The 101,467-nt window shown below is 50.6% G+C and overlaps 7 protein-coding genes across 10 annotated transcripts in view; 4 read left to right on the top strand and 3 right to left on the bottom strand.

Moving 5' to 3' along the window:
* QARS1 (glutaminyl-tRNA synthetase 1) overlaps window positions 1–6,233 on the top strand; it is a gene marked incomplete at its 3' end in the record, with an annotated part of 10,299 nt that extends 4,066 nt beyond the window's left edge. Inside the window, exons 8-24 of the mRNA XM_080696913.1 lie at window positions 74–145; window positions 268–353; window positions 476–562; window positions 2,940–3,039; window positions 3,133–3,211; window positions 3,278–3,386; window positions 3,481–3,611; window positions 3,702–3,794; window positions 3,881–4,018; window positions 4,102–4,189; window positions 4,274–4,417; window positions 4,510–4,614; window positions 4,835–4,927; window positions 5,041–5,168; window positions 5,259–5,325; window positions 5,400–5,525; window positions 6,183–6,233. Coding sequence (XP_080553039.1) covers window positions 74–145; window positions 268–353; window positions 476–562; window positions 2,940–3,039; window positions 3,133–3,211; window positions 3,278–3,386; window positions 3,481–3,611; window positions 3,702–3,794; window positions 3,881–4,018; window positions 4,102–4,189; window positions 4,274–4,417; window positions 4,510–4,614; window positions 4,835–4,927; window positions 5,041–5,168; window positions 5,259–5,325; window positions 5,400–5,525; window positions 6,183–6,233 — 1,697 coding nt within the window. The remainder of the gene's footprint in view (window positions 1–73; window positions 146–267; window positions 354–475; window positions 563–2,939; window positions 3,040–3,132; window positions 3,212–3,277; window positions 3,387–3,480; window positions 3,612–3,701; window positions 3,795–3,880; window positions 4,019–4,101; window positions 4,190–4,273; window positions 4,418–4,509; window positions 4,615–4,834; window positions 4,928–5,040; window positions 5,169–5,258; window positions 5,326–5,399; window positions 5,526–6,182) is intronic.
* A 15,617-nt stretch (window positions 6,234–21,850) lies between these two features.
* Window positions 21,851–61,484, top strand: QRICH1 (glutamine rich 1; the record flags this gene model as incomplete). The annotated part of the gene is made up of 9 exons (XM_080695514.1): window positions 21,851–22,159; window positions 29,555–30,589; window positions 43,756–43,933; window positions 45,049–45,203; window positions 48,159–48,273; window positions 57,734–57,842; window positions 58,183–58,334; window positions 58,511–58,601; window positions 61,292–61,484. 9 exons carry the CDS (start codon window positions 21,851–21,853, stop codon window positions 61,482–61,484), a joined length of 2,337 nt encoding a protein of 778 aa, XP_080551640.1.
* A 1,024-nt stretch (window positions 61,485–62,508) lies between these two features.
* On the top strand, window positions 62,509–68,243 carry IMPDH2 (inosine monophosphate dehydrogenase 2; the record flags this gene model as incomplete). 4 transcript variants are annotated; one of them, XM_080696186.1, is made up of 15 exons in its annotated part: window positions 62,509–62,606; window positions 63,017–63,065; window positions 63,327–63,428; window positions 63,521–63,595; window positions 63,934–64,140; window positions 64,613–64,700; window positions 65,422–65,621; window positions 65,705–65,795; window positions 65,891–65,986; window positions 66,679–66,750; window positions 67,344–67,487; window positions 67,571–67,715; window positions 67,805–67,948; window positions 68,032–68,115; window positions 68,198–68,243. In XM_080696186.1, the coding sequence occupies 15 exons, from the start codon at window positions 62,509–62,511 to the stop codon at window positions 68,217–68,219; spliced, it is 1,617 nt and encodes a 538-aa protein (XP_080552312.1). In that variant the 3' UTR covers window positions 68,220–68,243. The 4 variants fall into 4 exon arrangements, with proteins under 4 accessions (XP_080552312.1, XP_080552313.1, XP_080552314.1 ...); XM_080696187.1 differs by lacking the exon at window positions 66,679–66,750; XM_080696188.1 differs by lacking the exon at window positions 63,521–63,595.
* A 570-nt stretch (window positions 68,244–68,813) lies between these two features.
* On the bottom strand, window positions 68,814–69,987 carry NDUFAF3 (NADH:ubiquinone oxidoreductase complex assembly factor 3; the record flags this gene model as incomplete). The annotated part of the gene is made up of 5 exons (XM_080696660.1): window positions 68,814–69,034; window positions 69,113–69,213; window positions 69,301–69,367; window positions 69,459–69,739; window positions 69,936–69,987. 5 exons carry the CDS (start codon window positions 69,985–69,987, stop codon window positions 68,918–68,920), a joined length of 618 nt encoding a protein of 205 aa, XP_080552786.1. The 3' UTR covers window positions 68,814–68,917.
* A 2,417-nt stretch (window positions 69,988–72,404) lies between these two features.
* Window positions 72,405–75,277, top strand: DALRD3 (DALR anticodon binding domain containing 3; the record flags this gene model as incomplete). The annotated part of the gene is made up of 12 exons (XM_080696338.1): window positions 72,405–72,575; window positions 72,677–72,972; window positions 73,069–73,325; window positions 73,410–73,489; window positions 73,564–73,692; window positions 74,046–74,119; window positions 74,218–74,279; window positions 74,368–74,450; window positions 74,532–74,714; window positions 74,786–74,899; window positions 74,997–75,065; window positions 75,158–75,277. Exons 1-12 carry the CDS (start codon window positions 72,411–72,413, stop codon window positions 75,275–75,277), a joined length of 1,632 nt encoding a protein of 543 aa, XP_080552464.1. The 5' UTR covers window positions 72,405–72,410.
* Window positions 75,278–75,604: 327 nt separating this feature from the next.
* Window positions 75,605–84,251, bottom strand: WDR6 (WD repeat domain 6; the record flags this gene model as incomplete). Its single annotated transcript, XM_080696418.1, has 6 exons — window positions 75,605–76,068; window positions 76,164–76,282; window positions 76,379–76,495; window positions 76,591–76,674; window positions 76,786–79,261; window positions 84,152–84,251. The coding sequence occupies 6 exons, from the start codon at window positions 84,249–84,251 to the stop codon at window positions 75,605–75,607; spliced, it is 3,360 nt and encodes a 1,119-aa protein (XP_080552544.1).
* A 505-nt stretch (window positions 84,252–84,756) lies between these two features.
* Window positions 84,757–98,214, bottom strand: P4HTM (prolyl 4-hydroxylase, transmembrane; the record flags this gene model as incomplete). The annotated part of the gene is made up of 9 exons (XM_080696661.1): window positions 84,757–84,983; window positions 85,347–85,470; window positions 85,670–85,760; window positions 86,441–86,626; window positions 87,165–87,327; window positions 88,618–88,714; window positions 89,383–89,573; window positions 97,760–97,841; window positions 97,912–98,214. The coding sequence occupies 9 exons, from the start codon at window positions 98,212–98,214 to the stop codon at window positions 84,757–84,759; spliced, it is 1,464 nt and encodes a 487-aa protein (XP_080552787.1).
* Window positions 98,215–101,467: the final 3,253 nt, after the last annotated feature.

Raw genomic sequence — 101,467 nt, forward strand, 5'->3', positions numbered from 1 at the left:
GAGGTAGACTGGCCCTGAGTTCAATCCCCAGTACCACACACACAAAAGAATTTTCTTGGTCTTTTCCCTGCAGGTGAGACTGCTGGCCAGAACTTGTCCCTGCTGGAGCAGCTCCGGGGGGAGGCCCTGAAGTTTCACAAGCCTGGTGAGTGCACCTGTGTGACCCTGGGGAGGGTTGCGTCTTGGCATTGACTCCTGTTGCCAGGTCTCTGGAGTCCGGATCCTCGGGTTGAAGCTTGGTTCTGAGGTTTGTTCTGGTCCTGGCAGGTGAGAACTACAAGACCCCAGGCTACGTGACCACTCCACACACCATGGATCTTCTGAAGCAGCACCTGGCGATCACGGGGGGACAGGTGTGTGTGTGGCACCTGCTTGGATGCCTGGGCTGCCTGCGTACCACCTCATCTCACCCATCACCATCACCGCCTCTCTTTGCTTTGACCTTATTCCTCTGTTCCCATCACCCTCATTATAGGTACGGACCCGGTTCCCTCCGGAACCCAATGGAATCCTGCACATCGGACATGCCAAAGCTATCAATTTCAACTTTGGCTATGCCAAGGTGAGCATTCGTCTAGGGCCTGGATGAGCAGATGACTACTGGCTTGTCCCACAATTGGATACCCAGAAGCTGTCCTTGCTTTGCCTTCTGTTACTGATAATGTGCTTAGGTGGGCGAAGGCCATAGGTGGATTCACGTGTGTGTCAGATGCCTAGGAATCTCTTGGGTTTATTGGGAAAAAATTCTCTGAAGAGGCTGTGCTGTCTAACCCAAGTTGGTGTAAGAGGTGCCTTCTCTGGGGCATTTATTGTTTGTTTGTTTGTTTATTTAGTGATCCTGGGGATTGAACCCAGGGGTGTTCTACATTTGAGCTATATCCCTAGCCCTATTTTATTTTTTTATCTTTTTTTTTTCTTGAAGTACTAGGGATAGAACCCAGGGCATTCGACCTCTGAGCTACAACTGCAGCTCTATTTTTTTTATTCTTTATTTGGAAACAGGGTGTCTCCCAAGCGCGGGGATTACAAGGGTGTGCCACCACGCCCTGCTGTTGAGAGTTTTAAATTGCTGAGGCTGTGCTTGAATTTGTGATCCTCCTGAGGTATATATCACCATGCCTGACTTAATTTTGATTTTTTTTTTAATGCTGAACTGGTGATCAAAACCCAGGGGCATTCTACCTCTGAGCTACACCCCCAGCCCTATTTTAAAAAAAATTCTTTATTTTGAAACAGGGTCTCACTAAGTTGCTGAGGGCCTCACAAATTGCTGAGGTTGGCCAGGAACCTGTGATCCTCCTGCTTAAGCCTCCAAGTACTAGTATTATAAGTGTGCGCCACCATGTCCAGCTCTTGATTTTTATTTTGAAACAGAGTTTTGCTAAGTTGCTGGTAGCCTTACTAGGTTGCTGAGGCTGGATGAGAACCTGCCATCCTTGAGTCTCTGCATCCCAAGTACTGGAATTACAGCAGGCACATGCCATCGTGCCTGGCTCTCTGGGGCATTTAGATACAGATAGAAAAGTTCTTGAAGTAGGAGGCTGAGACGGGAGGATTGCAGGTTCAAGGCCAGCCTCAGCACTCAGCATCTTAGTGGGATTTCAAAATAAAAGATTTGGGGGTAGAGCTCAGAGGTAAATAGAAGTCCCCCCGCCCCGTACTGGGGATGGAGCCCAGGAGCATTTTACCTCTGAGCTCTACCTCCAGCCTTATTTTTTGTTTTGTTTTCATTTTGGTACTGGGGATTGAACCCAGAGGCAACCTCCAAGCTATACCCTAGCCTGATTTTATATCTTATTTGGAAACTGGGTGTCACTAAGTTGTTGAGAGCATTGCTCAGTTGCCAAGGCTGGCTTTGGACCTGCGATCCTCCTGTCTCAGCCTCCCAGTACTGGATTATAGCACACCTGGCCCCAGCTCTATTTTTTATTCTTTCTTTATTTTTTATTTTTTAATTTTCTTTTGCATTCTACCTCAGAATTATACTCCCCGGCCCTATTTTTTATTCTCTTATTTTGGAACAGGGTCTGAGTTGCAAAGAGCCTCACTAAGTAGCTGAGGCTGTCCATGAACCCGGATCTTCCTGTGTCCGCCTTCCTAATGCTGAGATTACAAGTGTGTGCCACCACACCCAGGTTTTATTCTTTATTTTGAAACAGAGTCTCACTAAGTTGCAGAGGGCTTCACTAAATAGCTGAGGCTGTCTGTGAACCTGCGATCCTCCTGTCTCAGCCTCCCAAGTACTGTGATTATGAGTGTGTATCACCACGCCTGGCAAAAATAGAAATTCTTTTATTTATTTATTTTTTTTTTGTGGTGCTGGGGATGGAAACCAGGGGCATTCTACCTCCAAGCTACACCCCCAGCCCTATTTTTTATTCTTTATTTTGAAACAGGGTCTCACTGAGTTGCAAGGGGCTCCTGAATGCTGGGATTACAAGTGTGCGCCACCACACTCTGCTCTTTTATGCTTTATTTGGAAACGGTCTCACTAAGTTGCAGAGTGCCTAGAAGTAGCTGAGGCTGTCCGGAAACCAAGATCCTCCCAAGTACTGGTATTATAAGCATGTGCCGCCACACCAAGCTCCAAAAATAGAAGTTCAAGAAGGCATGTTTTTTGTGTGGGTGTGCTACTGAGGATACAACCCAGGGGCATTCTACCTCTGAGCGCTACCCCCAGCCCTGTTTATTCTTTATTTAAAACAGGGTCTCACTGAGTTGCAAAGGACCTCATTAAGTAGCTGAGGCTGTCCGTGAACCACGATCCTCCTGTCTCAGCCTCCCAAGTACTGGGATTACAGGTGTACATCACCACACCTGGCAGGAAGGAAGGCAATTTAATTTCTGATGTGAGGAGCCTCTGAGTGTCTTGGTTGATGAGCTGGACTGTAGGGGCTAAGTGATACGTGGGAGCTTACAGGATACCCTCACTCTTGTAGGCCAACAATGGTATCTGTTTTCTGCGCTTTGATGATACCAACCCTGAGAAGGAGGAAGCGAAGTTCTTCACTGCTATCTATGACATGGTTTCCTGGCTAGGTATGGCTGGGGGAGGCCTGGGCAGGCTGGTGGTCGGCTGGCTTCTCCTTGCAGGCTTTTTGCTGGCTTCTCACGCTGTGTCCCATCTCCCAGGGTACACGCCTCACAAGGTGACGTATGCGTCCGACTACTTTGACCAGCTGTGTGCCTGGGCTGTGGAGCTCATCCGCAGGTGAGGCCGGAGCCAGATGGCTGCTTGGGGCCTGGCTCTGCAGGGCACTCATGTTTGTTCCCTCAGGGGTCAGGCTTACGTGTGCCATCAGCGAGCAGAGGAGCTTAAAGGCCATAGCCCTCTGCCCTCACCCTGGAGGGACCGTCCTGTGGAGGAGTCGCTGTTGCTCTTTGAGGTGGGGTCCTGGGCAGGCAGCTGGCTTGGGGTGGGCCGAGGATAAGGATGAGCTGCCCTGTACTAGAGGCAGCTTGAGCCCTGGCTTTCCTCAGGCAATGCGCAAGGGCAAGTTCTCAGAGGGTGAGGCCACGCTGCGGATGAAGCTGGTCATGGAGGATGGCAAAATGGACCCCGTGGCCTATCGAGTCAAGTATACACCCCACCACCGCACGGGGGACAAATGGTGGGTGTTGGCATGCACGGGGGACAAATGCAGGGTGGGGCTACGCGGGGCAGAGGGGCGGATGGTGGGCATACTGCCTCTGTCCCGCAGGTGCATCTACCCCACCTACGACTACACACACTGCCTCTGTGACTCCATTGAGCACATCACTCACTCGCTCTGCACCAAGGAGTTCCAGGCTCGGTGAGGGAGCCGGGGCCACCGTGGGGGAGCCCTTGTTTCCCCCGGCCCCGGAGGCAGCCAGTTCTCACAGCCCTCGTCCACTCTAGACGCTCATCTTACTTCTGGCTATGCAACGCGCTGGACGTCTACTGTCCTGTGCAGTGGGAGTATGGTCGCCTAAACCTGCACTATGCTGTGGTCTCCAAGCGGAAGATCCTGCAGCTTGTGGCGGCTGGCGCTGTGCGGTAGGTGGGGCTCTTTGGCTCAGCAGAGGTCGGCGGTGCCAGCGGAGAGCGTGTCAAGGCCCTTACCACCTCCTCTTCCACAGGGACTGGGATGACCCCCGGCTCTTCACACTCACAGCCCTGCAGCGGCGTGGCTTTCCGCCTGAGGCCATCAACAACTTCTGTGCCCGGGTGAGCCCAGCGGGCTGGGTGAGCGCATGGAGGCTGAGCGTGGCAGTTTGTGGTCACGGCTGTGACTGATGAGCTTCCTGCCAGGTGGGGGTGACGGTGGCACAGACCACGATGGAGCCACATCTCCTGGAAGCCTGCGTGCGTGATGTGCTGAACGACACAGCCCCGCGGGCCATGGCTGTGCTGGAGTCGCTGCGGGTTGTTGTCACCAACTTCCCCGCTACCAAGGTGGGCGTGCCTCAGCGCTGTGTGTGCAGACGGGGTGTGGGCACAGGGGTCCCAGCGCCTGCTCTGAGTCAAAGACTCGTCTCCCTCTCTAGCCTTTGGACATCCAGGTGCCCAACTTCCCAGCTGATGAGACCAAGGGCTTCCACCAAGTCCCTTTTGCGCCCGTCGTCTTCATTGAGAGGACTGATTTCAAGGAGGTGAGTGTGCAGGAGACGTCCTTTCTATGGTGGAGACTGCAGTAGAGTCAGTCCTACCCGCTCCATGTCTGGCCTGGGCTCCTACTGTCTCATTCCTCTGTCAGCCTTCTGTGTTTCCTACCTCAGATAACCCAGTCCCTGCTGGACGTGGAGAGGGGAGTCGCCTCCTGTTCTTCTGCTCCTTGCAGCCTCTTGTGTTTTCCCTACCACCTACCTCTAGGAGCCAGAGCCAGGGTACAAGCGCCTGGCGTGGGGCCAGCCTGTGGGCCTAAGACATACGGGCTATGTCATCGAGCTGCAGCACATTGTCAAGGTGAGGGCAGCCGTGATGGCCTTCCTACTGTGGGGCCTGCTGGCCCAGGTCTTGTGTGTGTCTAGCAGTTCTGAGGGTGGATGGGGTCTGACCTCATGCCTCCCCCTTTCCAGGGCCCCAGTGGCTGTGTAGAGAGCCTGGAGGTGACTTGCAGACGGGCTGATGCTGGAGAGAAGCCCAAGGCCTTTATCCACTGGGTGTCACAGCCTCTAACCTGTGAAATTCGCCTCTATGAGCGACTGTGAGTGAGAGTCGGGGTGGGGGCACTCATGAGATGGGTACTGCCTGCTGTGGCTGCCCAGCAGGTGTCTGACCTTCACTCTGGCTACAGGTTCCAGCACAAGAACCCTGAAGATCCTGCTGAGGTGCCTGGCGGATTCTTGAGTGACGTGAACCCGGTAAGCTCGCCGGCTGTGGGGTGAGGGTGGTGGGCCTCCCCAGCTGCACAGCTGCCTGAGGCCCCACCTTGCAGGCATCGCTACAGGTGGTGGAGGCAGCATTAGTAGACCGCTCTGTGGCCCTGGCGAAGCCCTTCGACAAGTTCCAGTTTGAGCGCCTGGGGTACTTCTCCGTGGATCCAGACAGCCGCGAAGGACAGGTGCTTGATTCCACCCACCTGTCCCTCTGCAGCAGTCACCATTCACTGGCTGCCATTCACTGTGCTAAGCACTGTGCCCACGCTGCCTTAGTGACCTGTCATCAGCTAAGGTGGGGAGGAGCATTCCTGTCCTGTTGAAAACTGGCTGAGAGCTTAAGTCAGTCCATGCATAAAATTTTACATGATTCTACCTTTTTTTATGTGGGTGTGGGGTACTGGGGATGGAACCCAGGGGCCTTCTACTTCTGGGCTACGTTTCCAAATCTATTTTATTTTTTATTTGGAAACCGGACCTCCCTATGTTGCTGTGAGCCTCACCAGATTGCTGAAGATGGGTTTGAACCTGCAATCCTCCTGTCTCAGCCTCCGAAGTACTAGGATAACAAGCGTGCGCCACCACGCCCGTCTGCATGTTACATTTTTTACTGAACATAAGGAGTAAGCTTAGGGGATGTTAGAATCCTTGTGAGACTGAGGCCCAGAGTCATGTAATTCTTTATCCAAAGTCACAAAGTTGTTGAGAACCTGGAAATACTGACCCTTTGTTCCTCAGCGCCTCTGGAACGGTGAGGGAGTTAGGAGGTTGTGTCTGATGAAGACTACTGAAGCCTCCTGGCTGGGTTCTGAGTTGGTCATTCTTCTCTCTGTGCCTTCCAGCTTGTCTTCAACCGAACTGTCACACTGAAGGAGGACCCAGGAAAAGTGTGACCTGGAAGCATGTGAACCTACCTCACCCTTCTGGAGGGGTGGGGGGGTGGGGGGTGCCCTCACCACCCCACACACCATGCCAATAAAGACAAGCTCTAACCTCCTGGTGGCTGTGTTGTCTGCCCTTTCAGCCTCTGTTGGCTCTGGAGACGTTACTCTGTGCTTGTGTGTGTGTGTTGGTGCGGGTGCTTGTGCACACATTGTCTATTAGAATGGGCTTCTCCAGAACAGAGGACACTGGCAGCTTTGAAAACACTGGTGTAGTTCTTAGTACTCCAGGGCACAGCCTGCCTCGATGGGATTAATGTCCTTTGCACCAAGTCTTACAGACAGAAGGGTCTGGAAGTGCTGTTTCATAGGAGCCCTGTGCCAGAGGGGATGTCGATTGTGGCTGCCTGTGTGCCCAGACAGGTGAAGAAAGGCCTGGCTCCTGGTTTCAGTCTTCATTCATATATATATATATATATATATATATATATATATATATATATATATATATTCTGGTACTGGGGTTCCTGGAAGCCCTTCTACCACCAGGCTACAATCCCAGACCTATATTATATTTTATTTGGAAACAGGGTCTCTTAAGCCAGCAGCTTCGAACCTGCGCGATCCTCCTGTCTCCGCCTTCCATGCGCGGGGATTACAAGCGAGCGCCACCACGCCGGCAGCAAATAATTATTGAGTGTCCAGTGAGACCTAAGCGCTGCAGTGGCTGTTCAAGTGCATCTAAGGAAGGGGAGACACGAGTGACCACTGGGCAGGAGTGGACTCCCTGGGGCTTGTGCAAGGTTGGGGAGAGGTGCTCAGCCCAGACTGGGTCTTTCAGCAAATGGTTTCTGAGGAACCCTGAAGGACTATGGAGTTGGCCAGGACAAAAGGAACAAGTGCTAGAGCCAAGAGGCAGCAAGGGCCTACAAAAGGCCGGCCGCCTTGGGTGGCTGGCCTGCAGAGTGCCTGCAGCTTTAAAGCCTTCCACATTTTCCCTGTATACAAACACCAGGCTACCGGAGGCCCTTTAAGGTGGACCTGATTCCGGAAGGCCGATCCTCCACAGCAGCAGATGCGGAGGGCCCCAAGGTGCTGGGTCCTCCGAGAGGTGATCAACCCTGAAGGTTCCCGGGTGGAGGACAGCGGGGGGCTCCGGGCCCAGGTCAGCAGCTTGTGGGGCCACCTTAAGCGAGGCCGAGTTGGGCTGGGCCCCGCCCTACGAGGGACTGCGCGACCCGGGGAGGCGCCCGCCGGCCCCCGAAGGTGCGTCCGGGGAGTGAGCCTCGAGCGCGCGCCGGGCCGGGCCGGGCCCCGCCTGCAGGGAGGGGCGCCGTGGGCGGGGCGCCGCGGCCACACCCTCGCTCGGCCCGGGGCTCCCGCGGCCCGAGGCGCGGCAGCCCTCGGAGTCTGAAGCGGTCACTTTAAGTCTGGCCGGGAGGCAAGCCCCGATCTCGCGGGGCTTCACGCTCGGATTCTCGCGAGAGGTACACTCGTTACCCATTGGCTGTAAGGGTTGAATGTAAGATGGCGCCCAGGGAGCTGTGAGGAGAAAATCCTGTCGGTCTTGGAGCGGCGGCGGCAGAACCGGGGCCCCGGGCGGTGCGGCGGGGCCGGCGGGCAGAGCGGCGGCGGCGGCGGCGGTGACGTCGCCGGGTGAGGGCTCTGCCGGGGCGGGTGCGGCCGGCCGCGCGCCCCGGCCGGGGGCCCACCCCACACAACGGCGGGCGGGGGCGGCGGGCGGCCGCCGCGGGGCCCGGAGACGGGGGCGGCGGGGAGCCGGAGCGTGCCCGGGCCGGCGGGCCCCCGCCCCGGTGGGGGAGGGGCGGGCCGCGCGGCGGTGGGCGCGGCGGCCGGGAGCGCGCGCGCGGGCCCGCGCCCGAACATGTTTTTTCGCGCGGGGGCGCGCGCGCTGTGCGGCCCTCCCGGCGCGCGTGGCCGCCGACGTGCGCGTCCCCGTCCCGGATATTTCTGCGCTTTGAGCCTGTGGCCCGAGGGCCAGACTGGCTTCGGGGGCGCGCGCCCGCCCGCGACCCTCGGGCTTGGGGCGCGCGCCCGCGGTGGGTTCGCGGCGCCCCTCGGGAGCGCGCAGGGCACCCCTTCTGCGCGCGGGGCGGGCGGGTGAGGAAGGGTGAGGGCTGGGCCCTCCGTCCGCTCGCGTCCCGGGGCCGCCTTGGCCTGAGTCCGCCGGGCAGCCTGCGGCTTCGCTGTGGCGCGGGCTCTGCGTCCTGAGGCCGGGGGATCGCGGGTGGCCGTCGAAGAATGCGGCGCCCGAGACCCCTGTGCGGGTGGCTGCCCGGGGAAGGGGCTGCTGTGCTTCGGAAACCGAGTCGTGTTGGCCCGAGAGGGCACTGAGCGCCCCCGGGTCTCCACCTCGTATTGGTGCCGGGTGCCGGGGAGGGAAGGTTAACACCAGGCCCTTCAGGAGGAGTACCTGCTCTCCTTAGAAACCAGTCCTTCGTAAGCGCAATTCACACACGTCACCTCTGTGCGCTCCGGAAGGGGATCCTCTCTTGTGGACGGTATGGAACGCGGAGCTCCAGAATGCCACTTGAAATCTTTAAATGCAGCCTTTTTTTTTTTTAATGCCCTCGCAAGGATGGGAGGGGAGTAGTTTAATCTGTTGGATGAAGGGCCCGCAGTTATCTCAGCCAAAAAGTTGTCTAGAACGAATTTGATCAGCTTGAGAATCAGTGCTTTTGCCTTTTTAGATCTCAAAATTCCCCCGCAGGAATTCCTACAGTCTGTACATGTTTTACTTAGAAGTAAAATTATTTAAATCTTTTTCGCCCCCACCCCCAGCACTCTGTTCTGGTGCAGGGGAGTTCGAGTTCTAGGTTTGGCCTAGAGAAACATGCACCTCTTTTTTCCTAAGACAGGTTATGTCTTAGCTAGTTTATGTTTTACAGTTTTGTTTTTATTATGGTCGAGAAGGAGTAAAACTATCAAATTTTACGGTAATGGGGGTATTTTTTTCCTAATACGCCGTAGTTTTAAAGAACAAAGTTAAAACTTAAAAAAAGGCTGAGGATGGAAGGAACTTCTTTGTTCTATCTTCTTCAGAATGTTAGAAGTCTTAAGAACTCAGGACAAGCAGCAGAAATACATGCAACATGGTGACTGGTGAGTTAAAATTGTTCATATGCTGGAAGTATGTGTGCACAATTCTTTTCTGGTAATAAGCGTAACATTACAAATCCTGTCATTCTGGGTGCTGTCTGCCAGAAAACTGTCTGTTAGGTGCTGGATAACTGAAGTGGGCCACTACATTTTTGAGTCCAGTTACAGTTGCTTTAACATTATTCTCCTCTTAAAATAGAAGTCAGTGCAACCTTCGGGTTTTAACATACAAGGCATCAACTAAGAACCTAAGTGTTTCCCCAAAACATCAGTCAAACTGTCTAGGACATAATTTTATTATACTCTTTTGGCTTGCTTGTTCCAGAATACCTTTTTTTTTGGGGGGGGGCTGCTGGCAATTAACCCAGGGGCATTCTAACTCCCAGTTAGTTACACCTTCACTTCTATTTTTTTATTCTTTATTTTGAAACAGGGTCTCAGTAAGTTACAGCTGGCTACGAACTTGAATCCTCCTGTCTCAGCCTCCCAAGTAACTGGGATTACAAGAGTATACCAGCATGCCTGGCTTTACCTTTGTTATTTACTTTTTTTTCCTTTTTTTGTGGTACTGGGGATTGAATCCAGAGTCATTCTACCTTGAGCTATACTCCCAGGCCTATTTTATTCTTTATTTTGACTTTTTTTTGTGTGTGTGTGTGTGTGTGTGTGTGTGTGTGTGGTACTGGGGGTGGAACCCAGAGGCTTTCTACCTCCGGGCTATACTCCCAGACCTTTTTTATATTTTATTTGGAAACAGGGTCTCACTAAGTTGCTGGAAGCCTCACTGAATAGCTGAGGCTGGCTTCCAACCTGTGCGATCCTCCTGTTTCAGCCTCCCAAGCGCGGGGATTACAGGCATGTGCATATTCTTTATTTTGAAACAAGGTCTTACTAAGTTGCAGAGGGCCTCACAAATTGCTGAGGCTGGTCCTGAACTTGTGATCCTCCTATCTCAGTTTCCCAGGTACTGAGATTATAAGTGTGTGTCACCATGCTCAGCTTTGTTTTTAACTGAGTTGAGGCTTTTTGTGTATGTGTGTGTGTGGGGGGTACTAGGGATTGAACCCAGAACATTCTACCTATGAGCCACACCCTAAACCCTATTTTTTTATTTATTATTATTATTTTCTACGGTGCTTTGGATGGAACCCGGGGCATTCTACTTCCCAGTTACACCCCCAGCCTTATTTCTTTTTAATTTGTTTTAATATATTTTTATTGGTGCATTGTAGTCAAACATCACAATGGGATACAAGACTTGTGAGGATATCCAGGCACACATCATCCAATTAGCCTTATCCAATCCCACCCCACTCCCTCCCCCCCTCAACCCCATGCTTGATTTAGTGATTAGATATAACTTTGATATATTTGTTTACATACATCATGTGTTTTAAAGAGATTTCATCTTCCTCCATCCCAGCCCCTCTGATTGATCACCTTAATTGCTCCTCCATAGGGCCCTTTCTTCAATTAGATTTCCTCCTATTACCCATTTCTTCCTAGTTTTTGCATATCAGGGAAAGTGTCTTATTTTTTATTTTCTGTGATATTACTCTGTGTATGCTGCATTGGCCACCTGCAAGACTCTGATCCTGGCCTCGCTGGCTTCAGGTACGGCCTCACCGCATGGCAGGCTCCCATCCCGGCCTTGCTGACCCCAGCACCGGCCTTGCCTCAACGGCAGGCCCCAATCCCGGCCTTGCTGGCCCTGACACTGGCCTCACCCCTCGGCAGGCTCTGATCCTGGCCTCTGAGCCCCCAGCACTGACCCTGCCTCACACTCAGCCCTATTTTTTAGTTTTTATTTTGAAACTGGGTCTCACTGAGTTGCAAAGTGCTAAGTAGCTGAGGTTGTCCTCGAACCGAACTGGAATCCTCTGGTCTCAGCCTCCCAAATCCTGGGATTACAAGTGTGCGCCATTGCGCCCGGCTTATTCATTTTTTACATTGAAACAAATTTTTAACAAGTTGCTGAGGGTGGCCTTGAATCTGTGATCCTCCTGTTTCAGCCTCCCAAATACTGGGATTACAGGTGTCTTATCACCACATCTGGCTAAGAGCTTTTTTTATTTTTTATTTTTTTTTGTGGATCTGATCCCCAGAGCCATTTGACTTCCAAGCTACATCCCCTGCCCAATTTTTTATTCTTTCTTTCTTTCTTTATTTTGGTGGTACTGGGGTTCCTGGAAGCCCTTCTCCCTCCGGGCTACACTCCCAGACCTATTTTTATTTTTGGAAACAGGGTCTCTTAAGCCAGCGCGGCTGGCTTTGAACCTGCGCGATCCTCCTGTCTCTGCCTCCCAAGCACGGGGATTACAAGCGTGCGCTACCACGCCTGGCTTATTCTTTATTTTGAAACAGGGTCTCACTGAGTTGCGGAGGGCCTCGCTAAATAGCTGAGGCTGTCCTCGAACTGTGATCCTCCAGTCTCAGCCTTCCAAATCCTAGGATTACAAGCGTGCGCCACCACGCCTGGCTTTAAGAGCTTCTTTTAAACTGTTGTTTGTAAGTAATATTTTCATAAGCTCACTAAGATTTACCTACTAGATATCTTGTAGTCTTCTGTGATGAACATATGTACCTGTCCATGCACTTTCATAGCTGCAAATCTCCTTTCTAGCTTCTTTTATCATCTCAAACAGAAGATTAGATAATGGTCGGATTTTCTTGTATGTTTGAATTTCTCTAACAGTAACCATAATCAGTGGCTTTGAATATGGCTTTACTTTATGGCAGCTTCAAAATCAGGGATTTCTTCAAGTTTGCATGTATTTTTTTAAATTTAGTCAATTGTGGTTTGTACTTGATGTGCCATGTTTCTTGCTTGTGTACTTTTTAAATGGTCATTGTTTATGAAAGTTTTTTATTTCTGAGTTGGCCTCAGAATGAAGTACTATATGAACACCTGTTCTCTGTTACTTTGCTGCCCTGCATTTTGTTGGAGATGTTTTAATTCCTTTTTAGGCTTTACTTAAATGCTTCATTTGTGTTTTTTCTCTGTCATTTTGAATTGTGACTTCTAGCTTTTTCTTTTTGCTGGGGATCAAACCCAGGGTTCTATGCACGCCAAGCAAGCTCTCCATTATTGAGCCACGCGTTATTAAACTGAAGTCACCACATTAAGAAATGATATGTTAATTTTTTGTTTTGCTGAAAGGGGGGAAAGAATGATCCTTGTGTTTCAGTGTTTAGGCCAGGGAAAACACCAGGTAAAGCTGGTGGGTTGTGTCAAAGCTGATGCTTTTCTTTTTTAAGAATTTGTGAAGCCGGGCTTGGTGGCGCATGCTTGTAATCCCCGCGCTTGGGAGGCTGAGACAGGAGGATCCCACAGGTTCAAAGCCAGCCTCAGCTACTTAGGCTCTCAGCAACTTAGTGAGACCCTGTTTCCAAATAAAATATAAAATAGGTCTGGGAGTAGCCCGGAGGTAGAAAGCCTCTGGGTTCCACCTCTAGTACCACCAAAAAAAAAAAAAAAAAAAAAAGAGAGAGAATTTGTGAGCCAGAGCTGGGCGTGGTGGTGCAAATTTTAATCCCAGCATTTGGGAGACTGTGACCTGAGAATCACGGTTCACAGACTGCTTCAGCTACTTAGGCCCTTTGCAACTCAGTGAGAGCCTGTTTCAGAATAAAGAATAAAAAATAGGGCAGGGGGTGTAGCTCAGAGGTCGAATGCCCCTGGGTTCCATCCCCAAACCTGCCCCCCCCCCCAAAAAAAAAATTTGTAAGCCAGGCATGGTGGCCCATGCCTAGTCCTTGGGAGCCTGGGACAGGAGGATCTCAGGTTTGAGGACAGCCTCAGCAACTTAGACTCTCAGCAACCTAGTGAGATCCTGTTTCAAAATTAAAAATAAAAGCAGGCACGGTGATACAGACCTATAATCCAGTACTTAGAAGGCTGAGACAAGAGGATCGTAGGTTTGAAGCCAGCCTCAGCAATTTAGTGAGGCCATCTGCAACTTAGACTGTTTCAACCTAAAAAATAAAATAGTGGCTGGGGATGTAACTCAGAATGCACCTGGGTTCAATCCCTAGTACTTCAGAAATAAATTAATTAATTAATAAATGCCAATCTCAATATCATATATGGGGAAAGGGAGGGAGTCTGAAAAGAGTCCGGGGAAGCTCACTAAATACTGTGTGCATGTATGTCACTATCACTCTGAACTACATTAGGATGTGAGACTACAATGCACAATAAAAGGGTATTAAAAAGCAATAAAAATAAAGCCAGGTGTGGTGGCGCATGCTTGTAATCCCAGTACTTGGGAGGCTGAGATAGGAGGATTGCACAGGTTCGAAGCCAGCCTCAGCTACTTAGTGAGGCTCTCAGCAACTTAGACCCTGTTTCCCAATAAAATATAAAATAGGTCGGGGGCATATCCCGGAGATAGAGGACCTTGGGTTCCATCCCCAGGACCACAAAAAAATAAATAAAATAAAAAAGTAAAAAGCAATAAAAATAAAATAGATCTGGGGATGTAGCTCAGAAGTAGAACATCCCTGAGTTCAGTCCCTAGTACCATGAAAAAACAACTTTTGTATAAGTGGAATTATGATTAATATTGTAATCTTTTACCATTACCATTATATTTTTAAAATTTGTCCATATTATTTCTTTTTTTTGTTTTGTTTTGTTTTTTTGCTATTGGGGATTGAGCCCAGAGGCATTTTGCCTCTGAGCTATGCCCCCAGCACTTTGTGTGTGTGTGTGTGGGGGGGTATTGGGGGTGGAACCTGGGGGGCTTTTCTACCTCCAGGCTATACTCCCAGACCTATTTTATATTTTACTTGGAAACAAGGTCTCATTAAGTTGCTGAGAGCCTCACTATGTAGTTGATGCTGGTTTTTTTTTTTTTTTTTTTTTTTTTTTTGGTGGTACTGGGGTTCCTGGAAGTCCTTCTACCTCTGGGATACACTCCCACGGGCTACACTCCCAGACCTATTTTATATTTTTTATTTGGAAACAGGGTCTCTTAAGCCAGCGAGGCTGGCTCCGAACCAGCGCGATCATCCTGTCTCCGCCTCCCAAGCGCGGGGATTACAAGCGTGCGCTACCACGCCCGGCATTGATGCTGGTTTTGAACCTGTGCGATCCTCCTGTCTCCGCCTCCCAAATACTGGGATTACAAGCTGCACTGGCTAGCCCTTTTGTTTTTGAAGCAATTTCTCACTAGGTTGCTGAGAGTCTTATTTAGTTGCTGAGGCTGGTTTTAAACTCACAGTAGCCTTCTCTCAGCCTCCCAAGTATTGTGATTACGGCCATGCACCAACACTCCTGCCTCATTCTCATTTTTGTATCATATTTCTACATTGTGAATAGGCTGTTATTTATCCATCCCACTGTTGTTAAACACCGGAATCTTCTTGTTGCCACTAGATTCTGGCCAACAACACTAATATGAACATTTCTGTATAAGTATCTTTTACAGAGATATGTATATCATATACACCTGGGGGGTAGGGTTGCTTGGTTTTATGGAGTGGGTATTTTCAACCTCACTAGCTAATGCAAGTGGTGGTGCCACTTTATAGCCCATCAGTATTTAGTAGAAATATGAGGTTTAGATTCCTGGTGGAAGTATGTGTTGTCCAAAAGTAGAATCGTGATGAAAGTGTCCCTAAATCGGGGACTCCTGAAGAGGCGTGTGATAGATGAATGGCCCGAAGGGATAATTCCTGCCACAAACCTTGTAATGGGTTGGCATCTTTAAGAGTAGATGTATGTCTTCTGCTTCTTTGAAATTATGCTGTATGTTAATTAGGACAAATAAGACTTAGCACCTTAAAATGCAAATTCAATTTTCTCTTGTGAATGCATTTTGTAAGCCAGACTTACTAAACTGCAGAGCCATTGCTAGAATAGATGGGATCCTTGAGAGGCTTGAGGCCCCAGGAGGAGGCGGCACTGCGGACTGTCTTAGTTTTTACAAAGTCAAGACACCCTGCAGAGCTGTGTGGAGAGTTTGGAAGAAGAGTCAGTGATAAGGGACCCGAGGAGAGGTGATTCTGGTGAGTATTTAGATCTTCCCTCAGTACCCAAATGGAAGAAAGGAAAGAAATAGACCTGTGGGAATGGCTGTTTTAGATAAATCTCTGTTGGAGCATCATCTTCTAGTGGTATGTGTTTAGGGAATATGTGTTGGGATATTCTGTGCCAGCACTGTGCTAAGCTCCAGTAAAAGCAAATAGATTCTATTTCAGTTAGCAGTTTGGGATTACTAGTGAAAACCTGGATCTGTGGATGAGGGACTGGTTTGTCTTTTTGTTATGCAAAACAACCATACTTGAAATATTTAGATGCAAATGTTTACAAACTTCCTCACCTTGCAGCCCAGTGTATTTTCTTTTTCCGTTTTTAATCTCATCTGACTGAGCCTCAGCTACTTAGTGAGGCTCTCAGCAACTTAGTGAGACCCTGTTTCCAAATAAAATATAAAATAGGTCTGGGAATGTAGCCCGGAGATAGAAGGCCCGTGGGCTCTACCCCCAGCACCACCACCAGCAAAAAAAAATAAATAAATAAAAAGTAGTATTGTCAAGTTTCTCCATTTCTCTTTAATTTTTAATTTATTTTTTGGCATTGGAGTTTGAACCCAGGGACATAATATCTCAGGGCTATACCCCCACTCCAATTTTATATTATTTATTTATATTTTTCGGTACTGGGGATGGAACCCCGGGGCAATCTACACCTCCAGCACTAATTTTTATTCTTTAAAAAAAATTTTTTTTTTTTTTTTTTTTTTTTTGGCAGTACAGGGGATGGAACCCAGGGGCACTCTACCTCCAAACTATATCTCCAGCCCTATTTTTTATTCTTTATTATTTTGAAACAGGGCCTCACTAAGTTGCAGAAGGTCTCACAAAGTAGCTGAGGCTGGCCAGGAAGCGAAATCCTCCTGTCTCAGCCTTCCAAATGCTGGGTGCAAGCCACCAGGTCAGGCTTTATTCTTTATTTTGAAACAAATTGTTCACTGAGTTGCAGAGGGCCTCACTAAGTAGTAGGTGATTATTTATTTTGAAACAGGTTCTTACTAAATTGTGGAACCTCAATACTGATGCTGCCTTCGAACCTGTAATCTTCCCATCTCAGCCTTCCAAGTACTGGGATTACAAGCATATGCCACCATGTCCGGCTTCCTCTTTAATTTTTATTTGGAAACAGGGTCTCACTAAGTCTCTGAGGCTGGTTGTGAAGCTGTGATCTTTCTGTCTCAGCCTCCTGAATACTGAGATTACAGATGAGGGTTAGGTTAGTAATGAGATTATAGACTTGCACAAGCTTCCATTTCTCTATTATTATTATTTTTTTCTTGTACTGAGGATTGATCCCAGGGGCATTCTACCTCTGAGGTAACCCTTAGCCCTATTTTATTTTTTATTTAGAAACAGAGTCTCACTAAATTGGCAGAGGACCTTACTGGGTTGCTGAGTCTAGATATGAACCTGTGATCCTCTTGTCTCAGCCTTCTAAGTACTGGATTACAAGCATACAACACCAAGTCCAGCTTGTTTTTATTAATTAATTAGTTTGTTTATTTTGTGTGTCTGGTACTAGAGGTGGAACCCAGGTGCTTTTCTACTTCCGGGCTATACTCCCAAACCTATTTTATATTTTGTTTGGAAACAGGGCCTCACTAAGTTGCTGAGGCTGGCTTCAAACCTGTGCGATCCTCCTGTCTCAGCCTCCCAAGCGCGAGGATTACAAGAGTGCACCACCACTCCTGGCTCCTTACAGTTATTTATTTATTTATTTATTTATTTATTTATTATTTTTGTGGTGCTGGGGATGGAACCCAGGGGCAGTCTAACCTCCAAGCTACACCTCCATTCCTATTTTTTATTCATTTTATTTTGAAACAGGGTCTCACTGAGTTGCAGAGGGCCTAAGTTGTAGCCGAGGCTGTCCTTGAACCTTGATCCTCCTGTATCAAATGCTGGGATTATAAGCGTGCGCCACCACGCCCGGCTTATTTTTATTTTTGAAACAGGGTTTTAGTAGGCTCCATTTCTCTTTGTTACTAAGGCTCAGGCTTTGTTTCTTGTGAGCAACATCTTGAAGAAGTTAACAGTCATTATGTAAGGCTTTGGTGCTTAATAGTTTTGTTTGTCTTTAAACTTCACTTTTGTTTGTGTTTATGAATGTGGTACTAGAGATGGAACCCAGAGGCATTCTACCTATGAGCTGTACCCACAGTCCTATTTTATTTTTATTTGGAAACCCGGTCTGAGTTATGGAGGGCAACATGAGGTTGATGAGACTGTCCTCAAACCTGTGATCCTGCCGGGCGTGGTGGCGCACGCCTGTAATCCCCGGGCTTGGGAGGCGGAGACAGGAGGATCGCGCAGGTTCATAGTCAGCCTCGCTGGCTTAAGAGACCCTGTTTCCAAATAAATAAAAAAAGGTCTGGGAGTGCAGCCCGGAGGGAGAAGGGCTTCCAGGAACCCCAGTACGACAAACAAACAAACAAACAAACAAACAAACCAACCAACCTGTGATCCTCCTGTCTTAGCCTTACAAGGATTACAGGCATGAGTCACCATGCCTGGCAAAGGGTTTTATATTTTGAGTTAAAATTATTTACAAGAATTTTTTGTATATTTGTTTCTGTTCTTGCAGTATAACCACTATGCAGAAAAATATGGCTTTGAAATCTTTTTGATTTATTTATTTGTTTTTGTCATACTGGGGCTTTCTAGCTCTGGGCTATACCCCAGACCTATTTCATATTTTTTTTGGAAACGGGGTCTCACTAAGTTGCTGAGAGCCTCACTCAGTAGCTGAGGCTGGCTAAGAACCTGTGCGATCCTCCTGTCTCAGCCTCCCAAGCAAGCATGGGGATTGTAAGCGTGTGCCAACATGCCTAGCAATCTTTTTGATTTGATACAACTTGTGAAAAATACAGGATACTGTTAAACAGGAAATAACATCTTCTGTTATTCCATCAACAAAGCATAACTACTGTTAGCATTCTTTTTCTTTTTCTTTTATTTTTTGCTGTAGTGGGGATAGAATCCAGGGCCATTGTACCGAATGCTGGGATTACAAGCGTGCACCACCATGCCTTTACTGCTAGCATTCTAAAAAAGGCTTTTGAAGGATTTCCCTTAATATGTAATTAAACAATACAGAGTATATAAATAAAATTGTGTTGGCTTTTTACAGATGTATGTTTCTGTGTCATTCAAATTTTTTTAACTTGGGACAGGAGGGTCGCAGTTTTGTGGCATACCTCAGCTACTTAGGCCCTTCACAAACCGGCTGGGTTTTTATTTTTATTTATTGTTTATTCATTGATTTTTTTTGTGGTACTGGGGATTGATCCCAGGGGCCTTCTACCTCCGAGCTACACCCCAGCCCCATTATATTTATTATCATGGAACAGTCTCACTAAATTGCAGAGGGCCTCACAAGTTGCTGAGGCTGGCCTCAAACCTGTGATCCTCCTGTCCCAGCCTCCCAAGTATTGGGATTTACAAGCAAGTGCCACCACACCCGGCTATGTTATTGTGTTTTTATTGGGGGAGATGCCTTAAGGACCTTCCAGCCTCTTGTGGCTTTTAGCAAAGGGAAGCTTTAACACATTGTGTGCCAGTGTGGCAGGTGAGTGCTATGGGTCACCCGCCCTCAGCAGCCTGCTCTGAATTTAATGGAAGCATATGCTTGTAGCTCTGAGGCTCTTTTCGCTTACATGTGCTCTAGATATCATGGATAACTATTTTGAAGTGAAATAGCAGTCCTATTTCCTACTCTGAGAGAAGATAACTGAAATCCCTACAGCAGGGAGAAAGGGATAGCTGGACAGAAGGAAGTAGTCAGGAAACAAGAGGCTGTCAGCCGGGATCTCTCCTTTCACCCTCACCCTGCGCTAGCTTTTCTCTGTGCTCTGCTGTGTCTGCAGCTTCCAGAGATGTGGAGGCCCTTCTAAGGGTAAGGGCCTCAAAATTTGTCTTTTGTGTGTGTGCATGTGTCGTGCTGGGGGAGTAAACCCTGAGGCATTCTACCTCTAAGCTATACCCCCAGCCCTATTTTATTTTCTATTTGGGAACATAGTCTTGTTTAGTTACTGACAGCCTTACTGAGTTGCTGAGGCTGACTTTGAACCTGCGGTCCTCTTGACTCAGCATGCGCCACCATTCATGGCAGAAATTTTAATTTTTTTTTTTTTGGTGGTACTGGGGATGGAACCCTTCTACCTCCAGGCGGCACTCCCAGACCTATTTTATATTTTATTTGGAAACAGGGTCTCTTAAGCTAGAGAGGCTGGCTTTGAACCTGTGCAATCCTCTTGTCTCCGCCTCCCAAATGCGGGGATTACAAGCGTGCGCCACCATGCCCCGCTAGAAATTTTGACTATTAGACAGGATAAGATATACGTGTTTTTTTTATTTTGGAGAAATGTATTTACAATATATTGTATGTATTGTTATAAAAATTAATTGCAGAATCTCTTCAGTTTGAAAGCATCTGAGTATAATTTGTTCACTACACTCACAGTGTCTCATGGAAATAAAGCCTGTATTAATAAATTAACAGCAAAGCCGGGCTTGGTGGCGCACACCTGTAATCCCAGCATTTGGGAGGCTGAGACCGGAGGATTGCGGTTCACGGACAGCCTCAGCTACTAAGTGAGGCCCTCTGCAACTCAGTGAGACCCGGTTTCAAAATAAAGAATAAAAAATAGGGCAGGGGATGTAGCTTGGAGGTCAAATGACCCTGGGTTCCATCCCCAGACCTGCAAAAAAAAAAAAAAAAAATAGCAGTAGGAATATATTTTATCTTAGGTTTCATCTTTGCTTGGGGTGTATAGGTTATTCCCAAGATGTATACTAGCCACTGACTAGTGAAAAGTGGTATATACTCTTTCTTCTAGTATAAGCATCTAGAGTGTTCATTTTATGGTTGTAAGTTATAGATGTTCATAGGAAGGAGGAACCATAATTCTTGTTCCACATTGAGCTATAAACATAACAGGTATATAAGAAGCGCCTGCCATGTGTGAGCTATTTAGAGAGGACCAGGATACACTCTTACCTGTCAGTTTAGAGGTAGGTGTAAGAAAGGATATAGTTACCCACATTCCTGAAATCTGTATTCTAAGGTGGTAAAAGATGAGTCTTTTAGCCGGGCGTGGTGGCGCACTCTTGTAATCCCGGTACTTGGGAGGCTGAGACAGGAGGATTTCACAGCTTCGAAGCCAGCCTCAGCAGCTTAGTGAGGCTCTCAGTAACTTAGTGATACCCTGTTTCAAATAAAAGATAAAACAGGTCAGGGGTGTAGCCTGGAGGTAAAAGGCCCCTGGGTTCTATCCCAGTACAACACATACACACACACACACACACACACACACACACACACACACACACACACGAATATTTTTAGATGGGTATTTTCCTGATGGCTTAAGGAAAAAAATCACTTTCTAGACATTCAAGATTGAGCGTTCTTCCTGGTAGGGATCTTGGCTTGGTCTGGCTCCTGTACTGCTGCTTTTGTTCTGAAAGGACCAGAAGCGGCAGTATTAGGGTCCTTGGTGTCCATAGATGGCACAGTTGTCCCTTAGGCGGTTGAGAGTTATTGTCCACCTCTGCGAGGCAATCTTTATGTAAGCAAATACGAACTCTTTGGTTCCTTCCTCCTAATTTTTTTAATAAAGTTAGTGAATACTTGTAGTGTCGCCCCATTTGCCTCCAGTACTTTCCTGAGTGCTTTGTATATATTTAATCCTGATGTTAACTCTGAGGTAAGTACTGTTTTATTCCTATTTTATAGACAGTAATGCAGAAAACTATGGTTAACTGACATGTTTAGAGGTACACACTTGAGATCATGTTTGGATTTGAACCCAGGCAGTAGGCTCTAGACTTCATGTTCTTAAGCCATATTGCAGCAAAACAACAACACAAAACAAAAACAAAGGTGAGCGGTCTATGGCAAAATGAGTTTGGTTTTTTTTGGTGTTATTAATGGAAGATGAAGAACATTCCCGTCTCTTGAGTCTTGCCACAGGCCGGTGGCATGTGTATCTCTCCACTGCTGTAGTACGTACTTGGTGACAGAAACAACACTTGGTAGGAAGTCTTGCTCCTAGCTCCCGTGTCCTTGCGTGGTGGTCCTCTCTGTGGTGGTCAGAGAAGTTCTTCATTTGACATTTGCGGTTCTGTGCTTGGTTGTGCAGAAAAGCTGAGATTGGCCTTGTGCTGGATGAGGAGTGTGTTTTTAGCTTGTTTCATCCAGTTCCGGAGAGCATGCCTTTGGGTTTCGTTTTCAGTGTGTTATAGTGTGATTTAAGGAATGTTAATAGAAATATTTTCAAATATCATCTGAAAAACTAAGGTGGTCTAATGAAACTTGACTTTGAATTACAGACATAAACAGCTGCTCTGAGTATTCCACTCCGGTGCCAGGGTGATTTCTTCTGTGCGTTTCAGGATATGCAAACAATAGCCTATTTTTCACTTCTGTCCATTTCTGTTGTTTCTAGGAGCCCTAAGGACTCTGCAGTATGAATAATTCTCTGGAGAACACCATCTCCTTTGAAGAGTACATTCGGGTGAAGGCACGGTCTGTCCCACAGCACAGGATGAAGGAGTTTCTGGATTCCCTGGCCGCTAAGGGCCCAGAAGCCCTGCAGGAGTTCCAGCAGACGGCCACCACCGCCATGGTGTACCAGCAGGGCGGGAACTGCATTTACACCGACAGCACCGAAGTCGCCGGGTCTCTGCTTGAGCTCGCTTGTCCGGTCACCACCAGCGTTCAGCCACAAACCCAGCAAGAGCAGCAAATCCAAGTTCAGCAGCCACAGCAGGTTCAGGTAAAAAGAATGTCTAGCTGCAGCCTACTGGGTTAACAGGACCATGATAGCCACATGTTAAAAGATCATTGGGGGGAATCTGAAAGTCTTTACTTAGTGCCAAGGGTATCATAGTTTAATGTGTAATCTGAAGGACTTGAGGGGCTGAGACAGGAGATCACAGGGTAGAGGCTAGAGAGTTGTAACTTAAGTGAGGCCCTGTCCTAAAGATATATATAAAAAGGGTTGAGTATAGTTCAGAGGTAGAATGCCTCTGGGTTCAGTACCCAGTACAACACACACACACACACACACACACACACACACACACACACACACACACACACACGTATTTTTAGTCACTATAAACTGAAAAGATCAGAGATACTTGCCGTTTGCTTTGGAGAGTTGAACAGTATAAAATTAGTTCAAAGAGCTGGGTGTGGTGGCACAAGAATGGAAGCCCGGGACTTGGGAGGCTGAGACAAGAGGATCACAGGTTCATGGCCAGCCTCACCTCCTTAGGCCTTCCACAACTTAACGAGACCCTGTTTCATAATAAAGGAGTAAAATAGGGCTGAGGGTGTAACAGCTCAGAGTTAAAATGTCCTATTCTCCTAGGTTCCATTCCCAGTAGGGAAAAAAAAAAAAAAAAAGAACAAATAGAAGTTGGCATTTAAATTAGAGATCTGGGGCCGGGTGCAGTGGCGCAGCTTGTAATTCCAGTATTCTGGGGGCTGAGATGGGAGGATCGCGGTTTGCCATCAGCCTCCGCTACTTAGTGAGGACCTTGGCAACTCAGTGAAATCCTGTTTCAAATTAAAGAATATGGTGGTGCACGCTTGTAATCCCAGCGCTTGGGAGGCTGAGACAGGAGGATCGCACAGGTTCTAAGCCAGCCTCAGCTACTGAGTGAGGTTCTCAGCAACTTAGTGAGACTCTGTTTCCAAATAAACTATAAAATATATCTGGGATTGTAGCCAGAGGTAGAAAAGCCCCTGGGTTTCACTCCCAGTACCACCACCCACAAAAGAATAAAAATAGGGCAGAGGGCGTAGCTCAGAAGTCATATGCCCCTGGGTTTCATCCCGAGACCCACAACAAAAGAGAGAGAGAGAGAGAGAGAGAGAGAGAGAGAGAGAGAGAGAGAGACAGAAGACAGAAGAGTAGATAGATATTGAGATCTGGGCCCGGCATGATAGTGCAAGTCTGTAATCCCAGTACTGCGAGGCTAAGGCAGGCGTAGGACCAGCCTTAGCAACATAGTAAGACTCGCAGCAATGTACTGAGACCCTGTTTCAAAACAAAAAATAGAAAGGGCCTGGGGATATGGCATAGAGGTAGAATGCCCCTGGATTCAATCACCCGTACCATATACATGCAAAAAAACTAAGAGATTGTGTCGGGTGTGGTGGTGCACGCTTGTAATCTTAGCCTTTGGGAGGCCGAGACAGGAGGATCCAGGTTCATGGATAGCCCCAGCTACTTCTTAAGTGAGGCCCTTTGCAACTGAGTGACACTCCGTTTCAAAATAAAGAATAAAAAATCGGGCTGGGGGTGTCAATTGGTTAGAATGCCTCTGGGTTCCATCCCCAATACTGGGAAAAAGAAAAAAAAAAAACCCTAAGAGGTCTGGGACTAGATTTTTTTTTTTTTTTTTAAAGTACTGGGATAGAACACAGAAGCATTCTACCTCCAAGTTAAACACCCAGCCTGATTTTATTTCATATTGGGAAACAGGGTCTCACTAGTTTGCTGAAGGCATCGCTAAGTTGCAAGTCTGGCTTTGAACCTGCAGTCCTCCTGTCTCAGCCTCTCAGGTACTGGGGTTACAGGTGTGCACCACCTTGCCTGGCCTAGGACTAGATTTGGATATGATAGCTGCTTATAACAGGCTTCCATTCTATCTCTGTCACAAGGTTAGGACTTTACTAAGGATTTGTATCTGTGTGTTTGTTTATTTAGTACTGAGCATTGAACTAAGGGATATTCTACTTCTAACTTAAACAACCCTAGCCCTTTTTAGTTTTGTTTTTTGGTGGTACTGTGGATAGAACCCAGGGGCATTCTAACATCGAGCTACACCCCCCCCCCGCCCCGCTTTGTGTGTGTGTGTGTGTGTGTGTGTGTGGTACTGTGGATAGAACCCAGGGGCATTCTAACATGGAGCTACACTCCCCCCCTGGCCCCGCTGTGTGTGTGTGTGTGTGTGTGTGTGTGTGTGTGTGTGTGTGTGGTGCTGGGGATTGAACCCAGGGCCATTCTAACATCGAGCTACACTCCCCCCCCCCCCCCGGCCCTGCTGTGTGTGTGTGTGTGTGTGTGTGTGTGTGTGTGTGTGTGTGGTGCTGGGGATAGAACCCAGGGGCATTCTAACATCGAGTTACACTCCCCCCCCTGGCCCTGCTGTGTGTGTGTGTGTGTGTGTGTGTGGTGCTGGGGATAGAACCCAGGGGCATTCTAACATCGAGTTACACTCCCCCCCCTGGCCCTGCTGTGTGTGTGTGTGTGTGTGTGTGTGTGTGTGTGTGTGTGTGTGTGTGGTGCTGGGGATTGAACCCAGGGGCATTCTAACATCGAGCTACACTCCTCCCCGGCCCCGCTGTGTGTGTGTGTGTGTGTGTGTGGTGCTGGGGATGGAACCCAGGGCCATTCTAACATCGAGCTACACTCCCCCTGGCCCCGCTGTGTGTGTGTATGTGTGTGTGTGTGTGTGTGTAGTGCTGGGGAGGGAGCCCAGGGGCGTTATACATCCAAGCTCCACCCCCAGCCTAGTTTTTGGAGGCCTTGCTACATGGCTGAGCCTGTTCAAACCGCAGTCCTCTGCTCTCTGCCTCCTCAATGCTGGGACACAAGCGTGTGCCATCACGCCCGGCAAACCCCAATATATAAAACTAAAATTCCCTGGTAGGCCAGGTGTGATGACGCAGACCTACAATCCCAGTACTTGTTAGGCTGAGACAGGAAGATGGCAGGTTTATGGAGAGCTTTAACAACATAGCAAGATTTTGAGCATTGTAGGAAACGTTGTTTCCAAATAAAAAGACAAAATAGGCTAGAGGTGTAGGTCAGAGGTAGAATATCCCTCGGTTCAATCTCTAGTATTACTAAGTAAATAAATAAATGCTCTGACTGTGTATAATAGCACAGAGGCCCAAGTTTTTTGCTACTGCTAGATATGCCTGAACTAGGCAGAGCAAGTTCATTTGGACCCTCCTTTCAGAGCCCTTCTGAGATGGGTACTTCTTAAAGTGTCCATGAAGTGGAAATGTGCCAGAGACACCTTCGTGGTGGAGTGCCAGAGTTGGGTTTCACTTGGCACTTCTGGGATTGCTTATTTCTTCTCTGCCTTCTCACAGGGTAGGAACTGAGGCTTCCTTTGAGGCTGAGTTGTCAGTCTGACCTTGCCAGGGTTGAAGAGTACTTTGGAGAAGGGGGCTTCTCAACACTTACTCCTATTTTTTGCTAGAGGATTTGGCCTCAGTGGTTCTTATAGTCCTTGTCACTTGTCATTACAGCTTTTGTCCCTTTTTTTTCCTTTATTTTTTTTTAAGTTTGTCTTCAGTGTGAGGGTTTGAACCAAGAGCCTTGTGCTTGCTAGGTAAACATTTTGCCACTCAGCTGTATCTCTAGCCCCTCCTTTTCTTCTTGTGCACATTCCTTCCTTGCTGCTATAGTCGGGTTCCTTCTCAATGTAGGGTAGAATTGCTGGGAGTGAGGAAGGAGGTAATCAAGAGACAAACATGAGTTCAGGATCTGGGTGTGGATGCTGTTACCTGTAGTCCTAGTACTTGGAAGGCTGAGAGGGAGGCTTGTAGGTTCAAAGCCACCCTCAACAACTTAACAAAATCCTGTTCCAGAGTAAAAAAAATAAAATAGGAGGTACATAGCTCCTGGATTCAATTCCCAGTACCTTAAAAAAAAAAAAAAAAAAAATACCCGGAAGAGCTGAGGATGTAGCTTAGTTGGCAAATCTCCTTTGGATTTAATCCCCACCACTGCAAAAAAAAAAAAAAAAAGGAAAAAAAAAGTTAACTAAAGGATAGTAGGATAGTAGCTAGTTCAAGGGAATTATGGGAGAGCCAGAGAGTGGGCATTGGCAGCTACACAGCCAGGACCAGGATTCAGGTTAGCCTTCTCTGGCAGAGACCTCAAGCCCCACACCAGGGCACAGGTGTGCATACTACCAGTCTTTTATTAGGACTTGGGTCATCCTGCTACACTTCTGTGAATATGTTCCATTCTCATCAGCAAATGGAGATTGTAGTTCCTGCTGCCTCGTTTCCTTCTGAGTCCAAGTTACTTGCAGTATCTAATTTGGAAAGCCACACATGCCAATGCTCCAGCAATGGGTGAGTGATTCTTGGGTCTGCCTCAAGGAGGCAGTGCTTCATAACATAGTACGTTATAGAAACTTAGGTTTGCAGGCAAAGCAAGACTTAAATCAGCTCCTTTTCTTTTGGCAGCACTGAGGATGAAACCCAGGGGCATTCTACCTCTGAGCTCCACTCCTAGCCCTATATTTTATTCTTTATTTTTTATTTTATTTATTTTATTTTTTGCGGGTCTGGGGATGGAACCCTGGAGCATTTGACCTCCGAGCTACACCCTCTGCCCTAGTTTTTTTATTCTTTAATTTGAAACTGGGTCTCACTAAGTTGCAGAGGGCCTCACTAAGTAGCTGAGGCTGTCTGCGATATGCGATCCTCCTGTCTCTGCCTCCCAAACGCAGGCATTACAGGCGTGCGCCACCACGCCCAGCTCTCAGTGGTCTCTTTTCAGTGGAACTTAAAACATGAAATAGAAAGTTGAGCGTGGTGGTGCACTCTTGTAATCCCAGCATTTGGGAGGCTAAGACTGGAGGATTGCAGGTTGTTGATAGCCTCAGCTACTTAATGAGGCCCTTTGCTACTCAGAGAGATCCTGTTTCAAAATAAAATAATAAAAAATAGGGCTGGGAGTGTAGTTCGGAGGTAGAGCGCCCCTGGGTTCCATCCACAGTAACACAAAACAAAAAAATATGAAAAAGAGCCTGAGTTCTATGTTTTTTTTTTGTTTTTTTTTTTTAGTACTAGGGATGGAACCCAGGGGCACTCTACCTCTGGGTTACACTCCCAGCCCTATTTTTTAGTCTTTTTATTTTTGAAATGGTCTCACTCTGTTGTGAAGGGCCTCGCTAAGTAGCTCAGGCTGTATGCTAACTGCCATCCTCCAGTCTCCACCTCCCAAATGCTGGGATTACAAGCCTGTACTACCATGCCTGGCCTATTCTCAATTTTCTTTTTTTTTTCTTTTTTTTTTTTTTGCAGGGCTGGGGCTGGGGCTGGAACCCAGAGGCATTTGACCTCCCAGCTACACCCCCTGCCCAATTTTTTATTCTTTTATTTTTGAAACCAGGTCTCACTGAGTTGCAGAGAGCCTCACTAAGTAGCTGAGGCTGTCCGCGAACCGCGATCCTCAGGTCTCAGCCTCCCGAATGCTGGGATTACAAGCGTGCGCCACCACGTCCGGCTCTATTCTCAATTTTCTAATAACTGCAAATTCTTTTTGTTCTGCCCTGGATTGAACCTAGGCTCTCCTGGGTACTGGGATTGCAGGAGTGATCCACTGTGTCTGGCCATGTTGCCTTTTAAAAAGAGAAAAAGGAGAGCCAGGCCTGGTGGCGCACTCTTATAATCCCCGCGTTTGGGAGGCTGAGACAGGAGGATCACACAGGTTTGAAGCCAGCCTCAGCTACTTAGGCTCTCAGAAACTTAGTGAGACCCTGTTTCCAAATAAAAAATAAAAAAATAGGTCTGGGAGTGTAGCTCAGAGGTTAAAAAAAAGCCCCTAGGTTCCACCCTAAGTACTATTAAAAAAATTAATAAATAAAAAATAAAAAGAGAAAAAGGAAGCTGGGCTTGGTGGCACACATTTGTAAATCCCAGTATTTCGGAGCCTGAAACAGGAGGATCACAGTTCACAGCCAGCCTCAACTACTTAGCGAGCCCCTCTGCAACTCACTGAGACCCTGTTTCAAAAATAAAGAATAGCTGGGCATGGTGGTGCATGTTTGTAATCCCCGCACTTAGGAGGCTGAGACAGGAAGATCGCACAGGTTTGAAGCCAGCCTCAGCTATTTAGTGAGGCTTTCAGCAATGTGGTGAGACCCTGTTTCCAAATAATATAGGTCTGGGAGTATAGCCCAAAGGTTGAAAGCCTCTGGGTTCCACCCCTAGTACCACCAAAAAATAAAAATAAAATAAAAATAATAAAAAATAGGGCTGGGGGTGTAGCTTGGAGGTAGAATGCCCCTGGGTTCCACCCTTAGTACCATAAAAAAAAGGAGAGAGAGAGAAAGGTCAAGTGTGATGGCACAGGCTTTTAATTCTAGTACTTGGGAGAGAGAAAAAGGTCAAGTGTGATGACATAGGCTTTTAATTCCACTACCTACATTTTAAGCAGTGGAGTTAGAAATTGCTCCAGAGAAGCAGGGCGTGGAGGCGCACGCTCGTCATCCCAGCACTCGGGAGGCTGAGACCTGGAGGATCGCGGTTCGCAGACGGCCTCAGCTACTTAGTGAGGCCCTCTGCAATTCAGTGAGACCCGGTTTCAAAATAAAGAATAAAAAATAGGGCAGGGGGTGTAGGTCGGAGGTCAGTTGCTCCTGGGTTCCATCCCCAGACCCGAAAAAAAAAAAAAAGAAACTGCCCCAGAGGAGATTTCGAGAACTGTTGTCTCTACTGCTTTTTCTGTTTCTTCATGGTAGGATTTGGGTGGTTGGGAATTGGTTAGATGCCTGTGGCTTATTTCCATTTTTCTTTTTTTGCAGTACTAGGGATTGAGGCCAGGGGCTGTCTACCTTCGAGCTATACTTCCTCACCTATTTTATTTTTTTATTTTGAAACAGGATCTCACTAAGTTGCGGAGGACCTCACTAAGTAGCTGAGGCTAGCCTGGAGCCTGTGAACCTCCTGTCTCAGCCTCTTAAGTACTGAGATTACAAGCATATGCCACTATGCCCGACTTTCTATTTTTTTTTTTTTTCAGAACAGTGGCTCCCCATACTTTTATCAACCTATAGATAAAATGTTTTTTGTACCTATGTCTAAATATGTACTTAGAAATTATATACTCGTACCACTATATCACTATACAAGAAACAACAGAGGTGTGTTTTCATCGGGGAGTCAAAATGAGCCAGAGTTCTTTAGATCCCAGTTGACTGTCTTGCTTGCTCTGTGGGGTAGATATATTTCCCTCTCAGTACAATGTGATGCTGGAGAATTTTTGTATGGTTTGGGATTGTGGCCTAAAGCCTTGGATGTAGCAGACTTCTTTACATTACTCAGGCCTCTGCATACAATTTCATTATCTTTTGAAGACGAGATTGTCGGTGCTACGTGGATCACTCACTGGTCAATCTTGTCTCTGCAGGTACAGGTGCAGGTACAGCAGTCTCCACAGCAGGTCTCGGCTCAGCAGCTCTCTCCACAGCTCACGGTCCACCAACCTGCCGAGCAGCCCATCCAGGTCCAGGTGCAGATCCAGGGCCAGGCACCGCAGTCAACAGCCCCCACCATCCAGACCCCGTCTCTGCAGAGCCCCAGCCCCTCGCAGCTACAAGCAGCACAGATCCAGGTGCAGCACGTACAGGCGGCCCAGCAGATCCAGGCTGCAGAAATCCCGGAGGAGCACATCCCACATCAGCAAATCCAGGCTCAGCTGGTGGCTGGCCAGTCTCTTGCTGGGGGTCAGCAGATCCAAATCCAGACCGTGGGTGCCCTTTCCCCACCACCATCCCAGCAGGGCTCACCCCGGGAAGGGGAGCGGCGGGTTGGCACAGCCAGTGTCCTCCAGCCAGTGAAGAAGCGCAAAGTGGACATGCCCATCACTGTGTCCTACGCCATCTCAGGGCAGCCGGTGGCCACCGTGCTGGCCATCCCACAGGGCCAGCAGCAGAGTTATGTGTCATTGCGGCCAGACTTACTGACGGTAGACAGTGCCCACCTGTACAGTGCCACGGGGACCATTACTAGCCCTACAGGAGAAACTTGGACCATCCCTGTTTACTCTGCCCAGCCCCGGGGGGACCCTCAGCAGCAGAGCATTACCCACATTGCCATTCCCCAGGAAGCCTACAACGCAGTTCACGTCAGTGGCTCACCTACGGCCCTGGCAGCTGTAAAGCTGGAGGATGACAAGGAGAAGATGGTGGGCACCGCGTCTGTAGTGAAAAACTCCCATGAAGAGGTAGTGCAGACACTTGCAAACTCTCTCTTTCCAGCACAGTTCATGAATGGCAACATCCACATTCCAGTGGCTGTGCAGGCCGTGGCAGGCACGTACCAGAATACGGCTCAGACTGTTCATATATGGGACCCCCAGCAGCAGCCGCAGCAGCAAACCCCCCAAGAACAGACACCACCACCACCACAGCAGCAGCAGCAGCAGCTCCAGGTTACTTGTTCTGTAAGTGAGACATATCCTTAGGGCGTCCTGCTCTCTCAGGACCCAGTGCAGAGCAGAACGTGTCTGCAGCTTCTCCCTTGATAATGCCTGATGCTACTCTACAGTGACTAGATTCTCAGTATTTGGGAGGAGGAGCGCTGCAGATGAGGCTGTACAACAAGCAGAACCTAGTACCTAGAGGCCAGCAGAATGATGAGTAGCTGCTTCTCAGTTTCAGAGAGGGGCTTTGGGCTTGAGTTCCTGGGACACTTCTTTGTAATATCTAATTAGGAAGAGTAAAGTTAGAGGTGGATAAGAACGGAGCACCCTGGTCGGGTGTGGTGGCGCACGCTTGTAATCGCCGTGCTTGGGAAGCTGAGACAGGAGGCTTGTGCAGGTTCAAAGCCAGCCTCAGCTACTACGTGAGGCTCTCAGCAACTTAGACCCTGGTTCCAAATGAAATACAAAATAGGTCAGAGTGTAGCCCGAAGGTAGAAAGCCTCTGGGTTCCATCCCCAGCACCACAAAAAAAAAAAAAAAAAAAAAAAGGAGTACCCTGTGTTAACTCCTCTCAAGAGCTTGCATCACAAATGGACAGCCTGTAAAGTCCTTGTCTAACACAGTGTGACCTCAGCTGGGCGGTGTGGTCTGCACCTATAATGTCAGTATTTGGGAGGCCCTCAAATAAGTAACTCCCAGCCCTGTTTTATTTATTTTGAAATGCTTTTACTAAGTTGTTGAGGGCCTCTCTAAATGGTTCAGATTGGCCACGAACCTGAGATTCTCCTCGCTCGGCCTCCCAAGTACTAGGATTACAGGTGTGCGCCACCACACCTGGCTGGTACTAGGGTTTGAATCCAGGGCCTTCTTTATAGTACAGAGTCACTCTACTTCTGAGCTATATCCCCAACTCACATCGTTTTAAATTTCAAGCCGGTTGTGGTGGCGCACGCTTGTAATTCCAGTACTTGGGAGGCTGAGACAGGAGGATCGCACAGGTTCAAAGCCAGCTTCAGCTACTTAGTGAGACCCTGTTTCCTAATAAAGTATAAGATACATCTGGTAGTATAGTCCGGAGGTAGAAAAGCCCCTGGGTTCCACCCCCAGTACCAGAAAAACAAAAACAATAAAATTTCAGATAGGGTCTTACTATATAGTCTAACCTAGACTTGAATTTGTCTTCTTTCTGCCTTCCAAGTAGCAGGATTAAAAGCCTTTGTGAGCCAGGTGTGGTGGTGCACGCTTTTAATCCCAGTACTTGGGAGGCTGAGACAGGAGGATCACAGGTTCTCGGCAAGCCTCAGCTACTTAGTGAGACCCTGTTTCCAAATAAAATATAAAATAGGTCTGGGGGTGTATCCCAGAGGTAGAAGGCGTCAGGGTTTTATTTCCAGTACCACTGGAAAAAAGGCCTTTGCGAATATGCTTATTTTATTTTATTTTTTTTGTGGTACTGGGGATGGAACCTAGGGACATTCTACCTCTTGAGCAACACTGCCAGCCCTATTTTTTATTCTTTATTTTGAAACAGGGTCTCACTGAGTTGCAAAGGGCCTCACTAAGTAGCTGAGGCTGTCATCGAACCTGCGTAATCCTCCTGTCTTAGCTTTCCGAATGCTGGGATTACAAGTGTGTACCACAACACTCAGCATGCTCATTTTAGAAATCATAAATTTTTTTAGGGGGAGTAGTACTGAGGATTGTACACAGGGGCGTTATACCTCCAAACCACATCCCCAGCCCTATTTTATTTTATTTTTTGTTGGTACTGGGGATGGAACCCAGTGGCCTTCTACCTTCAGTCTATACTCCCCAATCTATTTTGTATTTTATTTTGAAACAGTGTCTCACTAAGTTGCTGAGAGCCTCACTAAGTAGCTGAGGCTGGCTTTGAACTGGTGTGATCCTCCTGTCTCAGCCTCCAAGTACTGGGATTAAAAATTTGGGCCAGCCGGGCCTGGTGGCGCACACTTGTAATCCCAGCATTTGGGAGGCTGAGACCTGAGGATCGCGGTTCGTGGACAGCCTCAGCTACTTAGTGAGGCCCTCCGCAACTCAGTGAGACCCTGTTTCAAAATAAAGAATAAAAAATTGGACAGGTGGTATAGTTCGGAGGTTTAATGCCTCGGGGCTTCATCCCCAGTCCTGCAAAAAAAAAAAAAAAAAAAAAAAAAAAGCACCACTCCACCTGGCAGAAATCATAATTTTATTTTTTTATTCTTTTTGTCATTGTTGGGGATGGAACCAAGGGGCTTTCTACCTCTGGGGTACACTCCCAGACCTATTTTATATTTTATTTGGAAACATGGTCTCACTAAGTTACTGAGAGCCTCATTAAATAGCTGGGGCTGGCTTTGAACCTGTGTGATCCTCCTGGCTCAGCCTCCCAAGTATGGTATTACAAGTATGTACCACCTCGCCCAGCTAGAAATCATAAATTCTTATTTTCACAATTAGAGAAAAACTCTTTTTTTGGCACTGGGGTTTGAGTCCAGGGACATTCTCCCTCTGAGCTACACTCCCACCCCCTTTTTACTTTTGTTTTATTTATTTATTTTTAGGGACTGGGATGGAACCCAGGGGCATTCGACCTCCGAGCTACACCCTCTGCCCTATTTTTTATTCCTTATTTTGAAACAGGGTCTCACTAAATTGTAGACGGCCTCATTAAGTAGCTGAGTCTGTCTGTGAATCACGATCCTCTGGTCTCAGCCTCCCGAATGCTGGGATTAGAAGCATGGGCCATCACGCCCGGCTTGCTTTTATTTTGAAACAAGGTCTCAGTAAACTGCTGTGGCTGGCCTCAAACCTGAAATTTTTCTGTCTCAGAGAAATATATATATATAAAATCAGGATATATATATATATATATAATGTATATACTTTTTTTTTTTATGGTGGTACTGGGGTTCCTGGAAGCCCTTCTTCTTCCGGGCTACACTCCCAGACCTATTTTATATTTTTGAAACAGGGTCTCTTATGCCAGCGCGGCTGGCTTCGAACCTGCGCGATCCTCCTGTCTCCGCCTCCCAAGCGCGGGGATTACAAGCGTGCGCCACCACGCCCGGCTATGTATATACATTTATATGTAAAATTATATATAAAATTATATATAATAAATTCATAATACATTTATATATCAATAAATATTATATATAAATGGTTATATACATAAAATTATATATAAATTTATATAAACTTATAATTTATGGTATACAAATATATAAACAATTTTATATGTAAAGTAAATTTATATATAAATTTATATACATAAATTTTTATATATGTAAAATATGCAAGTTATATATGTTAAAATTTTTATATATGTATAAATTTATTTTTAGTGTATGGTACTGGGTAGGTATGGAGCCCAGGGACTTTCTACCTTCAGGCTATGCCCCCAGACCTATTTTTACATTTTTTTTTTTTTGGAAGCACGGTATCACTAAATTGCTGAGAGCCTCACTAAGTAGCTAAGGCTGGCTTCGAACCTGTGAGGTCCTCCTGTCTCAGCCTGCCAAGTGCTGGGATTACAAGGGTATGGCTCCACTCCTGGCCTATGGCTGGGATTATAGCCTGATAGAGTTCCCTAGGTTTACTCCAAAGTGCTGTAAAAAATAAGGGAAAAGAGAGGTTTCTTTGTAGAAAAAGTGAGATTTACACCATTGTTTATTGCTTAGTTTGACAGAAGTATGGAGCAGTGTAAATACAGAGATGGACTGAAAGGCCATGGCCTTGGGCAACCCCAGAAGGGAACGCTGGGAGAGGATTATCTAGGCGATAAGACAGTATTGTCTTTCCAAAGTGAAGTTTTGAGTTGGAACTGATCTGCGGTAAGGAAATCTGATTTCTTGATTTCCTGTGACTGGTAACAGGAGCAATCAAGTAGAGGGTTGTAGAATTGTTGTAGGTAGGAGAGACCCGCCGGGAGATTTGCAATGGGGTTTTGGGCTCAGCTTTTGTCCAGAGGTAGAACACATCAAAGGCCCCCTCAGCTATTTGGGAAGTGTAGTCTAATTGAGGCGAAGCCTCTTTTGCAACACTGTTTGTAGTTTATCCAGCAGGAGGAGCTGCTTTCTGGAGTTTATTTTAGGGGCCCATAGAGTTTAGGTTCCTCAGAGTTTGTGTCTGTTTTGGCAGTTAAACATTTAGTATTACTATTTATTCAAGTATTATTGTTGGAAACTAAGAAAATTTGATTATAATCATGAGATAAAAATGAGTTTGTAATTACCACAAGTAAGTCCCTGCCTTTCTTTTCGGCCATGGGCTAGGTTCAGAGAATAGAGATGAGATAGGACCATCCACTTCTGCACCAGTACACCATGGAGAAGAGAGTTGTGTTCTGATGAACTGTACCCAGAGGAGAGCTGGTGACAAGTGCTGTGTTCCTTCAGCTGTCATGGGTGAAGAGAGCCATACCTTTGTGAAAGTTTTCATATTTCCTCTCCTTAAAAACATTGAGTTGATTTTTGTTTAAGCCCCAACCCAGAACTTCTTGAGTTGGCTCTCCCTTGCTTCTCATAGCCAGTTCATGGGTGAGCCGTGTTGGCTCTGCACCAGAACCCTCACTGTGTCTTCCACTACTCCAGCCCTGGCCACTGCTCTTGCTCCTGCTCTCGCTCTTAGTCCACTCTCCATAGAATAGGAAGAGTCATACTTTTTCTCCAACTGCATTTTATCACCATCACCCCAACCCTCAGGTAGACATTTGGGCTCATGTGGAGGAATTCTGGGTTGTCAGGATGCTTGGAAGTTGGGCATAGTGGCTTACTGGAGATGCTGAGGCAGGAGGATCACAAGCTCCCACCCAGCCTGCCCACCTTAGGGAGACCCTGCCCCCAATTTAAAAAGTTAGGCAGGGTGTGGTGGTGCATGCTTGTAATCACAGCATTTGGGAGGCTGAGACCAGAGGATCACTAAGGATCACTGAGACCAGAGGATCACTATAGTTGCTGAGGCAGACAGCCTCAGCTACTTAGTGAGGCCCTCTGCTACCTAGTGACACCCTGTTTCAAAATAAAGAATAAAAAAATAGGGCAGGGGTGTAGCTTGGAGGTCAAATGCCCCTGGGTTCCATCCCCAGACCCACACACAAGAAATAAATAAAATAAAAAGTTAAAAAAGCTTGGGATACAGCACAGTAGTAAAGCACATCTAGGTTCAAATTCTGGAATGAGAAAAGGAAAAAGAAATTCTTATTCATTTTTCTGACATTTATTCAGTAGAGGCATACAGAAAAGATTAAAAAAATTTTTTTTTTGCAGTACCAGGATTGAACTAAGGTGCATTCTACATCTGAGCTAAGTAGATGAGGCTGGCCTTGAACCTGGATCCTCTTTTCTCGTCCTAAGTACTGGGAATACAAATGTGCCACCACTCTCAGCTAGTAAAGGGGATTTCTATAAAGCCAGTGGTGGGCCAGGCCTGGTGGTACAAGGTTGTAATCCCAGCATTTGGGAGGCTGAGACCAGAGGATCTTGGTTCACAGACAGCCTCAGCTACTTAGTGAGGCCCTCCACAATTCAATGAGACCCTGTTTCGAAATAAAGAAAAAATTGGGCAAGGGGTGTTGCGCAGAGGTCAAATGCCTCTGGGTTCCATCCCCAGACCCGCCCCCCCACACACACAAAATAAAGCTAGTAGAGGGACAGAGGTGGTTGCGCACACCTGTAATCTCAATAGTTGAGAGTCTGAGACAGGAGGATTGCAGGTTTGAGGCCAGCCTCAGCAACTTAGGGGTCTAGTGTGTGGTAAATTGCTTCTAGATTCAAATCCTCAGTAGAATGCTTCTAGATTCAAATCCTAATACCTTAAAACAAGCAAACTCAGCTACTCAGCTACTTAGTGAGGTCCTTGGAACTTAGTGAGACCATTTCAAATTAAAGAATTATAATAGGGCAGGGGTGTAGCTCTAAGGTCAAATGCCCCCCTGGGTTCCATCTCCAGACCCGCAAAAAAAAAAAAAAAAAAATTCAGCAGAGAAGCCATTCTCCACGGGCTCTGGTACTACTTGGCTAGTCAGTAACCCCTGAGCACGTCAAGGGAATATCTAGTTCATAGGTGATTAGTTGGCAGCTATTTCCATGCTCATGGAAATCTAACCTGGGAAAATAGGTGGGGCTCCTTAGGCAGATGTAGAGCTGAAGGGAAAAGTGGGTGGAGAGTGGAGCTCCAGGGTTGAAGAGGATTTAGGGTTGGCAAAGACCGCTCTAGGCCTAGTTAAGGCCACCTGGGGAGACCCAGGAGAGAGATGTCAGGAAGCCGGGCAGAAGACAAGTGAGATGCTGTGAGTCACATTGTTGGATGTTCTGGTACAAAGGTCCAATAGGTCAGAGCCAAAGCACCCAGCACAGGTGACCTCACTTCTCTTTAGGTAGGTGCAGGGATTGGTGTGGTGGCAGTTACCAACAGGATAACCAGGAAGAGATCACTCAATTTTATGGTAGCCAGAATAGGAATTGGGGCCCTACAAGCAACATGGAGATCAAAGATCTACAGAACTCAGAATCAGTCCTCAAGGCAAGAAATGCATGAATACTGAAGACTAGGCTCTGACCAGGACCTTGGCTGGTGACAGACCTTTTAGTAAGATGACCATGTCGCCGGGCGTGGTGGCGCATCCCCGCAGAGACAGGAGGATTGCGCAGGTTTGAAGCCAGCCGCCCTGGCTTAAGAGACCCTATTTCCAAAAAAAAAAAAAAAAGATCTGGGAGTGTAGCCCGGAGGTAGAAGGGTTTCCCGGAACCCCAGTACCACCAAAACAAACAAAATTAAAGGACGACCAAGTCAGGGAGAGCATGTCGCTGGATGTGCTGAGAAAGTGCCCTGTGATTGGTGTCGGGAGGAGGAGACTTCTGCCTTGCTCACTCTGACAGGCTGTCCTTCCCCCTGGGCTCAGTCAGCTGCCTTCCTGACCTTCACTGAGTGTGTCCGAGAGGGCTGGAGGGTTGGCATTAAGGGAGCAATTTCAGAGGATGGCCTTCTGTGACTTTTAGAGGAGGCAGTGGAGTCAAGGAGAAAAGCTCAGCCGGGCGTGGTGGGACACACTTGTAATCCCAGCATTTGGGAGACTGAGACGGGAGGATCACGGTTTGCAGAAAGCCGCAGCTACTGTTTAGTGAGGCCCTTTGCAACTCAGTGAGACCCTGTTTTAAAATAAAGAATAAGCTGGGTGTGGTGGTGCATGCTTGTAATCCCCGCGCTTGGGAGGTGGAGACAGGAGGATTGTGTAGGTTGAAAGCCAGCCTTGCTGGTTTAAGAGACCCTGTTTCCAAATAAAATATACAATAGGTATGGGAGCATAGCCCAGAGGTAGAAGGCCCCTGGGTTCCACCAAAAACAAAAATAATAATAAATAAGCCAGGCGTGGTGGCACACGCCTGTAATCCAGCATTCGGAAGGCTGAGACTGAAGGGTTGTGGTTCGCAGACAGCCTCAGCTACTTAGTGAGGCTCTATGCAACTTAGTGAGACCCGGTTTCAAAATTAAGAATAAAAAATAGGGCAGAGGGTGTAGCTTGGAGGTCGAATGGCTCTGAGTTCCATCTCCAAAACCGCAGAGAGAGAGAGAGAGAGAGAGAGAGAGAGAGAGAGAGAGAGAAAGAAAGAAAGAAAGAAAGAAAGAAAGAAAGAAAGAAAGAAAGAAAAAGAAAGAAGGAAGGAAGGATAAAAATTGGGCTGGGAGTGTAGCTTGGAGGTAAAATGCCCCTGGGTTCCATCCCTGGTAAAATATATATATTATATATATACACATATACATACATATACATATATATACACACACAACACACATATATGGTACTATATATATACACCTACATATACCTATACCTATACATATATATATATATATATATATATATATATATATATATACACACACACACACACACATACATGTGCTAGCCCTATTTTTTTTTTAAATTTAGTTTGAAACAGGGTTTCACTGAGTTGCAAAGGGCCGCACTAAGTAGCTGAGGCTGGCTGCAAACTGCAATCTTCTCTCAGCCTCCCAAATGCTGGGATTACAAGTGTGCACCACCATGCCTGGCCACAGCCCTATTTTTAATTTTTAATTTTTTTATTTTTTGTTGGTGTTGGGGGTGGAACCCAGGGGCTTTCTACCTCCGGGCTATACTCCCAGGCCTATTTTATGTTTTATTTAGAAACAGGGTCTCACTAAGTTGCTGAGAGCCTCACTAAGTAGCTGAGGCTGGCTTCAAACCTGTGCAATCCTCCTGTCTCAATCTCCCAAACACTGGGATTACAAGTGTGCGCCACCATACCCGGCTTATTTTAATTTTTTTATTTTTTGGTGGTACTAGGGGTGGAATCGAGGGTTTTTTCTACCTCTGGGCTATACTCCCAGACCTATTTTTATATTTTCTTTGGAAACAGGGTCTCACTAAGTTGCTGAGAGCCTCACTAAGTAGCTGAGGCTGGTTTCGAACCTGTATGTTCCTCTTATCTCAGCCTCCCAAGTGCGAGGATTACGAGCGTGTGCCACCACGCCCAGCTTATTCTTTATTTTGAAACAAGATCACGCTAAGTTGCCAAGAGCCTTACTAAGTAGCTAAGGCTGGCCTCGAACCTGGATCCTTTTCTCTCAGCCTCCCATATACTGTGATTATAACCGTGGGACACCATGCCTGACTCCATTCTTTATTTTGAAACAGGGTCTAAGTTGCGGATGCTTCACTAAGTAGCTGAGGCTGTCTGCGAACCTGGATTCTCCTGTCGCAGCCTCCCAAATACTGGGATTACAAGCGTGCACGACCACACCGGGCTGGAAATTGGAATCTTAAGCTTTGGGTTTTATTGTTTTTGAGATGCTGGGGATTGAATAGCAGAAAGGCATGACACCTAAGTGACATCCACACCATCTTTGTTTCTTTTTCTTGAGATACTATCACCAGGTTTCCCAGGTTGGGCTTGATTTCAACTTGCAGTCCTGCCTCAGCTGTGAGTGGTGGGATTTCTGGTGTGGCCACCATGCCTGGGAGTGTTGGAGTTTTAATAATGGGGTCTATCGATCTCTTTGGAGTCATCGAGACTTGGTGTCATGGAAACCTATTTGTTAAAAATACTAGGAAGTTTTTATTAGTCTAGGCAGGTTGCCATGAAGTCCAAGGTTGAGGAGTTCTGTAAGGAGGCAGATCTGTTCTCGTCAAGAATAGAGAACGAAATTTGAGCCGGGTGTGGTGGCGCACGCTTATTCCAGCATTTGAGAGGCAATGACAGGAGGACCCTCGTTTACAGATAGCCTCAGCTACTTAGGCCTTTTGCAATTCAGTGAAACCCTGTTTCACAATAAAGAATAAAAAATAGGGCTGGGGTACAGCTTGGAGTTAAAATGTCCCTGGGTTCCGTCCCCAGTACTGCGCAAAAAAAAAAAAAAAAAAGGAATTTTATTTATTATCAGAAGTACACTTTGGGTAGAACCCAGTTTAGGCAGAGTGATAGTTGTTGATGTAGTTGTAAGTGTAGGTGAATTTATTCTGCCCATAGAGGGTTTTTTTTTTTTTTTTTTTTTTTTTTTTTTTGGTACAGAGGATGGAGACCAGGGGCTCTCTACCTCCAGGTGACACTCCCAGACCTATTTTATATTTTTATTTGGAAATAGGGTCTCACTAAGCTGCTGAGAGCCTCACTACATAGCTGAGCTGTCTTCGAAGTTGCGTGATCCTCCTGTCTCCGTCTCCCAAGTAATGGGGTTATAGGTATGCACCACCGTGCCTGGCTTGTTTTATTTTATTACAAGTAAAATATAAGAAAATGAGCCAGATGTGGCGAACGCCTGTAATTTCACTAAGTTGTTGAAGGTCTCACTAAGTAGCTAAGACTAGCTGTGAACCTGTGATCCTCCTGCTTCATTCTCCCACGTCCTGGGATTACAAATGTGTACCACTATGCGCGGCTATACTCTCACTTTAGACCTTTTTTGTGTGTGTAGCATCGGGGATTGAACCCAGGAGCATTCTGCCTCAGAATTATACCCCAAATTCGATTTTATTTTTATTTTGAAGTGGGCTCACTAGATTGATGAGAGTTTCACTACTTGGAGTTGTCTTTGAACCTGCGATCCTCCTGTCTCATCCTGCCTAGTATTGGGATTACTGGTGTGCACCACCATGTACAGTGTTTTTTGTTGTTTTTTGTAATTTTGAGATTGAACCCAGAGGCATTCTATCTCCAAACTATATGCCCATTTTTTTTTTTTATTATTTTCAAATGAGGTCATTGAGGGCCTAGCTAAATTGCTGGAATTAACATTTTTCTTAGAAAAATGAATTTTATTTATTTTTTGGTACTAATATTGAAACCAGGATCATTCTAACTTCAAGCTACACCCACTTTTATTTTTATTTTATTTATTTATTTTTTTGTGTGTGGTACCAGGGATGGAAACCAGGGCCATTCTATTTCTTTCTCTTTCTTTCTTTCTTTCTTTCTTTTTTTTTTTTTTTTTTTTTTTTTTTTTTTTGGTACTGGGGTTCCTGGAAGCCCTTCTACCTCCAGGCTACACTCCCAGACCTATTTTTTATATTTTTATTTTTGGAAACAGGGTCTCTTAAGACAGCGTGTCTGGCTTCGAACCTGCGCAATCCTGTCTCCGCCTCCCAAGCGTGGGGATGACAAGTGTGCGCCACCACGCCCAGTGGGGGCATTCTATTTCTGAGCTGCATCCCTGACCCTATTTTTTATTCTTTATTTTGAGACAGGGTCTCAGTGAGTTGCAAAGGGCCTCACTAAGTAGCTGAGGCTGGCCACGAACCACGATCCTTCTGTCTTAGCCTTCCAAATGCTGGAATTACAAGTGTTCGCCACCACCCCTGGTTTAATTAATTAATTATTTTTGCGGTACTGGGGATGGAACCTAGGGGCATTCTTCCTTCAAGCTACATCCCCACCCCTGTTTTTATTCTTTATTTTGAAACAAGGACTCAGTTGCAAAGGGCCTCACTAAGTAGTAGCTGAGGCTGTCGATGTACTACGGTCCTCCTGTCTCAGACTCTCAAATACTAGGATCACAACCATGCGCCACTATGCACATCTTATTTTTATTTATTTAATGATACTGAGGGTGAAATCCAGAGGTATTCTACCTCTGAACTATACCTCTAGCCCATTTATTTATGTACTTAAGTATATATGTATTTATACTGAGAATTTAACCCAGGGACAATCTATTTCCAAGCTATTGTCCTAGCCCTTTTTTCTTGTTTTCTTGTTTTCTTGTTTCTTTCTTTCTTCCTTTCTTTCTTTCTTACTTTCTTACTTTCTCACTTTCTCTCTCTCTCTTTCTCTCTCCTTCCTTTCTTCCTTCCTTCCTTCCTTCCTTCCTTCCTTCCTTCTTTCTTTTGTGGGTCTGGGGATGGCTCCCAGGGGCATTCGGCCACCAAGCTACACCCTCTGCCCTATTTTTTATTCTTTATTTTTTTTATTTTTTGGTGGTACTGGGGTTCCTGGAAGCCCTTCTAACTCCAGGCTACACTCCCAGACCTATTTTATATTTTTTAATTTGGAAACAGGGTCTCTTAAGCCAGTGCGGCTGGCTTCAAACCTGCACGATCCTCCTGTCTCAGCTTCCCAAGCGTGGGGATTACAAGCTTGCGCCACCACTCCCGACTATTCTTTATTTTGAAACAGGGTCTCAGTAAGTTGCAGAGGGCCTCACTAAGTAGCTGAGGCTTCCTGTTAACTGTGATCCTCTAGTCTCAGCCTCTTTTTTTTTTTTTTTTTTTTATTTTAATTTAGTGGTACTAGGGTTCCTGGAAACCCTTTAACTTCTGGGCTACACTCCCAGACACCTATTTTTTATATTTTTATTTGGAAACAGGGTCTCTTAAGCCAGCAAGGCTGGCTTCGAACCTGCACGATCCTCCTGTCTCTGCCTCCCACGTGCAGGGATTACAAGCGTGTGCCACCACGCCTGGCCTTTTAAAATTTTTTTGTTTTTTTAACACTGTTCAAGTCTATATAATGGCTTGTCTCATGGGGAAGAAAACACCTGAATAGGTTAGACTTTCTTGCTATAGCAAGCTCAAATTGTATCAAACCGTGTGTGTGTGTGTGTGTGTGTGTGTGTGTGTGTGTGTGTGTGTGTCTGTCTGTCTGTCTGTCTGTCTGTCTAGGGATGGAACCCAAGGGCATTCGACCTCCAAGTTACACCCCCTGACCTATTTTTTATTCTTTATTTTGAAACAGGGTCTCACTAAGTTGCAGAGGGCCTCACTGGTAGCTGCGGCTGTCCACAAACAGTGATCCTCCTGTCTCAGCCTCCCGAATGCTGGGATAACAAGCGTGTACCACCATGCCCATCTGTATCAGACAGTTTTGATCATCTGCCACAAAATGTTGCTTGCAAAGTCAGTTGTTTTTTTTTTTTTTTTTTTTTAAACTGGAGATGGAACCCAGGGATATTCTACCTCCAAGCTACACCCACAGTCCTATTTTTAAATTTAATTTAAATTAATTTTTTTGTTGTACTGGGAATGGAACCCTTCTACCTCCAGGGTACAGTCTCAGTCCTATTTTTATTTGGAAATAGGGTCTCTTAAGCCAGCGCAGCTGGCTTTGAACCTCTTGTCTCCGCCTCCCAAGAGCGTGGATTACAAGTGTGCGCCATGACACCTGTCTAATTTTATTTTATTTTTAAACAGGGTCTCACTGAGTTGCAAAGAACCTCACTACATAGCTGAGGCTGTCCGTGAATTCTGTTTAAGCCTCCCAAATGCTGGGATTACAAGAGTGCACCACCACATCTGCTCTCCCAGACCTATTTTATTTTATTTTTAATTAATTTTTTTTGTGTGTGTGTGGTACTGGTGGGTGGGTGCTGAGAGCCTCACTAAGTAGCTGAGGCTGGTTTTGAACCTGTGCGATCCTCCTGTCTCAGCTTCCTGAGCACTGGGATTGTAACCTGTGCCACACACCCGGCTAGGTATTGGTATTTTTAAATAAGAGATTCAGAAGTGTATCTAGAACAGAGAGCATTGCACTGTCCCAGTTGTGCTGTGTTTCCTGTCCCGAGAGTAAGTGAGCTCCAAAGGTCATTTAAAGTAGGACAGCAAGGAGACATGTTTTTTAATTGAATGTGTCATAATTAACATTTTTTTCTGGTAGTTTTCTGAAGGACACGATGCCAGATGGTATTAGCACATTCTGATGATTTCTATCTCATAGGCCCAAACAGTCCAGGTTGCGGAAGTTGAACCACAGTCACAGCCACAGCCTTCCCCAGAACTTCTGCTCCCAAATTCTTTGAAGCCAGAAGAAGGACTTGAAGTATGGAAAAACTGGGCCCAGACTAAGAATGCTGAACTAGAGAAGGATGCTCAAAACAGACTGGCACCCATCGGAAGTAAGTGTTTGGGAAGGAGTAGGATGGGATGTGTTTAAAAGGAAGCGGCGGAGCCAGGCCTGTGGCAAGCACCTGCCATCCAGAGGGCTGCCTATGAAATAGGATTCCAAGTCAGGACAACAGCCAGCCAGGCTGACCTGTAGAGGGAGCAGGAGGTGCTCGTTTTCTCGACACCAAGCACTCCGGTCAGGTCAGCCTAACAAACCTAGGAGAATGGCTTCTGGGAGGGAATGGGGACCAATGAGTGCTTAGGCCTTTCTTTTGCAGTAGGCTCATAATCTTGTTTGTATTAAAGAGAGTAGGTTCAGCCAGGCGTGATAGTATATGCTTGTAATTTGTAATCCCAGTACTTAGAAGGCTGAGATAGGATTGCACAGGTTTGTAACCAGCCTCAGCTACTTAGTGAGGTTCTCAGCAACTTAGACCCTGTTTCCAAATAAAATATAAAAATGGGTCTGGGAATGTACCCTGGAGGTGAAAATTCCTGGGTTCCATCCTCAGTACCACAAAAAATAAAAATAAAAATTGCCAGGTGTGGTGGCACACACTTGTAATCCCAGCATTCAGGAAATGGAAACTGGAGGATCGCAGGTTCGTAAACAGCCTCAGCTACGTAGCGAGGCCCTTTGCCACATGGTGAGACCCTGATTCAAAAATAAAAAGACTAGCCGGGCGTGGTGGCGCACGCTTCTAATCCCAGCACTTGGGAGACGGAGACGGGAAGATCGCAGTTCGCAAATATCCTCAGCTACTTAGTGAGGCCCTTTGTAACTCAGTGGGACCCGGTTTCAAAATAAAGAATAAAAAATAGGGCAGGGTTCCATTCCCAGTAGTGCACAAATAATAATAAAATAGAGTCGGTTCTGGGAAGCTTTTCTTGACTCTAATTTTGGAGCTATGTGGAAGGGAAGGTTCTGGGAAGGAAACTCTTGCTGTCATATTCCATGTGACTGTTGTGCCCTGGTATGCCAGTTCTGATCATAGAATCAAGCGACCATTTATTTCCCAGCTTTCTGACGGCAGTATCTGTTCTGAGCCCTCCTTTGAGGAATATGAGTAACCACTAAAAAGACAACTTTGCAAGGCCTCATTCACCTTTGGGACTTGTGTCACAGGGCGCCAGTTGCTCCGTTTCCAGGAAGATCTCATCTCCTCTGCTGTGGCTGAGTTGAATTATGGGCTCTGTCTCATGACACGGGAAGCTCGAAATGGAGAAGGGGAGCCCTATGACCCAGATGTACTCTACTATATTTTCCTGTGTATTCAAAAGGTAGGAGACAGATCTGCATAGGCGTGGGATTGAATTGTGTTCCCATTGGCTGTTGGCTGATTAATTAAAATTAGTAAAATGACAAGAAGTGGCGATTAAGAATGTTTCTTTTAGCTATATGTATATAAATGAACTTTTACATGAACATTTAATTTCAAAGACCTACATGTTTACTTAGAAAATGAAATATGCAGTCAGATGTGTTGGCACACATCCATAATCCAAGTATCTAGGAGGTTAAGATAGGAAGATCACAGGTTTGAGGCCAGTCTTAGCAACTTATTGAGACCATCAGCAACTTAGTGAGATCATACTTCAAAAAATGAAATACCAGTTCTTAAAGTGGGAATGGTGGCACACACTTGTAATTCCAGTACGTGGGAGGCTGAAACAAGAGGATTGCAAGTTCGATGCCAGCCTCAGCTACTTAGTGGGGCCCTTTACAACTTAGTGAAGACCCTACTTCCAAATAATAAAATGAAAAGAAACAATAAAACAAAACAAAGAAAAAACAGGTCTGGGGGTATAGCTCAGAGGTAGCATGTCCCTGAGTTTAATCCCCAGTATCATAAAAAACAAAACAAAATACCGACTCTTGGGAGTCAAAGATAGGAGAATTACAGGTTCTTGGCATGCCTCAGCAACCTAGTGAGACCCTGTTTTAAAATAAAAAACAAAACAAAAAGAACTTGGTGTGGGGTGTAGCTGATAGATAGAATGCCTCTGTGTTCAATTCTCAGTGACACACACACACACACACACACACACACACACACACACAGCCCAAAAACCAAAAAAAAAAGCTCTAGGGATGTAGCTCAGAGATAGAACGTCTCTGAGCTCAATTCCCAGTACAGACATACAAAAATTACTGAAGGTAAGATGTCTGAGTTCAGTTCTCAAATCAAAAAAATTAACAGTTTTTATAAAATCCCATTTGTGTGATACCTTTCTTTTTTGCGATACTGGGGATTGAACCCAGGGACATTCTACCTCTGAGCTATACCCCAGACCTATTTTTTATTTTTTATTTTGAAATAGAGTCTCACTAAGTTGCAGAGGGCCTCACTAAGTTGCTGAGGCTGTCTGCAAACCGCAATCCTCCTGTCTTAGCCTCCCAAATGCTGGGATGACAAATGTGTGCCACCATGCCTGGCTATTATTCTTTATTTTGAAAAGGGGCATCACTAAGTACCTGAGTCTGGCCGGGAACCTGTGATCCTCCTGTTTCAGCCTCCCAAGTACTGGGATTACAAGAGTATGTCACCACACCTGACTGATACTTTTCTTGTTCAAGTAAGCATCATTTTTTTGTGTGTGTGTGATACCAGGGATTGAACCCAGGAGTGCTGTACCTCCAAACTACACCCCCAGTCCTTTTTATTTACTTATTTTTTTTACTTTGAAATAGATTCTCACTAGATTGCTGAGATTCTTGCTACGTTTCTCAGTGTGGTCGATAGCCTACCATCCTCCTGTCTCAGCTTCCCTACTATTGGGATTACAGGGATATGACACCACACTCCAATAATCATGTAATTTATGCGCTACTGGGAATTAAACTCTGAGACATTCTACAGAATCTCTGAGGTCCACCCCCAATCTTTTTAAATTTTTTACTTTTATTTATTTATTTTGCAGTACTAGAGATTGAACCCAGGGTCATTCTACCTCTGAGCTACACCCCTAGCCCTATATTTTTTTATACTTTTTGATTTTGAAACAGGGTCTCAGTTGCAGAGGGCCTCACTAATTAACTGAGGTTGGCCACAAACCGCCATCTTCCCGTCTTATCCTCCTGAATGCTGGGATTACAAGTGTGTGCCACCGTGCCCAGTTTAAATTATCTATTTATTTATTTGTTTATTTATTTACTTATTTGCGGTCCTGGGGATTGAACCCAGGGGCATTCTACCTTTGAGCTACATCCCCAGCTTTATTTTTTATTCTTTATTTTGAAACAGTGTCTCACTGAGTTTCAGAGGGCTTCACTAAGTAGCTGAGGCTGTCCACAAGCAAACCCTGATCCTCCTGTCTCAGCCTTCCAAATACTGGGATTACAAGTATATGCCACCAGAATTTTTTATTTTTTAACAGTGTCTTGTTTCAAAGTTGTTCAGGCTGGCTGTGAACTTGTGATCTTTCTGTTTCAGCCTCCCTACTATGGGAATTATAGACATGTGACCACTATGCCCATCAAATCTTTTAGTTTTGATAAAAAAGTAATCCAGAAAAATCTGATGCTAACATATTTTTTATCTCGTTTTTTATATTAATACACAAGAGTTATTTGAATGGATCTGGTTAGAATTATATACCAATATAGTTAGGATTTGAGGACATCTAAAGTGAAGTATAACAGAGGATGTCAGACTGGCAGTTTGGGGGATGTCTTAATTTTTGAAGTCTTTTGAGAATCCCACAGTATGGTGGAAGAGGCTTTTTGGTTGTCATTTACTTTGTTGCCTGGTCCTGAAAAAAGTCTGCATCCTAGCTTGTTCCTCTCTTTGTCCTTACTACGGGCATGGTGTGAATTCGCGCAGTGCTGTGTCTCGTTCTGAGCTCTCCGTGTCCTATCAGAGAGGCATAGTCACCTCCATTTACAGACAAGGAAACAACCCCTGGAGATGAAAGCTTGCATGTGGTATTTAACTTGCATACATCCTAGGAAGGGCTGACTGCAGAGCCTATGTATGATACTTGACCCGTAGGACAGTGCCATTCTTGAGTAGAATAACCTTCAGGAAATCTGCCTCGCTGACCCATCTCTCAAGAGTGTGTGCATATCAGTTCATGGGATGAGTGCACCGAGGACAGATCTGAATGGCTTCTTGAGTTTGGTGGGGAAAATGATAGGAACAGGTAGTGGTGCTGATAGAAAAATGTATGTTTACTTCTCCTGAAAGCTTTATTCCAGAGACTACCAATAACTTTTATTGATTGTTTTTCTTTTAGTATCTTTTTGAAAATGGAAGGGTAGATGACATTTTCTCTGATCTTTATTATGTTCGATTCACCGAGTGGCTACATGACGTTCTGAAGGATGTTCAGCCCCGGGTCACTCCACTTGGTAAGAGTTTCCCTTGTCTTCAGATCTTTTCCCATTTGGAATTTGAAAATATGGGCAGCTTTAGTGGCTGGCTGTGATTATAGTGTGTGGGTGAGGGGCGTATAAATCCCAGCCAGCTGCATTGTCCTCTCTGCTTCTTTGTGGGATATGAAAGAGGCAGAGAACCTGCCTGGTCTCTGTGTGACAAGGACATAGGGACCTGCAGAAGGAGGAGAATAGTTACTCTGTGTGTGTGTGTGTGTGTGTGTGTGTGTGTGTGTGTGTGTGTGTGTTTTCTATCAAAATTTATCAGTCAGCCTGTAATCCCAGTATCTGGGAAGCTGAAACAGGAGGATCAAAGGTTTGAAGTCTTAGCTTTAGCAAGTAGCAAGAATCTCAGCAATTTAGCAAGTCTTTGTTTCAAAATAAAAAAAGAGATGGGATGTAGCTTAGAGGTAGAATGCCTCCAGGTTCAATCCCCTGTACCACAAGAAAAGAAAAAGAAATTATTGATTGGCTGACTGCATTTGGAGCATGCCTGTAATCTCAGCTACTGCTGGTAGGCTGAGATAGGAGGATGACAGATTCGAGATGAGCCTGGGAAATTTAGCAAGATCCTCTCAAAATAAAATTAAAAGGGCTGGGATGTAGCTCAGTGGTACAGGGCCTCTGGGTATCATGTTTAGAAAAAAATGATTGGTTAAATTAGAATCATGCAGTACTTGGGAGGCTGAAATGTGAGGATCACAGGATCACAGCCTTCCTCAACAGCTTTGGCCCTTGGCAACTTGTTGAGATCCTGTTTCAAAATAAAAAATAAAGCCGGCGTGGTGGCGCACGCTTGTTATCCCAAGCGCTTGGGAGGCGGAGACAGGAGGATTGTGCAGGTTCAAAGCCAGCCTCGCTGGCTTAAGAGACCCTATTTCCAAATAAAAAAAATATAAAAATAGGGCTGGGAGTGTAACCCGGAGGCAGAAGGGTTTCTAGCAACCTCAGTACCACCAAAAATAAAATAAAATATAAAATAAATAAATAAAAAATAGGGCTGTTGGTGTATCTCATAGGTAGAATCCTCCTGGGTTCAATACTCTGTATCCCTTACCCCTCCCCCAAAATAAAATCAGGATTGTAGTAGTACATGACTATAGTCCCAGCAGCTGGGGAAGCTAAGGTGGGACTTGAAGACCAGCTTGGGCAATATAGTTACACCCTATCTCAAAAACAAAACATCTTTACAACTATTAATAGGGACGATAAACACAGTTTAGTGGCAGAATTCTTGCCTAGTCTTTCCCAAGCCGCTGGGTTTGATCCGCAGCACACACACACAAAAATGTTGTTTTACCTGTATAACATAATTTATATTTTTAGAACAACTCTGTCTAGTATACAGATTCCACTACCTTGACAATGTTGCATTAGTATGATACATTATTCTTAACGTCCATAATTTGTAGCCCTGCATAGTGGCACAGGCCTATAAACCCCCATACTTGGGAGGCTGAGATTCAGGATGGCAGTTTTAATGACAGCTTCAGCAATTTAGTGAGGCTCTTAGCAACCTAGTGAGACCTGTTTTGAAAACTAAAAGTAGCCAGGCGTGGTGGCCCATGCTCGTAATCCCAGTATTTGGGAGGTAGAGACTGGAAGATCGTGGTTCGTGGACAGCTCTGCTACTTAGGTCCTCCGCAACTTAGTGAGACCCTGTTTCAAAATAAAGAATAAAAAATAGGGCAGGGGATGTAACTCAGAATTTAAATGCCTCTGGGTTCCATCCCCGGACCTGCAAAAACAAAAAACACAACAAAAACCAAAAAAACAACTAAGTAAAAAGTGCTGGGAGTTTAGCTTGGATTCAACCCATAGTAAAAAAAAATTAATGATTTGCATTAGGACTCACTTGTGCTTTTGATGGCTTTGCTACATGTGCAAAACCACGTATCCACAGTAATAACTTGTGTTTCACTATTCTAAAATTCCCTCTTCTCCACCTAGTCGTCATACATCCCACACTCTTCCTGTCACCCTTTTAGCAGCCACTGATCTTTTTCCTGTCTATTGTTTTCTAGAATGTTGTATATTTGGAATAATTTAGTAGTTTGTGGCTTTTTCAGATTGGATTCTTTCATTTAGCAATATGCATTTAAAGGTTCTTTATGAGCTGAGTATGGTGGCGCACAACTGTAACCCTAGTACTTGGGAGGCTACAAGGACAGGCGGTTGTTAAGCAACTTACTATGTTTCCAAAAAAAAAAAAACCTGGGCATGGATGTGCATACCTGTACTTGGGAGATTGAGAAAGGAGGATCTCAGGTTTGTGGCAGCTTCAAGCTACTTGGTGAGGCCCTCTGAAACTTCGTGAGCCCTTGTTTCAAAATAAAATGATAAAAAATACAGTATGGGAAGCTGGGCATGGTGACCCAAACTTTTTGTTTGTTTGTTTGTTTTTGCGATACTGAGGATGGAACCCAGGGGCAATCTACCTCCGATCTACACCCCCTGCCCTATTTTTTATTCTTTTTTTGTGTGTGTGTGGCACTGGGGTTCCTGGAAGCCCTTCTACCTCGGGGCTACACTCCCAGACCTATTTTGTATTTTTTAATTTGGAAACAGGGTCTCTTAAAGCCAGCGAGGCTGGCTTCGAACCAGCACGATCCTCCTATCTCTGCCTCCCAAGTGCGGGGATTACAAGCGTGCGCCACCACACCCAGCCCTATTTTTTATTCTTTATTTTGAAATCGGGTCTCACTGAGTAGCAAAGGGCCTCACTAAGTAGTTGAGGCTGTCTGCGAACCGCTATCCTCCGGTCTCACAGCCTCCCACATGCTGGGATTGCAAGCATGTGGCACCATGCCTGGAGACTTTTTAGTTTTTGAAACAGGGTCTCACTGAGTTGTGGAGGGCCTCACTAAGTAGCTGAGGCTGTCCACCAACCGCGATCCTCCGATCTCAGCCTCCCGAATGCTGGGATTACAAGCGTGTGCCACCATGCCTGGCTTTTTATTTTTTTGAAGCAGTGTCTCACTAAGTAACTGAGTTTGTCCACCAGTCATGATCCTCTGGTCTCAGCCTTCCGAATGCTGGAATTACAAGTGTGTGCCACCAAGCCTGGCTCAGCCCACACTTTTAATCCCAGTACTTGTGAGGCTGAAACAGGAGGATCACAGTTCAAGGCCAGACTCAGCTACTTAGTGAGCCCTCTGCAACTTAGTGAGACCCTGTTTCCAAATAAAGAATAAAAAATAGGGTTGGGGGTGTAGCTCGGAGGTAGAATGTCCCTGGGTTCAATCCCCAGTACTGCAAAAAAATAAATTCAAAAATAGAGTTTGGTATATAGCTCAATGGTAGAATGCCCCTGGTTCAGCTTCTACTCCCCCAAAAATATATAAATAAAACAAAATGTGACTGTGGTGCATCTCAGATGTAGAATGCCCCTGAGTTCAATCCTTAATACCAAACAAAGAAACTAGAAATTATTAAATGTTCTTGCCGGGCGTGGTGGCGCACGCTTGTAATCCCTGCTCTTGGGAGGATGAGGCAGGAGGATCACACAGGTTCGAAGCCAGCCTTAGCTACTTAGTGAGACCCTGTTTCCAAATAAAATATAAAAATAGGTCTGGGAGTATAGCTCGGAGGTAGAAAGCCTCTGGGTTCCACCCCCAGTACCACCAGAAAAAAAAAAAAAAAAAAAAAGGTTCTTTATGTCTTTTCATGGCTTGAGAGCTCATTCCTTTTGGGTGTGTGGATAACTGGGAATTGAACCCAGGGGCATTCTACCTCTGAGCTATACTCCTAGCCCGATTTTTAATTCTTTATTTTGAAACAAGATCCCACTAAGTAGTTGTGGAGGACCTCACTAAGTAGCTGAGGCTGGCCACGAACCTTTGCTCCTCCTGTCTCAGACTCCCAAGTACTGGAATTACAAGTGTGCACAACCATGCCCGGCTTTTCTTTTTTTTTTTTGAAATAGGGTTTAGTTAGGCATGTACATTTTTCCATGGCAAATCTTGCTTTATGTGTATCACCACTTGCTTCTTTTCTTGTATTATTTTGTCTTACTGGAGATTAAACCTCATAAGTATTATTCCTCTGAAGTATACCTCCGACTTGTCTTTATTTTTTATTTACTGGGAGGAGGGGGTATGTGGGATTGAACTCAGGGCATTCTACCTCCGTGCTACACCCCAAACCTTGTTTTTATTTTATTTTATTATTTTATTTTTATGTGGACCTTATTGAAAATGGCATATATTCAGACTGTGCTTGGTGCTCTGTCCCTCTCTTCCCCCTTCCAGCAATGAGTGTCCAGTTTGACCATGCTACATTCATACTTTTACATATTTTTGGATGTAGCTCCTTATTTTTATTTATTTTTTATTTTTTACTCATTTTATTTTTTGTGGTACTGGGGGTGGAACCCAGAGGCTTTCTACCTCCAGGCTATACTCCCAGACCTTTTTTATATTTTTTTTTGGAAACAGGGTCTCGCTAAGTTGCTAAGCGCCTCACTAAGTAGCTGAGGCTGGCTTCGAACCCGTGCGATCCTCCTGTCTCAGCCTCCCAAGCGTGGGGATTACAAGCATGCGCCACCACGCCCGGCTCTTATTTTTATTTTCGAAACAGGCTCTCGTTAGGTTGAACTTGCAATCCTCCTTTCTCAGCATCCCAAGTGCTGGGATTACAGTTATGCCACTATGCCTGGCTTTTATTTTCTTACATTTTTTGGTGGTACTGAGGATTTACCTAAGGGGGACATACTACCTCTGAGCTACACCCCAACCTGATTTTATTTAGAAGCAGGGTCTCACTTAGTTGCAGAGGGCCTCACGAGGTTGAGGATTGCTGATAGGGAATTCACCTGTCTCCGCCTCAGAAGTAGTGTGATTACAAGATTGCTTTTTTTTTTTTTTTTTTTGTGGTACTTAGGGTGGAACCCAGGGGCTTTTCTACCTCCGGCCATACTCTCAGACTATTTTATACTTTATTGGAAACAGGGTCTCACTAAGCTGCTGAGATCCTCACTCAGTAGCTGAGGCTGGCTCTGAACCTGTGTCATTCTCTTGTCTCAGCCTCCCAAGCGCTGGGATTACAAGCATGCACCACCACACCCATCCTGGCTTTAATTTCTTATTTTGTTTTTGTTGTTGTTGTTGTACTGGGGTTCCTGGAAGCTCTTCTACCTTCGGGCTACACTTCGACACCTATTTTATACTTTTATTTTTGGAAACAGGGTCTCTTAAGCTAGCGCAGCCGACTTCCAACCTGTGCGATCCGCCTGTCTCCGCCTCCCAAGGGTGGGGATTACAAGCGTGCGTCACCACGCCCTGCTAATTTATTTTGAAATAAGTTCTCACTCAGGGCCTGGTGGCACATGCCTGTTATCCAGGTACCTGGGAAGATTAGACAGGAAGATCACAGGTTCAAGGACAGCCTCTGCAAATGTAGTCAGACTCTGGATACATACCTAATACCTGGTTTCAAAATTAAAAAGTGCTGGGAGTCTATCTCAGAAAAAGAATACCCCCTGGGTTCAAGCCCTCGTACCAAAAACAATAAGGTAGTAAACAAACACAACAAAGTATATAAAAAGAGCTAGGGTTTTAGATCAGTGATAGAAGCACCACTGGGTTGAATCCCCAGTACTTCTGCCCAATAAAACTTATGTTTTATTTTGTTTTTGATAGTGGTACGCTGGGGATTAACCCAAGGACATTCTACCTCTGAGCTACACCCCTAACCCTGTTTTATTCATTGTTATTTTCATTGTGTGTGTGTAGGTGTGTGTTTGGTACTGGGGATTGAACCTATAGGCATTCTACCTTTGAGCTACACCCCTACCTCTAGACCAGTTTCCCTTTTTTTTGGTGGTGCTAGGGATGGAACCCAGGGGCATTCTTTCTCTGAGCTATACTCCCAACCCTATTTTTTTATTTTGAAACAGGGTCTCACTGAGTTGCAAAGGGCCTCCCTAAGTAGCTGAGGCTGGTCGCGAACCTACAATCCTTCTGTCTCGGCTTCCCAGATGCTGGGCTTACAAACCTGTGCCACCATGCCTGGCTTCAAGTGTCTTATTTGAAAACAGAATCTCACTAGGTTGATGAGTCTCATTACTTGCTCAGGCTGTCATTGAATCTGTGGTCCTTGAATCTATGAGTCTCCAGTCCAGTCTCCCAAATACTGGGATTACAGGCTTGTGCCACTACACCCAATGATTTATTATTTATCATTTAATAACTATAATTTTTATTTATTTATTATACGTATTTTTTATTGGTGCATTGTAGTCATACACCTTAAGCGGGTACAAAATGGTAGAGGTGAGAGCTGGGTGTGGTACCCCATGCTTATAATCCTAGAATTTGGAAGGCTGAAAATAGGAGGATTGCAGTTTGTGGACAGCCTCGGCTACTTAGTGAGGCCTTCTGCAACTTAGTGAAACCTTGTTTCAAAATAAAAAATAAAAAAATAAGCCGGGCATGGTGGCACACGTTTGTAATCCCAGCATTTGGGAGGCTGAGACCTGGAGGATCGCGGTTCGCGGACAGCCTCAGCTACTTAGTGAGGCTCTCTGCAACTCAGTGAGACCCGGTTTCAAAATAAAGAATAAAAAAAAATAGGGCAGGGGGTGTAGCCCGGAGGTCAAATGCCCCTGGGTTCCATCCCCAGACCCGCAAAAAGAAAAAAATAAAAATAAATAAATAAATACCACACACACACACACAAAAAAAACAGCAAAAAGGCAGAGGCATACACACATCACTCATTTAGGCTTCTCTACTTCTTACCTCATTCCTTCCCCTGCCCTCCTTTTAAAAAATATTTTTTGTCCTTTTATTAGTCCATTTATTTATTTATTTATTTTTGTTTGTCTGGGGATGGAACCCAGGAGCATTCTACCTTTGAGCTACCACCCCAGCCTTATTTTTTATGCTTTATTTTTTTTTTTAATTAAAAAATTTTTTTCTGGTGGTACTGAGGGTGGAACCCAGGGACTTTCTACCTCCAGGCTATACTCCCAGATCTATTTTATATTTTATTTGGAAACAGGGTCTCACTAAGTTGCTGAGAGCCTCGCTAAGTAGCTGAGGCTGGCTTTGAACCTGCGCAATCCTCCTATCTCAGCCTCCTAAGTACAGGGATTACAAGCATGCGCCACCACACCCAGCTATTCTTTATTTTGAAACAGGGTCTCACTGAGTTGCAAAGGACATCACTAAGTAGCTGAGGCTGTCCGTAAACTACAATCTGCCTGTTTTTGCTTCCTGGATCCTGTATGATCCTCCTACCTCAGCCTCCCAAGCACGGGGATTACAAGCATGTGCCACTACGCCCGGCTGAGACTGTGGTTTAAACTAAAGAATAAAAAATAGGGCTGCCGGTGTAGCTCAGAGGTAGAATGCCCCTAGGTTCCATCCCCAGTACTGCTCACACATTGTCTGTGTGTGTGTATCATTTTCAGGCATGATGTTGCAATTCTGTGTGTGTGTGTGTTACTGGTATTGCACCAGGAACGTTCTACTCCAAGCTATACACTCCCCACCCCCAGCTTGTTTTATTTGTTTAGAAACAGGGTCTGGCTAGGTTGTTAAGCATCTCATTACTTGTTCAGGCTGTTCTTGAACCTGTGATCCTCCTGTCTCAGCCTTCCAAATACTGGGAATATGGGCCTGTGTTATCATGCCCAGCTTATAAGGGTTTTTTTTTTTTTTTTTTTTTTGTGGGTCAGAGGCATTTGACCTCTGAGCTACACCCCCCTGCCCTATTTTTTATTCTTTAGTTTGAAACAGGGTCTCTCTTGCGGAGGGCCTAAGTAGCTGCGGCTGTCCACGAACTGCGATCCTCCGGTCTCAGCCTCCCAAATCCTGGGTTTGCAAGTATGCACCACCATGCCCGACTGTACAAGGCTTCTTTTATATAGAGTTTTTTTTTTTATTCATATCTCCCTTTTCCACGGCATGAGTCCCGCTTCTCAGGCATTAAAGCATGTTGTAACCTGGGCATGGTGTACAAGCCTGCAGTACCAGTCCTTTGGAGGCTGAGACAGGAGAATTCCAAGTTTGAAGGCAGCTTCAGTAACTTAGGAGGTTCTCAGCAATTTAGTGAGAACCTGTTTCCAAATAAAAGATAAAATAGGTCTGGCGTGTAGCTCCTTGCCCCCACCCCGTACAAACACGCATGCACTTGTTGTGGACCGTGCACCAGAGGAGGCAGCTAGCACAGTGAGCAGCGAAGAACGCGTGTGGCTGTGGTAGAATGACTCCTGACACAAGGCTTTTCCTCAGAAGAGCTGTCTCGCGCTGCTTGTCCTATTTCTTAGGCATGTCAGATATCCATCTACATGGGCAGGAGATTGTTTTCCACTGTTGCTATACAAAAACTGCTTGTGCTACTGCCTTACAGAAAAGTGCATTTCACGGGCGGAGATCCAACTTTGCCATGAGCAGACAGAGGACTGCGTTGGGCAGAATGTTTGTTTTCTTGTTCTAGGTGTCACCTTCGCTGCCCACGTGGAGAACCTCACCCTATAGGAGAGTCCTGTGTCTGCTGCTGTCTGCCACTGCCCAGCGCACAGACACTTCTCCTTGTTGCTTAGCACGTGGCAGACGTAGTGGTCCAGCTCAGGCTTGCCTTCCTTTGGTGCAGTCTGGGTGTCCAGGCTCCTGTTCAGCCATTGGACATTGCCCTGCCTAGCTCTAGGTGGCCCATGAACCAGAGCGTCCCAGAAACGCCTGTCTTTTTGCAGGAAACCTGTAGTAGTTCCAATACCAGTGTCCCCTTTATGCATGAAAGAGATGAAAATGGGCTTGTTTTCTTGAAATGGTAGATATCAGATGTTTGGTAAGGGCAAAAAGGGATGTGTAGAGCCAGGCGTAGTGGTGCACGCTTGTAATCCCAGCATTCGGGAGGCTGACACTGGAGGAATGTGGTTCAAAGCCAGCCTCAGCTACTTAGTGAGGCCCTCTGCAACTTAGTGAGACCCTGTTTCAAAATAAAGAATAAAAAATGGGGCAAGGGCTGTATCTCAGAGGTTGAACGTCCCTAGGTTCCATTCCCAGACCCACAAATACGGGGGTGTGTGTGTGTATCAGCTTTTGGGCTCTGGGTACCTTGAAAATTTAACCAGTGCTCTCTCAAACAAGTATGTATATATTCAGAATTTGGTTTCTAGTTTTACGTATTTCACTCTCCCTGAATCCTTTTGTCCTGTGTTAGCCTTGGACTTGAGGAAGAATTTGTTGAGGTAGCAGCAGTCATGTGAAGTACTGTTTCCAGTGCTTGCTTGCCCAAGAACTTGTTACAAGTAAATGCTCGTTTTCAGGCCCCATCCAGGCTTTGTTCCGGTGAGCTTTCTAGACTCTTGCCATTCCCTAGGGCGATGCCCCATAGGAGCCCCTGTGTGGCTCGTGCCTCTCACCTCCCGTCCCGTGCCTGGCGGGGCTCCTGCCGCCCACTTGCTGCAGCAGCACTCTGTTCCTCCTAGGCTATGTCCTGCCCAGCCACGTGACCGAGGAGATGCTGTGGGAGTGCAAGCAGCTGGGGGCACACTCCCCTTCCACCCTGCTCACCACCCTCATGTTCTTTAACACCAAGTAAGTGTTCTAGAAGCAGCCCACTTAGCCACTCCCAGCCCTGGCCAGTGAAGAGACTGGCAACTTAAGGAGGACTTGTGACTCTTCTATTGTTCTATTTGAGAACCGTTTTTGTTGCAGAAAGCCCCCAGCCCCATTTGGCTGCCCTGTGTGGCGACTGTGAGGCCCGCAGCCTTGTCACACCCCTGCCATCCACCTTCCCCTGCTCTCTGTGCTTGGGCATGAGCCTGCCCATCCTGGGAGTATGGCAGTGGCTCTTCTGAAGTACCAGAGGGCAGAGCGTAAGTCATGGTGTCCTCCTGGCACCCCTCCCTCTGCCTTGCTTTCACTTGCGGTCCAGGTACTTCCTGTTGAAGACTGTGGACCAGCACATGAAGCTGGCCTTCTCCAAGGTGTTGCGACAGACAAAGAAGAATCCCTCTAATCCCAAGGATAAAAGCACGAGTATCCGGTACCTGAAAGCCCTCGGGATACACCAGACTGGCCAGAAAGGTAGGGAAAGTGGCAGGGATGATAGAAAGAACCCTGCTTGCCCCTAGAGGATAGCCTCTTCCCTGCTGGGCCACTTCTGTTGCCTACCCTTTCCTTCCTCCTCCCCACAATTTCCTCAGCTGTGCCTGAGCCGACTGTCTGATGCCAGGTCTGTGTTGGTGGGGGGGTGTTTTTAGTTACAGATGACATGTATGCAGAACAGACAGAGAATCCAGAGAATCCATTGAGATGTCCCATCAAGCTCTACGATTTCTACCTCTTCAAATGGTAAGGGCGCTTTGTGCAGTGATTACCAGTGTATGTGTGTCTTTGTGTGCATGTTTACTTTTGTAAGTATCTTATCTAGTCCCAATCTAAGAGTTAATGATTTCTGAAGAGCTAAATATGGAAGCAGCTTTCTGATTAGCACTGTGATGTAAAGGGTCCCTGAGGCACATGTCATGGAGAAGGTGTGATGGCACAGGGGCCGCCTTCATCACATGCTGGCTCGTCCTGGCCCTGACCTTGTCATTGCCACCAGTGATCTGGGAGTCACTTCTTCAACCTCTGCTTCCTCTTGTCCCCGCAGTTTGCCACGTCATCTTCATAGCAGTGCCAGAAGGATTTTTCTTGTGTGCAGGCTTTAAATGTCAGGAGACTAAAGGCTTGACTGGTCTCCCATTACAGAGGAGCCCTGACATAGTAGATTAAGGCCTTTGGTGCTCTTCCTCCCTTGATAGCCTCATGTTGGTGCTCCTTTGAGCTCTCCTCTGTACAAACTTCTCTTTTTGCAGTACTGGGGATTGAACCCAGGGGCAGTCTACCTCCGAGCTACACCCCCAGACCTATTTTTTACTCTTCATTTTGAAACAAGGTCTCACTAAGTTGCAGGCCTCCCTAAATAGCTGAGGCTGGCTGTGAACTGCAATCCAAGCACTTGAATTACAAGCGTGCTCCACCATTCCCGGCTCCATACTAACTCCTTTCTACTCAGAAGCATCATGCTACCTCTTCTCTACTTATATACAGCTTTTCAAGAAAACATTTTTAAGCTGGGCGTGGTGGCACACGCTTGTAATCCCAGCATTTGGGAGGCTGAGACAGGAGGATCGCCATTCACAGCCAGCCTCAGCTACTTAGGCCCTTTGCAACTCAAAATATTTTGTTTCAGCTGGTGTGGTGGCACAGGTTTGTAAGCCCAGTACTTGGGAGGCTGAGACAGGAAGATCGAATAATCTCAGCATTTTAGTGAGACCCTTTTACCAAAGAAAATATAAAATAGGTCTGGGAGTGTAGCCCCTGGGTTCCATCTACAGTACCACAAAAACAAAAAACCCTATATTTTGTTTCAAAATAAAAAATAAAAAAAATAAGGCTGGGGGTATAGCTCGGAGATAAAATCCCCCTGGGCCCCGGTTCAATCCCTAGTACTGGCAAAAAAACAAAAAAAGCATTTCCCTACCTTCTTTTCCTTTGATGTGTGTGTGTGTGTGTGTGTGTGTGTGTGTGTGTGTGTGTGTGTGTGTGTTTACTAGAGATTTAACCTAGGGGCAGTCTACCACTAAGCTGCGACCTTCACCTTTTTATTTTGAAACAGGATGTTCCTGGGTTGATGAGAGTCTCAGTATTTACTGAGGCTGTCCTTGAACCTGCATTCCTTCTGTCTTAGCTTCCCAAGTACTGGGATTACAGGCATTCACCACCCCAGTAGGACTCCTGGCTGAGTTACTTACTTATTTATTTATTTATTTATTTTTGGTAAGGGTGGGCATTCTACTTTTGAGCTACACCCCCAGCCCTATTTTATTTTTATTTAGAAACAGTCTTGCTAGGTTGAGTCTCACTACTTCCTGGGACTGTCCTTGAACCTGCAGTCCTTCTCTTTTGAGCCTGCTAAACTACTGGGATTAGTTTGCACCAAGCTTGGCCCTCAGGCTGTTTTATCTGTAGAACTGTTGCCATATTTTGTGTATTTGTACAAGTGTTTTTGCTGTCTCTCCTCTTGTCTGTATGCTCTGTGAGGTAGGAACTACTTATTATTTCTGTTCATTTCTTTAACCTTGCATATAAGCAGCCCTGGCACACAGTGGTTTGCCAATAAATTTTGAATCACTTAGGGAGGTCAACTCAATGAGACCCTGTTTTAAAATAATAAAAAATAAGCCGGGCGTGGTGGCGCACGCTTGTAATCCCCGCGCTTGGGAGGCTGAGACAGAAGGATCGCACAGGTTCGAAGCCACCCTCAGCTACTTTATGAGGCTCTCAGCAACTTAGTGAGAACCTGTTTCCAAATAAAATATAAAATAGGTCTGGGAGTGTAGGCCGGAGGTAGAAAGCCCCTGGGTTCCACCCCCAGGACCACCAAAAATAAAGTCAGGTATGGTGGCGCATGCTTGTAATCCCAGTACTTGGGAGGCTGAGACAGGAGGATCGTGCAGGTTCTAAGCCAGCCTCAGTTATTTAGTGAGGCTCTCAACAACTTACTGAGACCCTTTTTCCAAATAAAATATAAAATAGGTCTGGGAGTGTAGCCTGGAAGTAGAAGGCCCCTGGGTTTCATCCCCAGTACCACACAAAAAAAATTGGGCCGGGGGTGTAGCTGGGAGAAAAAAACCACAAAACTATGAAACTATTAGAGGATCAAATATGATACGTACTTAATTGAGGTGAAGGCCTCAGCATCATGACCATTGTTCCCGTCAGAGCTATCAGTGCACGCAAACATTGGAGGTAGATCTTCAGAGCAGTACAGTTGGGTCCACGTGGGATATAGATGGACTGAATAGTCAAGTCCTGGGTTCTCTAGACCAGTGCAGTCAGTGATTGATTGCAGCTGGCTTGTGTGATACTGAGGCCGAAAGGAGGCAACCATTACTGGTGTTTACGGTAGCCTCAATAGATGTCTTGGAGGTTGGAAGCTATAATGCCTATTACACCAGTTGTTTTTTTTGTTATTGTTGTGTTTTTTACATCCTCAGCCCCCAGAGTGTGAAAGGCCGGAATGACACGTTTTACCTGACACCTGAGCCAGTGGTGGCTCCCAACAGCCCAATCTGGTACTCAGTCCAGCCTATCAGCAGAGAACAGATGGGACAAATGCTGACCCGGATCCTGGTGATACGAGAAATTCAGGAGGCCATTGCAGTGGCCAACGCAAGCACCATGCACTGAGATTCCTCAGCCATGGTACATGAGAAACCAGCCAGGAAAAACTGGACAAACTTTCACACTAAAGAAGAGGCCTCCATTTTTTTTCTTTTATCTTTTTTATTGATGTAGTTATGAAGCCTTTCAGGCTACTTCTGTTAAAAACATAAAAGAAAACTTTGCCCCTTTGCATCTTCACAGACCTGCATCAGACTCCTCAGTCCACGGGGGCTCTGGGTTTCCTGAGCGCCGGATGTCCTAGAAAGTTGCTGGCTGACTTTTTCTTTTTTGCCTGGGGCCTGGGGAAAGGGCGTGGACTGCTGGGAGAAATGTGGTCCCTTTCCTTCCTGGAGAAAGATGGAATTAATGATGGGTCGACCTGACAGAATCTCTGCACCTGGTTTCCACTTTGGACCGGCCGATTTCACTGACCGCAGGGAGCCATTCTTCATGCTCAAAAACGTAGCATCTTGAAGAAAAATGAGGGCAACTTCAATTATGATTTATTAAAGACAATTTCTATTACACCCACCTTTATGACAAGTGACATTTTAGATGTTAAAGTAAAAACTTTACCATGCCTTTTTTTTTTTTTTGGCCTAACATTGAGGCCTTAAACCTGAGGCTCCTGTGCCTGATGGAATTCTTGTAACATACACTTGTGTATCATATAAAGATACCACTGTTTCTCTTATGTATTCTTACTCTAGTTGTTTATTAAGAATGACAAGCACGTCTTTTCAACATGCTAGTGAACACGCGTCTTTATTTGGGGAGGAGTCTGGAGGGACTGTCCCAAATCCCGCGGGAGGAGGGCGGGGCCGGAAGCGGCTCGGCGCTCCGGGGCGGGGCGTGCCTCACGCCTGCGCCCGACCCACCCGGCCTCTCCCGCGGCGCACTGTACTTCCGCCCGCGCTACGTCCTGACGTCGGCGGCGCGCGCGGCGCCGTGACGGAGTCGGCTCGTTTATATTGGCGCGGCCCGTGCCGCGGAGGCCTCTGCGGCGCGCGTGCTTCTTCGAGACGCGCGGTCGGGTTTGGTTTTGGCAATGGCCGACTACTTGATAAGCGGCGGCACGTCCTACGTGCCAGACGACGGACTCACGGCACAGCAGCTCTTCAACTGCGGTGACGGCCTTACCTACAAGTGCGGCCCTGGGGTTTCGCCTGGCGGGAGGGCGGCGCGCTGGGCGGAGGGGCGGCGGGGGCTTCGGCAGAGCCCCGGCGGCGCGGGCGTGAAGGACGGATCCGCGTATGGCCCACCGTCCCCGAGCTTCCTTTGTTAGATGTGGAGCGGGGTTGGGGCAGGGGAAGCTCTCGACAGTCCTTGGGATCCGGGCTTGAGACGCCGTTCTCTGGACACGTGGAATTGTCAGGGCGCTGGGAGCGCTGACAGCTCAGGCAGAAACGGGCCCCTGTCCCCATCTGCCTCGGCCGACCGGGGTTCGGTTAGTGCCACTCCCTGTACACACGTCTTACGGCGTGACCTGTGCAGTTGAGTGTCAGGGTACTGTAAGGCTGAGAACGCAACTTCCAATTGACTCCCCTCTCCTGCAGCGATTTTCTCATTCTTCCTGGGTACATCGACTTCACCGCAGACCAGGTGGTGAGTATGACCAGGGATGGGCTTCTGAACATCGAGGTGGGCCAGTGTGCTGATGTTGCCTGGATTCCGGGCGGCCCTACCAGATTGGGTAAGGGGTGGGTTTCAGGGAATGATTGTTCTGGGCTTGCCGGTCATTCAGAACCCATTTTGCAGGGGTGGTGGTGGTGGTGGTGGTGGTGGTGGTGGTGGTGGTGGTGGTGTTGAAACCACCCTGAGGCATAAAGGGAACTTTTCCACATTGGTGGTCCTTTTTCTTCTCAGGACCTGACCTCTGCCTTGACCAAGAAGATCACACTGAAGACCCCACTGGTTTCCTCACCCATGGACACAGTCACAGAGGCTGGGATGGCCATTGCAATGGCGGTGAGCCCCATGGGGTATAGCAGGAGAAGGCAGGGATACTATCTACTTTCTCTTGTCACTCATTCCTTCTCTTTTATCCGTTCATCTTGTAGCTTACTGGCGGTATTGGCTTCATCCACCATAACTGTACACCTGAATTCCAGGCCAATGAAGTTCGAAAAGTGAAGGTCAGAAGGGCAAGGATCATGGCCAAGAGTTCCTGGGAATTGCACTGAGGTGCAGTGGGGTGGGAGTGGGGGGCATGTTTTGCTAATTTAGGGTCCTTCTCCTTATGGGGTTCAGTTACTGAGGAGAAGGGACTGAAACTCTGTTTCTTAAGCCAATAGAAGAGCACCTGGTGCACAGGGCCTCCAGCTCACCAATGTCTCTTGTTAGAGAGGCTGGTTTGACTTAGTCCTGTGGCACTTCCCAAAAGGGTAATTTTGGCACGGGTAGACCCTGTGCCCCAGCTTGATAAAAGTGGTTCAGAAATGCAATCCCTTTGTATTTTAATCATCCCTTCCAGAAATACGAGCAGGGATTCATCACAGACCCCGTGGTTCTCAGCCCCAAGGATCGAGTTCGGGATGTTTTTGAGGCTAAGGCCCGGCATGGCTTTTGCGGTATTCCCATTACGGATACGGGCCGGATGGGGAGCCGTTTGGTGGGCATCATCTCCTCAAGAGACATTGATTTTCTCAAGGAGGAGGAACATGACCGATTTTTGGAAGAGGTAGGTACTACTATCCGGACACAGTCATGCTCTGGCAGCCCAAACTGAAGAAACAAGGCTTCTGTTGCCCATACGACATTTCTCAGGGCCCCTTCTGTCCAGGAAAAATGAACACCCAACCACATTTCTGACTTCTCCCTGTGGTTCCTCCACCCTCTATCCTGCAGTAGTCTCAAACTTCCACAGTGCATGCTAGCATTCATGCTTTGTTATTTGGCCCCTCAAGGACCATCAGTCCTCCTTTCTCTTTTCTGGTTCTCATCAGTGCTCCTGTATGGTCTTTTCTGCAGTGCAAGAAGGTGCTCTGTGCACCATGTTGGCCTACCTGCACCACTCAGAGTCACTACTGTACTTGTGTATAGAGACTTGAATTCTCACGAGAGGGAATGATAGGGGTTCAAATATGTGACTGGTGGCTTTTGGCAAGTGCGGAGGTCTGATCTTTGGCCCTTTGTCATGGTGTCTCTCCTAGATAATGACCAAGAGAGAAGACTTGGTTGTTGCCCCTGCAGGCGTCACACTGAAGGAGGCAAACGAAATTCTGCAGCGCAGCAAGAAGGGTGAGTCCTAGAGGTGGGAAGAGCCTGGAACTCTAATGTTCAGGGTTCCTGATTCAGACTGGGTATGGTGACATATGCTTTTGGTTCTCATATGTGGAGGCTGAGACAGGAGAATCATAGCTTTGAGGCCAGCCTCAGCAACTTCGTGAGGTCCCTTGCCAACTTAGTGAGATCATGTTTCAAAATAAAACTAGCCCAGCGTGATGGCGCACGCTTGTAATCCCTAGGATTAGGAAGGCTGAGACAGGAGGATCACAATTCACGGATACCCTCAGTTACTACTTTGTGAGACCCTTTGCCAACTCGGTGAGGCCCCGTTTCAAGATAAAGAATAAGCTGGGCATGGTGGCGCACACTTGTGATCCCAGCATTTGGGAGTCTGAGATGTGAGGACCGCGCCCTAGCTGCTTAGTAAGGCCCTTTGAAACTCGGATCCTGTTTCAAACTGAAGAGTAGCCGGGCGTGGCGGCGCACGCTTGGAATCCCAGCATTCAGAGGCTGAGAGCGGAGGAGCATGGTTCGCGGCCAGCCTCCAAGAATAAAAAATAGGGCTGGGGTTGTAGCTCAGAGGTTGAATGCCCCTGGGTTCCATCTCCAGTGCCGCAAAAAAATGAAAGGACTGGGGATATGGCTTGAAAGCACAACACCCCTGGGGTCAATCCTCAGTACAAAAAAAATGTCCCCCCTCAGAGTCCTGACTCATGTCCTGCCCTGAATTCAGGAAAGCTGCCCATTGTAAATGAAGATGGCGAACTGGTGGCCATCATCGCCCGGACAGACCTGAAGAAGAACCGAGATTACCCACTGGCCTCCAAAGATGCCAAGAAGCAGCTGCTGTGTGGGGCAGCCATTGGCACGCACGAAGATGACAAGTATAGGCTAGACTTGCTGGCCCAGGCTGGGGTGGACGTAGTGGTTTTGGTGAGCTGCTGCATTGGCAGGGTGGGACAGTGGGTGCAGCTGCCACATCACAGTCTGACTAGAACTCAACTTCCTGGTCTCAGGATTCTTCCCAGGGAAACTCCATCTTCCAGATCAATATGATCAAGTATATCAAAGAGAAGTATCCCAATCTCCAAGTCATTGGAGGCAATGGTAAGACCAGCCTGGGGGTTAACGCCTGGGGACGGGATGGGGAGTGGGGCTTCCACCTGGACCCTCACATGAGCCCCTTTCCCTCTTGACTGTAGTGGTCACTGCAGCTCAGGCCAAGAACCTCATCGATGCAGGTGTGGATGCCCTGCGGGTGGGCATGGGAAGTGGCTCTATCTGCATCACACAGGAAGGTAAGAATGTGCTCTAATGAGCCAGATGAGGTAGCCTGTGATCTTAGGGAGGCTGGGACAGAAGGATTACAGGTTTGGGGCCAGTCTCAGCAACTCAGTGAGACCCTCTTTCAAAATAAAAATGCCAACCTGGGTGTGGTAGCACATGCTTGTAATCCCGGTACTTAGAGACAGGAAGGATCATGGGATCACACCCAACAACTTAGACCCTGATTCTCAACCTCGCCGCTTACTAAAAAAAAAAAAAAAAAGCCAGGTATGGTGGTATATGCCTGCAATCCCAGTACTTTGGAGGCTGAGACAGAAGGATTGAAGGTTTGGATATCCTCCACAAGTAGTGAGACTTATCTACCTAGTGAGAACCTGTTTCAAATAGAAAAAAATAGGGCTGGGCATGTAGCTCAGATGTAGAATGTTCCTTGGTTCAGTCCCTACTGAAGGGGAAAGAAAGCTTTGAGAGGGCCAGAGGCTGGCTTTAGGTTCCACCTGCCCTGGGGTCGAGCTCTTGTTACACGGGACTGTGTTTACCTTCCTGAGGGTCAGTGGGGGCCAAGCAGCCTCTCCTGGGTGGTGACGTGGCCAAAAGCCAGCCAAGTTCTTGCCATCCCTCTCCTGCCACTTCCCTGCCTAGCCTGGCCTCCTTGCTCGTGCTCTGCGCCCTCTCTAAACTCTGGTCTGTTTGTTTTATTTAGTGGCTCCCAAGATCCCTCCAGACATAAAGTCCCACAGCCCCAAATGCCCTTCTACTGTCACGGGCTGCTATAGTAAGTCTGGCCCGGCCCACCGGCCCGGCCCAGCTGCCCACTGCCCGGCTGCTTGGTTGACTGTAGCTGTAGCTCCCGGGGTTTGTGGTGCTGAAGGGTGGGCAGGCCAGACAGATGTACAGACCATGGTTTGGGGGCTGCCTGAGGTCACAGCTCCCTCTTCTCCCTGAGATGCTCATGTGGCAGGGCCTGGTTCCCTAGGTAGCCCCTGCTCTGCCCACATCTTCTGCAGTAAGCATAGTTGAAGGACCAGCTCTGGAGCCTGCTCTCCCACATTACCACTGACCCACTCAGTGCCTCTGGGTACTAACTGCACGGCAACTCCTGCCCTCTCTGAAACCAGCTGGGGGGCTTTCCCTGCTGCTAAGGATGCATGTGCCTGAGGCTGCCTGGGCCCTGCACACATGCACGGGTACATGGGTGAGGCCAGCACAGCTGTACCATTAAAGGCAGAGGCAGTAGCAGCCATCCCAGACATCTGTCAGTCCTGTTGCTATCCTGGTACAGGCCTAGGGCTCCTGGGTACTGTGTCTGGCCCCCTTGTCTGTCCCCACTAATCCCATCCACCCATTTGTCCCTCCATCTCTCAACAGTGTTGGCCTGTGGGCGACCCCAAGCAACAGCAGTGTACAAGGTTTCAGAGTATGCTCGGCGCTTTGGTGTTCCCGTCATTGCTGATGGTGGAATCCAAAATGTGGGCCACATTGCCAAAGCATTGGCCCTTGGAGCTTCCACAGGTGAGGCCCGCCACCCCAGGAGCCTTGGGGGAACCTGTTCCCCATGCTCTTCAGACTGCCCTCAGCACTCCATCTGTCCACAGTCATGATGGGCTCCCTCTTGGCTGCCACCACTGAGGCCCCCGGTGAGTACTTCTTTTCTGATGGGATCCGACTGAAGAAATACCGTGGTATGGGTTCTCTGGATGCCATGGACAAGCATCTCAGCAGCCAGAACCGATACTTCAGGTGGGACTGGCAGACTACTCACCCCATCCCAACCCTGCACTGAGCGTCTACCCCTGCCGTGACCAGCCCATTTCTCTATGTCCCTACAGTGAAGCTGACAAAATCAAAGTAGCCCAGGGTGTGTCAGGGGCTGTGCAGGACAAAGGGTCCATCCACAAATTCGTCCCCTACTTGATTGCTGGCATCCAGCACTCCTGTCAGGACATTGGTGCCAAGAGTTTAACTCAAGTCCGGTGAGCTTGGGTAGCCAGGACATGGGCAGAGGGGCTCTTTCAGGACCAGCTGCTATCAGCCACTGACACCTGTCCCTTTGCAGAGCCATGATGTACTCTGGGGAACTTAAGTTTGAGAAGAGAACTTCCTCAGCTCAGGTGGAAGGTGGGGTTCACAGCCTCCATTCGTAAGTGACCCTGCCCTTGGGTGGGATTGTCCCTGCTTTGTGTATCCTTACTGCTAAACTCACAGGTGGTTTCTATCTACAGGTATGAGAAACGGCTTTTCTGAAAAGAGATTCAGCCTACTACCCCAGGGTTTTTCAATAAAAGTTTGAAAAAATAAAAAAGGAAAGCCTGATTTCTGAAGTCACAAGGCATGTGGGTCTCTGCAGCTGCCAACCCCCCCCCCACACAGATGCACACAAAGGGCACCCTCGTTTCCAGGGGGAGCATTGAAATAAAGGTGCTCCATGGACCTGAAACAGGGAAGCTCAAGTTCAGAAACTTTCCTGGTGATGCTCTTAAACCAGCTCTTGCTTGAGAGTTCAGTCTAAGAAAGCATCACAGCATTCTGTAGGACTGGCTTCCGGACAGCCTCCTGCTAGCCACATGGAACGGGATGGAGACATGTGAATACACTCCTGAAGTCTCCAGAAGGTTTGTGGGGGAAAGTCACAGGGGTCCCCTCTAATCTACAGGTGAGCAGGAAGATCTGGAGCTGGGAGATACACTTCAGCTGAACAGCCAGGGAATCCTAAATTAAGACAGTCTAGGTGAGATGGTGACTTCTGGGTTTCTTATCCCCTACCCAAAAGCCTACTGACCCAGCTGCTCCTGGCCAACAACACACCTGATGCAACGTAGAGTGTATAATTATGACCCCGGTCAGCATGACAAGTGCTAAGGTATCGGAGGAAAGGACAGCGGGAACCCAGGGAATGGCTGCGCTCCAAGTGCCAGTGCCCTCCTGGACAGCTGGCAGGTGGCTCATTGTGAAGCCTGGCTCCCAAACATCAGTGAAGTCTCTCCAGGTGGGGGGATGAGAACAGCTCCGGTGACTCGGCCTTCGTGACAGAGGAAGTTGAAGGTGGCACAGGCATTGGGCTGGGGAGGGGAAAGGCCAGCGTTAGCCTGCTGGGGGCTAGGCCTGGGCTCTGCAGCATCCCCAGTTCCCGGGCTTACCGTGTCCTGCACTTCCACGGCGATGCCCCGCTGCCTCATGGCGTGCAGCACCCGGGACTGCAGCCGCTCAGTCCTGTTCCCAGTGCCCACCACCACGATCTCTAGGGAAAGGAGGGGCGGCCGGTCTCCTGGCAGGCCTGTAGAGGCTGCGCTGGGCGCCCAGGGTTGGCCCTCCCACCCCCTCGTACCTATTCTGGGCTCCAGCATCCAGAAGAGCGAGAAGCTCTCTTCGGTGATGTCCTGGTGGGAGCCCACCTGTGTGGGGAGAGGTCGACTCGTTTGAGTCACGTCCACGAACCTCCCGCGCAGCCCTACCTCGGGGTCGCGGGGCGGGCCTCCGGCTCACGTTCCACTGCAGCACCGAGTGCGGGATCACGGCGCAGGGCCCGAGCACGCGGGTCCCGTTGACCGAGAAGCCGCGGCTGTTGTAGCTGTCGATGTACGGGGCGTGCGGGGCCTCGCGCTGCAGCAGGGAGATGTGCGTCCGCTGGTACAGCTCGTCGTCGGCGGGCGAGAGCCGGTGCCCGCGCCGCGGGGCCCTGCGGAGGCTCAGCGTCAGGGGCGCCCGGCCCGGGGCCCGCCCGGGGCCGGGGGCCGGGGCCCAGCTCACCGCGGCAGCTCCACGTGCTGAAGGCGGCTCAGGCGGCGGAGAGCGAAGGCGGCGGCCATGGCTGCTCGGCGCGGGGCGGCGCGGGCGCGGGCGCGGGGAGGACGGCGCGCCGCGGAGCCGGGCCCGGCGCGGCCACAGCGCCCCCCGCGTCCCGGAGGGCCCGCGCCGCCCGGCCGCCCGCCCCCCGAGCGCGCCGCCCGGCCCGCCCCGCGCCCCGGGGGAGCGCGGACACCTGGCGGGCGCCGCCCGCGGGGCCCCCGGCCATTATCCGCACGCCGGGGGCGGCGGCCGCGCACCTGCGCCGCGCACCTGGCGGCCTAATCCCCGCGCTCCCGGCCCGGCCTCGCCGCCCTCCCAACCGCCACTCGCGCGACCGTTGGCGGCAGCGCGCGCCGCGGGGGCGTGGCCGCGCGCCGATTGGCTGCGCCCGAGCGCGAGGGGGCGTGGCCAGGCCGCGTCTCCTTAAAATGGCTTCAAGTCTGCGGGCAGCCGAGCCAGCGGAAGGGCACGCCGTGCAGGTGGGACTGGCCGGGCGGGGCCGGGTCGGGCGTGGAGCCGGCCGCGTGCGAAGCGTCACTCCGCCCTCGCCCACTCCGCTCGCGCCCCCGAGAGCCCCCGCCGGCGTTCGAGCCCAGGGCCTACTCGCGCCAGAGCCCCGGCGCCTGCGCGGGTTTGGACCTCGCGCGCCGCCAGCGCTGCCGCGGCCCCAGGGGGACGCTGTGGCGTTCGTCAGCCGCGGGACGGCGGGCGGGCGACGGCGGAGTCGGGGCCTGGCGGCGGGCCTCGGCGCTGCTGCCGCTGCGGCGTGGGCCCTGCGGCTCCCGGCCATCCGGGCGCTGGCAGCGTCGCCGGACAAAGGGCCCCGAGTGCGGGGGTGTCCGCGAAGTGGCCGCGCGGGTCCACTTCCTCTCGGGCGCCGCCGGCGAGCTTCCCCGTGGGGGATTCGGAAGCCGGCCCAGCCGCCGTCGCGCAGCAGCGGCTCCGGCTGCGTGGGACCCACAGGGCTAATCCTGCCCCGCGAATCTAATCCGGATCGGGACCCGGTCCCAGGGGAGGCCCCCTCCTTCTCGCCTATTGTTCTGGGGCCCAGGTGAGCGCCTCGTTCTCACTAGACTCGGTTACAGCACCTACTCCTGGCCCATCCCCCTCCCGGGACTGGGGATGGGTGGCTTCGGGTCTGGCCCCAGGGCAAGTGACCTGGGCAGGAGCACCCCTCCGACGGCTGGACAGCGGGCAACGGAATCCCAAAAGCAGCTGTCGTCTCCAGAGCAATCCAGCTGCGCTTGGATTTCGTTCCCTGCTCTCCTGCCTGAGCAGCGCCCCGGTCCCGATGGGCTGGCCCTGGCCCCAGACACACTTTACTGGGCTTGCTGTGATCTCCTCTCCTCTCGCAGGCGTGCCCTCAGGCTGGAGGTGGTGGGTCTGGACGTTGAGAGCTAGGGCTGGTGGCCATCTCTGGAGCTTCAGAGGAATGACAAGGGAGGCCCTGGGCCTGCAGGGTAGGGCTGCTGTGGCGGTGAGTCCCGCCGGGCCGCCCCAGCCCGCAGCTTGCTAAAGATAGCCCTTCACTTCCTGGGGAAAAACCACCCCAACCGTCTTCATGGACCCAGAGCAGCTGAAGTCCCAGCTTGCCTGTAGGCTCCCAACCCTGCTAGCAGCTGCCTTCAGGTCCTGCGCCTGCGGCAAGGAAAGTGCTTTGGAATGACACGATCACTCCCGTTGAGTGGGCACCCAAGAAGCCATCGGGAATGTCGTGTCCGCCCAGTGCTCTTTCAGAGCCTCCTAGCAGGGCCTCTCAGCCCTGGCCCAGAAAGGGAGTCGTGCCAAGCTTTTCTTGCCCTCCTCTCCCCCAGGTCTGGGCCCTCCTGCTCCAGAGCAGAGATCACGGGTTGGGTTCAATCTGGGGGGGGTGGGGGGGTGGGTGTAGATTACATTGAAATGAAAACATTTGGAAACCTCTTGCGACAGAGGAAAAGTTTTCCCGCTAGTAGAGGAGCGGGACGGCCTACTGAGGCCTCTTTAGCTGACTCTTCATGGTCACATTGTTTAGTTGGCCCTACTTGCTCAAGGCCTCCCTAGTAAAGTACACCAAGTTAAAGGAGAAACATTGGAAGCTGGTAATTCTGGAAACCGCGTTGGTCTTAACTGCTCAGGTGTCAAAAAAAAAAAAGGACTGGGCATTTATCTAGAATAAAACACCCATATCTTAGAGGAAAGGTTTGCCAATATCCTGAAACCACAGAACACCAATTTTCTTAAGATTTTTTTTCCATGTGGGTCGTTAAGGTGTTTTTAAAGTTACGGACAAACCATCTGGTACTTGTGACGTTTCAGTCAAGTTTAAAATAGGAAAAATCAAACATCGCACAAACAAACGTGAGACTTGATGACAAGGAGCCTTGTCTGCGCCCCCACCCGGTCCTGGGACCCTTTCCCCGATCACTAATGCCGGGCGACGCCGGAAGAACCCCAAGAGGGGGAGGACCCGGAGATGCCGTGTCCCAGGCCCACGAGTGCACGAAAGCGGGCGGAAGAAACGCCGAGGGCGGTCCGACTTGGCTCGGGGGGTTCGCACCTGTGCGCTGGAGGGAGCTCGGGCTGCCAGGTCCCCGCCCTGCGGAGCGGCCGTCCCGGAAGTCCCGCCTCCCGACGTTTTACTTCCGGCCCCTCACTCCTCTTCCGGTCGCCATGGCGACGGGGCGCTTGGGTTTGGGGGAGACGCTAGAGGCTCTTAACGCGGCCCTCGGGCCCGGGCCGCCAGTGTGGTTCAAGGAGACTCACGCCCGGCACCTGCGTGCCCGGGACTTCCTGGCGCCGCGGCGCGCGCTGCAGGCGCGCTTCGGGGACGGGCAGGTGCGCGGGGCAGGGGCCGGGGCCGGGGCAGGGGCAGGTGCGCGGGGCCGGGGCGGGGCGCGGCGCTGCGGCCGCTCACGCCCGCGCGCGTCTGCCCGCAGGTGCCGGAGCACGTGTTCCGCGCCGTGGCCGGCCTGCAGGGCCCGGGGGTGGCCCCGGTGCTGCGCTGCGCGCCGACCCCCGCGGGCTTGTCGCTCCAGCTGGAGCGGCCCGCCGTCTTCGAGCGCGTCCTCGGCGCCGTGGCCGCCTACGCGGCGCCCGCCAGGCCCGCCCGGCCGGGGCCTCGCGTCGTCCTGCACTGCCCGGCCCTGCGCCGCGGCCCCGGCGCGCTCGGCCTGAGCCAGCTGCGTGCGGTGCTGGTGGCGGATCACCTGGCGAGAACTCTGCGCGCTCAAGGGTAAGCGCGGGCGTGACACCCGAAGGGGAAGCGCGGGCCTCTGGAGACCACTCAGACGGCGGGAGGCCCGTGGCCATCTGGACCCTCGCTTCGCAGGGCGTGTGTGTGCCCGGTGCCCGCCGTGCGGGACCCGCACTTGCAAGTCTTCCTGCAGAAACTGCGGGTTGACTGGCCCCCTGCCTCCACGAGAGCCTCAACGGAAACCTTGAGACGCCGGGTGCTCGCGGAGCTCACCTCGCCGCCTGCTGGGGAGCCACTGCCGCCCGGTGCCCTGGGCGACCTGCGCCTCAAGGAGCTGGACGAGCAGCCGGGCGGAAGAGCTGGCTACGACCCCGGCGTGGACAGCTGTCTGGGTAGGACCTGGAGCCTAGCCAGGCCTGAAGGGAGGAGGGTAGCTCTGCGCCCTGGCCAGCCCAGAGCCTCTGTTCTCTTTTCAGTGACTGAGGATCTGCTCGCTGTGCTGGCTGAGCTGCAAGAGGCCGTGCAGCATGGGCCGAAGGACGGCGACACAGGCCTGGTTGGTGCCTCTCAGTCCTGCAAGCCCCTGGCGAGCCGGGTGGCCTGCCTCTGCAGCTCTTCTTCCCTCTTAAGGCCGGGCCCCCAGGTGCCGGCGCAGACAGCTGCGTGGTTGTGCACGTGGTGAGCTGTGAGGAGGAGTTCCAGCAACAGAAGTTGGACCTGCTTTGGTGGAGGTTGGATGACCAGGCTCCTGTCAGACAGGTGGGTCAGTAATACTGGTGCTAGCTCCCCCAACCTCAGAGGGTGTTAGCTGATGGGTCCAGAAATTGACCCTTGGCCTTAGGGGACACTAGTGAGCCAGCTTGTGCACCAGTTGCAGAGATCCTGGAGACAGTGGGGTCTGGAGGCACAGCCCAGGAACACGGAAGAGTAGGATGAAGCTGGACCTTGTCCTGAGGGAGGGCCTGGGCTTGAGATGCAGGCACTCAGCATGATGGGCACAGGCTGGGAGGGGGTCCAAGTGACACAGGGCCACCAGATTTGGGTTCTTTGACGGGGCTTACTTATAGGTGGGACAGCACCGACTGGGCTGAACCCCTGCCTTTCTTCCACAGAAACACCTGGTCTGTGGCCCAGTGAGAGTAGCTGGGGCACCTGGCCCTCTGATGACCGCCCCTGAGTACTACCAGTGAGTGGTGCTGGAAAGGCCACCCAGAGCCAGGGTAGAGATGAGAGGGAGGGGTGTCGCTGGGACCGTGTCCACTGGCACTCCTTTTCCAAACGCAGGTTCCGGCACACCCAGGTGTGCAAGGCCTCGGCGCTGAAGCACGGAGGGGATCTGGCACAAGGTGCGCCTCCCAAACCCCAGCTGGGGCCGGTCGTTTGTCCTCCTGCCCTTGTTCCTTGTCTGCAGACTCACCAACCTGTACTCTCCAGACCCAGCCTGGACAGAGGGCCTCGGGCTTCTCTCTGCGGCCACCATCAAGTTTGAGATGCTAAGCACAGCTCCGCAGAGTCAGGTGGGTCTCGGCACCTCACGGGACTAAGGGGAGGGGAACAGGATATGGCGTCTACACTGCAGCTGTGCGCCCATTCCCCAGCTCCTCCTGGCCTTGGCCGACGGCAGCATCTCCACAAAGGGGACAAAGAGTGGAACCTTTGTCATGTACAATTGTGCCCGTCTCGCCACGCTCTTCGAGGGTTACGAGCGCAGTATGGAACAAGGCCTGTACCCGGCTTTCCCGCCTGTGAGCAGCCTGGATTTCTCGCTGCTCCACGATGAGGTTAGTGCCCGCCCCGGGAGCCGGCCGAGCGGGAAGCTTGGACTGCCCGCCCCGCACTCCTGTCCCCACAGGGCGAGTGGCTGCTGCTCTTCAACAGTGTCCTCCCCTTCCCGGATCTCCTGAGCCAGGCGGCGGAGCTGGCCTACACGGCCCCGGGGCTCCGCATCACCGCCCGCACAGAGATGGTGAGGCGCAGACCAGGACAGACACGTCACACTATTCTTTATTCTGGGCTGGGGCATGAAGGCAAAGACACGGGCCAGTGACTTGGTCTGTCTCTAGGTGTGCAAGTTCCTGGTGCAGCTCAGCATGGACTTCAGCTCGTACTATAACCGGGTACACGTTCTAGGGGTGAGCACATAGCAAAGGGGCGTGGGGGTGCAGAGGGAGCGGGACGAGGCAGGGGACGCAGAAGCCGAGACCAGCGGGTCCCTCTCCTCCAGGAGCCGCGGCCACACCTCTCCGGTCAGATGTTCGCCCGCCTACAGCTTCTGAGAGCCGTGCGTGAGGTGCTGCACGCTGGCCTGGCCATGCTGGGCCTCCCTCCACTGAGCCGCATTTAAGCTCAGAGGGTCCAGTACCTGGGAATGTTTATAAATCATCCACGGGGGTGGGGGGAGTGGGGGAGGACACACCGAAAAACCCACAGACGTTAGTGGCTTACAGCCCAAATAAACTGCTTCTCTTACGAAGCTTTGTCTGTCGTGAGGCGCTGGGTACAGCCTTGGCTTGCCAGGCAGTGGTCCACTCACCTCTGGCTCCTGCTCTGGACTCAGGAGCCCAGGCTGCCACCTCCTCCCCTCCAGGCACACTGGGCATGGGCACAGACAGACAGTTGATTCCTGCTCTACTGTCTGCAAGCAGGCCCCGTGCCCAGCATGCCGGCCGCCTCAGTCATACCAGTTGTAGACCTCCAGCCCCTGGCCCCCAAGGGCACAGCGGTGGCCAAACTCGGGGCTCACAGGCCAGCAGTCCATGTCGGCCACATCCGGCACGTGGTACACAGTGCTGTTCATGAAGGTGGGTTCCCCGTGCCCGAGACGCCAGAAGGTCAGCCGCTGGTCAATGGAGGCCGAGACCATGAGGCTGGGGCTCAGGATCTTGAGGCCTGTCACATGGGCGGCATGCGCGCAGGGGACTGAGTACTCCTCCACGACGCGCAGCTGGGCCACCAGGCCGGCCTCCCCCACGGCCACCTCCGGTTCCGGCATCTCCACAGCAAGCACGAAGACGTGGAGCGAGCCATCCTCGCTGCCACTGGCCACAAGATGCTGGCCCTCAGGCGTTGGCAAGGTGTGCAGGCTGTTGACGCCGCTGCCATGGGCCTGGAGGGTCATGCAGGGAGGGCCCAGCCCTGAAGGAAAACGATGGTGTTCAGGGTCCTGCCTGCAGGGGTGAGGGCAGAGCGAGGTGGGAAGGGGCGGCCTCGGCTGCACACAAGCTACTCACGGTAGGGCAGTCCCGGATGCGCCGGAGGCTCCAGGATGGTGGATCCAGGGTCCAGCACGGAGGTGAGATCCCAGAAGGCCAGGCCGCCGTCAGTGGCTGCGCTGCACAGGAGCAGCCTCCTGGGAGCCAGGAGAGGGGAGGAGGGCCAGGTCAGCGAGTGGGGGAGCGGAGGAAGCCCCTCCTGAGCCCGGCGCCGCCGTCCCCCAACCCCTTACCGCCGCTGGTTGGGCGCTTCGTGAGTAAAGGAGTGGACCTTGAGGACACACCGCTTGTGGTGGGAGGTTTCCGCCAGAAGCTGCAGAATTCTCCCAGAGTCCTGCAAGAGAAAGAGCCTGGGGCCCAGGAGGGGCCCAACTCAGCACCCAGCCAGGGCAGCCTCCTCGTGGTCTCCGCACCCACCTGCCCACCCGCCAGCCCTTGCTCTCACCTCACCGCCCCGTCACTACAGGCTGCGGCCACGAGGGGCCCGAGGCCAGGCCGGTCAAGCTCGCAAACAGCCAGGGACATGTACCTTCAGAGAGACACGGCGTCAGGTGGAGCCGGCCACCCGGGGGCCGCTGCCCAGGGCTTCCCCTGCACCATCCCACGCTGTCCCCCGCCTGGGGGGAGGGGCGCGCGTTACCTGGTCTCAGGGTCCACCTTAACCATCCGATGCCGGTTGCGCTGCCGGTCCCAGTACTCATCCAGCCGGTGGGAGGAGAGGTGCATGACGTGGCAGGCCAGGCGGCTTGGGGTGCTGGGGTCAGGGGTGACCATGATGCTGAAGCAGTGCATCTCGGCTCGGCCCCCCGCAGACACCACGTGGGCAGTGAGACCAGGCCGCGGGTCCTCAGGGCCACCCGGGGTGCCCACGCCCCACACAGCCAGGGCCCGCACGGAGGAGATATGATTACAGATAGCCGTGAGCGCGTGGGCCGAGCCTGTGGCCGTGGGAAGCGCCAGGACACAGACGGTGGTGTCCTCGCTGCAAGTGACCACGATGTCAGTGAGGCCAGGGCCCTCACTGCCAGGCTCCAGGTAGTCCGGCTGCTCGAAGCTGGGCACCTCAAATTCCGGCCCCAGGGTTATGGTGCCCACCCGCTTTACGCAAGTGATCTCCCGGCCATGCAGACCCTCCCGGAGAATCACATGGGGCCGCGTGCAGCCACCCAGGGCCCGGTACAGCATGACGTCGCCATCCTTGAGGTAGGCAAAGGCCATGGCTGCCTCGGTGTCCGAGAAGGCCCAGGAGCGGTGCCCTCCGCCACAGCTGATGATGTGCAGCTTCTCGTGCGACCGTGGGCTCCACACCACAAACTCGTTGGCATGGAAACCCAGGATGACCATGCTCCCATCGGGCATCATGCGGAGCCCAGCCACCCAGTTCATGCCTCGGCAGGACTTCTGCCGGAGGACTGGCTGGAGCTGGCCACCTCGCACAAAGAGCTGGTAGTAGGTGCCATCGCGCCCCGTGGTATACACGTAGCCACCATGACAGGTGACCGAGGTGACGCCCTGCTTCCCATGCAGAGAATGGAGGGTAGAGAGGGGGCCCCACCCAGACTCCGTATTCCCACCCCCACCACTGCTACCACCTCCTCCGGAGGCCTCAGCCCCAGCCTTGCCCCCAGCCTCGGGGCCCTGCAGCAGACCCGGCCTGGAGGGGAAGAGCAGCACAGAGCCTCGGCGGTCCCCGCAGACCAGGAAGTCCCCCGGAGGCAGGAAAGCGCTGCACGTGTGCCACCGCTGCTTGCTGGGGGGCAGCAGGTACCGGCAACGCTCCTTGACGAAGATGGCCTTGCCGGAGGGTGCAGCCGAGATCTCCAGGCAGGCCACCACCCCACCAGGGCCCGAAGCCAGCAGCAGAAGCTCCTCGTAGCCACGCAGGGCCCAGCTCAAGCTGTGCACCTTGCCGTGGAACAGGGCCTGGTCCACCGCGGCCGCTGGGGTGTTGATGGGGACGACCTTGACACGACCCTCCCCGTTGGCCATGGCACACAGCCCGAAGCCCTCGGGACCAGGCGCTGCCTCCAGCAGGCAGTAGGACTGGAAGCGCTTGTCCTCCAGCAGCTGCTCCCAGCACTTGACCTCGAGGTCATAGAGGTACAGGGTCCCTGTGTCGGTCACTGCCAAGAGTCGCCAAGAGCCAGCCAGTGTCACAGCCTTGAGGGCACCTGGCCTGCTAGGGGACTTGAAGCCAAGAGCTGAGACCCCCAAGCCTGGGTGCCCGCGCCCTACCAGGTGCCACAGCCGAATGCCTGAGTCATCACCGCCAGTGATCACCCAGGCCTGCCTTTCGTGAGCGGCGATGGCCCGAATCCCACGGCCCTGGTGGCCCCGAAAGGCTTGGAGGATCTCGCCCTCGTGGCTCCACACCAAGCAGACACAGTCCTCTCCTGCACTGATAAGGTAATTCTCTAGGAGCTTCACCTGCCACACTCGGGCACTATGCCCAAAGCAGTGCCCGATATTCTGCACCCGACCCCCAGGCACACGCAGGTCCCCCACCTTCCAGATACGGACGCTTCGGTCTTCTGAAGCCGTGGCCAGCAAGCCCTTGCTTTCCAGGTAGGACATGCTGAAGATGACCCCCACATGGCCACTGACCCGTCGGTCAGGTGCCACAGGCTTGTTGTCCACTAACGCAGCTGCCGGGTACCAGACCAGAAGCTGGTTGGAGACGGCGCCTGCCACAATGGTCAGCTCCTTCCAGGTGTCTCCAATCAAGCAGGCGGAGGAGAGGGTGCACCTGTCTGTGCAGGGCACGTCCTGCAGCATGCATCCGATCACGGGGTCGTAAAGCATCACTGAGTTGTGGCCTAGGGCCAAGGCCACATTGCCCTCGAGCCAGCGAACGTCCCAGATCCAGTCCGGCATGTTCCAGAGGCCAGAGCGCCACAGCTCCCGAAAGCGGCTCTGGCCCCAGCTGATTTTCACAATTCGCAGTCCCTTGCTCCCGAACACGGCTATCATGGCCTCCGAGTCGAGGTCTCCGTTGGGCTCTGGCCGCACCCGGAAGCCATGGATAAGATAGTGGCCGAGCAAGCTCTGCACCCGCTTCATCATCCGCAGGTGCCCGCCGAAGTCCAAGCTGTACACCAGGATGTCGGGCCCTTCACCTGAGAGAGGCAAAGAGCCACATCACGACCAGGAGCAAGAGCCTGGGCCGGGAGACGTCAAGCTCTCACCTTCATCTCGGCCGTGCCCGGCAAGGCAACCTCTCCACACACCGCCTCACAACCTTTCTACGCCAGGGCAGTGCCCCTCCAGATTCCAGGTTCCCAGGAGCCTGTGCCCTGGGCCTGGGTTGCAGAAGGCCCACATCTTGGGTGCTTGTGTCCCTGACCGGGAATTGAACCCAGACCCTTGAGCATGTCAGATAGGCGAGCCTTCACTGCTGAGCTACACCCTCAGTTCTTTTAGCTTTTAATTCTGGACGGGGTCTCACGAAGTTGCCTAGGCTAGCCTCAAACAGGATCCTCCTGCCTCAGACTCCTGAAGCCTGATTACAGGCATGCACCACTATACTCAGCAGCGGCCCACACTCTGGAGACAGAAGATTGGGCCTGAGTCCCGACCCCGCCACTGACCAGTGTGAAGGGCCCCTCTTATGCAGAGGACTAGGCCTAGGGAGCCCAGCACAACAGCAACACACAGAGCCCCCAGGGACAGACATGGCATGGCCATGGAGGGCTGAGACAGGGTCTGGCAGAAACAAGACGAAAAGCAACCTCTCCTCTCATTCTGTGCCCCTGAGGTCTCCCTGATCGGGACTCACAAAGGCCTGCCCAGCGCCTGCCTGCCCACACTCGCTCACCTGCTTCCCAGGCGGTGTCCTAGACGCCACCCAGGTCAACCACTCTCTAGGAATGGCCCCCAGCGGCCTCCTGGCTGTCCTGCAGCCGCCCCACTCAAACTCCTCCGACCCAAGTCCTCTCCATGGTCCTCAGCGCAGCCATCGCCCTCTGCCTGACCCCAGCCCAAACCCAGGATGCCCACTTATTACTCTCTTGATTTTCCATATCTTCTGTTTCCAGGTTCTGCAGATTTCACTTCTTTTTTTGGTACTGAAAACAACTCAAGGACATTCTACCTCTGAGCTACACCCCTCGTCCTGTTTTATTTGGAAATATGGTCTAATTTACTACATAATGGCTTTGAACTTGGCACTCCCTCCAAGTACCAGAGTCTGCAAATACCCCCACCACAGGGACCTTGGTCCAGGCCATCACTTCTTAACTGAACCGATAAAGCCACACATGCCATTCTCAAAAAGAAATATGGAAGCCGGGCGTGGTGGGCACACGCTTGGGAGGCGGAGACAGGAGGATCGCGCAGGTTCACAGCCAGCCGCTCTGGCTTAAGAGACCCTGTTTCCAAATAAAAATATAAAATAGGTCTGAGAGTATAGCCCAGAGGTAAAAGGGTTTCCAGGAACCCCAGTACCACCAAAAACAAATAAATAAATAAATATTAAATAGACAATAAAATGGACTGGGACCTTCTCGTAAATTTTTCATTTCATAGCACATGCTTCAGCTCCAGCATCTGTTTGGCTGGGGAGCTGGGCATGGTGCCGCATTCTTTTTTTTTTTGGTGGTACTGGGGGTGGAACCCAGAGGCTTTCTACCTCCGGGCTATAATCCCAGACCTTTTTTATATTTTATTTGTAAACAGGGTCTAAGTTGCTGAGAGCCTCACTAAGAAGCTGAGGCTGGCTTCAAACCTGTGCGATCCTCCTGTCTTAGCCTCCTAAGTGCGGGGATTACAAGTGTGTGCCACCACGCCCAGCAAGGTGCCACATTCTTGATACTGGGAATGAAACCCAGGGGCATTCTACCTCAGAGCTACACCTCCAGCCCTGGTTTTCTTTTCTTTTTTTTTTAGTTTGTTTGTTTATTTATTTATTTATTTATTTATTTTTGTGGTATTGGGGGTGGACCCAGGGGCTTCCCAGACCTATTTTATATTTTATTTGGGAACAGGGTCCAAGTTGCTGAGAGCATCACTAAGTAGCTGAGGCTGGCTTTGATGCTGTGCAATCCTCTCAAGTGCTGGGATTTCAAGCGTGTGCCACCACGCCTGGCTAGTCTTTTTATTTTATTTTATTTTTTGGTGGTACTGGGGGGGTTCCTGGAAGCCCTTCTACCTCCAAATACTTTTTATTTGGAAACAAGGTCTCTTAAGGCAGCGCTGCTGGCTGTGAACCTGCGCGATCCTCCTGTCTCCGCCTCCCAAGTGTGGGGATTACAAGCATGTGCCACCACGCCTGGCTAGTCTTTTTTATTTTTGAAACAGGGTCTCACCAAGTTGCAGAGGGCCTCATGAAGTAGCTGAGGCTGGCTGTGAACCTGCGACCCTCCAGCCTCAACCTTTCAAGTACTGGGATTACAAGCATGTGCCACCACACTCAGCTGTTTTTTTGTTTTTTTTTTTTTGGTGGTACTAGGGGTGGAACCCAGAGGTTTTTCTACCTCCGAGCTATACTCCCAGACCTTTTTTATATTTTATTTGGAAACAGGGTCTCACTAAGTTGCTGAGAGCCTCACTAAGTAGCCGAGGCTGGCTTCGAACCTGTGCGATCCTCCTGTCTCCGCCTCCTGAGTGCTGGGGTTACAAGCGTGCACCACCACGCCCGGCCTCACTCAGCTGTTTTTAATTTTTTTTTTTTTTTTTTTTTTTTTTGCGGTCTGGGAATGGAAACCAGGGGCATTCGACCTCCGAGCCACACCCCCTGCCCTATTTTTTATTCTATTTATTTATTTATTTATTTATTTATTTTTGCAGTACTAGGGATGGAACCCAGGAGCATTCCATCTCCAAGCTACACCTCCAGCCTTATTTTTTATTCTTTATTTTGAAACAGGCTCTCACTGAGTTGCAGAGGGCCTCACTAAGTAGCTGAGGCTGTTCGCGAACGGCGATCCTCCTGTCTCAGCCTCCTGAATGTTGGGATTACAAGTGTGTGCCACCACGCTGGCTCATGTTTTGTTTTAAAACAGGGTTTCATGGGGTTTTGTGGAGTGTGCCTGTAATCTCAGCACTTGAGAGGCTGAGACAGGAGGGTCTCAAGTTTGAGGCAAGCCTCAATAATTTTATTGAGACCCTGTTTCCAAAAAAAAATAAAATAGGGCTGGGGTTCAATCTCTGAGGTAGAATGACCCTATGTTCAATCCCTAGCAACACACACACACACACACACCCCACAGAGCTGTGTGTGATGGGTACAGGTCTGTAATTTCAGTACTTGGTAGGCTGGGAAAGAAGGATCATTAGCTGGGTATGGTGGCACAGGTTTGTAATCCCAGCATTTGGGAGGATCGTGGTTTGTGGACAGCCTCAGATATTTAGTGAGTGAGGCCCTTCGCAATTTACTGAGACCCTGTTTCAAAAATAAAAGACTAGCCGGGCGTGGTGGCGCAGGCTTGTAATCCCCTCACTTTGGAGACTGAGACAGGAGGATCCCGCAAGTTCAAAGCCAGCTGCGCTGGCTTAAGAGACCCTGTTTCCAAATTCAAAAAAGTATAAAACAGCTGGGCGTGGTGGCGCACGCTTGTAATCCTTGTAATCCCCGTGCTTGGGAGGCGGAGACAGGAGGATCGCCTGGTTCGGAGCCAGCCTCGCTGGTTTAAGAGACCCTGTTTCCAAATAAAAATATAAAAATAGGTTTGGAAGTGTAGCCCAGAGGTAGAAGGGCTTCCAGGAACCCTAGTACCACCAAAAAAATAAATTAAATAAAAATAACAAAAGACTAAAAAACAGGGCCGCAGGTATAGCTAGGAGGTAGAATGCCCCTGGATTCCATCCCCAGTACCGCAAAAAAAAAAAAAAAAAAAAAAAGGGATGGTAGGCTTGTTTTAAAATAACAAGCATGAGCCAGGTGTTGTAGTGCACACTTATAATCCCCACACACACTTGGGAGGCTGAGACAGAAGGGTTGCACAGGTTCGAAGCCAGCCTCAGTTACTTAGTGAGGTTCTCAGCAACTCAGTGAGACCCTGTTTCCAAAGAAAATACAAAATAGGTCTGTAAGTATAGACTGGAGGTAGAAAGCCCCTAGGTTCCACCCCTAGTACCAACAAAAATAAATAAATAAAATAACAAGCATGGTGGCATATGCATATAATCCCAATACTTGGGAGGCTGAGACAGTAAGATTACAGGTTCGTGGTCAGCCTCAGCTACTTAGTGAGGCTCTCCACAACTTAGTGAGATCCTGTTTCAAAATATAGAATAAAAAGCCGAGCGTGGTGGCACACGCTTGTAATCCTGGCATTTGGGAGGCTGAGACCAGAGGATCACAGTTCAAGGACAGTCTCAGCTACTTAGTGAGACCCTGTTTCAAAAAATAAAGAATAAAAATAGGGCAGGGGCTGTAGCTCAGAGGTCGAATGCTCCTGGGTTCCATCCCCAGACCCGCGCAAAAAAAAAAAAAAAAAAAAAAAAAAAATATATATATATATATATGGCTGGGGCAATGCCCCTGGGTTCCATCCCAGCATCACACAAACAAAATAAGGGCTGGAGGAGTGTCGCTTAGAAGAATGATCCTGAGTTTAATCCCCCGTACCAATAATCCCAGCTACTATGGAGGATCATAAGTTTGAGGCCAGCCTGGGCAACTTAGTGAGACCCCCCTCCACAAAATAAAAAGGGGTGGAATGTCGCCCTGTAGTATAGTGCTTGCTCAGCATGATTTAAATTCAGGGTGGAATTAATTTCCAGTACAATAAAACCCCAACCGAACAACAAAAAACCTAGACCGTCCTCCCAGCATGCCATCCACCCAACCCGCTGGGGCCGGGGAGGGGCCGGCGGTCGGCCGTCCACAGCCCACCCGCAGCCCCGGTCCCAGGCCTTCGCTGCAGCGGCCAGCCCGCGGGGCCCCGCACCTCCGGAGCAGCCCCCTCCCCGCCCCGCTCCGTCCTCGGGGGGCCCCGCCACGCCCCCAGCGCCTTTGTCCCCGGCCGGGCGGCCCGGGCCCCCCCCGCCGCGCGCCCCAAGCCTACCCGCCAGCAGCCGGTCCCCCACGCACTCCAGGCCCGTGACCGGGAGCAGGATGAGCTCCGAGGTTGCCCGCGGCCACACGAAGTCCCCGAGAGCGTCCATGTCGCTCCTCGGCAGCCGGCGACCACGGCCGGGCTCGGACCGCGCTCTCGCGAGAAGGCCCCGCGCGCGCCGCCGCCGGAGCCTTAGCTACAGGTGGCCGGGGCGGGGCCCGAGCGGGCGGCCGGCCAATCACCGCCCGCGCCTCGCGACCCCGCTCCCGATTGGCGGGCCGCGGCCTGCCCCCGCCCCGCCCCCCGCGGGCCGGGCCTGAGGTTCCACGTCGGCGCTTTTTTTTTTGCGGGTCTGGGGCTGGCACGCGGCGGCATTCGACCCCGAGCTACGCCCCCTGCACTTTTATTCTTTATTTTGAAGCCGGGCCTCACTAAGTAGCTGAGGTGTCCGGGTCTCAGCCTCCGAATGCTGGGATTAAAGCGGGCGCCACGCCCGGCCCTCGGGCGGTTTTATTTGGCGGAGCAGCTCGGCGGTCTGTACACAATAAATATCGGGAATATGGGAACTGCGCGCAGAGGCCGCAGAAGGCAGGGGAGGCCGGGCGGGCGGACGCTCACAGCTCCACGCGGGCGTCCCCGTAGGCCCGGTCCAGGGCCCACTCGGGCTGCGAGTCGGCGCCGCCGCCACCTTCCCGGGCCAGGCGCGCCATCTCCTGCTGGAACAGGGCTTGCCGAGCCCGACTGGGGTCCACGTTGATCCAGTTGTTTGCGATCCACTTTGTGCCGCGCGTGACCAGGCAGCCCCCGTGCAACGAGTACTCGTCCGCGTCGCCCACCCAACCTAGAGAGGAGCACAGGGAGGGCATGGTGGGAGGGGGCCTCGACCGGGCTGGCCCGAGCTTGGACTTGGCGGCTTAATCAGGGACTCTGCACCCACGTGTGGCGCTCTGAACTGGCCCTCCGACTAGTCTCAGCTCTTCCTAGCCTGGTTTGTTGAGGGACTTACTTCCCAAGTCCCAGAGCAGAAGGGATGAGGCATCAGGGAATGGCAGGGTCAGGAGAACCCGAGAGGCAGCGGAGGTGTTGGGGCAGCCTACTGAAGTTACTAGGTGGTGGTCTCTGGGAGCCACCAGAGGCAACAGAAACAGCCTTCCAGGGTGGCAGACAGGCTGTTAAGTGGACGCTGCCGGCCGCAGGCCCTCACCTTGCCCGTCAGGCAGGTAGTTGTACCAGAACACTGCTGTGCCCTGCTGCGGCTTGACACGCAGGTTCCCCTTGTCACAGTGCCTCCGTGTGTCGCGGAGGTCAACGTCATCCTGAATCAGACTCTGTGGGCAGCAAGGGGATGGAGCTTTCAAACTGCCCCCAATGCACGGCTGTGCAGTCACAGGTAGCTAGAGGGGGAACAGCCAGATGTACCCAAGGGAGCACCCGGGCCCTCAACCCAGGCAGGGGCTGGGGGTGTGTGCAGGGAACCTGCCCAAGACCCTGCCAGCCCACAAGAGTAACGGCCCGGTCGACCCTTACCATTTCATCGTAGGTTCTGTTGTCTGCTACAGGGAAGACAGTCTCGCCCCCACCGGTGACGTTGTTCAAATAAAACAGCACTGTTATGTAGCTGTAAGGCAGGGGGGCTGCTGAGCAGGTCCCCAACTGTGCATATTCCCAAGGGCTTACTTGTGGGCCAGAGGGACAGGCTGGGATGGATGACACAGGGAAGGCCAGTGCCGAGATGCCTTACTCCCTCTTCCCACAAGCCCAGTCTCTTACTGTGTGTGCCACTGTATTTCCTGCAGCACACTGAGCTAAAACACATGGCCCTGGCCACCAGCTTGCCTGGGAAAGGGGAGCTAGCAGGAGGAAGATCATGCAGAAAGTCTCCTTGGCAACTGGAAGGGGCTGAGCCAGAACGGCCCCAAGGAGAGGACAGCCCCGACTCTGCCTTGGCATGGGCGGGGTCAGGGCTTTAGTAAGTGAGGCTGCTGGAGTCAAGGTCAGCACCTGGAGGAGAGGGCAAGAGGAGCTGGGGCCCGCTGCGTCCCTCGCTTCACAAGGGGGCAAGATTTGGCGTGTGTGAGTACGTGGGTCTACGTTGATTCAAGTGGACAAAATGGCCAAGAGGCACCCTTTTCCTGCCACTCAGTAGACAGCTTGCCGGAGAGCAGGGGCAGTTGACCCAGACGGCCCAGTGCGTTCTTGGCCTGTGCCAAGGGGGCATGCCCACGGGGCCTGGCTGTGCCTGTGCCATGGGGATGCCCGGTGTGGGAACGGAAGCCAGCCCAGGTGGGAGGTACTTGCCGACAGGAGGTCTCGAAGGGTACGGACTCATTGGCTACCAGCTTGGTATGGGAGCAGATGGTCTCTGGGTACACAGGCCCGCTGTCCACGTGGGCATGGTAGTGGCCTCCCTCACCGTACCTCACCACCTGTAGTGGCTCGCTGAGCTCCACAATCTCCGGTGACAGGCGAGTGAGGCGCAGCACCCTGGAGGGCAGTAGTTATCAGCCAGGCGACCCCAGGTCGAGCGGTGACCCGAAGGAGCTGGCCTAGCGGGCCTCGGGCCTGCTCTGGCTCCACCTGCCTGCCACCCACTGGAAGCCCCTGGACTGGCCCTGGGAGGCAGGAGGGGCACACTCAGGGTGCGCTCTTCCCCTGGGTGAGAGGCAGACACACCCACGGCGCGGGAAGGATGAGGTTGCCACTGAGCTGGGAGGAGGGGCACGAAAGCTCTCCTCTGGAGAAGGAGGTTGTTTGAAAGCCCTGCCAGCTCAGGGCCAGGGGTTCTGTGGGCAGAGATACGGAGACACTTCTCTAATGAGCAGAAAGCAAACACGTGGTTTCTCTCTAGTCCCAACTATATATTGTTTGCCAACAACTAGGGCGAATCTACCTTCTTGCTTGCTTGTCTCTTGGGGGATCCCAATCTTGGCCTAACAAGTGGAACACAGTGCCAAACTGGCTAATCAACTGTGTCCCCTCCGCCCTGCCGAGGACTTGGGTGGAGGCCTGGTCAGATGCTCACCTCTGGCGGATGGCACGCAGGACGTGGTGGGCGCCCTCTCCCTGGTAGAGCCACGTGTGGTGGCTGTTCCGTACCAGGTCACTGGACTCTGCCTTGTGGCTCCTCATGTACTTGTGGAAGTCCCGAAGGTCGATGTTCGAGAACTCTTGCAGACTCAGCACTCCTGCACAGGGCACCCGCCATCAGTGCCCGCCAGACCCATGCAGGGAGACCACGGTGGCAGGCAGCACCTCCCTACCTACCCCAAAGGCAGCAGCGGCCCCTGGCCTCAGGCACTGGGGGGCCATGTGCACTTGTCCCCACCTGGACTCTTGGGTCAGATGAACCTGGTTTCTGTCACATCGGGCCCTAAGGGAAGACCCAGAGAAGTTCATTTTCTCAGTTTAAGCCTTGATTTGCCTCCAAAAAGGAAGAAGCCCAACCCCTATTCAAGTGCCCAAGCAGGAAGCTTGCGCCATATGGCGAGGACCTTGGCTATGGACCACCCCAGGGTGGTAGCCGTGTTCCAACCCATAGAGGGCAGAGAGGAGAACAGTGTGTGGTTTCATCCGGGGCCTTCCCACACTGTACGAATCAAGCAGGGCCCATTCCTAGGGGTTTCTTTTCACATGAGCTCAGGTCCATCCTGGGTGGAGCCCACTTGGCCAGTCCTTCCAGCTGGATTACCAGCCCCCTTGGCAGAGAGCCAGGCCGCTTCCCCCCGTGAGAACAGGCTCCCTTGTTCACGCCCAAAGCACAAAGCAAGGGCTCCGCCCTCCTGGGCTTCTGGAAGTGTGGCTGGCATCTTTGTTCCATGTTATTCTGGCTGACCAAGGGAGGCACCTTCCACTCTTTAGCTCAGAGTCCCGAGGGCTATGGCCTGTCACCAGTCCTACACAGGGGGCAGTATGACCGCCCTCCAGTCACAGGCCCCGCCTGTTCTTCATTCTGAGCTCAGGAGCACACAAGCTATTCTTCCAGATGCTATGTGACAACTATATCTTCTGCACCAGAGGGTGAAGACAATGCCTCAGAAACCTCTTTAGAACTGTGTCATAGCTCCCCTCCCTTCCCAGTTAGCACAGCTAGCCACACTACCACTCTGGAGCTCCAGCCAGATTCTAGGTGTGCACGGCCTCGCTTGGGGCAAGGAGACCGGAGGGAGCACGCAGTAGCCATGCCCTCACCACATTACTCTGCAGACCAGCAGCCCTACTTCCTGTGCCCCAGACCTCAACGGCCTGGGGAGGTCTAAGGGCAAGTGCCCTCTAGACCAACACAAAGAGAACGGGGCCCCAGCTGCCAGTCTGGGCAGAAGGCAGAACTGGCCGTCCCCTTCTGGCAACTATAGAAGTGGGGCGCAGAGAGAGGCTGCCTGCTGCAGGGAAAGGCCTAGCTTCGAGGTGGGACACACGGGAGGGGAAGGTGGCTCCCAGGCTGGGCCAGAACTGTGGAGGGGTGTGAGCGAGCTCACCATCACCATCCGGGTCTGCCTTGATCGCGGAATACATCTCCTGAATGTTCTCTGGAGTCATCCACCGTCCATTTCCCAAGCGAGTCTGGGCAAGGACCTGAGGGATAAGGGGGCCCTCAGTGGGTGACCGCATGGTAAAGGGCCCCAGAGCACAGATGGCACGTCTCGCTGCAGAGCCAAGGGCTCCAGTGGTGAGGGATGAGTGAGGCCGCGGGACGGAGCCCGAGGGCCCCAGAGGTATGGGGAAGGGGGCAAGAGGCCCGAGGGCCGTTGGCATCCCCATCCCGGTGGGACGTGGCCTGCGAGGGAGCAGAGTGAAGAACAGGCCTGAGTTGGCTCTGCCACCCCAGGTGAGTGCAGGGGAGGCGGCACCGAGAGACCTGGCCAGGTCCTGGCCACTAGCCCCTCAGGAAGACCAGGTTCGGTGGAGGCCTGCCCTGTGAGCACTGGGCTCCTCCCGGGAGCCCAGGCAGGAGGGGCTGCTGGCCGCCTCGCAGCTGCCGCCCCGTCCAGCCACGTAAGCAAAGAATCCAAACCCCAGGATGGGTACCACTTAACGAGTGTGGTGGGAAACGCCCTCGCCTCAGTGGTCCTCCTGCTGTCCTCTGGGCCTTCAGCAGTAAGTGGCCTCCAGGAACACGGAACCCTGGGCCTCGGCCTGGGCCGGCAGCTGCTGTGGGGGCAGGCTGAGCTCGACTCAGCATGGCCACCAGCGAGTAATTCCAGGTACCCCCTCCCAGCCGTCTCAGGCCCTGGCATCCCAACCTCACGGAGTTGCAGGCGCCCGTCATGGTTCTGGTCCAGCAGCCGGAAGAGGTCCAGCTGGCTGAGCTGCATGGCGCTCATGGCCTCCTCATACTCCTCCGTGGGCAGGATCTGGCTGCGCTGCAAGCCCTTCATTTGAGCCAGGTGAATGATGAGCCGGCACTCCTCGTCACTCAGGAAGCCAGGAATTTCTGCCGTGAGAGGCTTGGGTGAGGCCAAGGGCTGGCTGGGGCCCAGTGCACACAGCATCGTCCTCCCCGCAGGCCCGGTCTGGAGGGCCTCGCACACTCCTGTATCTGGACTGGCTAGCGTTCAGAACAGGGGCCTCTCATAGAGGATGTCGACACACATTTCCCAGTGTGCTCTGGGAAACAGGAAGGAAGGGGACACAGAAAGGAGCCAGAGCATACACAGTGTTCCTGGCAAAGACCAGTGTGGTGGTGCACACCTGTAACCTCAGTACTTGGGAGGCAGAGAAAGAATGGCAGGTTTGAGACCAGCCTTAGCAACTGAGCGATACCCTCAGCAGCTTAGCAAGACCCTATTAAAAAAAAAAAATAGGGCTGAGGGTGTTTCTAGAATACTCCTGGGTTTGATCCCTGGTACCAGGGGGAAAAAAAAGTGCTCCTGGCAGAAGGAACTAGGTGCCCATGGGACAAAAGTGATGCAGGCAGGGTAGCATCAGTTGTGACCATGTGGAGCAGTATTCTTGGCTTGTACCCACAAACCATCAAAAGCTGTGTGTGTTTGTGAGTGTGTGCACGCGCGTGGGGCACTAGAGATTGAATCCAGGTGCATTTTGTCTCTGAGCTATACCCCGACATTTTTGGTTTTTGAGGTATTGGGGTGGAACCCAGGGGCATTCTACCTCTCTGAGTTATACCCCCAATTCTATTTTTTAATCTTTATTTTGAAACGGGATCTCACTGAGTTGCAAATTCCTAAGTAGCTGAGGCTGTCTGTGAACTGTGGTCGTCCTGTCTCAGCCTCCCAGTGCTGGGATTATAAGCCTGCACACCATGCCTAGCTAACCTTAACACCTTTTATTTTGAAACAGAGTCTCACTAAATTACTGGGGCTGATCTCCAACCTATGATCCTCCTGTCTCAGCCTCCCAAACCAGCAAAGGCCCTTGGATGTTAAGAAAGCAGCAAATGGAGCCGGGCGTGGTGGCTCACGCTTGTCATCCCAGCACTCGGGGGGCTCGGACAGCCTCAGCTACTTAGTGAGGCCTCTGCAACTCAGTGAGACCCGGCTTCAAAATAAAGAGTAAAAAACAGGGCAGGGGGTGTAGCTCAGAGGTCGAATGCCCCTGGGTTCCACCCCCAGACCCATGAGGAAAAAAAAAAAAAGAAGAAAGAGGCAAATGACAAAGCACTTCGGGCTGAGCGGCGGACGCTTTCTCTGCCCAAAGTGTGCCCATGAGAGGCAGAGCTGGGCCCAGTTGGTGGCCTTCTCTCCTGGAGCCCCACCGTCACAGGCTGACTGCTCTGGCCTAGCCTAGCCTCTCCTTCCTAGGGCCTCTGGGATTATCAGTAGCAGCAAGAATGGACTCTGAGAATGTCAGCCCAGTCCTCTGCCTTTCAGGACAAGAGGGAAGGCCCTGCTTGCTAGCTCTCTTTGACAGGCCAGAGCAGGGCCCTCCCACATCCCTCTCTAGAGCTGGAGGGGGAGGTGCCCTTGCTGCTGTAAGCTGGAAAAAAAGCCTGGCTTCCCGAGATGACTGGGAGGCAGGGCTGAGGGCTAACACTAGAAGGAAAGCAAGTCTGCAGAGCTGTTGCTAGGCAATCAGAGTTGTTGCCCAGCAACCATGGCAATCCAGGCTGATCTCCTCCAAGCTACAGGGTCATCTGACCATAGGCAGCCTGTGGGAGGCCAGCAGGGCAGCTCCTCGCCCATGCTGGCCTGCTGAGGCTACTCCTGGCCAGCCATCTTGCACTGCAGACACTTCCTCATGGGCCATGGTCTCTGCACTAAAGCTGTGGCAAATGGTGTCCACCTGGCCCACTCACATGAGCCTCTGCTCAACTGCAGAGACCCCACAGACAGGTCTTCACCACGCTGCACCCCCCTTTTCACATCACTCTCTGGAGGGTCCAGGCAAATTGGACTCAGGCAGAAAAGGCGCCCTACGCGGGCATCTGTCTCATAAAGAGTAACAGAGGGGCAGGGGGAAGTGGGAGGGCAGAGGACACTGGGGGGGGGGGCTGCTGGGGACAAAAGGGCCAGCTCCTCACCCCACCTCGCTGGTCCCACCCAGCAGTGAATGGTACTGCCCTGGCGTCACAGCACCTCCTCTGGCCCCTGGGACTGAGACCCAGGCTCAAGATGAGAGGTGCCAGGCATAGTGGCATATGTTTGTAATCCCAGTACTTGGGAGGCTGAGACAGGAGGATCGCAGGTTTGTGGCCAGCCTCAGCTACTTAGTGAGGCCCTCTACAACTCAGTGAGACCTTGGTTCAAGATAAAGAATAGGCGCCGGGCATGGTGGCACACGCTTGTAATCCCAGCATTTGGGAAGCTGAGACAGAATCACGGTTCACGGCCAGCCTCAGCTACTTAGTGAGGCCTTGTGCAACTCAGTGAGACCCTGTTTCAAAATAAAAAATTAAAAATAGGGCTGGGGTTGTAGTGGAGGTAGAATACCCCTGGGTTGCTGGGCGTGGTGGCACACGCTTGTAATCCCCAAGCTTGGGAGGTGGAGACAGGAAGATCACGTAGGTTTGAAGCCAGCCGTGCTGGTTTAAGAGACCCTGTTTCTAAAAAATAAAAAAGTATAAAATAGGTCTGGGAGTGTAGCCTGGAGGTAGAAGGGCTTCCAGGAACCCCAGTACCACCAAAAAAAAAAAAAAAAGAGGACTGGGGGTGGAGCTCAGAGGTAGAATGTCCCTAGGTTCAATCCCCAGTACTGAAAAATAAATAAATAATTTAAAAAAAAACCTAGAGGTGCTGAAGACTTGCCCACTGCCCCTGCAGAGCTGGTGCTGGCCCTGAATGCTGGCTGTTGTGCAAAGCGGGGAGATGCAGGGCAGCGGTCAGTTGGTAAGCACAGCCTGTGCCCGGAGCCAGGCACACCAAAACCTGCTGCTGGCGGTGCGTGGGTGGCACTGTGGCCAGGCCCAGCAGGGGCTAACCCTGTGGCCATGCTGTGTGTCCCTGGATCTGCAGCTCTGAGCCCCAAGAGGCTTGTGACTCCAGAGGGAGGGACTGCTTCCTGAGCCTAAGGCGCTCCCCAGTTGAGAAGGCCTGCAGCAGCACCATCCCTTCCCAGCTGGGATGAAGGCCTTGGCTCTGCCCCGAGCAGGGTCTCAGAGCCAGAATGCTTGAGCAGGATGCAGCCTGTCTAGCCCAGACACACTATGTAGGCCTGACCGACCTTGTAGAGCCCCTCAGCCAAGCTGCCAGCCCAGGAAACAGCTACTGCTGGGGGTGGGACAGGCTCTGCAGAAAACTGTTTGCATGTGCTTAAAAACTTGAATGAATATGCATACTAAGCCGGGTTTAGTAGACCACGCCTGTAATCCCAATACTTGGGATTTGAGGACAGCCTCAGCAAAAAATAAAAAGGTGGGGGGGAGGGGTCAAAAGTAGAATGCCGCTAGGTTCAATCCCCAGTATCACACACACGAAAATGATAATAAACTGGGCTTGGAGGCACATGTTTATAATCTCAGTACTTGGGAGGCTGAGGCAGGAGGTTCGCGGTTCATGGCCAGCCTCAGATACTTAGTGAGGCCCTCCACAATTTAGTGAGACCCTGTTTCAAAATAAAGAATAAAAAATAGGGCTGGGGGTGCAGCTCAGAGGTGGAATGCCCCTGGGTTCAATCACTTTTACCACACAGAAAAATAATACTGATAATAATAATGATGATGATAATAATAAACTCTTAGTGGCTTTCTGGAGGTGCCTCTGACATCCTTGAATAAAGTCAAATTGAGAGGCTGATGATGGAAGCCATTTTGAGCAGGCAGACAGGCTAGTCGGGGCTGAACACCCAGCCGGCCCTGCAGCCAGTGTACACTGATGTGCAGGGGACACAGTTCTGGCTACTGGATACACAGGAAGAACAAATCAAGCCCCTCACAAGCACAGCTTTTGGGGGTTGAGGTGCAAATGACACAATTAAGTACAGAAAAGTGTGTCTGGCAGCACTGAGCCTTGAGAAGAAACACAAGCAGGACAACCTAACCTGCAGGAAAACTCAAGACTGCGTTGAGAGCTAGGTGCGGTGGCGTGCACCTGTACCTCCAGCCATTGGGAGGCAGAGACAAGAGGAATGCAGGTTCAAGGCTAGCCTAGGCAATTTAGTGAAACTCTGTTTCAAAAAAAAAAGACTGGCCCAGCCAGGTGGCACATGATTGTAATCCCAGTATTGGGGAGGCTGAGACTGGAAGATCTCGGTTCGCGGACAGCCTCAGCTACTTAGTGAGGCCCTCCACAACTTAGCGAGACCCTGTTTCAAAATAAAGAATAAAAAATAGGGCAGGGGGTGTGGCTCTCAGAGGTCAAATGCCCCTGGGTTCCATCCCCTGACCCACAAAAAAACAAACAAACAAACAAACAACAACAACAACAAAAAAAAACGAGCTGGATGTGGTGGCACATGCCTGTATTCCCAGTATTTGGGAGGCTGAGACAGGAGGATCATGGGTTCACATTAGCTTTAGCAACTTAGTGAGGCCCTTAGTAACCCGTTTCCAAATAAAAAATAAAATAAGACACAGGGTGCAGCTCAGAGGTACAAGTGCTCCTGGGTTCCATCCCCATACCACAAGCACACACGGGGTGGGGAGGAGTGAGCCACCACAGGTAAGAAGGCAGGGTCCCCAGAGAGGTGACTGTCTCAGAAATGGAGCACTTCCCTTCTGGACTAGGCAGCACTCGCGAGTCCCTGAGAAACGCCTGGCCAGGAGCAGGGGCTTGCTCTGGGGTGTGGGGACCCGGGTTCCACTTGCCAAGTGTCTCTGAGAACAAGGGTGGGAACCAGGAACTGTTCCCAAAGAGAGAGGCCGGGGGCTGCAAGGGGTCCTCCATGGAGGGGTGGGGTCTCTTCCCCAGGGATGGAGGCACCGTGCTGTACAGCCCAGCCCTGTTCCCCAGCTCACTTCTAGAGCACTCCCCCGCCACTGAGGCGGGCAGGTCACAGGCCGGGAGCCCAGAGGCCCTCTCTCCTCGGGCTCTGCCTTGCTTTTTTATGTCTGTGGTACTGGGGACTGAACCCAGGGCATAGTTCTGCATCTGAGCTCCACCCCAGCCCAGTTTTATTTCTTATTTTGAAGCAGCCCTAAGGTTGCCCTCACTCACAACTAGGCTTCAGGTAACCCCGGTCTCTTCTTCATTCACCCCACCCTATTTCACCAAGCAGCAGGTCCCAGGACGGTCAGGGTAAAATCTGGGACATCTTCCACCAACTGACCAGCAGATGTGTTTTAGAGAAAATGACCACAAACAGGAAGTTCATGCTATAGCTGCATCCCCCCCCCCATTGTGGATGGAACCCAGGGACATTCTACCTCCGAGCTATGCCCCAGCTCTATTTTATTTTTCATTTTGCAACAGTCTCACTATGTTGCAATCCTCTGGTCTCAGCCTCCCAGGCACTGGGATCACAGGTGTGTGCCACCATGCCGAAATGTAACTTACTCTTGGGGACTCGAAATCAGGGTTTCTCATTCTCTGCTACAGGACAAGCTGCACGTTAGAAGGACTTTGGCCTTGTGCCTTACTTAGCCTAACGTGCATTAGACTTATATATATATATATGTCTCAAAGCCTGGTGAGAACAAACAGCCCCTTCGAGGTGTCTTTCCAGAGCAAAGCACTTGTCACAGGATGACTGTTGTTCAGCTTGGTACCAGGGATTGAACCCAGGGGCATTCTACCTCAGCAGATTTATTTTTTACTATGGGCCAGGGTCTCTTGCTAAATTGCTGAGGCTGAACTAGCGCTTGTGGCCCCCCTTCCTCAGCTTCCTCAGGTAATCCTCGGCTGGGCTCACAGGCACGCCCGCCACACTCAGTAAGGGCTGTGTTGTTTCCCCTCCTTTTATCTGTTCAATGCTGTGTTTCCAGCACCTAAACAGTGCCCGGTATAGATAGGTTTCTGTGTTATTCAATAAACAACTACCGCTTTTCAGGGCCCTTACGACAGAACTGATGACATAACCCTCACAAGCACCACCACAGGACTTTCTTATAGGTCCAGCCATATCCCCAGCCAGTGCCAGGGATTTAACAGCCTGTGCCCAGGGACTCTTATTTATTTTTTGTTTGTTTTGTGGGAGTGGGAATTGAACCCAGGGGTGTTCTACCTTTGAGCTACACCCCCAGCTCTATTTTATTTTTATTTTGAAACAGGGTCTTGCTAGGTTGATAAGAGTCTCACTACTTGCTGAAGCTGGCCAAGAACCTGCGATCCTCCTGTCTCTGCCTCGCAAGTACTGGGATTACAAGCGTGTGCCACCACGCCCAGTGGTGCTCAGGGCTCTTGTCTCTTTCAGAAAATTCCATGTCCCAGCAGCCAGGGACTGCCCTGTGACGGAGGACATGGATGAAGCCTGAGGAACGAAAGGTTCCAAAAGAGTTAAAGGAGATTCTACAAAAGGTGGAATCCTCCAAAAACTCTGGGTGTGACTCCTGTCCTCTCCGGAATTTGCCCTCTAAGGCCCACCAGTGAGAGCAGGGGGCTGATCTTAATCACAAGACCTATAATGTCTCAGGGAGGTCTTTTTGTCTTGCTTATGACTGTATCTTAGCAATTTACTCCCACTGTATTTTGGTATTTACTCTTTCCCTTGAGGATTTGATAATTAACCTAACTGGAGAAGGGTATAAAAACTTAGTTTTAGAGAATAAATTTTGTCAGTTACACAAGAGGCAATTGTCCAGGTCCTTCATATCAGGTCTCTCCTTCCCAAGTCCCGGAGAGGAATCTCCACAGGCCGGTACCCAGGACTGGCATGTGCCATGAGACTGAGGGGCCTCCACCGTGTTGGCACTGGCAGTCCTTGGAGGACTACGGCTGTGTGTGTAATGCGCGTGTGTTTACATGTGTGTGTGTGTAATGCGCGTGTGTTTACGTGTGTGTGTGTGTGTGTGTGTGTGTGTGTGTGTGTGTGTGCGTGCGCGCGCATGCCCGTGCTATTGAGGATTAAACTTAGGGACATTTTGAAGCCAGGTTGGGAGGCTGAGACAGGAGAATCAAATAGGTTCGAAGCCAGCCTCAGCTACTTAGTGAGGCTCTCAGCAACTGAGATCCTGTTTCCAAATAAAGTATAAAAATAGGTCTGGGAGTATAGCCTAGAGGTAAAAAAGTCCCTGGGTTCCACCTCCAGTACCACCAACCCCCCCCATCACAAAAACAATAAAAATTTAGGGACATTTTGCCTCTGAGCTCTACCTTCAGACCATTCTATTTTTTTTTTTTTAAACAGGGTCTTGCTAGGTTGATGTGTCTCACTACTTGCTGAGGCTGGCCATGAACCTGCGATCCTCCGGTCTCAACCTCTCAAGTATTGGGATTACAGGCGTGTGTCACCTCACCTGGCTGCACTTGGCTTTTGTGTGCAGGTTCGAGGCCTGTAACTCTAGCTGCCTGGGTTCTCATCCCTGCGTTATCACTGAACTAGTATGTGCGCCTGGCCAAGCCACCGCAGCCCTCTGTCCCTCCCTTTTCACCAGCTTGCCTAAAGGTGGCATCCACATCTGTCTCACAGCCCGGGGGGTTAGAATTAAGTGACACAATCACATGAAGCCTATCATGTAATAAGAACTTGGAAAACTAGGATTTAAATGGGGTCACCCTGAAAGGCTCTGGCCATGATGTCTGAACAAAAAAAAAAAAAAAAAAAAAAAGAATCCTAAGAAGAATCCCAGAGTACAGGTAGCAAAAACTGGGCCTCAGATTGGACCCACGGGGCCATTCCCGGGGACACCAGTTTATCCACGTTTAGACAGCCTCCTTCTCATCAGACCTCAGTCACAGTCCACGCCGGGCTTGTGACTTGTCCCCGAGGCCCTGAGATCAAAGGGACCTGCTCCAAGTCTTCCACTTCCCCCCATTCTGGAAGGTGGCAGAATCAGTGGTGGCACACAAGTCCAAAACCAACTTACTTACTTGTTTATGTATCTATTTACTTTTTGGCCTGACGCTGGGGATTGAACCCCGGGGCGTTCTACCTCTGAACACGGTTCTACCTCCATCCGTATTTTATTTTCAGTTTCCAAACAGGGCCTCAAGAAGCTGCTGAGGCTGGCCACACGCCCGCAATCCTCCAGTCGGCCTCCCAAGTACTGGCATCCAGGGTGCGGGTCTGGGCTCCGGGGCAGGGGCCGCCGGCCGGCGGGCGTGCGCGCAGGGGCGGGCCCGCACTCACCGAAGAGCAGCGGCTTGAGGCTGAGGGTCCGCAGGGCGCGCTCGCGGCCGGGGCCCAGCTGCACGGTCCGCTCGTACCCCACCTGCGGAGAGGCAAGGCGAGCGCTGGCGCGGGCTCCGGGCGCGCGGGCGCGGGGCGCGGGGGCTCCTCACCTTGACGCCCTCCAGGCGCGCGAGGGCCGCGGGGCGGGGGCCGGGGCCGGCGGGGCGCGGCGCGGGCGCGGGCGCGGGCGCGGGGCGCTCGCCGCCGCTGCTGTAGTGCACGAAGAAGAGCAGCGCCAGCACGTTGCCCAGGTACAGGTGCACGAACGCCATCAGCACCAGGAAGTAGGCGCGCGAGCAGATGCCGCGGGGCCGGCACAGCGGCCGCGCGGCCGGGGGCTCGGCCGGCGTCCAGGGCGCCGCCGCCGCCGCCGCCTCGGCCGCAGGGCCCGCCGCCGCCGCCGCCGCCGCCATGGCGCCCGGCTCGCGCCCGGGCCGCGGGGGCGCGCACGCCGCGCGGCGGGGCGGGGCGGCGGCCGTTGCTAGGAGACGCGCCGGGACGCCGCGGGCTGCCCGCCGAGGGGCCGCCCCGCCCCGCAGGAGGCCGGCGTTCCGTGCCGGCGGCCTCTTCCCGGCCCGGCGGGAGTCGGGCGGTGGAGACCCCGCGGCGCGACGTGCACCCCGTCCTACGGCATTCTGAAACGGGGTCGCGGTGACTGAGGCCCTCTGCAAACCTCAGCCCTCTAAGCACTGGGAGATTACAGGTGTGTGGCACCAGGCCCGCCCGCCTCCTGCCCTCCCCCCACCCCCGGCCCCGGGTGCTGGGGATTGAACCCAGGCTCATTTTGCCTCCGAGCTGTTTCCACCATATTTTTAATTCTGTATTTTGAAACAGGGTCTCACTAAGTTTCAGATGGCCTCTCAAGTTGCTGAGGTTGGCCGCGAACCTGCGATCCTGTCTCAGCCTCCCAAGTAACGGGACTACAAGTGTGCGCCATCACAAGGATTCTGGCTACTCATTTTAAACAGCTGTGTAAGCTGGACACGATAGCACATAGCTCCCAGGACTGCTGTGAGGACCCTATGGGCAGCTCGGTAGGCACTAGGTGGTCTGGCTTGCTGTTGCTAAGTCCTGTGTTCCAAACAGAGCCAGCAAACAAGCGATGCTCAGATTCTTGTTGCATGTGCCCCCAGAGGGAGAGCCTTCTTTTTTTTTTTTTTTTTTGTTGGTGGTACTGGGGGTGGAACCCAGAGACTTTCTACCTCCGGGCTATACTCCCAGACCTTTTTTACATTTTATTTGGAAACAGGGGCTCACTAAGTTGCTGAGAGACTAAGCAGCTGAGGCTGGCTTCGAACCCCTGCGATCCTCCTGTCTCAGCCTCCCAAGCGTGGGGATTACAAGCGTGAGCCACCACGCCTGGCCTAGGGAGAGCCTTCTTTAAAACTGCTAGAATGTGCTCTCCAAGGAGAGTACAAAGGCCATTGTTCCCTGCTGCCCATACAAACCTTCCCTAGTGACCAACTTTCTGGGTACATCAAGGGTAGAGCGCTTTTTTTTTTTTCTCGGTACTCAGTATGGAATCCAGGAGCATTCCACCTCTGAGCTATACCTTCAGCCCTATTTTTATTATACGGAAACAAGGTCTCACTGAATTGCAAAAGGCCTTAGTAGCTGAGGCTGTCTGCAAACAGCGATTCTCTTGTCTCAGCCTTCCAAATGCTGGGATGACAAGTGTGCGCCACCACATACCTTTCGCACATTACTCTACATGCGAGTGCCAGGCATGGGGCTTGGTGTACCTTATACCCAAAGAGGAGCAGCTGTTTGGTGTTTTATTTTTTGGACTGGAGATAGAACCCAGAAGCACTCTGTCTTCAAGCTATATCCCCAGCCTTCCATCCCTTTTTAAAATTTTCAAAATCTCCTTAAAATGCTGAGACTAAGCTCACACCGGCAATCTTCCTGTCTCAGCCTCTCAAAAACTGGGAATCAGGTCTGCACCACTGTGCCCAGCTCAGCTGTATTTAGAGGGAAAGTGTGAGGTCTCTGCAGGCCTGTTGCCGTGTGTGGTGCCCACCACTCTGGAGCCCCTGCTTAAAGTTACCCCTGAAGCTGCTGCCACTCCTGACAACACAAACATGGGCCCTTCAGAAGAACCCAACCCCACTTCCCACCCTTTGCCATTGGGATGGAACTCAAACACTTCAGTTCTGTCCTGAGTTCTCTTCAAAACCATCAGGGAGGCTGGGCGTGGTGGCACATGCTTGTGATCCCAGCACTTGGGAGGCCGAGACAGGAGGATCGCCGTTTACGGCCAGCCTCAGCTACTTAGTGAGTCCCTTTTCAAAATAAAGAATCAAAAATAGGGCTGGGAGTGTAGCTCAGAGGCAGAATGTCCCTGGGTTCCATCCCCAGTACTGGGGGGGGGGGGGGGATCCAGAATAGGGCTAGCACCGGGCGTGGTGGCACACGCTTGTAATCCCCACGCTTGGGAGGCGGAGATGGGGATCGCGCAGGTTCGAAGCCAGCCTTGCTGGCTTAAGAGACCCTGTTTCAAATTTAAAAAAATATAAAGTAGGTCTGGGAGTGTAGTCCAGAGGTCGAAGGGTTGCCAGGAACCCCAATACCACCAAAAAAAAAAAAATAGGGCTAGGGGTGTAGCTTAGAGATAGAATGCCCCTGGGTTCCACCCCTAGTAGCAAAAATAAAACAATAAACATCAGGGCCCCATGAGGCCAAAATGCTTCCTGCCATATGTTCCCCTGTCTGCGTTAGAGAGACCTAGAGGCCCTCTGAACAGGCGGCCTGGAGCACTGATACCCACTCTGCCACAATCCTGGGATGTACACTGTGGAGAATGGTTCAGCCTGCTTTCAGAAAGAAGAAACCCAATACTTCTAGGATATTTTACTTCCCCCTGAAGGAGCTCTTACAGGTGCCCTCTTCCCAGACAAGCAGAAGGGAAAGCCTTCATAATCCTTGGAGACAGGCTGACAAAGGTCCCTCATCTGCCGCTCACTGGCCAGACCCTGCTGAGACCCAGGAGGCTGCACGGATCCTCTGAACAAAGACTCTACACACTTTTATAATCAGAAACTTAGTTTATTTTGAATAAACCACTCAACTGTGAGCAGATGACATTGCCTCAATTAACTTTTCTTTGAAGAGGAACAAAGATATGATCAATTCATGAGAACACTGTGTCTCTCTTCTACCCTTCTGCAGGGCAGAGAAATTCTGCCTGACCATTCCCGCTTTCCTGATAATGCTAACCAAGGACAGGCACGGGGTGCGGAGGAAGGGCTCGGAGGCGAGCTGCGGCCGGCCAGGCAGACCCTTGCGCTTTGTGGCAGTGCCGCAGCTGCACACACGCAGTGTGGCACCTGTGAAGTGCAGAAAATACAAGGCGCAGCCTGGAGTGGAGCTGCAACTCTGTTCTGCGCCATGAAAAGGACTCAACAGAGGCAAGGATCCTCATGTCAGCAGCTCCCGAGCCCATCCAGGGTCCTGCAGGAAGCACTCTGTTTACAATCAGCTCCCCAATTTGGCCTTATTTGGTAATTCCCAACTTCTGTTCCCAATCCTCCCCACAGTCCCCCATGAAGACACAAAACTTGAGGGAGAGAGGGAGCCTGCATTTGGTTTTGTACCCCAAGAGGCACAACTGTCCTCTTTCTTCAAGAATGACTCAGTTTTACAGCTTACTTAGTACCTGGGAAGTTG

The sequence above is a fragment of the Muscardinus avellanarius genome (genome assembly GCF_963383645.1).
Source record: "Muscardinus avellanarius genome assembly, chromosome: 5".
NCBI classification, from domain to species: Eukaryota; Metazoa; Chordata; class Mammalia; order Rodentia; family Gliridae; genus Muscardinus; species Muscardinus avellanarius.